The sequence below is a fragment of the Microchirus variegatus genome, assembly GCF_963457635.1.
Source record: "Microchirus variegatus genome assembly, chromosome: 5".
Taxonomy (NCBI): Eukaryota; Metazoa; Chordata; class Actinopteri; order Pleuronectiformes; family Soleidae; genus Microchirus; species Microchirus variegatus.
The window spans coordinates 29,982,462-30,122,483 of record NC_139806.1 but is presented as its reverse complement, the minus strand read 5'-3'; the positions used below and the strand labels follow the sequence as shown (position 1 = coordinate 30,122,483).

General features: G+C 45.3%; 19 protein-coding genes across 21 annotated transcripts; 9 read left to right on the top strand and 10 right to left on the bottom strand.

Annotated features, from left to right (window-relative positions):
- Positions 1-6,753: 6,753 nt before the first annotated feature.
- LOC310927689 (polyunsaturated fatty acid lipoxygenase ALOX15B) lies at positions 6,754-11,113 on the top strand (the record flags this gene model as incomplete). Its single annotated transcript, XM_083890060.1, has 14 exons — positions 6,754-6,909; positions 6,990-7,224; positions 7,662-7,743; positions 7,836-7,925; positions 8,019-8,134; positions 8,207-8,379; positions 8,466-8,609; positions 8,674-8,877; positions 8,954-9,040; positions 9,123-9,292; positions 9,791-9,906; positions 9,998-10,098; positions 10,651-10,821; positions 10,934-11,113. The coding sequence occupies 14 exons, from the start codon at positions 6,754-6,756 to the stop codon at positions 11,111-11,113; spliced, it is 2,025 nt and encodes a 674-aa protein (XP_083746186.1).
- Positions 11,114-12,804: 1,691 nt separating this feature from the next.
- LOC310926642 (trafficking protein particle complex subunit 14-like) lies at positions 12,805-22,148 on the bottom strand (the record flags this gene model as incomplete). Its single annotated transcript, XM_083888821.1, has 13 exons — positions 12,805-12,961; positions 13,978-14,092; positions 14,285-14,363; positions 14,705-14,841; positions 15,768-15,919; positions 16,922-17,004; positions 17,084-17,231; positions 18,146-18,266; positions 18,801-18,887; positions 18,965-19,094; positions 19,832-19,927; positions 20,015-20,358; positions 21,956-22,148. The coding sequence occupies 13 exons, from the start codon at positions 22,146-22,148 to the stop codon at positions 12,805-12,807; spliced, it is 1,842 nt and encodes a 613-aa protein (XP_083744947.1).
- Positions 22,149-24,458: 2,310 nt separating this feature from the next.
- LOC310927412 (odorant receptor 131-2-like) lies at positions 24,459-27,119 on the bottom strand (the record flags this gene model as incomplete). Its single annotated transcript, XM_083889706.1, has 3 exons — positions 24,459-24,800; positions 24,961-25,076; positions 26,189-27,119. The coding sequence occupies 3 exons, from the start codon at positions 27,117-27,119 to the stop codon at positions 24,459-24,461; spliced, it is 1,389 nt and encodes a 462-aa protein (XP_083745832.1).
- Positions 27,120-32,333: 5,214 nt separating this feature from the next.
- Positions 32,334-33,287, bottom strand: LOC310927411 (odorant receptor 131-2-like; the record flags this gene model as incomplete). Its single annotated transcript, XM_083889705.1, has 1 exon — positions 32,334-33,287. One exon carries the CDS (start codon positions 33,285-33,287, stop codon positions 32,334-32,336), a length of 954 nt encoding a protein of 317 aa, XP_083745831.1.
- A 4,726-nt stretch (positions 33,288-38,013) lies between these two features.
- LOC310927410 (odorant receptor 131-2-like) lies at positions 38,014-38,955 on the bottom strand (the record flags this gene model as incomplete). Its single annotated transcript, XM_083889704.1, has 1 exon — positions 38,014-38,955. One exon carries the CDS (start codon positions 38,953-38,955, stop codon positions 38,014-38,016), a length of 942 nt encoding a protein of 313 aa, XP_083745830.1.
- Positions 38,956-42,364: 3,409 nt separating this feature from the next.
- LOC310927409 (odorant receptor 131-2-like) lies at positions 42,365-44,290 on the bottom strand (the record flags this gene model as incomplete). The annotated part of the gene is made up of 2 exons (XM_083889703.1): positions 42,365-42,384; positions 43,360-44,290. The coding sequence occupies 2 exons, from the start codon at positions 44,288-44,290 to the stop codon at positions 42,365-42,367; spliced, it is 951 nt and encodes a 316-aa protein (XP_083745829.1).
- Positions 44,291-49,013: 4,723 nt separating this feature from the next.
- On the bottom strand, positions 49,014-49,955 carry LOC310927407 (odorant receptor 131-2-like; the record flags this gene model as incomplete). The annotated part of the gene is made up of 1 exon (XM_083889701.1): positions 49,014-49,955. One exon carries the CDS (start codon positions 49,953-49,955, stop codon positions 49,014-49,016), a length of 942 nt encoding a protein of 313 aa, XP_083745827.1.
- A 5,208-nt stretch (positions 49,956-55,163) lies between these two features.
- LOC310927406 (odorant receptor 131-2-like) lies at positions 55,164-56,138 on the top strand (the record flags this gene model as incomplete). Its single annotated transcript, XM_083889700.1, has 1 exon — positions 55,164-56,138. One exon carries the CDS (start codon positions 55,164-55,166, stop codon positions 56,136-56,138), a length of 975 nt encoding a protein of 324 aa, XP_083745826.1.
- Positions 56,139-62,124: 5,986 nt separating this feature from the next.
- On the top strand, positions 62,125-63,093 carry LOC310927405 (odorant receptor 131-2-like; the record flags this gene model as incomplete). Its single annotated transcript, XM_083889699.1, has 1 exon — positions 62,125-63,093. One exon carries the CDS (start codon positions 62,125-62,127, stop codon positions 63,091-63,093), a length of 969 nt encoding a protein of 322 aa, XP_083745825.1.
- Positions 63,094-68,026: 4,933 nt separating this feature from the next.
- LOC310927404 (odorant receptor 131-2-like) lies at positions 68,027-69,004 on the top strand (the record flags this gene model as incomplete). Its single annotated transcript, XM_083889698.1, has 1 exon — positions 68,027-69,004. One exon carries the CDS (start codon positions 68,027-68,029, stop codon positions 69,002-69,004), a length of 978 nt encoding a protein of 325 aa, XP_083745824.1.
- Positions 69,005-74,009: 5,005 nt separating this feature from the next.
- Positions 74,010-74,963, top strand: LOC310927403 (odorant receptor 131-2-like; the record flags this gene model as incomplete). Its single annotated transcript, XM_083889697.1, has 1 exon — positions 74,010-74,963. One exon carries the CDS (start codon positions 74,010-74,012, stop codon positions 74,961-74,963), a length of 954 nt encoding a protein of 317 aa, XP_083745823.1.
- Positions 74,964-75,564: 601 nt separating this feature from the next.
- bacc1 (BPTF associated chromatin complex component 1) lies at positions 75,565-79,233 on the bottom strand. Its single transcript, XM_083890044.1, has 6 exons — positions 78,731-79,233; positions 77,782-77,876; positions 77,277-77,378; positions 76,961-77,190; positions 76,772-76,876; positions 75,565-75,955 (listed from the first exon to the last, which is right to left on the bottom strand). The coding sequence occupies exons 1-6, from the start codon at positions 78,749-78,751 to the stop codon at positions 75,891-75,893; spliced, it is 618 nt and encodes a 205-aa protein (XP_083746170.1). The 5' UTR covers positions 78,752-79,233; the 3' UTR covers positions 75,565-75,890.
- Positions 79,234-79,381: 148 nt separating this feature from the next.
- On the top strand, positions 79,382-82,029 carry rnasekb (ribonuclease, RNase K b). The gene is made up of 3 exons (XM_083889120.1): positions 79,382-79,614; positions 80,116-80,198; positions 81,624-82,029. The coding sequence occupies exons 1-3, from the start codon at positions 79,537-79,539 to the stop codon at positions 81,766-81,768; spliced, it is 306 nt and encodes a 101-aa protein (XP_083745246.1). The 5' UTR covers positions 79,382-79,536; the 3' UTR covers positions 81,769-82,029.
- A 1,006-nt stretch (positions 82,030-83,035) lies between these two features.
- Positions 83,036-102,172, bottom strand: nup98 (nucleoporin 98 and 96 precursor). The gene is made up of 35 exons (XM_083890252.1): positions 102,038-102,172; positions 100,037-100,150; positions 99,377-99,475; positions 97,929-98,114; positions 97,694-97,839; positions 96,885-96,992; positions 96,596-96,779; positions 95,560-95,726; positions 95,317-95,457; positions 94,524-94,662; positions 94,348-94,440; positions 94,120-94,260; positions 93,901-94,034; positions 93,621-93,808; positions 93,406-93,522; positions 92,768-92,957; positions 92,577-92,676; positions 92,375-92,488; positions 92,148-92,286; positions 91,880-92,057; positions 91,173-91,313; positions 90,389-90,643; positions 90,146-90,281; positions 89,428-89,690; positions 89,161-89,345; positions 88,821-89,083; positions 87,887-88,162; positions 87,645-87,802; positions 87,416-87,556; positions 86,643-86,773; positions 86,321-86,542; positions 85,557-85,798; positions 85,174-85,328; positions 83,870-83,981; positions 83,036-83,770 (listed from the first exon to the last, which is right to left on the bottom strand). The coding sequence occupies exons 2-35, from the start codon at positions 100,113-100,115 to the stop codon at positions 83,586-83,588; spliced, it is 5,508 nt and encodes a 1,835-aa protein (XP_083746378.1). The 5' UTR covers positions 100,116-100,150; positions 102,038-102,172; the 3' UTR covers positions 83,036-83,585.
- Positions 102,173-102,802: 630 nt separating this feature from the next.
- Positions 102,803-109,465, bottom strand: LOC310927043 (P2R1A-PPP2R2A-interacting phosphatase regulator 1). Of its 2 annotated transcripts, none has more exons than XM_083889283.1 (9): positions 108,511-109,465; positions 107,757-107,841; positions 107,595-107,651; positions 107,320-107,366; positions 107,176-107,233; positions 106,976-107,046; positions 106,836-106,891; positions 105,994-106,078; positions 102,803-105,911 (listed from the first exon to the last, which is right to left on the bottom strand). In XM_083889283.1, exons 1-9 carry the CDS (start codon positions 108,609-108,611, stop codon positions 105,797-105,799), a joined length of 675 nt encoding a protein of 224 aa, XP_083745409.1. In that variant the 5' UTR covers positions 108,612-109,465; the 3' UTR covers positions 102,803-105,796. The 2 variants fall into 2 exon arrangements, with proteins under 2 accessions (XP_083745409.1, XP_083745410.1); XM_083889284.1 differs by having other exon boundaries at positions 106,982-107,046.
- A 1,412-nt stretch (positions 109,466-110,877) lies between these two features.
- Positions 110,878-115,605, top strand: LOC310927902 (uncharacterized protein). 2 transcript variants are annotated; one of them, XM_083890312.1, is made up of 7 exons: positions 110,878-111,046; positions 112,091-112,271; positions 112,517-112,638; positions 112,726-112,807; positions 113,245-113,358; positions 114,046-114,152; positions 114,306-115,605. In XM_083890312.1, exons 2-7 carry the CDS (start codon positions 112,095-112,097, stop codon positions 114,625-114,627), a joined length of 924 nt encoding a protein of 307 aa, XP_083746438.1. In that variant the 5' UTR covers positions 110,878-111,046; positions 112,091-112,094; the 3' UTR covers positions 114,628-115,605. The 2 variants fall into 2 exon arrangements, with proteins under 2 accessions (XP_083746438.1, XP_083746439.1); XM_083890313.1 differs by having other exon boundaries at positions 114,038-114,152; positions 114,306-114,512.
- Positions 115,606-119,240: 3,635 nt separating this feature from the next.
- Positions 119,241-121,967, top strand: LOC310927402 (P2Y purinoceptor 3; the record flags this gene model as incomplete). The annotated part of the gene is made up of 2 exons (XM_083889696.1): positions 119,241-119,701; positions 121,034-121,967. 2 exons carry the CDS (start codon positions 119,241-119,243, stop codon positions 121,965-121,967), a joined length of 1,395 nt encoding a protein of 464 aa, XP_083745822.1.
- Positions 121,968-123,372: 1,405 nt separating this feature from the next.
- LOC310927886 (uncharacterized protein) lies at positions 123,373-127,648 on the bottom strand. The gene is made up of 9 exons (XM_083890294.1): positions 127,609-127,648; positions 126,262-126,477; positions 125,862-126,000; positions 124,800-124,942; positions 124,676-124,728; positions 124,432-124,556; positions 124,241-124,348; positions 123,956-124,165; positions 123,373-123,870 (listed from the first exon to the last, which is right to left on the bottom strand). The coding sequence occupies exons 2-9, from the start codon at positions 126,474-126,476 to the stop codon at positions 123,532-123,534; spliced, it is 1,332 nt and encodes a 443-aa protein (XP_083746420.1). The 5' UTR covers position 126,477; positions 127,609-127,648; the 3' UTR covers positions 123,373-123,531.
- Positions 127,649-129,156: 1,508 nt separating this feature from the next.
- Positions 129,157-136,956, top strand: apbb3 (amyloid beta (A4) precursor protein-binding, family B, member 3; the record flags this gene model as incomplete). The annotated part of the gene is made up of 12 exons (XM_083889093.1): positions 129,157-129,214; positions 130,361-130,530; positions 131,090-131,145; positions 131,230-131,278; positions 131,698-131,847; positions 132,836-132,963; positions 133,290-133,410; positions 134,618-134,702; positions 135,738-135,821; positions 136,177-136,292; positions 136,422-136,601; positions 136,708-136,956. The coding sequence occupies exons 1-12, from the start codon at positions 129,166-129,168 to the stop codon at positions 136,954-136,956; spliced, it is 1,437 nt and encodes a 478-aa protein (XP_083745219.1). The 5' UTR covers positions 129,157-129,165.
- Positions 136,957-140,022: the final 3,066 nt, after the last annotated feature.

The following is a 140,022-nucleotide window of genomic DNA, read 5'->3' as shown; positions in this document are numbered from 1 at the left end:
ACTGGACTGACAACACTGACTCGCTCTACAAGAAGGGTCAGAGTCGCCTTTATCTTTTGCGGAGACTGCACTCTTTTGGGGTGAGCAGGACACTGCTGAGGACTTTCTACGACACTGTGGTTGCGTCAGTGGTCCTGTTTGCTGTGGTGTGCTGGGGAGGGGGCTGTTCTGTGCGGGACAAAAACAGACTAGATCGGATAATTAAAAAAGCCGGCTCGGTCTGTGGCTGTCCCCTGGACTCCATCGAGGTCATCCAAGAGAGGAGGGTACTGGCCAAACTATCGGCCATCATGGACAACACCTCTCACCCACTGCACGAGACTGTTGGGGCCTTGAGAAGCTCCTTCAGTCAGAGACTGATGCACCCTAAGTGCAGGACGGAGCGGCTCCGCAGGTCGTTCATCCCTACTGCTGTCCGTCTGTACAACAGTGTGCAAACCAAATAACTATGTTTGTGTCACTGCTGTATTAGTCTGTTATTGTTTACAGTTTTGTTCCTCGTTTTTAGCTGGTCTGTTATGTTATTGTTTACAGTTTTTTGTTTTTCGTTTTTAACTGGTCTGTTAAGCTATTGTTTACAGTTTTGTTGTTTTTGTTTTGAACTGGTCTGTTAAGTTATTGTTACAGTTTTTGTTTTTTTGTTGTTTAACTGGTCTGTTATGTTTATTGTTTACAGTTCAGTTTCTTGTTTTAACTGGTCTGTTAAGTTACTGTTTACAGTTTTTGTTTTTTTACTGGTCTGTTAAGTTATTGTTTACAGTTTTTGTTCCTTGTCTTTAGCTGGTCTGTTTAGTTATTGTTCACAGTTGTTGTCCTGTTTGTCTTGTTTGCCTAGATTTGTCTTATTTTTACCTGAACCAAATACGCACCTTATTTACATTCACTCTTATCTTATTTCTTTCTTTGTACAGTTTTTATAACATTGTGTAATTGTTAATCTGTATACGGAGCTGCTGAAACCCTGTTCTCTCCCCACTGTGGGATAAATAAAGCTATCTTATCTTATCTTATCTTATCTTATTCCGCATAATAATACATAATATATAAGATACAAACACTTTGAAACTTACTGTAAATACACGTAAATACAGCTGTCGCTCGGTCCTGAACGAAGCAGCGGCTCAAATCTTGGTAGCAATACCGATTGTGATTGGTCATATCGTGGTAGCCCATGACGGGAGTCAAGTGCACCTGACTGCAGTACGCAGATCGGGGAGTGGCTCAACGTGGGTGGAGCTAAACGTTTGACTCCGCCCGCTAAACGTTTGATTCAGCGCGATTGATTCAGCGCGAGTGACATCTGGTGGCGGAGATCAGGCAGCACATACTCAAACGTCAATGCAGTATAATTATATATATATATTATATATGTGTCCAGCCATGGCAAAAGTGTTCACAAGTCTACTTCGGGACATTTTGAGTTATTTACAGATTCCAAAAATTTGATTTCTAAGCTTTCCAACAATGGAATCACATGTGAATCTGATATTTTTTGAAGAAGATGTGGCCATTTGAATGTAGGCACTCCTCAAACTGCTTTATGGAGAATTTCAGCCTCAAAGATTTACACCTTCTGAGAGCCAAGAGACAGAATCATCACATTTACATAGCACAACCCCCTCCTGGTCTAATCTGTCAGTGAAACCACACCCTGCTCTGTATGAGCACAGATACTATTGTTGTGAGCGACACTGCTACACAGAACATGGACATTGTTCTCCAGAATCTGCTGATATTGCAGACGTTCTGTAAATCATATGAACTTTATTTCACTTCTCAAATATCACTGTGTGTCTCCTATATGATATATTTAACAGAAATTTCTTATCCAATCAACCAATGACTTAAAAAGGAAAATCATGAACATTTACAGGGGTGCCCAAACTTTTGCGTACTACTGTATTTCCATCATCTGTTTTTGTTGTTTCATGAAAACAAAATATACTATATATAATATACTTAAGAGAGAAGGATCAAAGACACATATTTCTAATATCAAATCAGACACTAATGAAATACATTGAAGTGGCTCTGTGGTGTAGTGTGAATGGATCAGTCTGTTCCAGAATGAGCTGATAATTAGGGATGGGAATTTTACACATTTTTATAGTCGATTGTCCAGGTCCACATGTCGAATTTTTTGTCGACTTTTTTTTTTTTTTTTCTTTTTTACAGCAGCAGCAACAGCAGCAATGCGGGGGTGGAAATGATTCTACACTGTACTACTTCATTTTAGGCTCAAAAACATGGCTGTAATGTCCATTATTGACCATCAGAACAGCCATAATAAAAATGAGGGGCAAAAAAAAGGGGGAAAAAGCGGACTCTCCGCTGGAACGCATGTGTCGCCACTCGCACTGCACGCACACACACGCTTGGAGGCACACAGCCACAACAGCCGGTGACGCGTGCACCATCATCTCACATGTTTGTGCTGGAGCAAGTGAAACAATAACAAGAAAATACGTCCCTGTATGTGACTGAACACTAACGTTACGTATATGAAAACTCACCCATAAGGCGGTGCTGGCGTCACGTCGTCATCTCAGACAACTACCGTGTGTGTCCTGCTCTCTTTCGGCCGCTGAATAATCCATCTGTTTGTTGTTTTTGTGACGATGAAGTCTGCTAACACGTTAGCATAAAGATCGCTAGCTTAAAATGCTAAGAGTCCACACACCAGCAGTCTCTGTGCTTTCTCTGTGAAGAAGCTCAGCCACAGACTTATTCTCCGGTTTTCTTTGCCCTCCTTTGTCAAACAAAGCTTTAATGATGACTGCTTTGATCATCAAAGCAGTCATCATTAAAGAAAGAAATTAAAGATAATCACGCTTTAATTTCGCACTGCACACACACACACACAGCACATCTCCCCCTCCCTCTCTCTTGCTCTCTCTGAGTGAGAGCGTGCATATTAATTAGCCATGTGTATTCTCCGTGATCGTCAGCTGATTGGCTGAAAAAACAACAAAAGCTCTGGAATGTGAGATCGCCACACCCAAACTAGGATCGATTCACATCGATAACACAACCTTAATTCAAACACAAAGTTTATGGTTTTAAGACCCACAATACTGTGATTTGAAGCATGTAGTGGCTTCTTCAAAACTTCAACTTGTGTAATTTTGAAAAAAACGGAAATCCCTAATTTTGAAAAAAAAAAACGTTTCCTGTTTTTCTCGTTTTGCGCTGGCCGACTTGTTCCCCTTGGTCCGTGGCGGGTCACATATATATAATATTATATAATATTTATATATAGAGAGAGATGATAATGTAATTATATAATTCCATGTTGTTTTGTAAATCCCTTTTTAAACTAGAAGCATTTATGGATGGATTAAAACTTAACAAACATGGATATTTAAAGTAGAATTTCTCTGTGTGTAGTCTTAAATGTGTAGAAGACAGAGATACCATCCATAGCCAGGAATTATTGTGCAAAATATTTTTACAGTAGCTCAAATGTGGCCGATTATGCCACTTGGAAAATATGGACTTTTATTTTGAAATTTCTCCACACAGTAGTAGAGTAAAGATACTTTGATCTTTTTTATTCATCATGGGCGGATGAAACACTGGAATGGAACATGTTTTATTCAAAATCTGTTAGAATTATAGTTCACCGTTTTAATACCTTTATTATGAAGTTATCCGGACCGGAAGTAAATACGCTGTTTCCATACGCCGTTTCCACGCATTTATCGTAATGCTGACCTCGAAAAACAGCAGTAAACGGGCACCGTGTATCACTGCGCGTCCCGCGACCGCATCCAAACACCTTGCGGAAGAATACCGGCCGCAAAACTTGACCTCTGATTGTCTGATTGGCGGAGATATGAAGAGTTCTCGCGATATTTACTTCGTATCGTACTAATTGACACTTCCGATTGTCTGATTGGCGGAGATATGAAGAGTTCTAGCGATATTTACTCCGTATCGTACTAATTGACACTTCCGATTGTCTGATTGGCGGAGATATGAAGAGTTCTTGCGATATTTACTCCGTATCGTACTAATTGACACTTCCGATTGTCTGATTGGCGGAGATATGAAGAGTTCTCGCGATATTTAATCCGTATCGTACTAATTGACACTTCCTGACATGACGCTCATGTCTGTTGCTCATATAAATATCCACACACCGGCCCAACCTCGATATCGTGGGGATGTAGCTCAGTGGTAGAGCGCGTGCTTCGCATGTATGAGGTCCCGGGTTCAATCCCCGGCATCTCCATCTGTTTTGGATCTCGACGCGGTGAAAGCACGCAGCGCTACGTTTTTGAAACGAACGTTAACGTTTCTATGGAGGACGTGGAGGACGAGACCTGACATATAAATAAATAGATAAATACATAAATAAATGTAAAATGACAAATAAATACAGAAATCAATAAATTAATAAATGCATAAATAAATAAAAGCTTTACATTTATTCCGGTATTTATATATTTAAATAAATACTTTTTTTTTCTGTGTCCATATGTTAATGATAAATATATACAGAAATGCATAAATGCTTTACATGTATTCCTTTATTTATTTATTTAAATAAATACAGAAATGTAGAAATAAATATAAAGCATTTATTTATTCCAGTAATTATTTATTGATTGATTGATTTGTCAGGTCTCATATGGAGGACGAAACCGGATATATCAATAAATAAATGAATAAAGACAGGAATAAACAAATAGATACATAAATAAATGCAAAAATAAATACATACATACATACATCAATAAATGCATGAATAAATAAATACAGAAATAAATAAATGCCTAAATGCTTTACTTTTATTCCTGTTATTATTTACCCTTGTATTTATTCCTGTATTTATTTATTTATTTATCTATTGATGTGTCCGGGCCGTTCCACAAAAGTAGGATTCAGATATCCAGGATGAATGATTGAGCCTGGTTCAACGAATCCAAAACAAGCGTGTCCAGGCTCAGTTGGTTACACAAAGACCGAGCCAGGATGATCAGACACGGATTCATCAAGCCAGGTGAAACCAATCCTGGATCAGTGCGTGTACACAGCTTCCTCAAATAGACCTCGCTGTCGATCACAGATTCTCAGATTCACCATGACAACTGCGGCGTTCTTTTCGTCCTCGGTGGCTGAAATCCTCATGGAGGAAGTGACAGACCAAATCAAAAAGAAATGAAACACGATAATAAACCAACGAGAAAAACTGATCGCCTGAATGCATATGTAGTGCGGAAATACACGTCAATTCCTCCGACGAAACCGTCACATTTACGATCCAAAAAGTTATTTAACATCACCGATAACGTAGTTGCACTTTGATAATGAGTTGAAATTGTGAGTGAAAATGCGTAAATGTCACTTCCTTTAGATTGTAAAATACACTTTGTGTGTGTGAGCGCGTGTGTGGTGTGCGTGTGTGTGCGTGTATTATATACAGACCTTTTAATGTGCATTCATTCTTATGTTCTATAATATTCTTATGTTCTATAATATTCTTTGAATTGGTGCATAATTTATGTCTTTGCAGAGACAGAGTTCAGTTTTCAAAGGAGCTGATTTGCTTGCTTTGATGTATCCTTATTCAATAAAGCAGCGTCGTGTTACTCTTTGATGTGTTTTTATATTTCTATCGTGTGTATAAATATAAAATTATTATTAATTATTTTTGAATTATTGTTATCCTTGATTTCAAATGTTTAGATAATGACAGTGGGTATAGTTGAATGTGAAAACATAGTGTAGTGGACAGTGGAATAACTATTAGTTTACATTTGTGGTGACTGCTGCTGAGATGAGGGATGAGATTTAATAAATCCTGGAACTTAACCTGCTCCAGACCAGGCTAACGCCACAGGATAAATCTCCATGGTAACTTATGTCATAATCCTGCTTAATCCCTTATCCTACTTTTGTGGAACGGCCGTCCTCCATACACATCATCCTCACAAAATCTTGAAAAACACGAACAAAAAGCTGTGGTTCCACTGGGGCTCGAACCCAGGACCTTCTGCGTGTAAAGCAGACGTGATAACCACTACACTATGGAACCTCAATGCAGCCACGCGCCCCACCTAGTGGTTATATACTGTATATACAGTCTTTTTTTAGAGAGCTATCTGCAGAGAGGAAGTAAAGCTGTTCCATTCGTCACAGTCACTCACCAGAGGAGGTGTTTCATCTGCAGGTGAGCTCAACGTTTTCTTCATTCTCGGGTTAAAACAAACAAAAACAAACAAAAACAACAACACAAATAAGATGATGAATTTTAAACACAATGTAGTCATGGCAACGTTTGCGACGTACAGGGTTCGAGACGGAAGACACACACATTTCGAATAATCACAAAAGCGATAATGAGTGTATTTATCACGTGCAATAACACAAATATAAAAGCGATTTTAACCATAAACACACCATAAAAGTATGTGTGTGTGTGTGTGTGTGTGTGTGTGTGTGTGTGAGGATGAAAGGGTGAACTGTTTCTTTGTATGAGTTTTTTTTTTTTTACCTAATTTCCAAATCAAATTTATCAGCGAGCACAAAAACAAATGAGCTCCTCAGAACCACAGAGTCCCAGAGTGTGGGCCGCGGCCCCCTCCTGGGCCGTGACGGGACTGCAGGTGGCCCCTCTATGGTCATTAAATGTAAATAAATAAATAAGTGTGTGGACACGAAAAGTGCGGACAGACACCTGGGGACACCTGGAGCCGTGGTTGATGTCACGTTTCGGTCACCAGGTGGCGTTCATATCCAGGTGACACCATGGCCTCCCGTCAGGAGTTTGAAGTGAGCGTTCACACCTCACCTGCTGCCACCAGTGGAACCTTCAGTCACCTGTGGCTCAGCCTGATTGGCTCACAGGGAGAGACTCCGCTCACCAGAGTGAACGAGGGCGGGCACCACCTCCTGCCTGGATCTGTGAGTTTTTCCCTCAAGCAAAACAAACAAAACAAAACAAAACAAAACAAAACCAAACAAAACTTTGTCTCTCCTCTCAGACTTGTCCAGTACTGGTCCAGACCGACGCTTCTCTGGGTCGCCTAGTTCTGGTCCGGCTCCGGCTCCAGGTCCGGCCTGGATTCCCAAACCTGGACTGGCACTGCAGCCACGTGGAGGTCCGACGGCAGCCCGAGAGCCCGGGGTCACGACCTGAGGACGCAGAGACGCAGGTGTTCCACTGTGACAGGTGGCTGCAAACAGGAGATGGCGACGTGGAGCTGCGGAGCGGAAAGTGTAATTTAATTTTTTTTTTTAAAGGTTTCCTTCAGACTGTTTGGCTGCTTGTTCCACTTCATTCCAGCAGGTGGCAGCAAAGGAGAAGCATTGAATGATGTTGACGTTGTCTCCCACACCAAAGCCCATAGAGAAAACCAGTGATTTTAACAGTATAGCACACAGGAAGTTCACAGGAGTTGTTGATCCACTGCTGCCTCCATCAGAAAGTTTAAATGTGTTATTTTAAAAAATTCGGCTTTTAAAAATGTTTGTTCAGATTGACCTCAGTGGCACAAAGTGACCACACGAGGCAGCAGTCGACCAGCAGCTCCTGTGTCCCTGTGAGCTAAAATCACTGATTTTCTCTATGGGCTTTGGTGCGGGAGAGTGAGTGGTTTACAAGTGTTGTGACCCCTGGTGGCAGCTCATAAACTCACAGTTGTCGGTGTCTCCAGTGTGTCTCCTGATGGACGAGACAGAGGACAAGCTGAAGCAGCAGAGACTGGAGCAGCTGGGGCATCGACAGAAGACCATCAGGTAATTTGACAGGTGAAAGTAAGCGATCACCGATCACCGATCACCGATCAATGGGAACGATCAGCCGCTGCGTTTTCGGTTCGTCTTCACAGATGGCGTCTGTTTGTGGACGGAGCTCCACACTGTGTGGACATGAAGACACTGTCAGAGCTGGGACCGAACCTCAGCTTCTCCAGGACAAGGTGATTTTGCGTCTCTGAGTGTCAGCGTCAGGCAGGTGGCGCTGTCGAGTCACCGCCTATTGTTAGAATTTATTCCTCTGTCTTTGTCCTCAGTCAACACCTGAACGTCCACTACCTGAAAGGCTTCGCCGGACGAGTCCAGGCCTGGGCCAGTTTCTCAGAGATCGACGCCATGTTTGTCCACAGTGGACACAACAACGACATCGCCAGTGAGACACAACAAACAAACAAACAAACAAACATAAGTGTGTGTCGGCTGACCTTTTGTTTACTTGTGTCAGAGAAGGTCAGGGGTCACTGGACGGACGACTGGTATTTTGGACACCAGTGCATCAACGGCGCTAACCCCTTGCTGCTGCGTCAGATCCGCCTCCTCCCTCCGCACCTGTCCGTCACTCCTGACATGCTCCGCCCGTTCCTGCCTGAAGGCTCCTCCCTGGAGCGGGAGCTGCAGGTGTGCACGCAGGACCGTAACATGTTGTTGTTGTTGTTGTTGTTGTTGTCTTCTCGTCGTCCTCGCCCTCTGTCCTCTGTCCCCAGAGTGGACACATGTATCTGCTGGACTACGAGGTTTTGGACGGCGTCCCTGCCAACGTCGTCAACGGGAGACAGACGTTCGTGTCGGCGCCGCTCTGCCTGCTGCACCTGAACCAGCGGCAGCAGCTCGTCCCCATCGCCATCCAGGTGAGTCAAAGCTAAAGGGACAGTTCCGTGTTTTGCGAAACATCGTTAGCACTGACCGCTTCAGTTGCAGCAGACTCCGGGTCCCGAGACTCCGGTCTTCCTGCCCTCTGACCCCGGCTGTGATTGGCTGTTGGCTAAGATTTGGGTGCACAGCGCAGACTTCCAGTATCACCAGCTGATTTCGCACTACCTGAGAACTCACATGATGGCAGAACTGTTTTGTGTGGCAACACTGAGGCAGCTGCCCGACGTCCACCCACTGCACCAGGTTCGCCCTCGGTTCACAATCACACGCTCGCACAACACGGAACACTCATCTTGTCTCTCCTCTGATTGATGCTCAGCTGCTGATGCCGCACGTCAGGCCGTCACTTCAGATTAATCTCCAGGCCAGAACGTTGCTACTCGCTGCTGACGGGTTGTTCGATAAGGTATCACGCTAAGGGTTTAGTAGGACAACAAGATTGGCATGTGGGTTGTCGGGTTGTGGACAATCCTGTCTCCTCCCTTCAGATGGTGGGTTGCGGTCTCAAAGCGATACCTGTGGTCTTGTCCCGGGCTTCAAAGATGATCCGTTACCACTCCCTGTGCGTCCCAGAGGACTTGTCGGACCGCGGTGTGGACAAGCTGCCGCAGAGCTACTACGCTCAGGACGCACTGAGAGTCTGGCGCGCACTGCACAGGTAAACAAACAAGTCCCCTTAACATACATTATTATATTTTAAGGCTGAAAAGATGGTAGGCTAACGAAAGAGGAGTGAACCCTTGGCGTCCTGGGTCTGCGATCAGTACCTTTACTTGGTAGGTCTCAACAAGATGATGTCGAAGACACACCGGTCCACAGGGGAGTGGCGTTGTTCTGTCGCCAAACCGTACCATTTCACTTTGGTAAGGGTGCCAAAGAATGGAACGGTTGGGGCTGGTTATTTTGGTACCATTCCGAATGTAAACAAAGAAATGCATATACCGTACCAAACCGAACCGTTCCACTCGATGGGAACACGGCTTTAGACCCCAGATCCAAAGCTCGCCAGGAGATCTGGGTTCAATCTGATGCAGACCAAGTTGGTTTTCTAGAAGCGCCGCAACACTGATGGAGGACGTTTGTCAAAAATGTATCAAAGTCAATGCCGCCCTCTTGTCGTCATGAAAACCAGACCCTGTGTGTGTGTGTGTGGTAGGTTCGTGGTCAGCTGGGTGGACCTGTATTATCGCACAGACGACGACGCGCAGAAAGACTCTGAGCTTCAACACTGGCTCGATGACATCAACGCTCATGGCTTCACACGCGGCGCAGGTGCGTTTGTTTTTCTTAAGAAAAAAAAAAAAAACGATGTTAAAATGGCAGACGAGCCAGGTCGTCAACGTCTCCTGACATTGTCCCTCAGGTTTCCCTCGGGTCTTCGACAGCAAAGCCGAAGTTTCCACGTACGTCACCATGATCATCTACACGTGTTCGGCTCAGCACGCCGCCGTCAACTTCTCTCAGGTGAGTCACAGCAGGAAGTCCACGTGATGAACAGAAAATTAGGCTTTTACTCTAAAAACTGTGGACATTTATTTCGTATTAGCATGGACCAACTGAAACCAAGGCTTTTATTTTGAAAATCGCTGGGTTACACGGACAAACAGAAACTTTGGCTTTTATTTTGAAAGTGGCAGGATTGTGTTGCAGTGTGTAAAAAAACTAAGACTTTTATTTTGAATGCTGCGAAGGTGTGTTTTACCCATGGACAAACAGAAACTGGCACTTTTACTTTGAAAATTGCTGGGTTGTGGGGACAAAGGCGAACATTTTTATTTTAAAAAATCTGGGACTGTGTTTTAGCATGGACAAACAGAAACTGACTTTTATTCTGAAAATTGCTGGGTGGTGTTTTAGTGTTGACTAACAGAAACCAAGGCTTTTATTTTGAAGAATGCGAGGTTGCATTTTAGCATGAAAAAACAAACTGCAGCTTTTATTTTGAAAACTATGAGGTTGTGTTTTAGCGTGAATAAAGTCGATAAACAGAAACTTTTGTTTGTCTCCGTCCTCCAGCTGGACTTTGCTCTCTGGACCCCAAACTGTCCCCCCGCCATGATGCGTCCTCCTCCGCAGGTCAAAGGCTCGGTGACGGAGGACGACCTCGTGTCCTTTCTGCCACACGTGAACTCCAATTCTCGCGTTCTTACGGTGCTGACTCAGCTGTCGCAGCTCGCCGCCGACTTTGTGAGGCTCCGCCCACCACCGCCGTGGTGTCGGGAGAGAAACGACCAATCACGCGAGAAAAGCTTGGGTTTGGGTTTGGGTTTGACTAAAAAAAGTCTTTCTCCCCCTGCAGGTTCCTCTGTGTCACTACAAGGAGGCCGTCTTCAGGGAGGATGCCCACCGCAGGCTGCTGGAGGAAGTGCAGGCTGAACTAGAGACCATTTCTGAGGACATTTCAGAGAGAAACAGTCACCTGGAGCTGCCGTACCCTTATCTGTGTCCACGACGTATTGACAACAGCATCAACATCTGAACAAACCATGAGGAAATCATTAGTCCAGACCAAACCAGACTAAACCAGACCTGGTTAAACCAGATGTGAACACAGTGGACAGCCTAAAATTGGACTAAAGCAGATTAAACCAGAAAAAGTTGATCCTTACTCAAACCAGACTAAACCAAAGATGATTAAACCAGATGCGGTTAAACCAGATAGATCCAGATGTGGTTAAACCAGACTAAACCAGATAAGGTCTAACCAGATTAAACCAGGTGCGGTTAAATGAGATTAAACCAGATCTGGTCAAAGCAGATTAAACCACAGCTGTTAAAGCAGAAATCACGAGTCCAGACTAAACCATATGTGGTTAAACCAGACTAAACCATATGTGGTCAAACTGGACAGGGTTAAATTTGACAAAAACAGATTAAAGGGATCGTCGCAAACAACAACAACACCACCACCACACATGGTTTTAGCGTAACTGAACACTGTTTATTCAGGCTTGTGTAGTAAACGGACGATGATCATGGAGTGAAACAGAAACAGTAAACACAAACTCCAACGACCGCGATCACACGTGATTTAATACTGATTTAAACGACATGACTTTCCTGCAATAAATAAAAGCAATTTAAGAAATCAGTTTTTGTGTGTTTTTGTGCCCCCTGGGGTCTGGCTGCAGCATGGGTCATAAGCCCCGCCCCCTCAACGTTATTCAAGGTTTCATAGGCGTGTGGGTGGGGCTTCAATACTGTTACTACTGTGGCGTGCAGTGCAATCCAGTTGATGCCCAGATGTCGGACCAATCTCACAAACCCCAAAATCGAATTCCAAAATGGCTGCCACTCAAACAAACACTCTGCTACTTTTACTGCTAGCTTGTAATAGCCGAGGATTATTGGTGCGTTTCCATATGTAGTCCGGAATCGCTATTTCTGGGGTCAGGAATGCCCTCTGAACTCTGATTCCAAACCTCACAAACCCCGACATAGGATTCCAAGATGGCTGCCACTCGTACAACCACTCTTCGCCTTTTTACTGTTAGCATGTAATAGCTAAAAAAGGATTAATGGTGCATTTTCATATGTAGTCCGAACTCGGAATCTCTGGGTTCAGGAATGCCCCCTGAACTCCACTTTCCAACTGGGAACCTTGGAGAAACTTCACCAACTCCAACATGGGATTCCAAGATGGCTGCCGCTCGTACAAACACTCTGCGACTTTGAACGGTAAAATCACTTGGATCGTATTTGTTTTTACAGTAAATTATTTGCATAGTACTGTTCAATTGTTGTGTGTATGAAAAAAAAACACACTAGACCGTTGTTATCGGCTGGCATTGCTAACGACGACTAGCACCGGATGAGGTGACGTGACTCAAAGTTCCGACTTCAGATCTAAATGGAACGCGTCATTATTTGTCCGGCGGACACTTTTGTCTTTATCTCTCCGATCGACGATAACGTCGTGGATTAGCCGTTCATTAACGCAGTGCTGTTCCTTTAAATAATACGTAAACCTGATAACACGTGAACTTTTACAGGTTGCCTTCATTTTCCTTTCCGGGACTCCTGCTCCCCCCGGTGGCATTTTGTGGTTGTTGACGGTAATGGTTCAAATGTTTTTTTTAATTAAAACAAAAGTCTTTTCTTCCGTCATAAAAACCTCCCCCTCTCTGCTTCCTTGTCTGTTCCCTTCTATTCCTCCTTGCCTTCTCCTCCCTAGCTGCCAGGATCCACCACCAGGACTTTACACTCTCTCTTGGCGATCTTGTCCAGCGACAGCAGAGACTTGTCCTGCGGCGGCAGATAGAGCGGTCGACCCACAGGGGAACCCACTGGGGGGGTGATGGCCCGACGCTCCATGGCACTGCCCGTCCTGAAACACAGAGTCCAGACCAGACCAGACCAGATCAGGTCTAAACTAGACATGCTCAAATCACATTAAACCACCACATGTGGTTAAACCAGACGAAATTAAACTAAACCAAACCACATGTGGTTAAATCGGACTAAATTAAACCAGATGTGATTAAACCAGACAAAACTAAAGCACGTGGTTAAACCAGACTAAACTAAACTAAGCTACATGTGGTTAAACCAGACTATACTAAACTAAACCACATGTGGTTAAAACAGACTTAACGAAACCACATGTTATTAAACCAGACTAAACTAAACCATGTGTGGTTTAACCAGACTAAACTAAACTAAGCTACATGTGGTTAAACCAGACGAAACTAAACTAAACTAAACCACATGTGGTTAAATCGTACTAAATTAAACCAGATGTGATTAAACCAGACAAAACTAAACCAAACCACATGTGGTTTAACCAGACTAAACTAAACCACATGTGTTTAAACCAGACTAAACTAAACTAAACCCAACCATGTGTGGTTAAACCAGACTATACTAAACTAAACCACATGTGGTTAAACCAGACTAAATAAAACCACATGTGATTAAACGAGACTATACTAAACCACGTGTGGTTAAACCAAACTAAATTAAGCTACATATGGTTAAACCAGACTAAACTAAACCAAACCACGTGGTTAAACCAGACTAAACTAAGCTACATGTGATAAAACCAGACTAAACTAAATCACATTGGGTTAAACCAAACCCAACCAAACCGCATGTGGCTAAACCAGACGTAACTAAACCACATGTGGTTAAACCAGACTTAACTAAACAACATGTGGTTAAACCAAACAAAACTAAACCAAACCAAACCGCATGTGGTTAAACCAGAGTAAATATAACTCGACTAAACCAGATGTGGTTAAACTGGACTAAACCAGATGTGATTAAAACAGCAGCAGTGGTTAAACCAGATTAAACCAGGACTAAACCAGACTAAAGTGTACATTGGTGCTGTGTGTAACTCACCTCATGATGTGGGACCTGGACGGCTGCTGATGGGAGAAGGACTGAGATCGACCCAGACTGGCCTGGTGCCGGTCCAGCAGGTCTCGGAACGCCGGACTGGACGGACTGTTTTTACCTGAGTTAAAGAGACATCACAGCGTAACGTTTCACAGGTAACCACGACAACGTTTCACAGGTAACCACGACGTTTCACAGGTAACCACGACAGCGTTTCACAGGTAACCACGACAACGTTTCACAGGTAACCACGACAACGTTTCACAGGTAACCACGACAACGCTAAGCTGCATAAACAAAGAATCCTTACGCGACAGCGGCCGAGCGTCCGGTGGAGGGTTAGAGACCGAAGCTGTGAACTGGAGCTTTAGCTTCATGTGCTGACTCAGCTGCAGAGACACAGGGGACAGGGGACAGGGGACAGGAGACAGGGGACAGGGGACAGGGGAATAATCATGCAACTTTGTCTGAAGTAGCTTCACATTCACAGTTTTACACTTGTCCACGTTCTAATGAGGACATTTTCAGAGAGGGAGGACATTTTCAGAAAAGTTAGGACATTTCAAAAAGCGTGGACATCTTCAAAAAAAGGACATTTTCAGTGAGTGAGGGCATTCTTCAAAAAGTGTGGACATTTAAAAACGAAAAAAGGACATTTTCAGAAAGAGATGACTTTTTCAAAAAGTGATTCAGATATTTAGGAAATTTTTAAAAAGGTCTCGTACGTTACCTCGTAGAGTCCAGGTTTGAGGACCTGAAAGGAGACGCTGAAGGACAAAGTGCTTCCTTTACGACAGTGACCGAGGTTACTGAGCGGAGTGTGACACACTACAGATGTCAACGCTGCATCCTCCACCTGACCACGACCTGACACACACACACACACACACACACACACACACACACACACACACACACACACACACACACACACACACACACACACACACACACACACACACACACACACACACACACACACACACACACACACACACACACACACAGAGTCAGGGTCAAGACACTGATGTCCCACAGACAGATGTCTCACACTCACAGATGTCTCACACTCACCGATGTCCCACACTCACAGATGTCCCACACTCACAGATGTCCCACAGATGTCTCACATGTCTCACACTCACAGATGTCTCAGATGTCTCACATGTCTCACACTCACAGATGTCTCACACTCACATATGTACCACAGACAGATGTCTCACACTCACAGATGTCTCACACTCACCGATGTCCCACAGACAGATGTCTCACACTCACAGATGTCCCACAGATGTCTCACATGTCTCACACTCACAGATGTCTCAGATGTCTCACATGTCTCACACTCACAGATGTCTCACACTCACATATGTACCACAGACAGATGTCTCACACTCACAGATGTCTCACATGTCTCACACTCACAGATGTCCCACAGACAGATGTCTCACACTCACAGATGTCCAACAGACAGATGTCTCACACTCACAGATGTCTCACACTCACATATGTCCCACAGACAGATGTCTCACATGTCTCACACTCACAGATGTCTCACATGTCTCACACTCACAGATGTCTCACACTCACAGATGTCTCACACTCACAGATGTCCCACAGACAGATGTCTCACACTCACAGATGTACCACAGACAGATGTCTCACACTCAAAGATGTCTCACACTCACAGATGTCTCACACTCACAGATGTCCCACAGACAGATGTCTCACACTCACATATGTCTCACATGTCTCACACTCACAGATGTCTCACATGTCTCACACTCACTGACCCTCTGGAGTCCAGACGAGACGGACGGCCAGGAAGTCCTGCAGGTTGTTCAGCAGGACGTATTTGACCTTGAAGTGCTCCTTGACCTTGACGGTGCTGGGACAGCTCGCCGTCATGACGAAGCGAGGCTGGTCCAGACGGATGCTGGGTAACCTGAGACAGAGGACATTAACCTGAGACAGAGGACATTAACCTGAGACAGAGGACACTAGCCTGAGACAGAGGACATAACCTGAGACAGAGGACATAACCTGAGACAGAGGACATTAACCTGAGACAGAGGACATTAGCCTGAGACAGAGGACATAACCTGAGACAGAGGACATTAACCTGAGACAGAGGACATTAGCCTGAGACAGAGCACATAACCTGAGACAGACATTAGCCTGAGACAGAGGACATTAGCCTGAGACAGAGCACATAACCTGAGACAGACATTAGCCTGAGACAGAGGACATAACCTGAGACAGAGGACATTAGCCTGAGATAGAGGACATTAGCCTGAGACAGAGGACATAACCTGAGACAGAGGACATTAGCCTGAGACAGAGGACAGTAACATTATCCTGAGACAGAGGACATTAGCCTGAGACAGAGGACATTAGCCTGAGACAGAGGACATAACCTGAGAAAGAGGACATAACCTGAGACAGAGGACATTAGCCTGAGACAGAGGACATTAGCCTGAGACAGAGGACATTAACCTGAGACAGAGAACATAACCTGAGACAGAGGACATTAGCCTGAGACAGAGGACAGTAACATTATCCTGAGACGGAGGACATTAACCGGAGACAGTGGACATTAACCTGAGACAGAGGACATTAACCTGAGACAAAGGACATTAACCTGAGACAAAGGACATTAATATTAACCTGAGACAGAGGACAGTAACATTAACCTGAGACGGAGGACATAACCTGAGACAGAGGACATAACCTGAATAAGAGGACATTAGCCTGAGACAGAGGACATAACCTTAGACAAAGGACATTAACATTAACCTGAGACAGAGGACATTAACCTGAGACAGAGGACATTAACCTGAGACATTAACCTGAGACAGAGGACATTAACCTGAGACAGAGGACATTAACCTGAGACATTAACCTGAGACATTAACCTGAGACAGAGGACATTAACCTGAGACTTCACCTGTAGTGCGTGTAGATACAGTTGGTGAACGGCATCTTGGGAGTTGACCACTGCAGCACAGCGACCAGAGGAACCTCCAACCCCTGAAAAAGACGTTAACACACACAGTGACCACAAGAGGGCGCCACCCCCGGAATAGACAGAAAAAGAAGGTGCGCGAACCTCGTTGGAGTCGTCCTGCTTCATGTCGTTCAGGTGCAACTGGAACAGGAAGTCGTGCTCCTCCAAGGCGCCGAGCATGCTGGGAAGGCGGCAGGCCACGCTGTCCACGCGGCAGAAGGACGCCATGCCGACCTCACCAGACTGATGACTGCAGGACGAGAGGACGAGGGGACAAGGTGAAAGAGGATGAGAGGACGAGGGGACAAGGGGAAAGAGGACGAGAGGAAAATAGGACAAGGGAACGAGGGGACAAGAGGATGAGGGGAAACAGGACGAGAGGGAAACAGGACAAGAGGACAATGGGACAAGAGGACAAGAGGACAAGAGGACGAGGGGACGAGAGGAAAATAGGACAAGGGAACGAGTGGAAAAGAGGACGAGGGGACAAGAGGAAAAGAGGACAAGTGGACGAGAGGAAAAGAGGACAAGTGGACGAGAGGAAAAGAGGACGAGGGGACAAGACAACAAGAGGACACAAGGACGAGAAGACAAGAGGAGGAGGACAAGAAGACGAGGGGGCAAGAGGACGAGAGGAAGAGAAGACAAGAGAACGAGAGGACGAGAAGACAAGAGGACGAGAGGAAAAGAGGACGAGAGTACAAGAAGATAAGACGAGAGGAAGAGAAGACAAGGACGAGAGGACAAGAGGAAAAGAAGACGAGGGGACAAGGAGAAGAAGTAGAAGAGACTGTTTACTTTAGAGCGTGTACTTCTACTCCATTTCCTGAATAAATGGTGTACTTCTACTTCATTTCCTGAATAAATGGTGTACTTCTACTCCATTTCCTGTATAAATGGTATACTTCTACTTCAATTCCTGAATAGATTGTGTACTTTTACACCATTTCCTGGATAAATGGTGTACTTTTTCTACATTTCCTCTAACTATATCTTTGTTACCAAATAAAATCAGAAGAAGAAGAAGAGTTGATATTAAGGTCTGTATTTAGTCTCTCTGAGCTGATACTGAAGTGGAGTCAATGTCAAATACTTTAAGTGTACTTTTACTTCAGTCACATTGTGACTCAGGACTGACTTTAAGGCGTCGTACGGTGTACGTACCACACGTTGTCCACCAGGAGGACGGAGCCGTCGGGCATCATGGGAAGGTACGAGGCGTTCAGGTTCGGCAATATGCGAACGTCGCGGACGTTCACGTCCTCCTGAGACGACTCGTTCAACACTGAAGGAAGTAGATTTGATTTTATATGTAAATATATACATATATACAGTTAGGTCCATAAATATTTGGACATCGACACAGTTCTTATTATTTTGGCTATATACACCACTACAATGGATTTGAAATTAAACGCATCACCAGGGATGAAACCCAGTGTCTGGTGATGTCTATGTCTTCAGACTTCAGGCTGGAATTGACTGCAAAGGATTTGTAACAACAACAATGAAAGTTTGATTTATGATTGTTTAGTTTGTCCCATTACTTTTGGTCCCCTAAAAAGTGGGAGGCACATATAGAAAGTGTTGTAATTCCTACACCGTTCACTTGATTTGAATGTAAATACTCTCAAATTAAAGCTGAAAGTGTGCAGTTAAAGCACATCTTGTTCATTTCATTTCAAATCCACTGTAGTGGTGTATAGAGCCAAAATAAATAACTGTGTCCATGTCCCAATATTTATGGACCTAACTGTATATGTATATATATATATATATATATATATATATATATATGTATATAAATACATTTCTTTACCTTTGAGGACGGTGAGCTGCCGCCCAGAGACGGTCATCTGCTTACAGCGGACAGTCGGTGGAGGGAGGACGGTGAGGGTGGTGCTGACTGTGGACGTAGAGGATGAGGGTCAACACCTGGTGTGTGTGTGTGTGTGTGTGTGTGTGTGCGTGCGTGTGTCGTACCCTGAGCCTTGAAGGTGTTCAGGTCGTGTCTGAAGGTGTGCGTGGGCTCTCGTTGCTGCAGGACGCTCAGGTAACCCAGCTCCTGAACCTCGGCCTTCTCCGCCTCCTTCTTCCACACAGTGACCATCACCTGAACACAAACACAGAGCTGTACTCACTCTCCCACACCAAAGCCCACAGAGAAGATCACTGATTTTAGCTAACGCTGGTCCTCTGCTGCCTCGTGTGGTCATTTTGTGTCACTCGATATCATCACAATATTTAAATCACAATATGATATTGTCACGATATTTAAGTCATGATTATTATCACGACATTTAAGTCATGACACAGTATTATAATGATATTTAAGTAACTTTATGATATTATCACGACATTTGAGTCATGATACGATATTATCCTTAAACAGAATAGGATAATATCGTATCCTATTTTAGTCAGGATACAGAATTTTCACGATATTTAAGTCACAATACGATATTATCACGATATTTAAGTCACAATACGATATAATCACGACATTTGAGTCATGATACGATATTATCAAGATATTTAAGTCACGATATAAGTCACGATATTATCACAATATTTGAGTCATGATACGATATTATCCTTAAACAGGATAGGAAAATATCGTATCCTATTTAAGTCAGGATACGGAATTTTCACGATATTTAAGTCACAATACGATATTATCATGATATTTAAGTCACAATACGATATTATCAAGATATTTAAGTCATGATACGATATTATCACGATATTTGAGTCACAATACGATATTATCACAACATTTAAGTCACGACACGTCAGTTTCCTGTTGTTAAAGTCCGTCTAACGGTGAAAATAAAGACGACCTCTCCTGACCTTGACTTTCAGAGTGCTGACAGGAAGTTTGTCCAGGGAGACGGTGAGAGGGAAGATGACTTCATCGGTCAAAACCACCGGCTCGTCCAGAGGAGACTGACGAGGACAAACAATCGATCAATGAAGACACTTTGAGGACACTTTGAGGACACGCGACCAATGGTTGAAGAACTCCCGCCGTACCTGAACCGGCGCCCTGCGGAACTCCCTGGATGCCGTCCCGGACGAGTTGTGGATGAGCAGTGGTTTGCAGTCCCTGAAGCTGCGGCAGCGAGAGTCCACCCTGCTGCCGAGCGCCGCGATGGCGGCCTCCGCCGCCGCAATGTAGTCCTCCTCGCCGTCGTCGTTGGCCTCGTCGCCGCTGCTCTGGTAGTCGTGGTGATACTGGTGGTGGTTTCCTCGGTGACGGCTGCTCTCGCCCGGACTCACGCTGGCCACGGCGCACAGCGAGCCGGCGAGCTCTCGCCACGCACGGCCGCTCGCCGACTCCGTCCCAAAGCCTGCTGCTGGGCCGTCGCTGCCCCCTGCTGGAGGAAAGACATCATGGACACACATGAGGCAAAGATTTACCCCGAGGACATGATGAGCAGTCATGATACGATATCACGATATTTAAGTCATGATACGATATCATCAAGATATTTAAGTCATGATACGATATCATCAAGATATTTAAGTCATGATACGATATCATCACGATATTTAAGTCATGATACGATATTATCACGATATTTAAGTCATGGTATGATATTATCACGATATTTGTCATGATACGATATTATCACGAGATTTAAGTTATGTTACAATATTATCACGATATTTAAGTCATGTTACGACATTATCATGATATTTAAGTCATGTTACAATATCATCACAATATTTGTCATGGTACAACATTATCATGAAATATAAGTCATGATACGATATCACGATAAGATAATATCACAATATTTAAGTCATGGTATGATATCGTCACGATATTTAAGTGACAATATGATATTATCCAGATATTTAAGTCATGATACGATATTATCACGATATTTAAGTCATGATACGATATCTTCACGATATTTAAGTCACAATACGATATTATCACGATATATAAGTCATGTTACAATATCATCACAATATTTGTCATGGTACGATATTATCCCGATATTTAAGTCATGATACAATATTATCACGATACGATAATATCACGTTATTTAAGTCATGGTACGATATCATCATGATATTTAAGTGACAATACGATATTTCCCCGATATTTAAGTCACATTATACGATATTATCACGATATATAAGTCACGTTACGATATCATCACATTTAAGTCACGATACGATATTACCACGATATTAAGTCATGTTACAATATTATCATGATATTTAAGTCATGTGACAATATCATCACAATATTTGTCATGGTACGATATTATCCCGATATTTAAGTCATGATACAATATTATCACGATACGATAATATCACGTTATTTAAGTCATGGTACGATATCATCATGATATTTAAGTGACAATACAATATTATCCCGATATTTAAGTCATGATACGATATTATCATGATATAAGTCACGTTACGATATCATCACATTTAAGTCACGATACGATATTATCATGATATTTAAGTCATATTACGATATTATCATGATATTTAGGTCATGTTACAATATCATCACAATACAATATGATATCATCACAATGTTTGTCATTGTAAGATATTATCACGACATTTAAGTCACTATACCATATCATCACGATATTTAAGTCACGATACGTTATCGCCACGATACGATACCATCGCAATATTAAAGTCACAATACGATATTATCACGATATTTAAGTCATGATACGGTATTATATTCGGGTTCCATTTAGCTTGCTGTGGTTACGGACATTTTTAATGTGATAACTATATATATATATTTTTTTAAACAGAGCTTTTGCTGCTTAAATGAGTCAAAATGGCTGCCACAAAACAAACCCATATTTTATTGTTGTGTTCTGATTCAAACCGTGATATTTTGTTGTTGTTTTTGTTTCGTTTTTTATAAAACCGTGATGTAATATCGGCGACGGTTTCTGGTGTCCCCTCCCCTCCCCTCCCCTCTCTTACCGGGCCCGCACTCGGTCGGTGTCGCTCCAGCGTCTCTGCAACGCAGCACCAGCAGGAACCGAACCGTCTCCCCCAGGTACAGGTGGCTCCGCCGCGGCAGCGTGCGGTACCGGGCCGGGTCCGACAGGTCCGTGATGGGAACCGCCGGGAAATACATGAAGTATTCACACTGAGACTCCATCATCATCATCATCCGCTGCTGCTGCACCATGACGACGGGAGGAGGCTGAGCAGCTGGACCACACACACAACAATGGAACACACACACTTCCGCCTCTGAGCCTTCACAGTAAAAGCACACAAAGGTGGGGAAACGGCCGCGACAGCGCCTCTCAGTGGCCACATATTTAATCTGCAATGATGTCCAAGTCTTTTAAACGACGGACGAACAGACATAACGATGATGTCTAACATCCGGTGCAGCTAAAGTCACGTGTTACCTCATTTAAGATGACACACTGTGCGATGGACTAAAGTGTTTCACTTCGTCGTTTCCTGACGCTACAAACTGCCCGGAAGAGCATTTTCCCGTATTCTCACTTTGTCTTTAATTCAACACAACAGATACGGCACCTGTAGCATGTAAATCCTCCTTGATGTAAACACGTACTCTCTGACTTCCACTTCCGGTCCGTCTCTCTAAGACGTCCGTGCACAACATGAACAATGACAACAATTCTCATTGTTACAGATCGGACCCTGACAAACCGTTGAGGCGTATGCGCACTTTTTTATCTCACAATTATGACTTTTTATCTCATAATTATGACTTTTTATATCATACGTTTGACTTGTTATAACATTACTTTTTTTAATCTCACAAGTGTGACTTTTTATCTGATAATTATGACATTTTATTTCATAATTATTACTTTTTATTTCATAATTTCGACTTTTTATATCATGACTTTTTTTTTTATCTCACAAATAGGACTTTTTATGTCTCCTTTTTTTTTTTTTTTACAATACAAATGTATTATATTATAATATAAACATAATAGTATTGATAATAACATGACATTTAACTAAAATAAAATTAAATGACAGTTTCTTGGATTTGTTTGATTTAATTTTAGCCACAATTTGAACAAAACAACAGTATTTCTACGAAAGCCCATTCCGTTCACCCGCTATTTTTTAATTTAATTAATTATATTTTATGTTAAAAACAAAAAATAATTATAAAATGATCGTATTCATTCAGGACAATGCAGCAGAAATGTATTCTTTAATAAAAACAAATTAAGAAATTACATTATCCTCTTTTCATACTGTTAACTAGCCTACGCTGTCGGGGGCCGACAGCAAGGGGTATATCCGCGAACTTGTCCAATCCTCAACTTTCCAATATACCCAAAGTATACGCACTCGCACCTGCCACTAACTGTTTTAATTAATTATTAATAAATTCAACAAAATAACTGTTAAATATTATGATATAATGCTGACTACACTTTATACATGTTCAAAGTATCCATATAAACTCGATATTGAACACAGAATACCTGAACTCATACATTTCTCTCTAGTTTTTAATAAAAGTAGTTAACGTATTATACCTTGTTAAATATTATGAATATTAAAATGCTAACCACACCCGCCATATCTTCAAAGTGTCCAAATTTCATGAAAAAGCATACACTATGTTTATTCAATTTCATGAAAAAGCATACAATATGTTCAAACTTTGCATTCAATGCATTAATAAAGAAATGGAGGCTTAACTATTTTTTATATGATAATTAATAAATTTATATTATAATGTAATAAATATTATGAATAAGTGCTAAATAAACCCATGATATCCTCAATGTGTCCAAATGAGCTCAATAATAAAGAAAAAATGCCTTAACTATTTTTTCTGTGTTCACTAATAAGTTAACCAGTTAACTTATTATGTAACTATTACCAATCATAGCCAAAGTAATAATGATTGTACTTGTAGATAGTTGTTACATGAATCATTGTACAAAATTTGAAGGCAATATCTCCATCAGCCTGGAAGATAAAGCCGAAAATGTGTTTTTAGCATAATAAATTAATTAATTTGCTAATTAATAATAAAGCTACAAAGATAGGGATAATTCTCAGGTGGTATGTGATGCCCATGCAAAATTTGAAGCCAATACCTGCAAAACTTTGGAAGATACAGGCGAAAATATGTTTTTTATATCATTAATTAATTAATTAATTAACTAATTAATAATAATGGTAGACAGCTCAAAATCAATAGGGATCATCTACAGGGGGTATGTGACCCATAAAAGAAATTAGAAAATGTAATCTCAAACGCCTTTCCAGTTATCGCGTTAACGGCTAAAATCTGCGGACGCGGACGCGCAAGACCGATTACATAATATCCGCATTTCTCGCGGATATAATAATTATTTATAATTTCAATGTTGAAAGGGTGGGTATTCTAAACAGTTGTTTGGTGCATAAGCACCAACAACAGTCAGAACCTGTCCCCGCACATGGAGGCGGAGGGAGGCTACCCTCTCGTCTATGTTATGAAGGCATGGATGACTCTCTCTAGATCCCTCTGAGGCAGGTAGGCTTTGATCTTAGCTTGGGTTCTCAGGTGGTAGAAGCTTTTTCTAACTACTGCGCTGACCTGCTGCTCAGATTTGAAGTTACTGTCAAAAATCACGCCCACATTTCTGACAGAAGGCCTGATGTTAGAGGCGAGAAGGCCCAGGGAATCGGTGGAGAAGGCCGGAGAGGTTTTGCCAAAAACAATGGTCTCAGTTTTGCTCTCATTGAGCTTTAGGAAGTTTGCACCCATCCATGCCTTGATGTCAGCCAGACAGTCAAGCAATGGATGGAGTGCAGCCTGCCCATCAACCTTTAGGGGGAGGTACAGCTGGACGTTGTCGGCATAGCAGTGAAAGGATATGTTGTGTTTGATCAGGATTTACCCTAGGGGTAGAACGTACAACAGAAATAGGATGGGACCTGGTATAGAGCTGGGGCAACAGAAGAGATGGAAATCTCCAAGCTGTTACCGAGAAGCTCCTGTTGGCCAGATAGGACTGAAATAACTTCAGGGCTGTGCCTACGTGGTGCTTGAGCAAAGACGGCAGGATCTTGCGATCCACCGTGTGAAAGGCTGCTGTAAGATCTACAAGCACCAAGATCACAGGGCTAACTGAGTCAGTGGCTAGGAGTGACTGAACTTTCTCATAGATGTTGTTGTCAGTTAAAAAGGATTGCAGCTGGACATAAACATCTTGCTCTAGGACTTTAGACAGGAAGGGAAGCTTGGAAATGGGCCTGAAGTTTGAAAGAATAGAGCGGTCAAGGTTTGGCTTCTTAAGTAGTGGCTACGCAACGGCATGATTGAAGGTAGTCGGGACGCAACCAGAGGAGAGGATGATGTTGATCAACAGGAGAAGGATGTGGGCAACTGTGTCGAAAACTGTAGAATCCTTGAGTAGACGGGATGGTAGGCAGTCAGAGGGGCAGTTTGAGGGCTGCAGATGTCTGACTGCATCAGAGAGGGAGGATAGGGTCATGGGCTCAAACTGCTCGAGGACAGCTGGACAATTTTTGAAAGATTTCACAGAGGGCGGGTGAGGGCACAACAGGGGATTCATGAGAGAATTTAGTGTGTTGAAAAGAACCTAAATGTGAAATTTAGGTTGTGAAATGTGAAGTTTGAAATCACAGAGCTGGGACCAGAGGGGTTTTTCTTATTTTACTTTTTTGTGTGTCCACATCACACATTAACAAAATAAACCCACACACCTCAACATGAGAGGGTTCTCCACACATCACTGAATTATGACAAAAATAAAATGACCTGTGACAATGTGAGCACCGCCCATACACATACTGTTGATGTGGGTTCCATTTGAATGTATTAAATGGTTCCATGAAAACAAACAAACAAAATGAAATGAATCGAAATGGATAAAATGAACGCTGTCTTCAATCACCAACCTGTTACAAGGACTCTTTTTTACGACACAAATGTGGAGAATAAAATGCTCTTAAGAAACTATATTTTCCTCTTGTCATACTGTTAATAATTATTAATCATTTCAATGTTGAGCCAAACATGTTCTAACAGTCATTTTACACACATTTAATCTCCATTACAACAGCAGTGATTTATTTCTAACATTTCAAACCAAACATAAATCAGTTATTTCTCAGTTCTAGCAACAGAATCTCTTTCAGCTCATGTTTATTCAGAAAAAAAAGCTTGCTGACCACTGCTCTATGGTCTACAGCGACAGCGGAGATGTTTCAAGAGGACAGGTCTGATGGTTTGATCTCTGAGGCCGTAGATGAGCGGGCTGAGACATCTGGGCAGAATAATGATACTCAGGTAGAGAAGAGCCTGAATTCGCAGGATCATGACTCGGCCCAGACTGGTGGAGACAGAATAAAGGATGGGGTTATGTATCGTCGACAGGAGGCCGAGGCCCAGCTGAACCAGGTGCAGCAGCAGCGTGTTGCGAGCTTTGCGCGCTGAGGCTTTGTCCGAGGAGGACGCCGACCTGGCCGCAATCGTGACGCCGATGTAGGAGAAGAGGATGGACACGGTCGTCAGAACAAACAGGAACCACATGTAAGCTGTGGCGTAAAGACTGGACTCTGGATTTTGGAAAATGTTCTCTCTGCCACAGAAGTCTTTAATGTACAGAGTGGCCACATCTTCAAAACCATACTTTAGCAGAAGAAGAACTTGAGTCACGATGTTCAGCGAGCTGAAAGCCCAAACTGCGAATATGGCCAGTATCGTGTTCCTGATGGTGATGACGGTGGCGTGTTGCAGAGGGTGGCACACGGCCACGTATCTCTCCAGTGACATCACCACCAGTGTCAGCGGTGAGATACCATTGAAGAGGTTGGTGGCCATGAGCGCGGCGGCGCAGGCGGCGTACGTCATCTTCAGCCTGAGCATCGAGAACAGGTAGAGCAGCTGACTCTGTGCCAGCAGCAGAGTGTCGCCCAACAGGAGGTTATAGAGGAGGACGTAGCGAGACGTGTCGCAGAACACGGCTTTACTGCGCAGCGTGTGCAACATGGTCCCGTTGATGAAGAGGAACGCAAAGCAGGTAGCTGTGGTGGCAAGGTTCAAAATCAGAATCTCCTGAAAACTCTGATACTGAAGTCCAGCAGTGAAGTTAGCATGAGACTGGTTTGTGAAAGTCATGAAGGACGAACGGCACGGAACTCTGACGACAGACGCTGAAGGTCTTTTTCTTTAGCAGACGTGGCAGCAGATCAGGTGTGTGAGTGTGTGCAGAGTTTACCTGTCCACTCACTCTATAAGAACTCTGACCTGCCTCCTGTGAGCTCATCAGCTCTAAAGCTCATTGGTCGGTGGTGACAGTCTGACTGCAAACTAAACATCCTCAGACGACGTTTGGATGATGAAACACACTCAGAAACGACTGTTCACACTGTGATCCTGGCCCAGCCGAAACTGAATCTATCTATCTATCTATCTATCTATCTATCTATCTATCTATCTATCTATCTATCTATCTATCTATCTATCTATCTAAATTCAGAACAAGTATGGCGGACAACTCGAGTGTCTTTAAGAGGTTTTATTCTAAACACAACTCAATACACTGCTTAATAGGTTGTAAACTGGCAAAGCATACAGGTTCTGATGATCAGTTACAGATGACGACAAACAAATAAGGGGTTAGCTATATACAAGAATTGCCTTTGATGTTAAAGCTTTGATTGCGACTGCTTTGATGACAATCTCACTCTGATTCCACACAGAACGCGCTGTCCGGATCGTTGTCGAAGAACGCGGTGCCGAGCGGAGAACGCCATCGTTGAAGAACAGCGCCAGGACCACCAAGAACGCCACCACAACGCTTAGAGCCAACGGGGCCGTCAAAGGGCTAAAGAGGCCACTGCAACGGAACAGCCGAGGACAAGAGCTAACAGGGCCGTTAAGGGGCAGAAGAAGTACCACAGCTACAAGTAAAGTAGAGTTGTGCTGACTACTGGTAAGGAGACCAATAGTCACTGAACAAACCACTAAAGAGTCAACGCTTGGCCACGAAAGGAGACTAGCCAACGTGTGTCATCGCTGCTGAGACTCAACACCGCTGCTGACACTCGACGTCGCAGAGCGGGAGTACCGTTTATCGTTGTTATCGAGGCTCAACTGCCAACCGCCTTTGATCCTTTCGATTAAACTGATCTAAACTGATTAAACTGAGAGAGAAGTAAGATGGCTGGCAACGAGCTAGAATTGGAAGGCCTGGAACAGGTGTGGTCCAGAGCACGAAACATCCTTACAACAAACATGTACCTTCTTAACGCCACGACCGGTTTACCAGGGAGTGAACCTTCAAAAAGTATGGAAACACTGTTCATTGATTATAAGAACTTCCTTAGCACGAGCCTTAAAGATGTCACGGCACTGGAGGAGATGGAAGACTCAATGGATGAGGATGAGTTTAAGAGGCGACAGGGCAACGCCCTAGCAAAGAAAAACACCACCATACGAGAGTACCACACCGCTGTGGTTTACACAAGCAGGACCAAACATAGAAACCCTTATAACGGAGTTTCAGTCAACCTTTGACGAAACTGAAACACTCGGTAAAGAGGAAATACCGTGGGAAGAGCGGTGGGTCGCGAGTAGAAAACTTGTCCGAAAATTTGATAAACTCAAAAACGCTGTGAGTACTTGGCAAAATTATCAACCACGCGGAATAGAGAAATGGAAACTCTTCTCGTCGTTGGAAGAAGATAAGGAGGACCTGATGGATAAGTGGACACGCTCGCAGGAACAAAAGAACGGTGGCAGTAGGCACAATGGGTGGACACACCGTCACACACTTACCTCCACCAGTACACCACAACCACCGAAACCCAGCACTGCCCCTGTCAACTCCAGTATAAGACAAGAAAGTGGTGCACCACATGGTTTCGGCATGTCCTGGACTGGAACCCCAGTACAGCGGGACTGTCCCTTTGGCAAATCACACCACTTACAAAAAGTGACAACAAGCAGGGCGGTGAGGGCGGCGGATATCAATGTCGAAGAGCACTCCACAGGGAAGACGAGAGAAAAGGGCAGTGAGGAAGTCCGAACAACAGCAAAGGCAGCAACAGAAGCCGCAACAACGACATCGGTGGAAGGGCACGAGTCAGAAAAGGATGTAACTGACGCAGATGCTTGTGCAGAATCTGAGCCTGCACCGAGTGAGGATAGCTTTGCTCAGGCCGAGGCTGAGACTGAACCAGCGTGCGAAGCTGTGATGGCTGAAACTGAGCCAGCGTGTGAAACTGCGACTGACCCTAGGGCAGGGCCCGGACCTGAACCAAAGCCAAAACCAGAGGCCAAGGTAGAACCAGAACCGGAGCCCGGGGTCAAGACAGAGCCTGAACTAGAGGTTGAGGCAGAGACTGAAGATGACGCCAAGCCAGAGGTGGATGAGAATTCCGGGCCAGAGATGGGGACCGAATCGTCTGAACCCATCCCTGGACGTCGATGATGATAACACTCCGGAGGACTCCGGAGACCTCGTTGTGTCCTACTGAGCCAGATTTGCCGGGCGGAACAACCCCTGGGATAGAGGCAGGTGGTACAGGGTTAGAATCATCCACCACGTGATGTTTCCAGCTGGACCCCCACCAGCGGAGAAGTGGTTGGCTCGTACACTGAGAGCCCCTATTCCAGCAAAGTGGGAGGCAACACCGACAGTGAAAGAACTCAAAGTTGAATTCCTAGACCTGTGCCTGGCCACTCAACAGGGAGTCACATTCCCTGTAACAACGCTTAACAGGCTCGTTGTCAGCAAGGACGAGGCCTCAGGATTGCAGTGGTGCTACGGCAGAGTCCATGGTTTCAGCCAGGGAGAGCCCAGCGTGCCCCCCGGAGTGCCCTTGGCCCCCAACAACGCCTCAATTAACCATGAGGGCGTTGCTGGAACGCTGCTCCGGGCGAGGTCCAGGGAATGGGCGGTGCAGGGGCCTAGGGTCGTCAGAAAGATCATTGACTCTTGCGCGCATTGCCATAAAACCAAAGCAAGGACATACGGACAGGTAATGAGTGACCTCCCCCTTGAACGAACCGAACCAGCCTCGCCCTTTTGAGTTAATGGCACTTGACCTCTTCGGGCCCTACGCTATCAGAGACACTGTTAGACGGAGAAAGAAGAAGATGAAAGTGTTGGGTGTAGTGTTCAGCTGTACGGCATCAAAAGCAATTCACGCTGACATCATAGAAGACTCGTCAACAGAAGGGTCCTTGAAGACGTACCAGCACTTCACAGCTCTCAGGGGCCACCCAAGGAAGCTTTGGTTTCGGGTTGTGGATCAAGACCCCCCCTCTATCTATCTATCTATCTATCTATCTCATATATATTTTAATGCAATAGTTTGTGAGATAAACTTGAAATACATGCATATATAAATGCACATGGAGCTGAATTAGAGACTATTAGCTAAGCTAGCTAGCCATCATTTTAGCTAGCAAGGTATCATTTTCACTGACAAGAAAACACAACTAGTTTGCATCTATCTATCTATCTATCTATCTATCTATCTATCTATCTATCTATCTATCTATCTATCTATCTATCTATCTATCTTGCTTGATAAAATTGTGTCTAGATAGACAGACAGACAGTTGGCTGGCTCGCTGTGTTTTCTTTTATTGAAAATTGAGATAGATAGATAGATAGATAGATAGATAGATAGATAGATAGATAGATAGATGTGTTTTTTAATTGAAAATGATAGCTAGCAAGCATAATTTTGCTAGGAAGCTATACTTTTCAGTGACAAGAAAACAGCTAGCTAGCATCTATCTAACTATCTAATTTATATTTTAATGCAATAGTTTGGGAGATAAACTGGAAATACATGCATATTTAAATGCACACGGAGCTGAATTAGAGACTATTTCTGAACATAGAGTCTATGTTTATTGAAAAATGTGAAGCAAAACAAGCTTTTTCAGTTTGTTGAAATAAGCGATGAGAATAAAAGTTTATGTCTGTGCTGAATGATGACATTTTCAAGTCCACATGAAAAATAACTAAAGACTGGAATAATTAATGTAAATGATCAAATGGGTTCCGGGAAAATTTTTTATGTAAAGAAATTCATTCAGAAAACCCACAGAACTGTATATTATTAATTCAGACAAAAATAAGGATTTTTCTTTTCTTGTTTGGATCCAATATACCTTTATTTATTTCCATACATCTTTTATATAGATATTCACTGTTGGATTACATGTGATTACTATTCTAAACATTGATCAATTCAACAGTATTTACCACTCTTCTTACAATTATGTTTTTGTGAGGACTCTTACTTTGAAACAGTCGTCCATTGTTGACATTTAGCCTCTTCTGAGGTTATTCTAGTTAACTCAATGAATTTTAATTCATAATAAAAGTATCCATTGTGTTCACTCATATATCTTAACATCTTTTACGACACAAATGTGGAGAATAAAATGTCAAAAAATGCTCTTAAGAAACTATATTTTCCTCTTTTTATACTGTTGATAATTATAAATCATTTCAATGTTGAGCCAAACATATGCTAACAGTCATTTCAACACACATCTCCATTACAACAGCACTGTTGCAATTATTTCTAATATTTCAAACCAAACATATGTCAGTTATTTCTCAGTTCTCGCAACAGAATCTCTTTCAGGTCATGTATTTTCAGAATGAAAGCTTGCTCACCACTGCTCTATGGTCTACAGCAGGCCTATTCAACTAAAATGTCCGGAGGGCCAGCTTTTCGGAAAGCTGTCCAGCCAGTGGGCCGGTCAACTCCTGTACTACTGTTTTGTGTTGCGTGTTGCAAACGGATACGAATAGATACAAATGTTATAAATTATTAAGCACTTATTTATTGAAATGGCTGCTTGTTTTGTGCAAAAAAGGTAAGTAACAAAACCACCAACATTCAGGTACAATACAATTTGCCTATAGTGCAAAAAGGTCACAGTTTCAGTACCACCAACATTTGGGTAGAGCAGCCACAACTGGCTCTTAAAAAATTAAAAGTAACAATATAAACAACATTAAGGTGCAATGGCCACAATAGGCTATTTTTGCAGAAACATAAGTAACAGTATAATATTCATGTATAATTGCCACAGTTGGCTCTTAGTGCAAACAATAAAACTTACAGTTCCAACAGGACAGAGCTAGCGCTACAGTTGGCTCATAGTGCAAAATATTCTGGTACATAGGCTGCCTACAATTACAGCTGTACTAGTATGTGCCAAAAAGGGCCGCAAAGTGCCAGAATTAGGCGAAGCTACGGTTTTATCGACTTTTTAATAATACATTCATTATTTATGGGTTAATGGGCCACGGGCCGGTCCAAATTGCTTGAAGGGCCGGTTCTGGCCTGTGGGCCTTTAGTTGAATAGCCTTGGTCTACAGTGACAGCTGAGATGTTTCACGAGGACAGGTCTAATGGTTTGATCTCTGAGGCCGTAGATGAGCGGGCTGAGACATCTGGGCAGAATAATGATACTCAGGTAGAGAAGAATCTGAATTCGCAGGATCATGACTCGGCCCAGACTGGTGGAGACAGAATAAAGGATGGGGTTATGTATCGTCGACAGGAGGCCGAGGCCCAGCTGAACCAGGTGCAGCAGCAGCGTGTTGCGAGCTTTGCGCGCCGAGGCTTTGTCCGAGGAGGACGCCGACCTGGCCGCAATCGTGACGCCGATGTAGGAGAAGAGGATGGACACGGTCGTCAGAACAAACAGGAACCACATGTAAACACTGGCAAAAAGACTGGACTCTGGATTTTGGAAAATGTTCTCTCTGCCACAGAAGTCTTTAATGTACAGAGTGGCCACGTCTTCAAAACCATACTTTAGCAGAAGAAGAACTCGAGTCAAGATGTTCAGCGAGCTGAAAGCCCAAATTCCGAGGATGGTCAGTATCGTGTTCCTGATGGTGATGACGGTGGCGTAATGCAGAGGGTGGCACACGGCCACGTATCTCTCCAGTGACATCACCACCAGCGTCAGCGGCGAGATACCATTGAAGAGGCTGGTGGCCATGAGCGCGGCGGCGCAGGCGGCGTACGTCATCCTCACCCTGAGCCGAGAGAGCAGGTAGAGCAGTTGACTCTGTGCCAGCAGCAGAGTGTCGCCCAACAGGAGGTTATAGAGGAGGACGTAGCGAGACGTGTCGCAGAACACGGCTTTACTGCGCAGCGTGTGCAACATGGTCCCGTTGATGAAGAGGAACGCAAAGCAGGTAGCTGTGGTGGCAAGGTTCAAAATCAGAATCTCCTGAAAACTCTGATACTGAAGTCCAGCAGTGACGTTAGCATGAGACTGGTTTGTGAAAGTCATGAAGGACGAACGGCACGAATCTCTGACGACAGACGCTGAAGCTGAAGGTCTTCTTCTTTAGCAGATGTGGCAGCAGCTCACAGGTGTGTGAGTGTGTGCAGAGTTTACCTGTCCACTCACTCTATATGAACTCTGACCTGCCTCCTGTGAGCTCATCAGCTCTCACAAGGCTGCAAACAAAGCGTCCTCAGACGATGTTTGGATGATGAAACACACACTCAGTTAGAAACAACTTTTTACACTGTGATCCTGACCCAGCCAAAACAGAATATATATATACTTATATATCTATGTATATTTATATATACACGTGTAATTCACCCCATAAGAAGATAGATGGTTAATAAGAGATTTGAGATGTTGGCCTCCTGCAGAGAGGGGAGAGAGAGAGCAGCACTGAAGAGATAATAATAGTGGTGATTAGAGTTCAATCGTGACAGTACCTCCGGGTGGACGTTGAGAGACCGGGGAGCTTGAGACGGACGGCAGAGTGGTTGATGATGCGGTCGATGTAGGGTCCACTGAAACCCCTTCAGTGGAGAGGTGAATCTGGTCAGGGGCTCCACCACCTTGCTGTAGTAGCAAACAAACCTTCTGTATAAGTTAGCAAAACCCAGGAATCGTTGGAGCTGCTTACGGGTGGAGGGGGTGGGTCAGTCCCTTACGACTCTGATCTTCTCAGGATCAGTGGGGGAGCAGACCTTGTGGGAAGGGGGCGGAGGAGACATGGAAGACGCACTTCTTAGGCTTTACAAAAAGTTTGTTTTCCAGAAGTCGTTGGAGGACCAGGCAGACATGCTGGACATGTGTCTCCTCCGTTTCGGAGAAGATGAGGATGTCCACTCATCCCCTTCACAAATTCGGACCAGATGATAGGCGTTGCGTAGGTCCAGCTTGGAGAAGACTTGCTCCTTGTTGAGGGGGCGGAAGGCGGCGTTGAGCAGAGGTAGAAAGTACTTATTTCTGATGGTGATCTAGTTGAGGCCCCGGTAATCGATGCACGGTCGCAGGGAACCATCCTTCTTGGAAACAAAGAAGAAACCTACTCCCACCGGGGACGATGGCGGTCGAATGAGACCTGTGAAAGATTTTAGAGTCAACTGGAAGGGAGAGTGGCCCCGGGGAGCAAATCGATGGCACAGTGGTACGGCCGATGGCGCAGCAAGGAAAGTGCACGCCGCTTTGAAAACATCTCCGCCAAATCATGATACTCCTTGGGGACTGAATTGAGGTGTGGAGGCACAGGGCGAGGCTTGGGTGCCGTTGACGAGCCGGGCAGAGCGGAGTGAAGGCAGCGAGAGTGGCATTGAGTGCTCCATCCAGTAAGTTTGCCTGTCGACCAGTCGAACTGAGGACTGTGGCGTGCCAACCAAGGTAAGCCCAGCACGGCAGGAGCAGATGAGGACGGGATCAGGAACAGCTGAATGAGTTCATGATGGTTGCCAGAAAGGAAGAGCGTGATGGGCTGGGTACAGTGAGTGATTTGGGCCAGGGGTCTGCCGTCCAGATCCAAGATGGTCTTAGGTTCAGACAGAGGGACATCTTGTGGTCCATAAAGCAGTCATCGGCTCCAGAGTCGACGAGGAAGGTTGCCGGGAAGCGGGACCTGATGAGGTGTGCAGCAGGAAATAGCTCCGCTCACCAGCACTCCTGCATGTGCTGAGAGGGCCAGGCGGCAATGAGATAGCCAGGCTGACCACAGTATATGCAGGCTCCCATCTTCAGCCTCCTTTGTCTCTCGGCGGGGAGAGGCACGCCCGACCCAGGTGCATGGGCTCAGAGTAATCGAGAGTAGGAACCAGGGGAGGTGAGTGACTGATCGCGGGGAGGTGTGACCGAAGCTACTGAGCGCGGGGGCTGTGAGAGGCCGAGAGCCTTCAGCTTGTTACGCCGTCTAACACGGAGCCGATTGTCGATCCGAATCGCCAGTTCTATGAATGAATCTTAATCTTGTGAATCTTCGCGAGTGGCCAGCTTGTCCTTTAACTCCTCGGAGAGATACGTGGAGGGTTGCAATTTGAAAACCAAAGAACATTGAAACAAAAAGCTGGCACATTTACCAATCTCGTCCAGAAAAGAACGAACTCACTGGTTGTAGAGAGGGCAAGGAGTAGTTCCAGGCGCTGAGTGAACCGTAGCAACCGCAGCTTTGGGGGGGCAGAAGACGTGGCAATTACCAGCGTCCACAGTGAAAGTAGGTCAGCCACGTCTCGTACAGAGAGGGGGCACAGGGGTGGAGCTTCTGGTCGGTGGCGCTCCAGGTTCACAAACTTCAATAACGTGTGTCCACCATTAGCCTTATGCAGAGCAGTGCACCGGCGATGCATGGACATCACCAGGTTGTCAATCGTGGCACTGAAGAGCACCAAAAGCAACAATAATAATAATAACAGTGATGAGGGAGAGTTCGATCGTGACAGTACCTCCTCCTCAACGGGTGCCTCCTGGCGCCATGCCAGGTCTATCGGGGTGGTCCCAGTGGAAGTCCAAAAGCAGGTCTTTGTCAAGGATGAAGCGGCGAGGAACCCACAACATATCCTCAGGACCGTATCCCTCCCAGTCCACGAGGCATTGATGACCTCTGCCACTGAAGCGGCTGACGGTGTAGGCGTTCCCCCATCGATGACCTTGGATGGAGGAGGGGGAATGGAGGAAGGGACCAGGTCGTCTGGTGCAAGTTTGAGCAGAGAAACGTGGAAGTTGGGGTGGACGTTGACCGGGGAGCTCGAGACGGACGGCAGTGGGGTTGATGATGCGGTCGATGGAGAAAGGACCGATGAAGTGGAGAGCCAGTTTCCGGGACTCAACCTGGAAGGGAAGGTCCTTCAAGGACAGCCACACCTTCTCACCAGGTTGGTCGGGGGGGGGGAGTGGTCCGATGACGGATGGCCTGTTTTTGAGACTGTAGGGAGGAGCGTTGAAGGGAAGGTCGAACCTGGCCCAGGCGAAAGGTGAGGGAAAAAATTTAACCTGCCCACGAACAAGGCCCACCGTGCCTGCTGTGAATTGAAGCCTTTGGCATTACGGATATAGGTGAGGTTCTTGTGGTCGGACCAGATGATGAATGGTTGCAAGGCCCCCTCCCGCCAGTGCCTCCACTCTTGAAAGGTCAAGATGACAGCTTGTGGTTTCCCACATCATAATTGATTTCCGCCGGGGACAGGCGGCGGCTGAAGAAGGCACAGGGGTGGAGCTTCTGGTCGGTGGCGCTCCAGGTTCACAAACTTCAATAACGTGTGTGTCCACCATTAGCCTCATGCAGAGCAGTACACCGGCGATGCATGGACATCACCAGGTTGTCAATCGTGGCCTGGGGGATGTTATCCCATTCCTCCTGCAGAGCCACTTGAAGTTGGCGGCCGTTCTGGGGAACGAACTGGAACCCGCTGGCGGACACGCCTATCCAGAACATCCCAAAGGTGTTCGATAGGTGACATGTCTGGTGAATACGCCGTCATTCAGTTGTGTTGCCACTGCTGTAACGCTCAACCCAGCACTCCCTCATGATTTGTGACATCTGTGGCATATTGACAAGTGACAAAAGTCCACATTTTGGTGTGCCCTTTTATTGACCAGACCATAAGGAGTGTCTGTGTACTGATCACACATATTGACCACCACTCTGCCATGCTCCATGACTCTGGTGAGTTGAAATACTCAATCTGAGAATGTAGTCAATAGGAGTGGCCAAGTGACACTGGACTACTGGGTTTGAGAAAAACAAATCATTCCATAAACAAATGCGTCAAGAATCTGAGCAAATGTCATGACATTCTATTTTTGTTCACCATTTCAAGTTTGTGCGTTTATATTTTTGTTGAGTATATCTAGCAAGCCATCATTTTAGCTCGTAAGCTATAATTTTCAGTGACAAGGAAACACAGCCATCTTGCCAACGATCGATCTATCTAATATTTTAATGCAATAGTGTGTCAGATAAATATAAATAAATGAATACATTTCTGTTATTTTTATTGCAAAATGTGAGGCAAAACAATCCTTTTCAGTTTGTTGAAATAAGCGATAAGAATAAATGTTTATGTCTGTGCTGAATGATGACATTTTCAGGTTCACATGAAAAATAACTAAAGACTGGAATAATTGTGTGTCTGAGATCGAATGGGTTCAGGAAAACAGCAGAATTTTATTCTTTTAAGAGAGAAATTCATTCAGAAAACCCACAGAACTGTATTTTATTCATTCAGACAAAAATAAGGATTTTTCTTACATGATACATGTGACTACTGTTCTACTGAAATACAGCAGAAGAAATCGGTCAGACGTCACAATACCACTGAATTCAATGGAAAGAAATTGATCAATTCAACAGTATTTACAGCTCTTCTTACAATTTTGTTCTTTTGTGAGGACTCTTACTTTGAAATAGTCGTCCATTGTTGACATTTAGCCTCTTCTGAGGTTATTCCACGGTTAACTCAATGAACTTTAATTCATAATAAAAGTATCTATTGCGTTCACTCATATATCTTAACATCTTTCACGACACTATTTTTCCTCTTTTCATACTGTTAATAATTATGAATCATTTCAGTGTTGAGCCAAACATGTTCTAACAGTCATTTTACACACATTTACTCTCCATTACAACAGCAGTGATTTATTTCTAATATTTCAAACCAAACATAAATCAGTTATTTCTCAGTTCTAGCAACAGAATCTCTTTCAGCTCATGTATTTTCAGAATAAAAGCTTGCTGACCACTGCTCTATGGTCTACAGCGACAGCGGAGATGTTTCACGAGGACAGGTCTGATGGTTTGATCTCTGAGGCCGTAGATGAGCGGGCTGAGACATCTGGGCAGAATAATGATACTCAGGTAGAGAAGAATCTGAATTCGTACGATCATGACTCGGCCAAGACTGGTGGAGACAGAATAAAGGATGGGGTCGTGGATCGTCGACAGGAGGCCGAGGCCCAGCTGAACCAGGTGCAGCAGCAGCGTGTTTCGAGCTTTGCGCGCCGAGGCTTTGTCCGAGGAGGACGCCGACCTGGCCGCAATCGTGACGCCGGTGTAGGAGAAGAGGATGGATACAGTCGTCAGAACAAACAGGAACCACATGTAAGCTGTGGCGAAAAGATTGGACTCTGGTTTTTGGAAAATGTTCTCTCTGCCACAGAAGTCTTTAATGTACACAGTGGCCACGTCTTCAAAACCATACTTTAGCAGAAGAAGAACTCGAGTCACGATGTTCAGCGAGCTGAAAGCCCAAACTGCGAATATGGTCAGTATCGTGTTCCTGATGGTGATGACGGTGGCGTGATGCAGAGGGTGGCACACGGCCACGTATCTCTCCAGTGACATCACCACCAGCGTCAGCGGTGAGATACCATTGAAGAGGTTGGTGGCCATGATTGCGGCGGCGCAGGCGGTGTACGTCATCCTCACCCTGAGTCGAGAGAGCAGGAAGAGCAGTTGACTCTGTGCCAGCAGCAGAGTGTCGCCCAACAGGAGGTTATAGAGGAGGACGTAGCGAGACGTGTCGCAGAACACGGCTTTACTGCGCAGCGTGTGCAACATGGTCCCGTTGATGAAGAGGAACGCAAAGCAGGTAGCTGTGGTGGCAAGGTTCAAAATCAGAATCTCCTGAAAACTCTGATACTGAAGTCCAGCAGTGACGTTAACATGAGACTGGTTTGTGAAAGTCATGAAGGACGAACGGCACGAATCTCTGACGACAGACGCTGAAGGTCTTTTTCTTTAGCAGACGTGGCAGCAGATCAGGTGTGTGAGTGTGTGCAGAGTTTACCTGTCCACTCACTCTATATGAACTCTGACCTGCCTCCTGTGAGCTCATCAGCTCTAAAGCTCATTGGTTCGGTGGTGACGGTCACAAGGCTGCAAACTAAACGTCCTCAGACGATGTTTGGATGATGAAACACACACTCAGAAACGACTGTTCACACTGTGATCCTGACCCAGCCGAAACTGAATCTATCTATCTATCTATCTATCTATCTATCTATCTATCTATCTATCTATCTATCTATCTATCTATCTATCTATCTTGCTTGATAAAATTGTGTCTAGATAGACAGACAGACAGTTGGCTGGCTCGCTGTGTTTTCTTTTATTGAAAATTGAGATAGATAGATAGATAGATAGATAGATAGATAGATAGATAGATAGATAGATAGATAGATAGATAGATAGATAGATAGATAGATAGATAGATAGATGTGTTTTTTAATTGAAAATGATAGCTAGCAAGCATAATTTTGCTAGGAAGCTATACTTTTCAGTGACAAGAAAACACAGCTAGCTAGCATCTATCTAACTATCTAATTTATATTTTAATGCAATAGTTTGGGAGATAAACTGGAAATACATGCATATTTAAATGCACACGGAGCTGAATTAGAGACTATTTCTGAACATAGAGTCTATGTTTATTGAAAAATGTGAAGCAAAACAAGCTTTTTCAGTTTGTTGAAATAAGCGATGAGAATAAAAGTTTATGTCTGTGCTGAATGATGACATTTTCAAGTCCACATGAAAAATAACTAAAGACTGGAATAATTAATGTAAATGATCAAATGGGTTCCGGGAAAAATTTTTATGTAAAGAAATTCATTCAGAAAACCCACAGAACTGTATATTATTAATTCAGACAAAAATAAGGATTTTTCTTTTCTTGTTTGAATCCAATATACCTTTATTTATTTCTATACATCTTTTATATAGATATTCACTGTTGGATTACATGTGATTACTATTCTAAACATTGATCAATTCAACAGTATTTACCACTCTTCTTACAATTATGTTTTTGTGAGGACTCTTACTTTGAAACAGTCGTCCATTGTTGACATTTAGCCTCTTCTGAGGTTATTCTAGTTAACTCAATGAATTTTAATTCATAATAAAAGTATCCATTGTGTTCACTCATATATCTTAACATCTTTTACGACACAAATGTGGAGAATAAAATGTCAAAAAATGCTCTTAAGAAACTATATTTTCCTCTTTTTATACTGTTGATAATTATAAATCATTTCAATGTTGAGCCAAACATATGCTAACAGTCATTTCAACACACATCTCCATTACAACAGCACTGTTGCAATTATTTCTAATATTTCAAACCAAACATATGTCAGTTATTTCTCAGTTCTCGCAACAGAATCTCTTTCAGGTCATGTATTTTCAGAATGAAAGCTTGCTCACCACTGCTCTATGGAGGGTTGCAATTTGAAAACCAAAGAACATTGCTTTTGGACCACATCATAATTGATTTCGGCCGGGGACAGGCGGCGGCTGAAGAAGGCACAGGGGTGGAGCTTCTGGTCGGTGGCGCTCCAGGTTCACAAACTTCAATAACGTGTGTGTCCACCATTAGCCTCATGCAGAGCAGTACACCGGCGATGCATGGACATCACCAGGTTGTCAATCGTGGCCTGGGGGATGCTGCATTCCTCCTGCAGAGCCACTTGAAGTTGGCGGCCGTTCTGGGGAACGAACTGGAACCCGCTGGCGGACACGCCTATCCAGAACATCCCAAAGGTGTTCGATAGGTGACATGTCTGGTGAATACGGCGTCATTCAGTTGTGTTGCCACTGCTGTAACGCTCAACCCAGCACTCCCTCATGATTTGTGACATCTGTGGCATATTGACAAGTGACAAAAGTCCACATTTTGGTGTGCCCTTTTATTGACCAGACCATAAGGAGTGTCTGTGTACTGATCACACATATTGACCACCACTCTGCCATGCTCCATGACTCTGGTGAGTTGAAATACTCAATCTGAGAATGTAGTCAATAGGAGTGGCCAAGTGACACTGGACTACTGGGTTTGAGAAAAACAAATCATTCCATAAACAAATGCGTCAAGAATCTGAGCAAATGTCATGACATTCTATTTTTGTTCACCATTTCAAGTTTGTGCGTTTATATTTTTGTTGAGTATATCTAGCAAGCCATCATTTTAGCTCGTAAGCTATAATTTTCAGTGACAAGGAAACACAGCCATCTTGCCAACGATCGATCTATCTAATATTTTAATGCAATAGTGTGTCAGATAAATATAAATAAATGAATACATTTCTGTTATTTTTATTGCAAAATGTGAGGCAAAACAATCCTTTTCAGTTTGTTGAAATAAGCGATAAGAATAAATGTTTATGTCTGTGCTGAATGATGACATTTTCAGGTTCACATGAAAAATAACTAAAGACTGGAATAATTGTGTGTCTGAGATCGAATGGGTTCAGGAAAACAGCAGAATTTTATTCTTTTAAGAGAGAAATTCATTCAGAAAACCCACAGAACTGTATTTTATTCATTCAGACAAAAATAAGGAATTTTCTTACATGATACATGTGACTACTGTTCTACTGAAATACAGCAGAAGAAATCGGTCAGACGTCACAATACCACTGAATTCAATGGAAAGAAATTGATCAAATCAACAGTATTTTCAGCTCTTCTTACAATTTTGTTCTTTTGTGAGGACTCTTACTTTGAAATAGTCGTCCATTGTTGACATTTAGCCTCTTCTGAGGTTATTCCACGGTTAACTCAATGAACTTTAATTCATAATAAAAGTATCTATTGCGTTCACTCATATATCTTAACATCTTTCACGACACTATTTTTCCTCTTTTCATACTGTTAATAATTATGAATCATTTCAGTGTTGAGCCAAACATGTTCTAACAGTCATTTTATAAAAAAATAACTAAAGACTGGAATAATTAATGTAAATGATCAAATGGGTTCCGGGAAAATTTTTTATGTAAAGAAATTCATTCAGAAAACCCACAGAACTGTATATTATTAATTCAGACAAAAATAAGGATTTTTCTTTTCTTGTTTGGATCCAATATACCTTTATTTATTTCTATACATCTTTTATATAGATATTCACTGTTGGATTACATGTGATTACTATTCTAAACATTGATCAATTCAACAGTATTTACCACTCTTCTTACAATTATGTTTTTGTGAGGACTCTTACTTTGAAACAGTCGTCCATTGTTGACATTTAGCCTCTTCTGAGGTTATTCTAGTTAACTCAATGAATTTTAATTCATAATAAAAGTATCCATTGTGTTCACTCATATATCTTAACATCTTTTACGACACAAATGTGGAGAATAAAATGTCAAAAAATGCTCTTAAGAAACTATATTTTCCTCTTTTTATACTGTTGATAATTATAAATCATTTCAATGTTGAGCCAAACATATGCTAACAGTCATTTCAACACACATCTCCATTACAACAGCACTGTTGCAATTATTTCTAATATTTCAAACCAAACATATGTCAGTTATTTCTCAGTTCTCGCAACAGAATCTCTTTCAGGTCATGTATTTTCAGAATGAAAGCTTGCTCACCACTGCTCTATGGTCTACAGCAGGCCTATTCAACTAAAATGTCCGGAGGGCCAGCTTTTCGGAAAGCTGTCCAGCCAGTGGGCCGGTCAACTCCTGTACTACTGTTTTGTGTTGCGTGTTGCAAACGGATACGAATAGATACAAATGTTATAAATTATTAAGCACTTATTTATTGAAATGGCTGCTTGTTTTGTGCAAAAAAGGTAAGTAACAAAACCACCAACATTCAGGTACAATACAATTTGCCTATAGTGCAAAAAGGTCACAGTTTCAGTACCACCAACATTTGGGTAGAGCAGCCACAACTGGCTCTTAAAAAATTAAAAGTAACAATATAAACAACATTAAGGTGCAATGGCCACAATAGGCTATTTTTGCAGAAACATAAGTAACAGTATAATATTCATGTATAATTGCCACAGTTGGCTCTTAGTGCAAACAATAAAACTTACAGTTCCAACAGGACAGAGCTAGCGCTACAGTTTGCTCATAGTGCAAAATATTCTGGTACATAGGCTGCCTACAATTACAGCTGTACTAGTATGTGCCAAAAAGGGCCGCAAAGTGCCAGAATTAGGCGAAGCTACGGTTTTATCGACTTTTTAATAATACATTCATTATTTATGGGTTAATGGGCCACGGGCCGGTCCAAATTGCTTGAAGGGCCGGTTCTGGCCTGTGGGCCTTAAGTTGAATAGCCTTGGTCTACAGTGACAGCTGAGATGTTTCACGAGGACAGGTCTAATGGTTTGATCTCTGAGGCCGTAGATGAGCGGGCTGAGACATCTGGGCAGAATAATGATACTCAGGTAGAGAAGAATCTGAATTCGCAGGATCATGACTCGGCCCAGACTGGTGGAGACAGAATAAAGGATGGGGTTATGTATCGTCGACAGGAGGCCGAGGCCCAGCTGAACCAGGTGCAGCAGCAGCGTGTTGCGAGCTTTGCGCGCCGAGGCTTTGTCCGAGGAGGACGCCGACCTGGCCGCAATCGTGACGCCGATGTAGGAGAAGAGGATGGACACGGTCGTCAGAACAAACAGGAACCACATGTAAACACTGGCAAAAAGACTGGACTCTGGATTTTGGAAAATGTTCTCTCTGCCACAGAAGTCTTTAATGTACAGAGTGGCCACGTCTTCAAAACCATACTTTAGCAGAAGAAGAACTCGAGTCAAGATGTTCAGCGAGCTGAAAGCCCAAATTCCGAGGATGGTCAGTATCGTGTTCCTGATGGTGATGACGGTGGCGTGATGCAGAGGGTGGCACACGGCCACGTATCTCTCCAGTGACATCACCACCAGCGTCAGCGGCGAGATACCATTGAAGAGGCTGGTGGCCATGAGCGCGGCGGCACAGGCGGCGTACGTCATCCTCACCCTGAGCCGAGAGAGCAGGAAGAGCAGTTGACTCTGTGCCAGCAGCAGAGTGTCGCCCAACAGGAGGTTATAGAGGAGGACGTAGCGAGACGTGTCGCAGAACACGGCTTTACTGCGCAGCGTGTGCAACATGGTCCCGTTGATGAAGAGGAACGCAAAGCAGGTAGCTGTGGTGGCAAGGTTCAAAATCAGAATCTCCTGAAAACTCTGATACTGAAGTCCAGCAGTGACGTTAACATGAGACTGGTTTGTGAAAGTCATGAAGGACGAACGGCACGGAACTCTGATGACAGACGCTGAAGCTGAAGGTCTTCTTCTTTAGCAGACGTGGCAGCAGCTCACAGGTGTGTGAGTGTGTGCAGAGTTTACCTGCCCACTCACTCTATATGAACTCTGACCTGCCTCCTGTGAGCTCATCAGCTCTCACAAGGCTGCAAACAAAGCGTCCTCAGACGATGTTTGGATGATGAAACACACACTCAGTTAGAAACAACTTTTTACACTGTGATCCTGACCCAGCCAAAACAGAATATATATATACTTATATATCTATGTATATTTATATATACACGTGTAATTCTCCCCATAAGAAGATAGATGGTTAATAAGAGATTCGAGATGTTGGCCTCCTGCAGAGAGGGGAGAGAGAGAGCAGCACTGAAGAGATAATAATAGTGGTGATTAGAGTTCAATCGTGACAGTACCTCCGGGTGGACGTTGAGAGACCGGGGAGCTTGAGACGGACGGCAGAGTGGTTGATGATGCGGTCGATGTAGGGTCCACTGAAACCCCTTCAGTGGAGAGGTGAATCTGGTCAGGGGCTCCACCACCTTGCTGTAGTAGCAAACAAACCTTCTGTATAAGTTAGCAAAACCCAGGAATCGTTGGAGCTGCTTACGGGTGGAGGGGGTGGGTCAGTCCCTTACGACTCTGATCTTCTCAGGATCAGTGGGGGAGCAGACCTTGTGGGAAGGGGGCGGAGGAGACATGGAAGACGCACTTCTTAGGCTTTACAAAAAGTTTGTTTTCCAGAAGTCGTTGGGGGACCAGGCAGACATGCTGGACATGTGTCTCCTCCGTTTCGGAGAAGATGAGGATGTCCACTCATCCCCTTCACAAATTCGGACCAGATGATAGGCGTTGCGTAGGTCCAGCTTGGAGAAGACTTGCTCCTTGTTGAGGGGGCGGAAGGCGGCGTTGAGCAGAGGTAGAAAGTACTTATTTCTGATGGTGATCTAGTTGAGGCCCCGGTAATCGATGCACGGTCGCAGGGAACCATCCTTCTTGGAAACAAAGAAGAAACCTACTCCCACCGGGGACGATGGCGGTCGAATGAGACCTGTGAAAGATTTTAGAGTCAACTGGAAGGGAGAGTGGCCCCGGGGAGCAAATCGATGGCACAGTGGTACGGCCGATGGCGCAGCAAGGAAAGTGCACGCCACTTTGAAAACATCTCCGCCAAATCATGATACTCCTTGGGGACTGAATTGAGGTGTGGAGGCACAGGGCGAGGCTTGGGTGCCGTTGACGAGCCGGGCAGAGCGGAGTGAAGGCAGCGAGAGTGGCATTGAGTGCTCCATCCAGTAAGTTTGCCTGTCGACCAGTCGAACTGAGGACTGTGGCGTGCCAACCAAGGTAAGCCCAGCACGGCAGGAGCAGATGAGGACGGGATCAGGAACAGCTGAATGAGTTCATGATGGTTGCCAGAAAGGAAGAGCGTGATGGGCTGGGTACAGTGAGTGATTTGGGCCAGGGGTCTGCCGTCCAGATCCAAGATGGTCTTAGGTTCAGAGAGAGGGACATCTTGTGGTCCATAAAGCAGTCATCGGCTCCGGAGTCGACGAGGAAGGTTGCCGGGAAGCGGGACCTGATGAGGTGTGCAGCAGGAAATAGCTCCGCTCACCAGCACTCCTGCATGTGCTGAGAGGGCCAGGCGGCAATGAGATAGCCAGGCTGACCACAGTATATGCAGGCTCCCATCTTCAGCCTCCTTTGCCTCTCGGCGGGGAGAGGCACGCCCGACCCAGGTGCATGGGCTCAGAGTAATCGAGAGTAGGAACCAGGGGAGGTGAGTGACTGATCGCGGGGAGGTGTGACCGAAGCTACTGAGCGCGGGGGCTGTGAGAGGCCGAGAGCCTTCAGCTTGTTACGCCGTCTCTCACGGAGCCGATTGTCGATCCGAATCGCCAGTTCTATGAGTGAATCTAAATCTTGTGAATCTTCGCGAGTGGCCAGCTTGTCCTTTAACTCCTCGGAGAGATACGTGGAGGGTTGCAATTTGAAAACCAAAGAACATTGAAACAGAAAGCTGGCACATTTACCAATCTCGTCCAGAAAAGAACGAACTCACTGGTTGTAGAGAGGGCAAGGAGTAGTTCCAGGCGCTGAGTGAACCGTAGCAACCGCAGCTTTGGGGAGGCAGAAGACGTGGCATTTACCAGCATCCTCAGTGAAAGTAGGTCAGCCACGTCTCGTACAGAGAGGGGGCACAGGGGTGGAGCTTCTGGTCGGTGGCGCTCCAGGTTCACAAACTTCAATAACGTGTGTGTCCACCATTAGCCTTATGCAGAGCAGTACACCGGCGATGCATGGACATCACCAGGTTGTCAATCGTGGCACTGAAGAGCACCAAAAGCAACAATAATAATAATAACAGTGATGAGGGAGAGTTCGATCGTGACAGTACCTCCTCCTCAACGGGTGCCTCCTGGCGCCATGCCAGGTCTATCGGGGTGGTCCCAGTGGTAGTCCAAAAGCAGGTCTTTGTCAAGGATGAAGCGGCGAGGAACCCACAACCTCTCCTCAGGACCGTATCCCTCCCAGTCCACGAGGCATTGATGACCTCTGCCACTGAAGCGGCTGACGGTGTAGGCGTTCCCCCATCGATGACCTTGGATGAAGGAGGGGGAATGGAGGAAGGGACCAGGTCGTCTGGTGCAAGTTTGAGCAGAGAAACGTGGAAGTTGGGGTGGACGTTGACCGGGGAGCTCGAGACGGACGGCAGTGGGGTTGATGATGCGGTCGATGGAGAAAGGACTGATGAAGTGGAGAGCCAGTTTCCGGGACTCAACCTGGAAGGGAAGGTCCTTCAAGGACAGCCACACCTTCTCACCAGGTTGGTCGGGGGGAGCAGTGGTCCGATGACGGATGGCCTGTTTTTGAGACTGTAGGGAGGAGCGTTGAAGGGAAGGTCGAACCTGGCCCAGGCGAAAGGTGAGGGAAAAATTTTACCTGCCCACGAACAAGGCCCATCGTGCCTGCTGTGAATTGAAGCCTTTGGCATTACGGATATAGGTGAGGTTCTTGTGGTCAGACCAGATGATGAATGGTTGCAAGGCCCCCTCCTGCCAGTGCCTCCACTCTTGAAGGGTCAAGATGACAGCTTGTGGTTTCCCACATCATAATTGATTTCGGCCGGGGACAGGCGGCGGCTGAAGAAGGCACAGGGGTGGAGCTTCTGGTCGGTGGCGCTCCAGGTTCACAAACTTCAATAACGTGTGTGTCCACCATTAGCCTCATGCAGAGCAGTACACCGGCGATGCATGGACATCACCAGGTTGTCAATCGTGGCCTGGGGGATGCTGCATTCCTCCTGCAGAGCCACTTGAAGTTGGCGGCCGTTCTGGGGAACGAACTGGAACCCGCTGGCGGACACGCCTATCCAGAACATCCCAAAGGTGTTCGATAGGTGACATGTCTGGTGAATACGGCGTCATTCAGTTGTGTTGCCACTGCTGTAACGCTCAACCCAGCACTCCCTCATGATTTGTGACATCTGTGGCATATTGACAAGTGACAAAAGTCCACATTTTGGTGTGCCCTTTTATTGACCAGACCATAAGGAGTGTCTGTGTACTGATCACACATATTGACCACCACTCTGCCATGCTCCATGACTCTGGTGAGTTGAAATACTCAATCTGAGAATGTAGTCAATAGGAGTGGCCAAGTGACACTGGACTACTGGGTTTGAGAAAAACAAATCATTCCATAAACAAATGCGTCAAGAATCTGAGCAAATGTCATGACATTCTATTTTTGTTCACCATTTCAAGTTTGTGCGTTTATATTTTTGTTGAGTATATCTAGCAAGCCATCATTTTAGCTCGTAAGCTATAATTTTCAGTGACAAGGAAACACAGCCATCTTGCCAACGATCGATCTATCTAATATTTTAATGCAATAGTGTGTCAGATAAATATAAATAAATGAATACATTTCTGTTATTTTTATTGCAAAATGTGAGGCAAAACAATCCTTTTCAGTTTGTTGAAATAAGCGATAAGAATAAATGTTTATGTCTGTGCTGAATGATGACATTTTCAGGTTCACATGAAAAATAACTAAAGACTGGAATAATTGTGTGTCTGAGATCGAATGGGTTCAGGAAAACAGCAGAATTTTATTCTTTTAAGAGAGAAATTCATTCAGAAAACCCACAGAACTGTATTTTATTCATTCAGACAAAAATAAGGAATTTTCTTACATGATACATGTGACTACTGTTCTACTGAAATACAGCAGAAGAAATCGGTCAGACGTCACAATACCACTGAATTCAATGGAAAGAAATTGATCAAATCAACAGTATTTTCAGCTCTTCTTACAATTTTGTTCTTTTGTGAGGACTCTTACTTTGAAATAGTCGTCCATTGTTGACATTTAGCCTCTTCTGAGGTTATTCCACGGTTAACTCAATGAACTTTAATTCATAATAAAAGTATCTATTGCGTTCACTCATATATCTTAACATCTTTCACGACACTATTTTTCCTCTTTTCATACTGTTAATAATTATGAATCATTTCAGTGTTGAGCCAAACATGTTCTAACAGTCATTTTACACACATTTACTCTCCATTACAACAGCAGTGATTTATTTCTAATATTTCAAACCAAACATAAATCAGTTATTTCTCAGTTCTAGCAACAGAATCTCTTTCAGCTCATGTATTTTCAGAATAAAAGCTTGCTGACCACTGCTCTATGGTCTACAGCGACAGCGGAGATGTTTCACGAGGACAGGTCTGATGGTTTGATCTCTGAGGCCGTAGATGAGCGGGCTGAGACATCTGGGCAGAATAATGATACTCAGGTAGAGAAGAATCTGAATTCGTACGATCATGACTCGGCCAAGACTGGTGGAGACAGAATAAAGGATGGGGTCGTGGATCGTCGACAGGAGGCCGAGGCCCAGCTGAACCAGGTGCAGCAGCAGCGTGTTTCGAGCTTTGCGCGCCGAGGCTTTGTCCGAGGAGGACGCCGACCTGGCTGCAATCGTGACGCCGATGTAGGAGAAGAGGATGGATAAGGTCGTCAGAACAAACAGGAACCACATGTAAGCTGTGGCGAAAAGATTGGACTCTGGTTTTTGGAAAATGTTCTCTCTGCCACAGAAGTCTTTAATGTACACAGTGGCCACGTCTTCAAAACCATACTTTAGCAGAAGAAGAACTCGAGTCACGATGTTCAGCGAGCTGAAAGCCCAAACTGCGAATATGGTCAGTATCGTGTTCCTGATGGTGATGACGGTGGCGTGATGCAGAGGGTGGCACACGGCCACGTATCTCTCCAGTGACATCACCACCAGCGTCTGCGGTGAGATACCATTGAAGAGGCTGGTGGCCATGATTGCGGCGGCGCAGGCGGTGTATGTCATCCTCACCCTGAGTCGAGAGAGCAGGAAGAGCAGTTGACTCTGTGCCAGCAGCAGAGTGTCGCCCAACAGGAGGTTATAGAGGAGGACGTAGCGAGACGTGTCGCAGAACACGGCTTTACTGCGCAGCGTGTGCAACATGGTCCCGTTGATGAAGAGGAACGCAAAGCAGGTAGCTGTGGTGGCAAGGTTCAAAATCAGAATCTCCTGAAAACTCTGATACTGAAGTCCAGCAGTGACGTTAGCATGAGACTGGTTTGTGAAAGTCATGAAGGACGAACGGCACGGAACTCTGACGACAGACGCTGAAGCTGAAGGTCTTCTTCTTTAGCAGACGTGGCAGCAGCTCACAGGTGTGTGAGTGTGTGCAGAGTTTACCTGTCCACTCACTCTATATGAACTCTGATCTGCCTCCTGTGAGCTCATCAGCTCTAAAGCTCATTGGTCGGTGGTGACGGTCACAAGGCTGCAAACTAAACGTCCTCAGACGATGTTTGGATGATAAAACACATACTCAGTTAGAAACTTTTTACAATGTGATGAAGTGGATCCCAAACAGTGACGTGTCTCGGGACACGACAATTTTGATTCGAGGTGCTATGAGGCCAAGCAACTGGTCAAAAAGTTGTGCTGGACATACAGAAATATTGAAAATGCCACTTGGTATCGATCTCTCTCATTGGCAACACCAACGAGTAATATTCCACATTAATGGTATGATTCATGTTGTGGTCCGACATTCTTAAGCTTCAAAATCCACCCGTGTTCAAAGTCTATTTCAGATAAAGCACAATAAAAGAACATCTCCTTGGGCCTTAAAAGCTGCTTCGACCAGAGGCCCTTGTTCTGGCAGGAGGCCCTTACTCTACCCGTAGGCCCTTGTTCGACCAGAGGCCATTTCTCCGACCTGAGGCCATTTCTCCGACGGGAGGCCCTTGCTTCGACCGGAGGTCCTTGTTTCGACAGGAGGCCCTTGTACGACCGGAGGCCCTTGTTCAACCGAAGGCCCAGGAGGTTTCTTCACACAGTCCAAAAACAGGCAATTTGTGGATTAGGCAAATTTGACACTTCAGATTGACCGTGAGTGTGAGAGTGAATTGTTGTTTGTCTCTATATGTGTCCTTGTGATGGATAGGCGATCTGTTATTTATTTAATTTAATTTAACCTTTATTTAACCAGATAAAAACCCATTGAGATCAAGATCTCTTTCGCAAGCGTGACCTGGCCAAGAATTTAACATCAAAAGTTAAATAAGAAGCAGGAATTTCAACATTTACAAAACAAACATTGAAATATTAAAGTGCAACTAGATAAACATAAAGTGCAGGAGTTGTTCAGGGTGTGACCCTGCCTGTCGCCCTATGTCAGCTGGGATCTGGGGCCCGTGACCATCATATGGAGGATAAAGTGGTAGAAGATGGATAGATGGATGGATTGATCAGATATCTGTTCGTATTTCTACCCAGAAAGACTGATTGTAGCTGAAGGACGTTCTCTACTCCTACAGCCGTCTTTATTATTTTGGGTGTTATAAAGAACCTGAGAATATTGTTCCAGGCGAATTCTCTCCAAATAACTCACCAGAACTAGTGTTTATAGACTGTTTACCTTTCAGCATCATCAGTCAGTTTTGTATTGGATTCCTTTTCACATCTAGATTTAATATCCACTGTAGAAAGACTTATAATCTTATTATTACCCTTTTACTCATTGATGATTATTCCACACAGATTTGTGTCATCTCACCTCGTTAAAATGAAATGGTCATTGTCCAGGTTTAAGTTGAGAGGTTAAGTTTTCTGGACTCTTCTTGAAACTTTGTCTCCACAATCATCACAACAGCTAAATCTTCTGCTCTCCGTGAAGACTGGTGATTAACACCCACAGGAACCATTAGCCGCGTCAATATTTACTGATTGGAATATTTAATGTCTTTTTAAATTAGACATCAGGAGATTTGGTCTGATGGGAAGGATTTTTCCTAATGTACAACTTTCAACTGCAGATAAACAACATGGGGATATATCACATGTTTACCCAACAGGTCAGAAGTTGTGTATGTTGTTTGTTTTCTTTGATAACAAAACAACTAATGTCCCTCAGGACAAAAAATTAAAAAAAATGTTCCAACTGAAGCAGGAAAGTTACACAAGACAGCAGAAACAATGACTAAAGAAGAAAAGAACGCAAATAAAATAAAATACAAAGACATCGTGAGGCCACACACAACAACAACGTCCGCCGTTATTTGATGTCAACAAAAAGACACTTAACACAACACAAACAAAAGAAAAGTAACCACAAAAATATGGCGAACAAACTTCAAGACACAAGAAACAATCAGATCAGGATTAGGCTAATGATGCTAAAGATGCTAACGGAAACCTTTCAAACTTTAACTCTTGATTATGTTAAAAACCGTGTGTCTGTCATTCTGAACCCTGCTGGAAAACCGGTTGGTATGTGCTAGTCTATGCTGGGGTACCAGCCTAGACCAGCATTGACCAACATGGACCAGCAAGACCAACATGGACCAGCATAGACCAGCACGGACCAACATGGACCAACATGGACCAGCAAAGACCAACATGGACAAGCATAGACCAGCACAGACCAACATGGACCAACATGGACCAGCAAAGACCAACATGGACCAACATGGACCAGCATAGACCAGCACGGACCAACATGGACAAGCATAGACCAGCACAGACCAACATGGACCAGCAAAGACCAACATGGACCAGCATAGTCCAGCACGGCCAACCTGGACCAGCATATACCAGGAAAGACCAGCATAATGATGCTAGGGGACCAGCCTTGACCAGCATTTACCAAAATGGGCCAGGATAGACGTTCAAAGACCAGTATAATGATGCTGCGGAACCAGCCAAGACCAGCATTGACCAACATGGACCAGCATAGACCAGCACTGGCCAACCTGGACCAGCATATACAAGGAAAGACCAGAATAATGATGCTGGGGCAAAGACCAACATGGACCACTATAACAATGGTGGTGGTAGCTGGTCTATGCTGGTCTATGTTGGTCTAGCTGGTCTATACTGGTCCAGCACCAAAACACAACGAATTGCTGATCTTTCTAGCAGGAAAGCTGGATGGAATTTTATGATTTAGCATTGCAAGTTAAGTTAAGCTACGCTAACATAGCAAACTGGTATGAAGCTAATAACTATGTTGTTGGAGTTGTTAGGCGGCCATTTTGTGCCAACATGTGTATTTACAGTCACCCACAATGGACATTTAAAGGTGGACTTTTTGTGTTTTGGTACTTCTTCTAAAACTATTTTACTTACTTTATTTCTACTTGTTTATTTTTGTTTTCTTCTCTTCTCACTTTGACTTTGTTTGTGTTTAAAGTGTCACACGGGGGAGCCGCAGCGTTAATCACGTCAATATTTACCGCCAACGTTAATGAGCGAGGGTTTGAATTTTTAATGCGTCTTAAATGAGTCATCAGGGGAGGGACCTTCCTCTGCACATCCTTCGAGTATTTCAGGAAAACAAAAGTCAACGTGTGGAAGAAGATTGAGGAAGTTCAACTTTTACTGAACCTTAAAGAGCCAACTTTTGTTTTTTAAGATCAGAGGACTCAAGGTCGCCCCCTCATGTTTAAACCTGGAAATGACCAGAAGACGACGACAACAGAGACACACTCGATCTTCAATTGATCTGCTGCTTGTGTCAACAGTTAGTGGTTAGGTAATTTGATTTATTTTATTTTAAAATAAATTTTTATTTAATATTTAGAACATTTAAATAAAAATGTATTTTATTAGATCGGGGCACCACAGCTGAACATAGGGAAAAGACAATCAATCTATGCCTTTAAAATCAGTCTAAATAATCATTGTGATTGACGATAATATCCCAGTTAAACAGTACTGTGTCACAGTATACATGTACAAAAGACACAGAGTGTTACTTTAAGTGTATAAAATCAACAATTTATTAAATCAATTTAACAATTTGATTCACTGAAGCCAAATGACACAAAGTTAATGAGTGATCTGTGAATGAACATCAATGGAAATGTAGTCGTTTGAACCAAAAAATGGTTCTTTCTACAGCTAAAAATCACACGCGCTATATACAACGTGTGTTTGTGTAAAACAGGAAGTGAAGAAAAGAAAAGGAAGTGATGTGGTTGATAACCAGGCCTCAACAGCCCCCCCTTTGGTCTGAAGGCTGGGATCCTTGTTGCAGGCTTCAGGGTTCACCTAAGGGCCCAGATACCGGTGATACCGGCCAGTAGTCAAGGCTGTCCACAGTCCGGGTTCTGCATGGCACAGTCCATACATTGTGTCTGGGCAACCTTGAGGTGCGTCTGGGCAGATATATTAAGATAAACTCGCTAGTTACACGGGGAAAAGACAGGGAAAATCATCCGTGACTTACTAAAGATGCCTTTAAACGGCAGTTATTGTGTTTGGGTTATGTTCAACCAACTGCTAAAGAGGTGTATCAGAGATCAAAACCACGTCGTACACGCTTAGCGGTCACCAGTCAATAACTTAGCGAGTTAACCATTTTTAGCAGGTTTAACACATGCTAATACATACTACAATATTTAGCATGTTTTGGCACTGAACAACCGGAAACCAATCGAAAATCTAAATAAACTAGGCTAACACGCTAACACATGCTAACACACACTACAGTGTTTAGCATGTTTTGGCAATGAACAACCAGCAACCAATAAAAAATGCAAATAAGCTAGGCTAACACACACTACAATATTTAGCTTGTGTTGGTGCTACACAACCAGAAACCAATCAAAAATCTTAATAAACTAAGCTAACACACACTACAATATTTACCATGTTTTGGCACTGAACAACCAGAAACTAATAAAAAATGCAAATAAGCTAGGCTAACACGCTAACACACACTACAATACAATGAAATTTGAGTGATTTAGATCTTGGGCCAGAAATGCTCAACAGCATGGCTGTTGACGCACGTGTTCGACACAAGATGGCGCCTATGAGGGGGGTCGTCTTTGGGTCCGGTCCAGTTGGGAGGATTCAGGGATCGTGGACAGGCTGTTGTGTCCCAACACTTGTTTACTGGGACAAGGACAGGAGGGAAAATGAATGGTGTCTTTAGTGCGGATGTCATTCTTCATTTTTAAGTCTGAAGTTTTATTCTCACCAAAGGCCACAGAGAAAATCAGCACGGTCACTTTGTGTCACTGAGGTCAATGTGAACAAAAAGTTTCAAAGGTCAAAGTGACAAAATGAGACATTTGAACTTGAACCTGATGGAGTCTGAACTTTTAACGATCACTTCATGAAAACTGAAAACAACAACTGAAACTTTAAGCGTTGTCAGTTGGTCAGTCGTGGTCATGTGGCGCTGGTCACGTCAGAGTGAAGGAGCTCATAAAGAGAGCGAGGGCGGGAACAGAGTGCAGAGCAGCTTCTGCTTCCACAGGTTTGACACGCGTCTCTAAAATGTCCAGCGGCAACCAGTCGGCGACCAACAGCACCACAGGAAGTCAGTACCAGGGTTTACTGGAGCGGGCGCTGTTCTCCACGCTCACCACCGTGCCGTGCTGCGCCTTTCTCTTCATCAACGGCACCATGATGTTCACGCTCAGGAGCAAGTCGCTGTTCCGCGACACGTCCCGATACGTCCTCCTGTTCAACCTGCTGTTCGCCGACACCGTGCAGATGTCGCTCAGCCAGCTGCTGTACCTGCTCGCCGTGTGCCGGACGTTGCTCACGTATCCCGCGTGCGGCGTCGTCAACATGGTCGCCAAGCTCACCAACGAGGTGTCGCCGCTCACGCTGGTGGTCATGTCGCTGGAGCGATACGTGGCCGTGTGCTTCCCGCTGAGACACGCCACCGTCGTCACCGCCAGGAACACGGCGGCGGCCGTCGCGGCGGTGTGGACGGCGAGCTCGCTGAACGTCCTGACGCGCGTCCTCCTGCTGCTGGACTTCCCGTTCCAGGAGCTGGACTCTCTGCAGATGAAGGACTTCTGCTCGGACCCGGCGATGCTGCTCGGACGCAGGTCCAATCAGTACGACAGAGCTTACAACTGCTTCCTGTTTGTGTCGGCGGCCGTGGCCATCATTTCCTCCTACATCGGCGTGGCGGTCGCGGCCCGCTCGGCGTCCGCGGAGGACATCGCCTCGTCTCGTCGGGCTCGGAACACGCTGCTGCTGCACCTGGTCCAGCTGGGCCTCAGCCTCTCGTCCACCGTCTACCTGCCCATCCTCATCGCCGTCTCAAGGACGGCGGCCAGACTGGTGTTCGTGCGCGTCCAGAACGTTCTGTACGTGTGCATCTTCATCTTCCCGCGCTGTCTCAGCTCGCTCATCTACGGCGTCAGAGACCGTGCCATAAGACTGGCGCTGCTGCGACGACTGTGCTGTCGTCACAGCCCGCGTCTGAAGTCCGTCGCGCTGCGTACGTGGCGGTGAATAAACTGGGACTGATTGTCAGCTCGAAATCCTTGAAAGTGCTTTAATATCAATGTTGTGTTTGAAAAGTGCTTGAATTTTGTGTTAAACTATGATGAAATATGAGGTTTACAGGAGTGATAAAATGAGACATTTGGAGTTCGTCCTGTGTCTCTGTGACGGTAAAATCTCTGTGGACTTTGGTGTGGGAGAGTGAGACATTCCTCAGTAAATAAAACCTGTCAGTTTAAGTCTATGATATGTTTAAAAAAAAAAAAACGTCTTTATCTCACTGTTAGACAGACTTTTAGTAAAGTTTGTAGACTGTAAAGTTCGTGGCCTCCACCTCCCTGCAGCCAGTCATGTGATTTTCAACTGGATTTGTGTCAAATCGCCATGTCTTTGAACGTGATTTGAAAAAGACTGAGCCAGCAGGACGCCCTAAAGACGCCCTAAAGACGCCCTATTTTTTCCTCCCGTTTCCCCCGGTAACCACCGAAACGATGCTGTGATGATGCCTGCAAAACTAAAGTGAACTAAAGAGATCGGCTGATCTGATGCATCTGTTATTCCCTCGATTAAAGCGTCTTCTACACAAAGATTGAGATCACGGAGTGAAAACAATGAAAAGTTCAGTGTGTTTAAAAACGTGAATAAAGCACAAAAAGTAAATAAAACCTGTCAGTTTAAGTCTATGATATGTTTAAAAAAAAAAACGTCTTTATCTCACTGTTAGACAGACTTTTAGTAAAGTGTGTAGACTGTAAAGTTCGTGGCCTCCACCTCCCTGCAGCCAGTCATGTGATTTTAAACTGGATTTGTGTCAAATCTGATCGTTTTAGCCAAAGATTATGATCCAATAGATCAACGTTATCATGTTTAATTTGAACATTTTTGGAAGAATTCCCCAAAAAAATTCTTGTTGTAGCACAACGCCATGTCTTTGAACGTGATTTGAAAAAGACTGAGCCAGCAGGACGGTCTAAAGACGCCCTACTTTTTCCTCCCGTTTCCCCCGGTAACCACCGAAACGATGCTGTGATGATGCCTGAAAAAACTAAAGTGAACTAAAGAGATCGGCTGATCTGATGCATCTGTTATTCCCTCGATTAAAGCGTCTTCTACACAAAGATTGAGACCACGGAATGAAAACAATGAAAAGTTCAGTGTGTTTAAAAACGTGAATAAAGCACAAAAACCCTGATAATAGTTTGTATTTCCATGCATTGGGAACACAGCACAATATCTTCTAAATCATAACATGAACATTTTTTTATAAATGTTTTAACGACTTTAGGATTTATCCCTGTGAATCAGCTAAACTAATATTGAGTTGTATAACAACTGATTCACATCTGTGAACAGGTATTCTAACCCACACGTGTCTTGGTTTTTGAAATTTTCTACCTAGATTCAGGTCTGGGGTTCAGGTTTGTAGCCTACAGTGGAACTGGAGCAGTCTGTTTATTAAAGGAAAAGAGCAGCGCTAACAAATAACCAGCGTACCTTTGTACTGTGTGCCTCTGTTTTTAAAGTTTAGCGTTACTTAGACTCAGTTCAACAATCGGGAGTCACGTAAACATGATGTCACACGCATATTTTTCTGCTCAGTCGTCATGGAAACACATTGACGCGCTAACGTTTGAAAGCACTAAACTATGATGTAAACTAAAGGTAAGTAATCTGTAACATATTGCGAAATAACTTTCTGTATTTATTACTTATTCAAGTTACAAATATGATGCATTATAGATGTAACCCAGTCCACGATGGTGTTTCCTTATAAAAGACGAGTGATTTCTTTAGCCACGATAAAGCTAGCTATCACCGCCTCATCGTTTTTTTGGACGTGGCTTTTGTGAACACATTCTGCTTCGACCTCAATATCACTCGTCACGTGATGCCTATGCAATGATACACCGTCATCTAGTGGCGGGATCCCTTCACTTTGCGGGTAACGCAATCGCCGCATATTACGGGAAATGTAGTTTATGGTCAACACACGCCTTAAAGCAGCATAGACCTGTTTTAACACAGATTTTTAAGACCAATTAATCACTCACGGGCCACAGAAAATGAGGTGGCGGGACACATCTGGCCCACTGGCATCGAGTTTGACACAAAGTAGGGGTGGGGGGAAAAAATGGATTCACATAGGAATCGCAATTCTGAATTGATTCAGCACTGAGGGGCGTGATTGGGAGGAATGGCCTCCCCGATCTGAACCCGAGTGGTGTTTTGTTATTGGACTTCTGTGCTAGTCACAGTTTGTCCATAACGAACACCATGTTCAGGCATAAGGGTGTCCATCAGTGCACATGGCACCAGGACACCGTAGGCCGGAGGTCAATGATCGACCTTTGTGGTCGTGTCATCTGGCCTCCGACCGCATGTCTTGGACACTCGGGTAAAGAGAGGGGCCGAGCTGTCAACCAATCACCACCTGGTGGTGAGTTGGATCCAGTGGCAGGGAGGTCTTCAACTCCCACCTCCGGGAGAGCTTTGACCAGATCTGGAGGGAAGCTGGAGATATTGAGTCAGAGTGGACGATGTTTTCCACTTACATTGTGGACGCGGCGGTTTGAAGCTGCGGCCGTAATGTCTCCAGTGCGTGCCGCGGCGGCAATCCCCGAACCCGATGGTGAATGCCGGAAGTAAGGGATGCTGTCAAGCTGAAGAAGGAGTCCTATCTTGTCTGGTTGGTTCGAGGGACTCCTGAGGCAGCTGACAGGTACCGACAGGCCAAGCGGATGGTGGCCCGAGCAGTTGCAGAAGCAAAAACGCGCCTCAGGAGGGGGAAGCAGTACTCCACAAACACTGTTTACAGTGGAGGTGGGGAGCTGTTGACCTTGACTGGGAACATTGTCGGGAGGTGAAAGGAATACTTCGAGGATCTCCTCAATCCCACTGACACACCTTCCCCAGAGGAAGCAGAGGCTGGGGACTCAGAGGTTGACTCATTCATTACCCAAGCCGAAGTCACTGAGGTAGTTAGCTGCCCAGTGGCAAGGCACCGGGAGTGGATGAGATCCGGCCTGACTACCTTTAGTCTCAGGATGCTGTAGGACTGTCCTGGTTGACACGTCTCTGCAGCATTGCGTGGCAGTTGGGGACAGTGCCTCTGGACTGGCAGACTGGGGTGGTGGTCCCTCTTTTTAAAAAGGGGGACCGGAGGGTGTGTTCCAACTATCGGGGGATCACACTCCTCAGCCTCCCGGGGAAAGTCTACTCCAGGGTACTGGAGAGGAGAGTTCGGCCGATAGTCAAACCTCGGATTCAAGAGGAACAATGCAGTTTTTGTCCTGGCCGTGGAACACTGGACCAGCTCTATACCCTTCGCAGGGTGCTCGAGGGTTCATGGGAGTTTGCTCAACCAGTCCACATGTGTTTTGTGGACTTGGAGAAGGCTTTCGACCGTGTCCCTCATGCCATTCTGTGGGGAGTGCTCCGGGAGTATGGGGTCGGGGGCCAGGAGCTTGGTTCGCATTACCCGCAGTAAGTCAGACTTGTGCATGTTGGACTCTGGCAGGGCTGCCCATTGTCACCGGTTCTGTTCATCATTTTTATGGACAGAATTTCTATGCACAGCAAGGGGCCGGAGGGGGTCCGGTTCGGGAGCAACTGGATTTCATCTCTGCTCTTTGCAGATGATGTTCCTACCCTCACCTATGGTTATGAACTTTGGGTTATGACCTCAAGAAGAAGATCCCGGATACAAGCGGCTGAAATTAGTTTTCTCCGCAGGGTGGCGGATCGCTCCCTTAGAGATGGTGAGGAGCTCTGTCACCCGGGAGGAGCTCGGAGTAGAGCCGATGCTCCTCCACATCGAAAGGAGCCAGCTGAGGTGGCTCGGGCATCTGTATCGGATGCCCCCTGGACGCCTCCCTCGGGAGGTGTTCCGGGCATGTCCCACCGGGAGGAGACCCAGAGGAAGACCCAGGACACGCTGGAGTGACTACATCGCTCGGCTAGCCTGGGAACGCCTTGGGGTCCCCCTGGAAGAGCTGGAGGAAGTGTCCTGTGAGAGGGAGGTCTGGGCGTCCCTTCTCAGACTGCTGCCCCCGCGACCCTGCCCCAGATAAGCGGTAGAAGATGGATGGATGGCACTAAACAACAAGAAACCAATCAAAAATCCAAATAAACTAGGCTAACACATGCTAACACACACTACAATATTTAGCATGTTTGGCACTAAACAACCAGAGACCAATAAAAAATGCAAATAAGCTAGGCTAACACGCTAACACACACTACAATATTTTGCATGTTTTGGCACTGAACAACCAGAAACCAATCAAAAATCCAAATAAACCAGGCTAACACGCTAACACACATTACAATATTTAGCATGTTTTGGCACTGAACAACCAGAAACCAATCAAAAATCCAAATAAACTAGGCTAACACGCTAACACATGCTAACACACACTACAATATTTAGCAGGTTTTGGCACTGAACAACCAGAAACCAATTAAAAATCCAGATAAACCAGGCTAACACGCCAACACACACTACAATATTTAGCATGTCTTGGCACTGAACAACCAGAAACCAATAAAAAAAATGCAAATAAACTAGGCTAACACACACTACAGTATTTAGCATGTTTTGGTGCTTAACAAGCAGAAACCAATAAAATATGCAAATAAGCTAGGCTAACATGCTAACACACACTACAATACAATGAAATTTGAGTGATTTAGATCTTGGGCAGAAGCGCTTAACAGCATGGCTGTGACGCACGTGTTCGCCACAAGATGGCGCCTATGAACAACAGGGTGTCAAACTCATTTTGACTAATGGTTACCCTCAAATGGCCAGATGCAACTGTATCTAACCCTAACCTGAGCCCAAACCCACAGAATAAATGTAACTAAATTAGTGCCGTGCAAAAGGTTAGCGAGTGTTAACGCATGCCGTGTTTCCATGACGTCTGAGGGAAAAAAGACTCGTGTGACGGCATGTTAAAGTGCCGCGACACCGGAGTTCAGGCAGCATTTACCAGTTAGCTCTATTAGCTCCTTTCAGCGCCGTTATCGTTAGCCTACAGTGGAACTGGAGCAGTCTGTTTATTAAAGGAAAAGAGCAGCGCTAACAAATAACCAACGTACCTTTGTACTGTGTGCCTCTGTTTTTAAAGTTTAGCGTTACTTAGACTCAGTTCAACAATCGGGAGTCACGTAAACATGATGTCACGCGCATATTTTTCTGCTCAGTCGTCATGGAAACACGTTGACGCGAAACGTTTGAAAGTGCTAAACTATGATGTAAACTAAAGGTAAGTAATCTGTAACATATGGCAAAATAACTTTCTGTATTTATTACTTATTCAAGTTACAAATATGATGCATTATAGATGTAACCCGGTCCACGATGGTGTTTCCTTATAAAAGACGAGTGATTTCTTTAGCCACGATAAAGCTAGCTATCACCGTCTCATCGTTTTTTTGGACGTGGCTTTTGTGAACACATTCTGCTTCGACCTCAATATCACTCGTCACGTGATGCCTATGCAATGATACACCGTCATCTAGTGGCGGGATCCCTTCACTTTGCTGGTAACGCAATCGCTGCATATTACGGGAAATGTAGTTTATGGTCAACACACGCCTTAAAGCAGCATAGACCTGTTTTAACACAGATTTTTTTTAGACCAATTAATCACTCACGGGCCACAGAAAATGAGGTGGCGGGACACATCTGGCCCACTGGCATCGAGTTTGACACGAAGTAGGGGTGGGGGGAAAAAATGGATTCACATAGGAATCGGGATTCTGAATCGATTCATAAACTTCAACAAAAGATTTTTGAAAATAAATAAATAACACAATAAGACACACCGATTCTCTTGTGTCGTCACCACCTGACCAGGATAGCGCTGTCAGTTGGTCAGTCGTGGTCATGTGACGATGTCACGTCAGAGTGAAGGAGCTCATAAAGAGAGCGAGGGCGGGAACAGAGTGCAGAGCAGCTTCTGCTTCCACAGGTTTGACACGCGTCTCTAAAATGTCCAGCGCCAACCAGTCGGCGACCAACAGCACGACAGGAAGTCAGTACCTAGGTTTACTGGAGCGGGCGCTGTTGTCCACGCTCACCACCGTGCCGTGCTGCGCCTTTCTCTTCATCAACGGCACCATGATGTTCACGCTCAGGAGCAAGGCGCTGTTCCGCGACACGTCCCGATACGTCCTCCTGTTCAACCTGCTGTTCGCCGACACCGTGCAGATGTCGCTCAGCCAGCTGCTGTACCTGCTCGCCGTGTGCCGGACGTTGCTTACGTATCCGGCGTGCGGCGTCGTCAACATGATCACGAAGCTCACCAACGAAGTGTCGCCGCTCACGCTGGTGGTCATGTCGCTGGAGCGATACGTGGCCGTGTGCTTCCCGCTGAGACACGCCACCGTCGTCACCGCCAGGAACACGGCGGCGGCCATCGCGGCGGTGTGGACGGCGAGCTCGCTGAACGTCCTGACGCGCGTCCTCCTGCTGCTGGACTTCCCGTTCCAGGAGCTGGACTCTCTGCAGATGAAGGACTTCTGCTCGGACCCGGCGATGCTGCTCGGACGCAGGTCCAATCAGTACGACAGAGCTTACAACTGCTTCCTGTTTGTGTCGGCGGCCGTGGCCATCATTTCCTCCTACATCGGCGTGGCGGTCGTGGCCCGCTCGGCGTCCGCGGCGGACGGCGACTCGTCTCGTCGGGCTCGGAACACGCTGCTGCTGCACCTGGTCCAGCTGGGCCTCAGCCTCTCGTCCACCGTCTACCTGCCCATCCTCATCGCCGTCTCAAGGACGGCGGCCAGGCTGGTGTTCGTGCGCGTCCAGAACGTTCTGTACGTGTGCATCTTCATCTTCCCGCGCTGTCTGAGCTCGCTCATCTACGGCGTCAGAGACCGCGCCATACGACTGGCGCTGCTGCGACGACTGTGCTGTCGTCACAGCCCGCGTCTGAAGTCTGTCGCGCTGCGTACGTGACGGTGAATAATCTGGGACTGATTGTCAGCTCGAAATCCTTGAAAGTGCTTTAATATCAATGTTGTGTTTGAAAAGTGCTTGAATTTTTGTTAAACTATGATGAAATATGAGGTTTACAGGAGTGATAAAATGAAACATTTGGAGTTCGTCCTGTGTCTCTGTGACGTTAAAATCTCTGTGGACTTTGGTGTGGGAGAGTGAGACATTCCTCAGTTAATAAAACCTGTCAGTTTAAGTCTATGATATGTTTAAAAAAAAACGTCTTTATCTCACTGTTAGACAGACTTTTAGTAAAGTTTGTGGACTGTAAAGTTGCAGCCAGTCATGTGATTTTCAACTGGATTTGTGTCAAATCTGATCGTTTTAGCCAAAGATTATGATCCAATAGATTAACGTTATTATGTTTAATTTGAAAATTTTTGGAAGAATTCCCCCAAAAAATCTCTCTTTGAACGTGATTTGAAAAAGACTGATCCAGCAGGATGGTCTAAAGACGCCCTAAAGACGCCCTATTTTTTCCTCCTGTTTCCCCACGGAAACGATGCTGTGATGATGCCTGCAAAGACTAAAGTGAACTAAAGAGATCGGCTTATCTGATGCATCTGTTATTCTCTCGATTAAAGTGTCTTCTACACAAAGATTGAGACCACGAAGTGAAAACAATGAAAAGTTCGCTCTTGAGTCAATCTGTCAACATGTTTTTACTAAGTTTTTATTAAGCAGTGTGTTTAAAAACGTGAATAAAGCACATAAACCCTGATAAAAGTTTGTATTTCCATGCATTGGGAACACTGCAGAATATCTTCTAAATCATAACATGAAAATTTTTTTTATAAATGTTTTAACGACTTTAGAGAAAATTAAGAAATAATAATACTGGGCTGTCTTTAGGATTTATCCCTGTGAATCAACTAAACTAATATTGAACAACTGCTTCACATCTGTGAACAGGTATTCTAACCCACACGTGTCTTGTTTTTTGAAGTTTTCTACCTAGATTCAGGTCTGGGGTTCAGGTTTGTCACTCAATGACTTTAATTTTGTCACTCTGGAACCAAAATGCTGCTCGCTTACTGATGTGTTTGTGGTCGTTGTCTTGTTGAAAAACACATTTCCTCTTGAGCATAAGGCAACATGACCTCAAACTGATCCATGTTCCCTGGTATGTGATAAATGTAAGAGAAACATCACCATGTCATGATGCTTCACTGTCTTCAGAGTGGACTGTGGCTTGAATTCAGTGTTTGAGGTCTTTGTGGGGCTTCTTGCCGATAGATTAGCTTCACACAGGCTAAAACTCGAACACATGCTAACACACACTATAATATTTAGCATATTTTGGCACTGAATAACCAGAAACCTATCAAGAATCCTAATAAACTAGGCTAACACGCTAACACACACCACAGTATTTAGCATGTATTGGTGCTAAACAACCAGACACCAATAAAAATCCAACTAAACTAGGCTAACACACTACAATATTTAGCATGTTTTGGCACTGAATAACTAGAAACCAATAAAAAATGCAAATAAGCTAGGCTAACACACTAACACGCTACAATATTTAGTATGTGTTGGCGCTAAACAACCAGAAACCAATCAAAAATCCTAATAAACTAGGCTAACACATGCTAACACACACTACAATATTTAGCATGTTTTGGCACTAAACAACCAGAGACCAACAAAATAAAAATGCAAATAAGCTAGGCTAACACACTAACACACACTACAATATTTTGCATGTTTTGGCACTTAACAACCAGAAACCAATCAAAAATCCAAATAAACTAGGCAAATATGCTAACACACTACAATACTTAGCATGTTTTGGCGCTGAACAACCACGACATGAGGACGACATTTGACCGGCTGAGGATACCGTAGCGCTCAGGGAAGGGAGGGGGTGAGCAGAGGAGCAGTTCTTTGTTGTAAATTTCAGCCTCTCCTCTAGATGGCACTATAAACTACTTACTTCACCTTTATAAATGCAAATAAGCTAGGCTAACACACTAACATGCTACAATATTTAGTATGTGTTGGCGCTAAACAACCAGAGACCAATCAAAAATCCTAATAAACTAGACTAACACATGCTAACACACACTACAATATTTAGCATGTTTTGGCACTAAACAACCAGAGACCAATAAAAAATGCAAATAAGCTAGGCTAACACACACTACAATATTTTGCATGTTTTGGCACTAACGTGGGCACCCCTTCAAGTGGGCCCAACACCCACATGAAGGACCATAAGGGGCCGGTTCGATGTGATTTGGGTGCCAGTCGTGGGCGGGGGCCTCGACGGCCCAAACGCGGGACAACAACCCTAGCTATGGGGACATAGAATGTCACCTCGCTGGGGGGGAAAGAGCCTGAGCTGGTGCGGGAGGTAGAGCAGTACCGATTAGAAATAGTTGGGCTCACCTCCACGCACAGTCTGGACTCTGGAACCCAACTCCTTGAGAGAGGCTGGACTCTCTACTACTCTGGATTTGCCCAAGGTGAGAGGCGGCGAGCTGGTGTGGGCTTGCTTATAGCTCCCCAGCTCAGCCGCCATGTGTTGGAGTTCTCCCCGTAGAACGAAAGGGTCGCGTCCCTCCGCCTTCGGGTGGGAGGTAGATCTCTCACTGTTGTTTCGGCTTACGGGCCGAACGGCAGTGCAGAGTACCCGGCCTTTTTGGAGTCCCTGGAAGGATTACTGGAAAGAGCTCCAACCGGGGTCTCCATAGTTCTGTTGGGAGACTTCAACGCCCATGTGGGCAATGACAGTGTGACCTGTAGGGGTGTGAACCCGAGTGGTGTTTTGTTATTGGACTTCTGTGCTAGTCACAGTTTGTCCATAACGAACACCATGTTCGAGCATAAGGGTGTCCATCAGTGCACATGGTTCCGGGACACCCTAGGCTGGAGGTCAATGATCGACTTTGTGGTCGTGTCATCTGGCCTCCGTATGTCTTGGACACTGAGCTGTCATCCGATCACCACCTGGTGGTGAGTTGGATCCGCTGGCAGGGGAGGAAGCTGGACAGACTTGGCAGACCCAAGCACGTTGTGAGGGTCTGCTGGGAACGCCTGGCTGAATCACCTGTCAGGGAGGTCTTCAACTCCCACCTCCAGGAGAGCTTTGACCAGATCCCGAGGGAAGCTGGAGATATGGAGTCAGAGTGGACCATGTTCTCCACTTCCATTGTGGACGCGGCGGTTCGAAGCTGCGGCCGTAAGGTCTCTGGTGCCTGCCACGGCAGCAATCCCCAAACCCGGTGGTGGACGCCGGAAGTAAGGGATGCTGTCAAGCTGTAGAAGGAGTCCTATCGAGCCTGGTTGGTTCGAGGGACTCCTGAGGCAGCTGACAGGTACCGATAGGCCTATCGGATGGCGGCCCGAGCAGTCGCAGAAGCAAAAACTCGGGTCTGGGAAAAGTTCGGCGAGGCCATGGAGGAGGACTACCGGTCAGCCTCGAAGAAATTCTGGCAAACCGTCCGGCGCCTCAGGAGGGGGAAGCAGTATTCCACCAACACTGTTTACAGTGGAGGTGGGGAGCTGTTGACCTCGACTGGGGACATTGTCGAGAGGTGGAAGGAATACTTCGAGGATCTCCTCAATCCCACTAACACGCTTTCCCCAGAGGAAGCAGAGGCTGGGGACTCAGAGGTCGACTCATTCATTACCCAAGCCGAAGTCACCGAGGTAGTTAGGAAGCTGCCCAGTGGCAAGGCACCGGGAGTGGATGAGATCCGATCTGAGTACCTTAAGTCCCTGGATGCTGTAGGGCTGTCCTGGTTGACACGTCTCTGCAGCATTGCGTGGCAGTTGGGGACAGTGCCTCTGGACTGGCAGACTGGGGTGGTGGTCCCTCTTTTTAAAAACGGGGACCGGAGGGTGTGTTCCAACTATCGGGAGATCACACTCCTCAGCCTCCCGGGGAAAGTCTATTCCAGGGTACTGGAGAGGAGAGTTCGGTTGATAGTCGAACCTCGGATTCAAGAGGAACAATGCGGCTTCCAACCTGGCCGTGGGACACTGGACCAGGTCTATACCCTTCGCAGGGTGCTCAAGGGTTCATGGGAGTTTGCTCAACCAGTCCACATGTGTTTTGTGGACTTGGAGAAGGCTTTTGACCGTGTCCCTCGTGGCATCCTGTGGGGGGTGCTCCGGGAGTATGGGGTCGGGGGCCGTGCAGTCCCTGTACGACTGGAGCAGGAGCTTGGTTCGCATTGCCGGCAGTAAGTCAGACTTGATCCCAGTGCATGTTGGACTCCGGCAGGGCTGCCCTTTGTCACCGGTTCTGTTCATTATTTTTATGGACAGAATTTCTAGGCGCAGCCAGGGGCCGGAGGGGGTCTGGTTCGGGAGCAACTGGATTTCATCGCAAACGCATGACGCATTTCCATGACATTTGAGTGAAAAAAGACGCGTCTGACGTCATGTTAACGTGCCACGGTCAGAAGCCTTCTCCGTGTCATTCTGAATTGATTCATAAACTTCAAAAATTGATTTTTGGAAATAAATTAAATAAATAAAACCACACAAAACACCAGGTATGTATTATTTGTGTACAGTTTATTTTTGTTTCTTTTGGGAGAAAAAGGCAGCTAGTCTAAGCTTTTATTTACGCAAGTTATTTTTGTTGTACACTAAGTAAGTTTTTTTTTGTTTTGAATGAATAAATGTTAACTTTTGTCTTAAGTTTGCCTTTGTGTGATCACATTATCTTATACAAACTGTGTTTTTTTGTTGCCATCGCTTGACTTAACACACTGATTCTCTTGTGTCGTCACCACCTGACCAGGAGAGCGTTGTCAGTTGGTCAGTCGTGGTCATGTGACGCTGTGACGTCAGAGTGAAGGAGCTCATAAAGAGAGCAAGGGCGGGAACAGAGTGCAGAGCAGCTTCTGCTTCCACAGGTTTGACACGTGTCTCTAAAATGTCCAGAGCCAACCAGTCGGCGACCAACGGCACGACAGGAAGTCAGTACCAGGGTTTACTGGAGCGGGCGCTGTTCTCCACGCTCACCACCGTGCCATGCTGCGCCTTCCTCTTCATCAACGGCACCATGATGTTCACGCTCAGGAGCAAGGCGCTGTTCCGCGACACGTCCCGATACGTCCTCCTGTTCAACCTGCTGTTCGCCGACACCGTGCAGATGTCGCTCAGCCAGCTGCTGTACCTGGTCGCCGTGTGCCGGACCGCGCTCACTTATCCCGCGTGCGGCGTCGTCAACATGGTCGCCAAGCTCACCAACGAGGTGTCGCCGCTCACGCTGGTGGTCATGTCGCTGGAGCGCTACGTGGCCGTGTGCTTCCCGCTGAGACACGCCGCCGTCGTCACCGCCAGGAACACGGCGGTGGCCGTGGCGGCGGTGTGGGCGGTGAGCTCGCTGAACGTCCTGACGCGCGTCCTCCTGCTGCTGGACTTCCCGTTCCAGGAGCTGGACTCTCTGCAGATGACGACGTACTGTTCGGAAGTGGCGATGATGATCGGGCCGAGGTCCAATCAGTACGACAGAGCTTACAACTGCTTCCTGTTTGTGTCGGCGGCCGTGGCCATCGTTTCCTCCTACATCAGCGTGGCGGTCGCGGCCCGCTCGGCGTCCGCAGCGGACGGCGCCTCGTCTCGTCGGGCTCGGAACACGCTGCTGCTGCACCTGGTCCAGCTGGGCCTCAGCCTCTCATCCACCATCTACCTGCCCATCCTCATCGCCGTCTCCAGGACGGCGGCCAGACTGGTGTTCGTGCGCGTGCAGAACGTTCTGTACGTGTGCATTTTCATCTTCCCGCGCTGTCTGAGCTCGCTCATCTACGGCGTCAGAGACCGCGCCATACGACTGGCACTGCTGCGACGACTGTGCTGTCGTCAAAGCCCGTGGCTGCGCGCCGCAAAGTCCGACCAACTACATACGTGACGGTGAATATCCTGACTGTTCATCAGAGACGTGCTTTAATATCAATGTTGTGCTTGAAAAACGATGATGAAATATTAGGTTTACAGCAGTGGATCAACAACTCTTTTCTCTATGGGCATTGGTGCAGGGAGAGTGAGTGGTTTACAAACTGATTTTAGCCAAATCTATGTCAGTTTAAGTCTACGACGTCTTAAGAACGTGTTCACGTTAGACAGACTTCTCCTTGTGTAAACCACTCACTCTCCCACACCAAAGTCCAGAGAGAAAATAAGTGATTTTAACCTCACAGCACACAGGAGTTCACAGGAGTTGTTGATCCACTGCTGCCTCCATCACTAACTTCAAATGTCTTATTTTGTAAAATTCAGCTTTTAAAAAATCCTTCTTCAGATTTACTTCGACCACTGTTAGAAAAGTCTGTCTCACAGAGTTCATTTAGCTGCTAAAATAACTGCAAAACTTTTGTCCAGCAATTTACATTTCCTAAATATCAGGGTGGTGCAACCATAAACATTGGACATTATTTTGAAGTCAAGAGACAATAGCTGTAAACTAAATGTTGCATCAGCCAGAGGAACCACAGAGAACCTTGGGACTAAGCTAAAAGGTTTGTAGATCTCTGTCAAATACTGATAAAAATAACTACTTTCAACTATATGTAGGTTGGTACACTTTCCATGTCAGTGTGGTCCAACCAATGTAAAACTAGAAAAAAATGATTTTATCATAAAACTCTTTGTTTGTTAAAAAAGTGTTCTGTGTGAACTTCATGACAAGGATAGAAAATAATGCTTGCATCCAAACAGAAGCTGTTTAATTTGAGTTTAGTTGCAATTGTCAGGTGGCACAACTGTTAATCAGGTGGCACAACTGCAAGGAATATCACTATATAATGCTATTCAAAGCTCTAAGGTTATCCATGACACTTCTAGAATGTTTATTAGTTTTGAATGGAAAGATATTACACACTTAATAACATAATTTGTACATTTTAGATGCCAATATCACTATCAAAATTAGGATGATACAGGTTAAGTATTAACAATGATCCAGCTGACAACTCTGCTTTGATTACGAACTACACATGCTCCATGGACTTAGTCATAACAACAGCACATACAGTTTCACCTGCTTGAAAGTTTTACAACAGTTATTATTATTATTACAGGGTTTCCCCCAGTGCATTATAAGCCTGGTGGGCTGCCAGGGTTTACTTCCACCAGGCTAAGAGTTGTTGTTGTTTATTTTAAATTTTAAATAAAAAAATGTATACACCACAGATTTTTCTAAACCAGGGATCAAGGCTGCTGCGCCCCCATGTAATCGGCGAGCGCTCCCTTGTCCATGTGCTGATTGAAACTCAAGTCACACAATCAAATATGTCATCATTACGGTTACGTTGTTCTTGTCAATAAAGATGTTATATTTAGGGATGCACTGATAATTCAGCGGCCGAAACACAGCGAGTTCACTGTGGAATAGCACCTATTAAATGCTGGAACGTCTCTTTGCGCTAAAGCGAAACTTGGCTGCATACGGAGCAGATTATGAACTCGCTGCAACATTGACTTCACATCAGAGAACATTCTCTCTCTTTGATCAGTTAACTAAAGAGATCAGCTCATCTGATGCATCTGTTATTCCCTTAATTGCAGCGCTAAAGTGTCTTCTACACAAGGATTGAGAACATGGAGTGAAAACAATGAAAAGTGATCTCTGCTCTCTACGAGTCTGTCACCACGTTTTATTAACATCTACCCAGATCCCCTGCACTTCATCGCGACTGTACTTGATCCTCACCATAAAGATGTAATGTTATGTGAAGTGTTTTTGATGGGTTAGGTTTAACTGATGTCTAAAACACATGTTACTATTTGAAATGAAAATGCATTTTTTCCCAGCATATTTCATGTCATAACTAATGTGATCAGGTGGTGCAACCAATATTTGTCAGGAGGAAGCGAGGGAGGAAGAGCGGCTGCACAGTGTTTTACACAAACTTCCAGCCTCAGAAGATTTTTGTGTCCAGTGGATATATTTTATTTATGAAAAAAATGTTCACAAGCCTCACAAGCCCTTTGTTGTTGATCGTGTATGTAAATTCCTATGCTGGAGGGACACCTTGAACGCACCAGTTACGTGCCTGCGGTTAGCAAGTGGCGTGTGTGGATCGGTGATATGAGGAGCACGCGTTTGAAAGCACTGCAGAACGATGTAGATGTTGTCTTACATTTCTTCTCAACCAAAGGCTTCCTTTCTGTCGTGTTTCCACGTTCTCTCCTCGTGTTGTTGATCCACACACCAGTTGGAGCCGCAGTTACACTGGTGCGTTCAGGGTCTTTTTCTAGCATGGGAATTTACATACACGCGCGCGGCGTATTAATCGTTTTTCGTCGATTTTTTTATGATCGCGAGAAGCCAAAATCGTGGTCACTCTATGCATTACGGTGAAACGCAGTAACAACAGGTAAACGGACATTACTATGGGGTATATGGAGCGGGGGTTGTGACGACGGTGCATGACAATAGGTGATAAGTGGCGACAGTATGGCTGTGGATAGTAAGTTAGATCGACACTCCCCTGGAAGCAGTGGATGTGTGTTTACCTGGGTCTCATTTACATGTAAATGATCAGGCACAAAACCGAGCGTTTAGAAAAAGGCTGATTTGGCAGGTTATTGAACTGCTATTGTGCTTCATCCTTATGATATTTTGACTAAAGCATGACACAGACATGTTCATTAGGGCACCAGGACCTAGTTTAACTTGGGTTAATAAGGTATAATATGGGACCTTTAAAAAATTAGTTAAAGGTGAAGTAAGTAGTTTATAGTGCCATCTAGAGGAAAGGCTGAAATTCACAACAAAGACCTGCTCCTCTGCTCACCCCCTCCCTTCCCTGAGCGCTACGGTATCCTCAGCTGGTCAAATGTCGTCCTCGTCGTCTTTCTCCGTGTCAGCAGATGAGGTTTGTGAGATGAGGGAGAGGGCGAGCTACCGCGGCCGTAGCAGACGAAGCGGAGAGAGAGGAGGCGGGACTTCTGCTACAAGTAAAGAGACGCTTGATTTGTTCTCTCGTGTGTCTATATACAGGCTCCCGTAGAAACATGGCGTCGTGGCAATGCAGTTGCGGCCCACGACCATGTTATTTTACATGACTTTTTGAAACACTACGAAAATGAAACAAAGACTATTATACAGCGACTAGACAATGCAGGAGCACATAATATGTATAAAAAAGTGGATTTTGGGTCATATAAACCCATAAATACTACACAGTGTCCCTTTAAAACAGTTAGAATAGTTATTCAATATATGAGAAATGTTCAAACACATTGTAGTGGACTCAAAAATATGCATTACATCTATTTTGAAAATACTTTTTAAAAATACCTTTTTAGAAGATTTATTTGTCATTGACCCATATATATATATATATATATATATATATGTTTACATAGGAATAATATAATATATAAGGAAAATACAGAAGATATTTTTTATATTTTTATACAGAAAAATAAAATGTGTCTTTATCTCACTCTCCTCACACTGATTTTAGCTCACAGGGACACAGGAGCTGAATTGACAAAATAGGACATTGTAAGTTAGTGATGGAGGCAGCAGTGGATCAACAAATCCTGTGAACTCCTGTGTGCTGTGATGTTAAAATCACTGGTTTTCTCTATGGGCTTTGGTGTGGGAGGAAAAACTTCAGTTTCCTGTTCTTAAAGTCTATCTTAAAGACGTTGTAGACTTAAACTGACGCAAATCTGCTGAACAGAGTTTTGCACAGTGAACCAAACGAGTCGTGGATTCAAGGAGAGAACAGTCGACGGGACAATGAAAGCCTGAGGTTCTGTTTTCTGAAAGAACATCAACATAATTTCAATGACTACATAAAGAGTTTGTGTGATGTTTCACTTCTTAAATGTGAAGATTTTCTGCTTTCTTTGCTCCGTAAAAACAAAGAAATCATCGTCTCCGTCTATGTTTTTAATCATTTGTCATGGGTTTAAATTCAGGTATAAGTTTAAGTTAAATTATGTTAAAAAACAGAAACAGCCCTGTTCAGAACACTCGGTTCTCGTAAAAGTCCAGATTCAGTCCGACTGACGTAAAAGTCCAGATTCAGTCTGACTGACGTAAAAGTCTAGATTCAGTTCAACTAACGTATGTTAAAAGTCCAGATTCATTGCGACTAACGTAAAAGTCCAGATTCAGTCCGACTCAGGTAAAGGTCCAGATTCAGTTCAACTAACGTATGTTTAAAGTCCAGATTCAGTCCGACTAAGGTAAAGGTCCAGATTCAGTCCCACTAACGTATGTTTAAAGTCCAGATTCAGTCCGACTAAGGTAAAGGTCCAGATTCAGTTCAACTAACGTATGTTTAAAGTCCAGATTCATTGCGACTAACGTAAAAGTCCAGATTCAGTCCGACTAAGGTAAAGGTCCAGATTCAGTACGACTAACGTAAAAGTCCAGATTCAGTCCAACTAACGTAAAAGTCCAGATTCAGTCCGACTAATGTATGTTAAAAGTCCAGATTCAGTCCGACTGACGTAAAAGTCCAGATTCAGTCCGACTAATGTATGTTAAAAGTCCAGATTCAGTACGACTAACGTAAAATTCCAGATTTAGTCCGACTAATGTATGTTAAAAGTCCAGATTCAGTCCGACTGACGTTAAAGTCCAGATTCAGTCCGACTAACGTAAAAGTCCAGATTCAGTCCGACTAACGTAAAAGTCCAGATTCAGTCCGACTTGCGTGTTTGTTAAAAGTCAAACTAAGACAGTTATCCAATGTTTCTTTCTCACACTGATGGTGGGCGGGGAAACGGTGGATCAGTGCTGAGCAGGAACAGACCATGTGACCGTGGTCATGCGACGAGGTTTGATGATAACAGAGTGAAGCAGAACGAGGCGCTCACATGAAGACGAGCAGCAGCAGAAACAGCAGCAGAGATCATGTCTTCTCTTTGCGTCGTCGCCTCTTTGCTCTGAAATGTCGGCTGAAACTCAGGCGAGGACAAACGTCTCGACCGGACTGGACCCGACGGAGCGGGCGCTGCTGTCCACGCTGACCACGGCGTCCTGCGGCGTCTTCTTCTTCGTCAACGTGGCCGCACTGCGGACGCTGCAGAGCAGGCGGGTGTTCCGCGAGGCGCCGCGTTACGCGCTGCTCTACAACCTGCTGCTGGCCGACACGCTGCAGATGTCGCTGAGCCAAGTCCTGTACCTGCTGTCGTCGTGCCGCGTTGCACTCACGTACCCCGCGTGCGGACTCGCCGTCATGGTCGCCAACCTCACCAACGAGGTGTCGCCGCTCACGCTGGTGGCCATGTCGCTGGAGAGGTACGTGGCCGTGTGCTTCCCGCTGAGACACGCCGCCGTGGTCACGGGCAGGAACACGGCGGCAGCCGTGGCGGTGGTGTGGACCGTGTGCTCGCTGAACACGGCGACGCGCGTCCTCCTGCTGCTGGAGTTTCCCTTCAAGGACCTGGACTCTCTGCAGATGACGACGTTCTGCGGGACCATGGTCATGTTCCTGGGCCCATCGTCCGCCGCCTACGACCGAGCCTACGCGTGCGTCCTGTTCGCGTCGGCGACCGCGGCCATCACCTTGTCCTATGTCGGCGTGTCGATCGCGGCCAGGTCGGCGTCGGCTGCGGACGGCGCCTCGGCGCGCAGGGCAGGCAACACGCTGCTGCTGCACCTGGTCCAGCTCGGCCTCAGCCTCTCGTCCACGCTGCACAACTCGCTCGTCCTCGCCGTCTCCAGAGCGGTGACGGTGGCGGCTCTGGTGCGGATCCTGAACGCGCTGTACGTGTTCGTCATCCTGCTGCCGCGATGTCTGAGCGCGCTCATCTACGGACTCAGGGACCAGGCCATCAGACCGGTGCTCCTGCAACACCTCTGCTGCTGCTGCTGCTTCAAGAAGGTCCACAGCTCAGCCTGAACGGCTTCATCTCACTGTGAAACTGAAGCTTTCCTCCTTCACCAAAGCCTATAGAGAAAACCAGTGATTGTAACATCACAGCACACAGGAGTTCACAGGAGTTGTTGCTCCACTTCTGCCTCCATCACTCGCCTCAAATGTCTAATTTTAGTGAATTCAGCTTTGAAAATATTTAATTTCGACTAAACTCAGTGACACAAAGTGACCACACGAGGACCAGCTCCTGTGTGTCTGCCAGCTAAAATCAGTGATTTTCTCTATGGGGTTTGGTGTGGGAGAGTGAGTGGTTTATAACCTTCAGGAAAAACAGATTTTGGCCTCTAAACAAAGTACTTGCCAAATAAAATCTATGTCAGTTTAAGTCTACAATATCTTTAGAACGCTTTCACGTCTTTATCTCACTGTTAGACAGACTTTTCCAACAGGAAAACCTCCCACACCAAACCCCATAGAGAAAACCAGTGATTTCAATATTTATTTACAGTTAAAAGTCATTTCTTTTTTTCACTCTGATCTTTCCATCGTAAAAAAACCAGAATATAATTGAGTTTTTCATGTTTTTATTGTTTTTTTACACGTCTGATTCTCGACTGGTGTTTTTTCCACTGTTGTCAATATTCAATATTTGTATTGATCAAACTTTTTAAATAAACATGAATGTGTTTTTTTCTCAATGAGTTTCAGTCAAAACTTGTTTGTAAACAACGTTCCGTTTACGTTTTTTTTTACTTCCCTCAAAGCAGCGAAAATTGATTTTGTTTACGCTCAGATCGCGAGTTTCTCCGGGACGTCAAAAAGCAAAAATGACGTGGAAATGTTTTGCTTTTTTTTACAAAAAAAAAATCCTTTAAAACTTTGACGCCGACGTCAAACTGTTAAAAAAATAAGAGCTGGAGACTCTCACTCATTTCTCTGCGAGGTCAAAGGTCAGCGGGAGAGAAGCGGGAGGTCACTGGAGTTCATGATGAGGCTGGAGTCCAAGTTCAGGCTCTCTGAAAAAACGACAGAAAACAAGATCAGGTTCACGTCTTTATTTTTATCACTCACTCTCCCACACCAAAGCCCATAGAGAAAATCAGTGATTTTAGCTCACAGGGACACAGGAGCTGCTGGTCTACTGCTGCCTCATGTGGTCACGTTGTGTCACTGAGTTAAGTCTAAATTAAATATTTGAAAAGCCCAATTCACTAAAATAAGACGTTTAAATTTACCGATATAGGCAGCAGTGGATCAACAACTCCTGTGAACTCCTGTGTGCTGTGATGTTAAAATCACTGATTTTCTCTATGGGGTTTGGTAAAGGAAAGTGAGCCTCTAAACAAGGTACTAAACAAGGTACTTGTTTAGAGGCGAATAAAATCGACATCTATTCAAGTCTACGACATCTTAAGAACGTGTATACGTCTTTATTTCACTGTTAGACAGACTTTTCCAACAGGAAAACTGAGGTTTTCTTCCACACCAAAGTCCATAGAGAAAACCAGTGATTTTAACATCACAGCACACATGAGTTTACAGGAGTTATTGATCCACTGCTGCCTCCATCACTAACTTACAATGTCTTATTTTGTCAAATTCGGCTTTTAAAATATTTAGTGACACAAAGTGACCACACGAGGCAGCAGTAGACCAGCAGCTCCTGTGTCCCCGTGAGCTGAAATCACTGATTTTCTCTATGGGGTTTGGTGTGGGAGAGTGAGTGTGTTTTGTCTCAAAAGTGAGATTTTATTTCTTAAGTTGGCTGCCATGTTCTCACTGTTGCTGGCTGTCAGCAGGGCGCTCCGTGCCTCTGTTCCTCTCGCACTCACCTTGGTCAAAGTTGAGCTTCTTATTGGACGAGCCGTCGCCGAGTCCTTCGATGTCGACGAGGTCGCTGTTCACGTCAGAGTCGTTCAGTGCGCTCAGCGTCACATCTGAGGGAGGGGCGGAGCAAGAGGCGGAGATGAGTCAGCGACGCCTTTAAACACCCGAGTGACTTCCTGTCGTTTGTTTCTCACCTGCGGTCTTCCCCTTCTTGAGGGGCGGGGCCAGCGAGGGCGCGCTCTGCATACCCGTCGCCACGACAACCTGCGGGGGCGGCGCGGCCATCATGGCAGGCGCCGAGGCGGGGGGCACCGGCGTCGCGGCGACGGACGACTTCTTGACGCTCTTCTTGGGCGATTCGGAGGAAATGGGGACTCGGCTGTCCTCGTACAACTTCCTCTTGACCGTGCTCTTAATCTGAGCTCTGCACAACACAGCGGTCCATCGACCAATCAGAGCGATTCATACACACAGAGATCGTAAAGACCTGGTTCTAAGGCGTGAACTTACACCGTCCTCTCTTTGATCACCGTGCTGATGTTGTTCAGGTCGTCTCCAAAGCGTCGCACGGCCAAACGCAACATCTCGATCTCCGTCTCCGTCCATTTGGCTCTGAAAAAAAAAACACGATAAAACATGCTAACTTTATGAAAACACGATAAAACATGCTAACGTTACGAAAACACGATAAAACATGATAGCGTTACAAAAACACGATAAAACATGCTAACGTTACAAAAACACGATAAAAAATGCTAATGTTACAAAAACACGATAAAACATGCTAACGTTAAAAAAACACGATGAAACATGCTAACTGTACAAAAACACGATAAAACATACTAACGTTACTAAAAACACGTCACTGAGGACGGAAAAAATAAAAATCAGCGTTAACGAGTTAAACCGTAAGAAAGCATAAATCACGAGGTCGCGGCAAATCAGAGTAAATCACTCGTGAAAATTTGTGACATTTATCGTGATGCGTAACACGACTGCACGTAAAGCGTCTCACCCTGCAGGACTGGAGTCGGACACCGGGTGGAGCTGCATTGTCAGCTCTCCCAGTTTCGTGAACGCAGCTCCGGCCGCAGAGAAAATCTCGCCCACCTGCAGAGAACAATGTCAAGTTAGTGCGATTTCTGTTGCCACGGAAACACACCGCCATCGTTACTGCTGCCTCGTGTGGTCACTTTGTGTCACTGAGTTAAGACGAATTCACTAAAATAAGACATTTGGAGTTAGTGATGGAGGCAGCAGTGGATCAACAACTCCTGTGTGCTGTGATGTTAAAATCACCAGTTTTCTCTATGGGGTTTGGTGTGGGAGAGTGAGTGGTTTATAAACTTCAGCAAAAACAGATTTTCTTAACAAAGCCCTTACCAAATAAAATCGACATCAATTTAAGTCTATGACATCTTCAGAACGAGTTCACGTCTTTATCTCACTGTTAGACAGACTTTTCCAACAGGAAAACTGAGGTTTTTCTTCCACACCAAACCCCATTGAGAAAACCAGGGATTTTAACATCACAGAGACACAGGCGTTCACAGGAGTTGTTGATCCACTGCTGCCTCCATCACTAACTTCAAATGTCCTATTTTGTCAAATTCGGCTTTTGAAATATTTCATTTAGACTCATTTCAGTGACACAAAGTGACCACACGAGGCAGCAGTAGACCAGCAGCTCCTGGTCCACACAAAAACACTTATTATTATTGTTTTATTACTGCAAATAAGTTTGAGAGCAAAGACTGACAGCGACCAACACATACAAAATAACTTCAATTATTATTATAATGATTTATTTTGATCCACAAACTCATCAGGCCGAATTCACCTCTACATCATTTAGATGACGTACAAAAGTGAAAACAATCCACTTGAACCGAGTTCGCCTTCAAAACAATGAGTTGAGCGTTACATTGATTTCTTGATGGAGTTTGGTGCAAACTGAAACTCACCTTAGCGGACGCTGACGTCATCTCAGTGACGTAGTGAGGTTTTTTTTTTTTAAACGTTCTTTCTTGAACTCTCCTTCTCAGTCAAAACAACGCGAACGTGCACAGCTAGCCGCTAGCCACAGTTAGCCTCTATAACGTTAGCTGGCTAGCTGCGGTTAGCCGCTTCCATTGAGAATTGAAGACTTCAGAGCGAACAGAGTGCTAGTTTAACAAAAAAAACACACGCGTCGTTTCGTGGACGCTTAATTGCCTTCGCGGTTTTTGGGGGAAATATCGTAAATATCGTACAATGAAGACGAACGAGAGGAAGGAGGCTCTGAGTGAGTTTGGAAGCCGAGCGAGACAGTAGTGGTGTGTCGTTCGCGAACGAACCGGTTCTCAGATTCTTTGAAGTGAACCGAGAAGAGCCGAGTCCCGTGAGGGAGAGCCGAATCTTCTGCCGACAGATAAGATCGTTTTTATGCAAACACCGATTAAAAAACGGCTTCAATGTTCATTATTGCTTAATAAGGCTAAAATCGGAAGCCGAGCCGAAACAAACGAATCTTTGAAAAGCGCTGGACTTCCCATCACAACAAGACTGGCGAGTGTCAGCGGAAAGGGCGGGGCTTGACGTTTCACGCTCTCTGATTGGACGACCTAGCTGCGGCTCCCGACAACCGCCGAGTTCCTCCGAGTGGAACCGGACGACGGATGAGGATCAGCTGACCCCGCGGCTCTGCTTCCTTCCACGCTCGCTGTTCTTCGTCTTCTTTCCCAGCGAATCGAGATAAAAACACCGCGCAGTGACTGTGCCGAACACCGACATGCCGTCGCTGCTGTTCTGCGGGCCTAAGATGGCGGCCTGCGGGATCGTCATCAGCATCTGGGGGGTCATTATGTTGGTAAGAGCCGCGACCGACGACTAACACCTGGAGAGACGGAGCTAATGTCGCGTAAATGTGTGTTTTTTTTAAACAATATTGTTGTTGTTATCGTCGCGTAAAAACCGACGTGGTTTGCGGTTGTTGATTTCGTTTCAAATAAATAACGTTAACGCGAGGAAAGGGCGAGAAATCGCAGTGGTTTCCGGTGAATAGACGGAGCCCGAGGCCGGAAACGACATCAGCGATCGATACCAGCGCTGCGATAAGTCGATCGATCGTTTTTAGCGATAACTATATTTAGTGTAATGAGTGAGTGTTCGATATTTGTTGGTTTCAGTTTACGATGGATTTAAAACGATCAGACGGCGAAGCAGCTGCACGTGAGTCATGTGACCTGTCAGTGTCATGTGATGTCAGAACAGGAAGTGGTTGTTTTTCCACAAACCGCTGTGACTTTAAAGGTGTTTTTTTTCTTCTCGGTTTAATCCCATTTTAATCTGGGCTGTTCTTGTGTTGCAGGGAATGCTGGGAATCTTCTTCAGCGCCAAGTCGGCCGTGCTGATCGAGGACGTGCCGTTCACCGAGGACGACATTCGGAACGAGTGAGTGCTCGCAATCCCGTTTAATCCTGGGATTAATTAAACTGGTCTTCAAGAATGATGTTGAGTCGGCATTCCGTGCATTTATGTCGGAAGTTGGAGTGACAACAATATCAATCAATAAGAAAGCTCTACGTAGCATTTTGTGCGTTAGCAACATGTCTACGGTTTTAAATAGGAGTGAGATATGATATGATATCACGATATAATCACGATATTTAAGTCGCAGTACGATATAATCACGATATTTAACTCACAGTGCGATATAATCATGATATTAAAGTGCGATATAATCACGGTATTTTAGTCACAGTATGATATAATCATGATATTAAAGTGCAATATAATCACTAGTGATGTTCAAATGAAGCAATGAAGGTTCATTTCAGTGACATCTAGTGGTGAAATGGTAGACAACAAACACTGTGTTCAGCTGATTCAGTAGATCTGGGATTGGGGAGGGTTTGCTTTAGGAAACAAGAAGTCGTTTTAAAAAGTTAAAAACCTTGCAGCCCTACTGGTTACCTAAATGTTTCATGAATATTACATAACAAAAAAATTATAAAAAAATTATTTATAATATATAGTGTTGCTGGGCACTATACGGCGTTAACGTATGACGCGTTTCCATGGCAACTGAAAAAGACGCACGTGACGTCATGTTTACGTGACTCCCCGATTGTTAAAATGAGTCTCTAAAGTAACGCTAAACTTTAAAAACAGAGGCACACATACGCAGTACACAGGTACGCTGGTTATTTGGAGCACTGCTCTTTTCCTTCAATAAACAGACCGCTCCAGTTACACTGTAGGTTAATGCTAAACGACACTCCGGTGCCGCGGCACGAAAAACTTATAGTAACAATCTTTTAACCCCGATGTATGATTCACGTGAGGCTAATTTTCAGGCTGAAAAAATCGGATTTCCGTTTATAAAGGGAAAAAAATAATCACGATATTTAACTCACAGTGCGATATAATCACAATATTTAAGTCACAGTGCGATATAATCACAATATTTAAGTCGCAGTGCGATATAATCACGGTATTTAAGTTGCAGTACGATATGTCGCAATGTTATTATCACGATAGTGAAGTTGCAATACTATAGTATCGTGATATTTAAGTCACAATACGATAGTATCACGTTGCAATTCGATACCACAACATTTAAGTCGCAATCATATCTTGCGATATATCCTCACACAGCAGCTGTCATGCGAGTGAGCACTTGGCACCATTTAGTGGACTGAAACATCAACGTATTTTTTTAAATTTTAATCCACAAAAGTTGTTTTGTTCCTTAAAAATGTACGCTAAAGAGAAAGTGATTTATCGCGATATTTCACTGCATGGAGCTAGCTTTTATCGTTGTTGTTGTTGTATTTTTGCATCTCAAACGTGTTTTTATTCTCTTCCTGTTTTCAGTAAAAATCCGCCGTCGAACATCTACGGTCTCTACACTCAGGTCGGCATCAACTGCTTCATCGCTGCCGCCGTCTACGTGGCCGTGGGCGCTGTCTCGCTCTGTCAGGTTCGACTCAACAAACGTCAGGAGTACATGGTCACATAGAGGCCGTGACCTTTGACCTGACGTCGCCGCAGTTAATTTATTTTGTGACGGAAAAACTTCCTTGTGTTTTGTTTTTGTTTGTTGTTGTTGTTGTGTGAACGTGTGACATCATTCCTCCTGGAAACAAATCCGTGAAAGTAAACAAAAACGTTGTAAATTGATGGTTTTGTTTTTGTTGACTGCTCCCCCTGGTGTTTTTAACGTGAACTGATGTTTGTGTCGTAAATGAAAGACGAGAAACGGCTGCAATAAAGTGTACGAATAAAATCGAGCCATGTCGTTTTCTTTCGGACAGTACGATAATCAGATTAAGTCCAGTGTTGACGTTGACATGTGAGTCAGATTATCCTGTTTGCGTCATCGGATTACTTAAATTTAACCGTATTCAGATTACAAATAAATCCTGACCTCGAGTTTATATTAAACCCGATTATTTTATGTAAAATTGTACTAAATTCTAGCAAATTATATAAATACAATCGTTAATAGAAAACATTTTAATTAATCAGTTTACATTAATTTAAATTTATATCAAACACATATTACAAATCGTGATCATATAACATTTTTGTCATTATTTTAGACATTTCTTTACGTTTTTTTCGTATAAAACTACGTACATAATCAGATTATATCAAATGCAACGTGAGCAGGAGTCGTTTTCACGGGATTATAATGGGATTATTGTAGCTCAATCGGCTCTTTGAAAACAGCCGTTCCATAATCCGATTGTATTCAATGAGATCACGTATTAAATCAGATTTAAGAAAAAGCAAGAGTTAATTAAATAGGAGATTATGAGCATAATCTGTTCTGACTGAATTGATATAAAAATGAATCAGATTACAAACAAACCTTTAAAAAAGTTTTGTCATTTAAACGTGATATTTCTTAACATTTTTGACGTGCTCGTGTAATCTCCATTAAATTTGGATGTATAATCAGATTACAGAAAACCTAATTTCGTGATGACAAAAGAAAAGTAAATTAAATCTGATGAGATTATGAGGAGCATGATCTGTTCAGACTGAATGTGGCTAATTGATATAAAATATAATCAGACTACAGAAGAAAATTTAGTTAGTTTGTTGCAAAGTTTTTCGGACAAATTTCAGTGCATTTATTCAATTGTTTATTTCTGCGCAACTTTATTTAAAAAAAAAAAAAAACATCGGCAAAGTCGACAGTGTACGTACACACATACACACACACGTACACACGCACACACACGTACGCACACACACACACAGAGAAAAAAAACATCGGTAAAGTGACGATCGATCCAAATGAATGTTCCGATAAATCAGTGAAGGTTTTATTAAGAATCAAATATGGAGAATAAAAACTAGCCGTTGTTGTCGGCTGCTTGTTTACGAAGAAAATTAAGTGCTGCGAAAAAATAAACCAAAAAAAAACCCTTGTTTGTTGTTGTTTACCTGTGGTGACGTCACTCGTTTACATTCAAACAGAAACATCTACAAAAATAGATCCTCGCACATTTTACACGTCTTCACTTCCCCGAGTCGCCGCTAATATTCACAAAACGTCGTAAACTCTCGTCTCTGAGGTCAGAGGTCAAACATGACGCCGCGCTCTCTTTGGGGTCAGAGGTCAAACCAGAGAGTCGACCCCTCGCGACGTAAATACACACACAAAAAAAAAAGAAAGGTCAACGACGCGAAGAGAAGCCGAAAAATTCTTCCCTGAAAACGTTGCAGCTTCGTAGTCATTTCGCAGAAACGGCTCGGCCTCTCTTTTTTTCCCACTGCGTCTCCGCAGCAAAACGTCTCTGTCTCTCTTGCCGGCGTCCTGCGCTCTCATTGGCCGACGACGAGCTGCCTCAGGTAAGACTGCGTGAGTCCTCGCAGCTCCTCCAGAGTGTAATCCTCGGGCATCGGCAGCCGAGTGACGTGAGGTGCGAGCTGAGTGAGCGGCGCTGGCGCGTCGCCGTGCTGGAGGCTCAGGACCACACGCAGGATGTTAGCTACGCGCTTCGCCATTTCTGCAGAGAGCGAGAGAGAGGGGGAGGAGTCAGTCAGCTCAGTTGTTAGAGAGGAGGGGGAGGAGTCAGTCAGCTCAGGTGTTAGCGAGGAGGAGTCACCTGATTGGGCGAGGCGGTCTCTGGCCGTGCTGCAGGGCAGGAGTTCAATTCTGCTGCACAGAGACGTCACGTCTGTGTAGAGACGCTCCACTTCATAACCTGAGGTCACCATCTGACACACACACACACACACGTTATTACACTGACACACACACACGTTATTACACTGACACACACACACGTCATTACACTGACACACACGTTATTACACACACACACTATTACACTGACACACTACGACACACACACACACAACGACACAGACACACACACGTTATTACACTGACACACTACGACACACGCACACACTACGACACAGACACACTATTAAACATACTAGGGCTGTAATCAACTAAAGAAACTCTTGGTCGACTAAAGCCCTGAAATTTCGACCAAAAATCGACTAATCGACGGGGGGTACTTTGCGGTGCGGCTCTTTTATTTTGAAAAGACCCGCACCCGCAAAGTACCTGAGCAGCTGCGGCTCTTCATTTGAAAAGGCTCTGACAGCGTTTTGCATTACGTTCATCTGCGCAATACCATAGCCCGTGATATCTGTAAATAACTAGTAATATCAGCAGCTTCGCGGCTGAGACACAAATAGACCGCGGGACGCTGCCGCTGTTGCGGGCAGGTGCGCCTGCAGTTATAAAACCAATCAACGATTATTAGACAAAACATAGAAATATGCTAATAACTCTGATATGTTCATACTCAAAACGGACGGAGCAACTTTAGCTTAGTGTTTTTAAATGATATGTCATGTTTGTAGTAGAGCTGTGAAAAGCAAACCGTTACTTGCAAAGTTTGCATTCCACTTTTTTTTACCATCATCTACGACTGACTGTAGCCTAACATGAAAAGCTCAAAATTCACGTCTAATTAATGACAAAGCTAATCTGTCTGTCGCTCATGAGCCACGGAGCGACAACAACCCACTGGGCTGGACTAAACCAAAATAGTGGAAAACAAAGGGGTGTCCTAATGAAATTCACCATACAAAAAAAAATAAAAAAAATTTAGTCAACCAATCACAATTTTGGTCGAGCCAGAGCGTGTCGACCAATTAGTCGACCAGTAGACTTTGAATTTACAGCCCTAACACACACACACACACACACACACACACACACACACACACACACACACACACACACACACACACACACACACACACACACACACACACACACACACACACACACACACACACACACACACACACACACACACACACACACACACACACACACACACACACACACACACACACACACAGTCCGTCTCACAGAATCACAGTGTACCTGCTGTACGTCCTGCAGTGTCTTGATGACTCTGATGTAATCCAGGTAAACTCTCCCTGCAGTGTCCCAGTCCTGGATGGTGGCGCTGTGTTCAGGGACAGACAAACCCTCCACGAACTCCAGCAGGTAGTCGTGGTTGTCGTTGATGATGCAATCTGAGGGACAAGAGACGCACAACGTTAGGTTTAACACGACGACACAAACATCTGAGAGACGCAAGACCAGAAAACACATTTGTGATTTAGAGAGATAACCACGGTGACGCACAGAAAAACAACATTATCGACGCTAACTCGCATCACTCCTCGCCGTATTAGCAGGACAACGTGAACCTTCATGAGTGTGAGTGTGTAAATGACAGCCAGCAGGGGGCGCAGGCGTACCTGAGGCCAGGTGCTGGATGAGCAGACGGTGACACTGGTTCCAGTATCCGGCTCGGTACAGGTGCAGCGCCTCCTGGTGTCTGTCGCCGTCACGGCGGGCTCTGGTGGCCTTGGCCTCGTGGATCCACTGCTCCGGGATCAGGAGCCGCTCCGTCAGGAAGCGTTCTCTGCGCACAGACTCGTCCGTCTCCTGAAGGGGGCAGTGGAGGGTCAACATGTCCCGCACTGCTCGCTCCCGCTGACTGAAGACGAGGAGGAAATAAGAGAAGATGTGTTTTAACTGCGGAATAATCTCAGGTGTCAGAGTCACTCTCCCACACCAAAGCCCGTAGAGAAAACCAGTGATTTTAACATCACAGCACACAGGAGTTCAAAAATCACAGAATTCAAACTTAAAATCTCAAAAGCCTGACTTCAAATCTCTGGAATTCCAACATTGAATCTCAGAAGTCTGAATAAAGTCTCAGAATTCTGACTTTATTCTCAAAATAACTCAGTATTCCAACTTAAATCTCGAAATTCAAACTTAAAATCTCGGGAATTTCAACATTGAATCTCTGAGGTCTGAATTCAGTCTCGGAAATCTGACTTAAATTTCAGGATTTCAGAAGCATCAAGAAATGTCTTATTCGGCTTTTAAAAATCGTTGTTCAGATTGACCTCAGTGACACAAAGTGACCACACGAGGCAGCAGAGGACCAGCAGCTATAATCACTGCTTTTCTCGATGGGCTTCGGTCTGATCATGTATTGCTGTTCTCGTACGTGTGTTCGGGGATGTGTAGCAGGATGAAGACGCTCATGTGCCACAGCCCGGCGCTCTCCAGCTGAGCGGCGTAGCTGGTGTGGAGCAGCCCCTGCCGCGAGGCGCTCAGGTGAGTGTAGTGCAGCGCCTGCAGGACGCCCCACAGGTGCCAGCTCAGACGATAATCCAGACGCTCCCAGGTGACGGTGAGAGGGTCGAGCAGCTGCTGCAGGCTGTAGTGTCTGTGGGGGGGGGGGGGAAGAACAGTCACTGTCACTTTAAAGCTCAGCCTTCTACCACCCCCTGGTGGAGAGGTCAACTCAGGACGATGTTGAAGTTTACCTGTCGCTGTAGAGTTTGAGCAGGTGGAAGCACAGGTCGTACAGCGGTCGCCGAGACTCCACCTCCTCGTCCTCCGCCTCCAGGTACGGAGGCAGAGGGGCACAGGCGTACCTGCCCCCCTCACCGGAGCCCTGCAGGGAGGAACGCCACAAACCGCTGAGTCACTGCGATCTTTCTGCAACTTCATTCTCAGAATTCCAACTTAAAATCTCAGGAGCCTGATTTAAACTCTCGTAATTCTGACTTTATTCTCGATATTAATATATTCAAACTTAAAATCTCAGGAATTTCAACCCTGAATCTCAGAAGTCTGAATCAAGTCTGGGACTTAAATTTCAGGATTTCAGAAACTCATCATCGAAATTTTGACCTAAATCTCTGATTTCCTCAGTGTTCTGACTTTAATCCTCGGAATTCTGTCAGAAATCTGACTTAAAATCATGGAATCAAAGCTTAAAAGCTCAAAAGGCTGACTTCAAATCTCTGGAATTCCAACATTGAATCTCAGAAGTCTAAATACCTCAGTGTTCCGACTTTAATCCGAGAATTCGACCTCAGAATTCTGTCAGAAATCTGACTTAAAATCAAGGAATTCTGACCTCAATCACACAAACTCCAACTTTCTGTGACTTAAATTTGAGGATTCAGGATTTAATCTGGGAAATTCTCCTTTTTCTTTTTGACAAAATGTTCGAGATTAACGCTTAATGTTTTCAGGATTTTTCAGTCCTTTTTGACTCTTCAGTGATATAAAAAAAAAGCAGAAAACAAACCTGGAACGCAGCTTCGTATTCGGCGAGAGAGTCGGCCACCGAGGCGGTTGGCGGCAGCATGTACCAGAGGTGAACGGCGACGCATCGTTTCCAGTCCAGCTGAGAGCAAACGTTCACCTCAGAGTCTGACGACTGCCACACCTGCAGAGACAAACGCACACGTCACACACACACACGTACACACACACACACACACACACACACAGATTCAGTCCAAACACAAACGTACCGGTTTTCCGGCGAGCAGCGTGAAGATGCGCAGTCGCTCCTCGGGCAGGTAGCAGTCCGTCTGCATGCGGTTCCAGTCGGCGAGCTGAAGAGCCAGCAGCTCGCGGCAATAATGCGAGCCCATGGCCTGAGACAGCAGCAGGGACAGACGGTGGTCACCTGAGGACAAACAGCTGCACGTCAGACATGGACTGGAGGAAGAGGTGACCGACACGTGCTAAATCATGGACGCTAACGCCTCACCTTCTTTCTGTGCTAGCCGACACGCCTCGCTGATGCGGTTTCCCGTCAGGTAGCTGAAGATCGCCTCCGTGTGGCGGCCCTTTCCCGCTGCAGACACTTCCTCCTCCACCCTGCAGGTGGCGCCGCGCGACAACCACGCCGAGAAGGTTCGCCGCCTCTCCAGCTGCAGCTCGTAGTCGCTGGGCGACTCGTGGTCGGCCTCCTGATCGTCGGCTCCGACCCGACCCCACAACGCTTCACAGAGGGTCCAGACCTCGGCCCAGTGACCCAGCAGAGCTGCAGGAGAGAGGGGGCGAGTGACTATCTGCGTCATCACGTCTACACTGGTATTCCTGCATCTACACTGGTCTTCCTGCGGACTTTCTGCGTCTACACTGGTCTTCCTGCAGACTTCCTGCGTCTACACTTGTCTTTCTGCGGACTTCCTGCGTCTACACTGGTCTTCCTGCATCACCGCGTCTACACTGGTCTTCCTGCGTCTACACTGGTCTTCCTGCGTCTACACTGGTCTTCCTGCGTCTACACTGGTCTTCCTGCGTCTACACTTGTCTTTCTGCGGACTTCCTGCGTCTACACTGGTCTTCCTGCGTCACCACGTCTACACTGGTCTTCCTGCGTCACGTCACGTCTACACTGGTCTTCCTGCGTCACCACGCCTACACTGGTCTTCCTGCGTCAAGTCTCCACTGGTCTTCCTGCTTCACGTCACGTCTACACTGGTCTTCCTGCGTCAAGTCTCCACTGGTCTTCCTGCGTCACCACGTCTACACTGGTCTTCCTGCGTCAAGTCTCCACTGGTCTTCCTGCTTCACGTCACGTCTACACTGGTCTTCCTGCGTCACGTCTACACTGGTCTTCCTGCGTCACGTCACGTCTACACTGGTCTTCCTGCGTCACCACGTCACGTCTACACTGGTCTTCCTGCGTCACTCACCGTCAGCCTCCCCCTGTTGCTCGTTCAGCTCTGTGATCCACTTGGCGTATTCGTGCAGTGCCTCCACGCCGGATTGCGGTCGCACCAGTGGACAGGTGGACTCGTCTGTGACGCTGATGGTGCTGTGCTCCAGACAGATCTCCAGGGGGCGCTGCAGCACTGCCTGACGCTCCTCCTCGTCGACGTCGTCCTCCTCGCTCACCATCGGAGGCTCCAGACCCTCCAGCTGCTCCAGAACCACCTTGTACGGACTCTGCACGAGTCTGCAGGAGAGGAGCAAACATGCGTGACATGAGCACTCCGCCACACCAGGTGGCGACATACACGTTCTCATGCTTACGGTTTGCTTCTGGCAGGTTTTGGCAGGAAGCTGAAGTCCGTCCTGGCGGTCAGCTCTTGGCGGTCCAGCTGTTTGGAGGTCGGCGCGCTCAGCCGACCTCCGCAGTGCGCCAGCGTCCAGCCGGGTCCCCACCCGACCCGGAAGGACCGACCCACGAAGAGCCCGGCATCCATCAGCAAACCTCCCTGTGAAACAGATGCGCAAGTTAGCGATGGTTTCTGCTCGTTCGCGGTGGAGCGTTAACGGAAACCCGGTGGCGTTACCGACCTTCCCTACGGTGATGGAGTCTCTGAGGGGGACAGGGCCGCCGAGGCGCCGCACGCCGACCGTCCTGACGGAAGGCTCCGGAGTGCGGGGCGGCAGCAGGAAGGAGGGGGCCGGCCCCGCCCAGTGCAGGGAACGGGGGGCGTCGCCGAACGCTGCTGAAGACGCTCGGGAGACGGAGGGAGGCTGAGGATGAGGAGGGCGGGGAGAGTCTGGGAGCTGAGAGAGGAGGCCTGAGGTGAAACGAGTCTGAAGAAGACCACCCACTGAAAAGAGAGAGAGGATGTTCATGTCTTTATCTCACCGTTAGACTTTAACAACAGGAAACTGACGTTTATAAACCACTCACTCTCCCACACCAAAGCCCATAGAAAAAAATCAGTGATTTTAACATCACATCACACAGGAGTTCACAGGAGTTGTTGATCCACTGCTGCCTCCATCACTAACTTACAATGTCTTATTTTGTCAATTCGGCTTTTGAAAATCTTTGTTTTGATTTAAGACAGTGACACAAAGTGACCACACGAGGCAGCAGTAGACCAGCAGCTCCTGTATCCCGGCCAGCTAAAATCACTGATTTTCTCTATGGGGTTTGGTGTGGTGTTAAAAAAAAAAAAACAGATCGTCACTCAAGTCGGGGATATCCTAAGAACTGTTGGACAGACTTTTCCAACAGGAAGCTGAAGTTTCAACGACAACAGGGATTAACTTTCGGTACCAGACGGTCGGCTCTGAGCTCCCGGGATCACGATCCGAGGAGACGAGACGTCCGTGGCGGCGACCTTCGCTGCTCCTCGGTCCTGAAACATGTCGCTCTCCTCCTCGTCCTCGACGAACAGCGACGCCTTCATGATCTGCACACACACAAACACACAGAGAAACAACGAGGCGTTTGAAAAGCGAGTCGCGGCGGGTGTCGCCCCTCCCCCACTCGCCCACAGACCCTCGCCCTCCTCTGTACCTGCAGGGTGTGCGGGTTGATGCCCAGCGTCGTCGCCATGTGGCTGGACGCCGAGATGCTGTCGTGCTCAGCGGCGATCAGAACGCCGAGCTTCTCGCTCATCATCGCGTCCAACATCTCGCCCGCCACCAGCACATCGCCACCGCCGTCCTCCTTCCCTCCCAGCAGCCTCTCTGGCAGGAAGCTCTGCGTGATGTCGGCCATGTCGCTGTCCAACTCCACCACGCCCCCCGGAGGATCCACGGTCATGGTGGACTGAAAACACACACGACAGCGGACATGAGCCACGGGGAGGTGGGCAGTGCATCAGGATGGAGTTTAGGTTAGCTTAACTAAGAAAATAAACTAGGAAATTAGCGCTTGTTGCAGCTTTGAAACCAACAAAAATGTGGCTCCGTTTTTACCGGCGAATTAAATAAATTTTTCCAAACACACACACTCATCCTCATTGTCTTTATTTCTTTTGATTAATGACACTTTTACAAACACAAAAAGCAAATGTTGCCCGATAAATAATTCCTTTGCCGCTTCTTTTCCACCCTACGCTCTTTAAAAACATGAAAGCAGTAGCGTTAGCATCGCAGTGTTTGTTTTCAAATGTACGACTTCAGTTTGAAAACGAGTCAAAAACCAACAAAAAAGATAAAAGTGTGATTCCAGGGTCTTTTGCTCTGCGATAACTGATCAATAAAAAATCCTTAATGATCCTTTCATGGCCTCAGAAGTGCCAGTGAGGATGAAGAGGAGGATCAAGAGTGTGGATGGGCGCTCTCGGCTGCTCTACCTGAGCCTGTGGCGCCACATGCTGCTGGGCGGGGGGAGGAAGCGAGGACATCACGGTCTTCAGCTTCTTGGGGTCTGTTTTGAGCGGAACGTCCTCGTCCTCGTCGGAGTCCTGAAGGCCATATTTGGAAAAGTGGGCCACCTGAGAGAGAGAGAGGAGGGGGAGGAGTCAGATACACCTGGGAGAGGAGGAGGAGGATTCAGTCGGATTCAGTCGGACCAAAGAAAGTAGGGGGAGTGAGGGGGAGGAGTCAGATACGCCTGCGAGAGGAGGGGCCACTTACATCCGAAAGGAGGAGTCAGTTACACAGAAGCAAGGAGAGGGAGGAGTTAGTTAGACCCTAGACGGGGGGGGGGGGGGGGGTCTATTCCTTCTGAGAGGAGGCGGAGGAGTCAGTCGGACCAAAGAATTTTGGGGAGGAGTCAGTCAGGCCTGACAGAGGAGGGGTCTCTTACATCGAAGCAAGGAGAGGGAGGAGTTAGTTAGACCTGAGACAAAGATGGGAGGAGTCAATTACGTATGAAAGGGGAGGAGTCAGTTAGACCTGAGAGACAGTGGGGAGGAGTCAGTAAGACCCGAGATGGAGTGAGGAGTTTGTTGCTTTCTGAGAGAGCAGGAGGTGTGGGGGGGAGGGGGGGGGGGGGGAGTCAGTTACACCAGAGCCCCTCCCCTCTCAGAGGTGGGAGGAGTCAAGTGAGGCGACTGACCTCAAACACCCAGGATCCCGTCTCAGGTCTGTACTCCAGGAAGCGAGCGCCCTGTTTCCGCGAGGCTTTCTCCAGGCGGCCTTCGTAGTTCATGTCGGACAGACGGTCCGGGCTCCGGATCTGCGTGCACGACGTCTTGTCGTTCGGCCAGACGCCGTCTAAGGTCACCTCTGCGCGCCTGCGAATACAAAAAGACGACAGGAAGTGAGGAACATCGGTATCAACCTGTGGATAATTCTCTCGGTGTCAGTTTCAGTTTTGGCCTCACCGGTTAAGCCCCTCCCCTTCAGGAGGCTTGTTCTTGTCGTCCGGGTACACGATGACCTCCTTGCGTCTGAAGAAGACGATCTCGTCCAGGTTGAGCGCCGTGACGTTCACCTCGCCGGGGAAGAAGATGGAGCCGTAACCTGCGGGAGCCAATCAGAGCGGAGCGTGAGGTTCGTTCGCCTTCGATCGAACAGGGGGAAAAAAAATGTGGGGAGGGCTGAGCTTTACCTTTCCTGCCGACGGTGAAGTTCTCCACCACGCACTCGCCGTTCTCGTCCACCATCTCAGCCAAATCCTTCATGGAGGGCATGGTGTAATAACCGAGGCGGTTGAGGACGATGCCTGAAAGACAGAGACGATGTTAGCATTCCAAAACATTCTCTACTGCCCCCTATTGTCCAGTCCTCAGATTCAGGGTTCGGTCTCTCACCTGCAGGGTGAGGAGACTGCTGCGCCTCCTGCTGCTCCTCCTCTCTGTCCTCCTGCAGAGACTCCTCCCCCAGAGACGCCGACACGTCGTCGCTGCTCAGCTGACGAGTTCACAAAAACAAACAAACAAACGATCAAAGTCGGCGCTGAAAAGCCGCAGGTTTGCGTCGTGAACGTCGCCGTTCCTCTCACCTCCAGACCGTTCCTGGCCGCTTTGTGCATGTTGAGGTCACTGATGGTGTCCTGCAGGCTGGTCTGTGTGCGGCCCTGTGGGATGGGCTTGGCGATGGGGTTGACGTAGAACTGTGTGACCTCGTGGCCGTCGCCGCGGCCGCCTCTGGAGCCCACCAGCTCCCTAAGCTCGTCCTCCTCTTGCATGAGGCTGCCGAGAGGAGAGAAATACGGCCACCAGCGAGAAAAACATAAAATAAAGTTTCGTTAGCAACAGGTTCAAATCTTTGTCTCACTGTTAATACAGGAAACTGAAGTTTTTCCTCCCACACCAAACCCCATAGAGAAAAACAATAATTTTAACATCACAGCACACAGGAGTTCACAGGAGTTGTTGATCCACTGCTGCCTCCTTCACTAACTTCAAAAGTCTTATTTTAGTGAATTCGGCTTTAGAAAAAATGTTGTTCACATTTATCTCAGTGACACAAAGTGACCACACGAGGCAGCAGTAGACCAGCAGCTCCTGTGTCCGTGTGAACTAAAATCCCTGATTTTCTCTATGGGGTTTGGTGTGGGAGAAACTTCAGCTTTTTTGTTTAGTGGCGAAAAATGTGTTGCTGGAGGACTGACACAACTGATGCTGAGTGTGTGTGTACCTGTGTCCATTCTGTGGATACTCTGATGGTGAAGCCAGGTCGTCTGTCTCCGTCTCTGTTTGACTGTTGTACTGACTGCTGTTCAGGTTCTTCAGCACCAGCTTCTTGATGCTTTTCCTGGAGATGACATACACACACAGTTATCACCACTTGTGTAACACACACACACACACACACGCGTCTAACCTCGCCCATCAGTGGACGGCGGTCGTCACCTCGGTACAAAGGCTCCGTTGGTGAGCGACGGCTCGTCGTCGTCCAAACCGTCGAACAGCTGCGACTTGGACGAGCTGGACGATGACAGCGATTTGGGGCGGACCCTGGTGGCAGGTCGCGGCGTCAGCCTGTAGTGCGTGGGCGTGGTCAGAGCCTTCTGGGCCGAGGGGTTGGTGGGTTTCAGACGCTGCGAGGAGAAAGACGAGAAAGGCGCTAAAGACGCCGTGGACAGATCGACAAACACGACGGGAAGTAGTCAAACTCGCTGCGACCTCTCACCTCCTCTTTCTTCTTGGGGTCCGACAGCGGGTTCCTGAAGAGTGGCGAGTCTCCGTAAGGCGAGTAGGCCAGAACGCTGAGCTGCTGCTGGAGCGCCGCCTGCTGGGCGGCCGCTGCGTTTGGATCCGTGAGAGCTGCGGAAACAAACAACAAAATAAAAGACGACGTCTGACGACGAAGCAGCAGAACATGCCAATGCTCGGACGAGTAAACACTGACCGACGGGCTGCTGCGGAGCGCCGAAGCCCAGGCTGCTGGTCCCGGCGTTGAATCCAGCCGCTCCGAACGCTCCCATGCCTCCGAGCGTCGTTCCCAGTTTGTTCTGATTGTTTCCAAACAGCGACGTTTGCCCGGCGCCCACTGCTGAACACACACGGCGTGGAGTTAGCTCATTTGTCACAAAAACACCACGCATTTCTACGTAGACCCCGCAGATCCCGCGTTAACCTGTTCCAAAGCTGGTTCCCAGTCCGGTTCCAAGTCCTCCGGTGGCCGGCTTATTCCCGAACAGACTCCCTCCAGCAGCGGCCGCACCGAAACCTGAAGCAAGAGGACAACAGATTAAACACGAGCGCGAGACGGCGCTGCTGCCATCGTTGTTGTCGACGCGTTTCAAGACTCACCAAAGGCGGCCGTGTTGGTGCCGGTTCCCAGCGCCAGTGCCGGTTTGTTTGTTCCAAAGAGGCCCGCGCCGGTGCCGAAGGACGGAGCGCTGGTGGTCGTGGTGCCGAACCCGGCCGCCTTATTCCCAAATAAACTTGGCTGTAAATTAAAAAAAAAAAAAAATATATAACATAAAATTAAAAAAATTGGTTAATCTGGGGCGTGGGTGTGACCATGAGATCACAGTTAGCTACGTTACCTTTTTTAACATCACTTAAATGTAATTATAGAAAAAAGTTGATAATTCAAAAAACTCCAAGATGGGCGATAAAATACAGTAATATTTCACTGTACTGATGTAAAACATCTCAGACGACTAAAATAATTTGAAAAACGTTGATCAGCGCTCGTCTTTGTTTTGTCCACAAACCAAAATGATTCAGTTTTAAATGATTTCTTTGTTGTGTAGAGCAAAGAAATGACGAAAATATTCACATTTCAGAAGCTAAGAAGCATTTTAATCAGGAAAAAAACTTCAACGCGATCAATCGATTCAGCTCTGACTCAAACTAAAGCAGTATTTTAGTCAGAAGAGCATAAACTGACAGAATTAACAAAATAAGACTGATTCTGAGGGAAAAACTGAGAGGATAAAAGCAGAAAAAGCACAGAATAGTGAAAATACCAACACATCACTACAGTTTTATTGTGCACACCTTTATTTACGACCCAAACAATGAATAAGTACTTTGTCACTTGGAGCAAAGAAACCAGAACATATTCACGTTTAAAAGGAGCAGTTTTACGTCGTACCTGTGCGCCGGCCGCTCCAAACCCGGGGTTGGTTTGTCCGAACAGTCCGGTGCCGGTCCCAAAGCCGGTGGCGGTGCTGGCCGTCTGCGTGGCGCCGAACAAGCTGCCAGCCTGAGATGCTGCCGTGTTTCCAAACAGACCCTGAGGAGAAGATGCGACGATGACGACGACGACAACAACGGCGTCAGATGCGAGAAACAAACGGGGTCATTCGCCTCGCGTCCGATACACTGGCGGACTCACCATGCTGCTGGTGTTGGCCTGGCCCATTGTGTTGGTGTTGCCGAAGGAGAAGCCGGTGTTGGGGGCGGTGGTGGTCTGACCAAACGGCTTGAAGAAGCTGCCGGCTTGTTGCTGAGTCTGCGGTCCGAACATGCTGCCTGTGGCCGCCCCAAAACCAGTGGCCGGCGCTGGAGAGACAAACGCGGCGTTTGTGTTGGTGTCGTGAATAAACACTGGTACTGAGACACAATGAGCGCCCCCTGCAGTCGAAACCAGTCTGAAACCACTAAAGACTAACCTAGTAAAATCTATTTAGCCATTATGAAGACTTGTAGGACAGGAAGTTGAAGTTTTTGTAAAGCTGTGTAAACTCACTCACTCTCCCACACCAAACCCCACAGAGAAAATCATTGATTTTATCATCACAGCTCACAGGAGTTGTTGATCCACTGCTGCCTCCATCACCAAGTTCAGAGGTCGTATTTTGTCACTTCGGCTTTTAAAAATCTAAAATTTAAAAGAGGCCGCAGTAGACCAGATGTTAAAATCACTGGTTTTCTCTATGGGCTTTGGTGCGGTGTGTTGAAAATCAGATTTTCCCCAGTTAAAAATAGACTCAGCCAACAAAATCTACATCAGTTTAAGTCTACGATATCTTAAGAACGTGTTCACGTCTTTATCTCACTGTTAGACAGACTTTTCCAACAGGAAAACTGAGGTTTTTCCTCCCACTCCAAACCCCATTGAGAAAATCAGCTATTTTAACGTCACAGCACACAGGAGTTCACAGGAGTTGTTGATCCACTGCTGCCTCCATCACTTAGTTCAAATGTCTTATTTTAGTGAATTCCGCTTTTAAAAACCTTTTTTCAGATTGACGTCAGTGACACAAAGTGACCACACGAGGCAGCAGTAGACCAGCAGCTCCTGTGTCCCCGTGAGCTAAAAATCACTGATTTTCTCTATGGGCTTTGGTGTGGGAGAGTGAAAATTCAACAGGTTACCAGCATCAAGGGGGCGCTCATAACCATAGATCAGAAATCTTGAACCATCATACCGGCTCCAAATGTGGTCTTCTGGTTCTGTCCGAAAGAGAAGCTGGTGTTTGGGGCCGTGGCGCCAAACAGGCCTGGGGTGGCGGTGGACGTGGCTGTGGCCGTGCCAAACAAGCCGCCGGTGCTTGGCGCCATCTGATTGGTCGGGCCCTTCCTTCCTGCCTGATAGTCCTCCAGTCTCAACTCCTGCAGAAGAAGAACGACGACAACAACCACCAGAGCTCACGTCAGACACTTTTACGACGGCCGCAGACCAGAGCTGGTCAGCAGCATCGCTGCCGTCAAACTCACCTCCAGCGATTTGTTCTCGTACTCCTTCATGGCGGTGATGCACTGGTGCTTGGTGTTGATGCTCGTGGTCACGCCGGCTTTCACCATGGTGTCACTTCCTGTTGGAGGCTGAAATAAAACGTGTAAAAAGTGTAAAAAATACTTCATACTAGGGTAGGGAATTTCAAACATTTTTAGAGTCGATTGTCGAGGTCCACGTGTCGAATTTTTTGTCAACAGCGCGGGGTGGAAATTATTCTACACTGTACTACTTCATTTTAGGTTCAAAAACATGGCTGTAATGTCCATTATTGACCATCAGAACAGTGGTAATAAATATGAGGGGCAAAAAAAGAAAGAAAAAAAAGCGGACTCTCCGCTGGAACGCGCGTGTCGCCACTCGCCAGACGGCTCAGGTTTTTGAACCTGCGCTCGTTGGGTGTCCACCAGAGTGAAGTACAGTGATCCTGACTGGGTGAGATGCCGTCTTCATTTGTGTAGCGCTTGTGTCATGTCCCCCACCCCTGTCCTAAACTTAAGCGCAACCTAGTTCGCACACGCTTGGACGCGCACAGCCACTTGAGAGAACGAGCCGGTGACGCGCGCAACATCATGCGCAGAGACAGCAGGCTCCCTGCAGGATCACCTTTTCGTGCACAGCTTCCTCAACCTCCGTGGTTGTGAACTTTATGTGTTTGTGACACTTCGACTTTTTTTACTCATAATTTTTTTGTCGAGGTGCGCACGTGTCGATTGTCGATCAATTTGTCGACATAAAAGTCCCATCCCTACTTCATACAGACAGAGTATGAAAAACAATAGCTACTCACGTTGAATTTAACGGTTGTTCCCGGCTGCTGTGTGGCCTGTGAGAACCCAGAGCCCCCAAACAGGGAGTTTGTCCCGCCAAACGGGTTTGAGGCAGTGTTGGTCGCCCCGAACAAGCCCCCGCTGGTGCTGGTGCTCGTCCCGAAGCCTGGAAGACGGATAAAACACATCAAAAACGGCCACAGGACGACTGCAGAGGAGCTGTAAATGTAAACGTCGCGGGAGGGGGGCTCTTACTTCCAAAAGACGTGGGTTTGTTGGCGCCGAAGGCATTGTTGGTCTGGGAGAAGAGTCCGCCGGTGGTGCCGGTGCCAGTGTTTCCAAACAGGCTGGTGGACGTGCCGCTCGCCGCGCCAAAACCAAAGCCGGTGCTGGTGGAGGAAGTCGCCGGCTGGCTGAAGGTGTTGGACCCAAACAGACCACCTGGAAAAAAAATAATTTCACTGTTTTATTCCCCTCTCTATGGAAGAGCTTTTGCAGAATCAGTCAATATGCAGATGACACTCCATTCTTTGTCACTGTGTTAGCTAGAAAGGGCGCCAAGATCTCGATTGTAAATCGAATGTCGGTTGAAACGACATCTGTCGGATCGCAATTTCCAGTTCGCCGGGTGCTCAAAAGTATGATCGACGAGTACGTGAAAGGAAAAGATGACGACGGAAAGCGAAATGCAAAAATGGCCTGAAGGAAATCCATTTTTTGGCGCAAAACCCTGAAAAACGAGGCAACAAACAAAGGGTGAACAGTACAGCTGTAACAATATGCATATCGAAACCGAAATCACGACACTCAGAGCCACGAACCTGTCTCGCTGCGTGGGAAAACACTTTTTATTAGAGGTGTCAAATTATCGCGTTAATTGTGATTAATTAATTACAGTCATCATTCACGGGGTATGTTTTTTAATCGCGTTAATCTCTTCTTTACTGTCCTCAGTACCGGGGGCAGCGTCAGACGCAGCAACAAAAGCGTCATAAAACCATGTCTAACTTTAACAAACACAGACATGCTGCATACCCACAGAAAGGTCAGAAACTCAGCTAAAAGCCGATGGATCAAACCCGCAGGGGGTGAAAAAAAACGTTACAGCGCACATGTTTAAAAGTGTTACCGGAGCGTCAGTGTGATTATGTAAACAGCGGAGAATTCACAGATTCTAAAGGTACCATTTGTATCACTCTACGAACAAGATTCACGGATCCAGCCCCAAAATAAGAGCAAAACAACAACTGACTTTCAAGAAATACAAGCAGAAATGTTGTCTCACGTTTACCACCGTTATTTCCACTGGAACAAAAAAGGTTCTCGCGAATAACTACACGTCCCAGCATGCTTTGGGGACAAATCCCAGTCTGATGGATCATTTACTTTGTATTTTTCAACAGTATTATTTTGTTACAGAAAAGAGAGAAATCTTTGGTTATTCATTTTTAATTTTTTCTAACTTAAATATTATTCTTTCTGTTCAAATCTGTTGACAGTGTTCCAAAATATGTGTTATTAAATGTTACATTAGGTCATTATATACGTAAATATTGTTTAAATAAAATGTTTTGAAATGTTTAGAAAATCATGGGATGTATCGAACCGTGGGTTAAAAAATCGTGCTACAAATCGAAAAAAGTTGTTGTATTGTTACAGTCCTCGTGAACAGCAGATGAAGAGACAGTTTAAAGCTGACGGACCTGGTTTATTCTGTGTGGTACCGAACAGTCCTCCAGTGGCGCTGGTCGTCCCGAAGCCTCCGGCCGCTCCAAAGCCTCCCGTCGTCCCAAAGCCAGCGTCTGCAGAAAAACACACTTCACGTGAGGACAGTCCGACAACGCTAGCATCTCGCAAACGTTGATTAGTGTTTTTCAAAGCTGGAAATTATGATGTTCTCAAATGTCTTGTTTTGTTCACAAACCAAAATGATTCAGTTTTAATGATTTCTTTGTTATGTGGAGCGAAGAAACGAAGAAGATTTAAGGAGCTAAAACAATCAGAAATCTTGTTTTAAAGTTACTACATTCGAATTCAAAATACAGAGGTCTTTTAGCTTTCGTTTTCTGACGTAACTGGCAACCCGTGGTTGCTCGGCAGCTGAGACTCAACTGACTGCAATGATTGGTAGACGGCGGTAGATGGCGCCACATGCCAAAACATGATTTTCAGTCTGCAAAAGATTTTTTTTATGTAAATATTTTGTCTGTACTGTTGTTGTTGGTGAGTTCAGTTTGTTATATAAACATTATTCCTGAGTCTCATATTAGGAGGTTTATAGGCAGTTGCTTAATTTTTAATCACATAATGGTTTCAGCTCTACACCGTTTAATATCGCGACGCAATGCAAAACAAAGACTCACTTTGCTGTCCGAAGGTGGACGTGGTGCCAAAGCCGCCCGTCCCTCCACTGAACGGCGTCCCAAATGACTTGTTGAACATGTTGCCCTGCAAGCAGGACGTCACACGACTTCTGCCTGGAAACAAACAAACAAAGACGCACAACGTGAAACACAAGTCCTGACGTCACTATGCTCAGACTTAACTAGTTGTGTCCAGACTGTTTTCAAGTCTCCAACTCTCTACTTTTTCCCTTTCATCTCCGGCGTCATCAGTCATCGGAGATCAAAGCCTGACGCTAAAATAGTTCCGAAGAAAACCCTGCGACAATGGGCCACCCACACCAGGGATTAAAATGGGACGTAGTCATCGGGACGATCAATTTTCTCTCTCCGGACGACCACGGGACGAAAGAGAATTTTGACTGACTAAATGTTTCTGTTTAAGTTTTGAACACTTTCTATGAACCAGACAGGTTTGCGGTCAGTGGGAAATATTTATGTGAAAAGGTAAATGGCTGCGCGCTCATGTTTGTGTTGTTCAGTGAGACGCAGAAACTGCTGCTCTCTCACTGTGCGCCGCTTGAGCCGCGGCGCTGCTGTCTGCTTTGCGCGTCCGCACTGTATGTAAACATTTCATTAATGTTGACATGTTTGTTTCAATCACTGAATGAAGCCCTGCCAGGCTTAGCGTTGCTTGTTTATTTATTTAAAATAGATTTTTTTATACACCTCGGCTTTTTCTATACCAGGGAACAAGAGTGCATGCTCCCCCATGTAATCAGCGCAGCGCACGCTTGTCCAGGTGTCAATTAAAACCCAAGTCACAATATCAAGTGCGTCATTATTACGGTTACATCGTTCTTGTCAATAAAGATGTTATATTTAGGGATACACCGATAATTCGGCGGTCTAAACAGAGCAAGTACACTGTGGAACAACACCTGTTAAACGATGGAAAGTCTCTGCGCAAAAGCGAAACTTGGCTGCGTTTATTTTTTATTTTTTTACAAAAATGCCATGGGCCGCCGGTGGACCGGAGAGGTACCACCGGGCTTAGCAGGTTTTCTGGTGGAAACCCTGTAAACCAGTATGCGCAGAGAGAGCGAGCTCGATCTGCGCTCTTGGTCATTAGTTCATTTACTTATTTTTGTGTAGGTAATATGTTGTGAAATATGTTTAAACTTAAATAAACTACATATACAAGTACTTTTGTCTGGTTGTATTAGTTCGCCCCGTTATTGACGTGGAGAGTCAAATTTTTCAGTTTGGTTCATTGTTGTTGCAGAATTTCCACAATATCGTTTGAGCGCGACTCAACTCTTCTGTGTCGTCGTTTTCGACAGCCGCGATGTCGCTTACTAGCCAACAGTCTGTTGACGTCAGCTAGCATGGAACCTCGTCAGAGCAGGTATATAAATACACACCTGATACCAGGTACGGTCACGAAATGGAAAAGCTGAAAAAGAGTAGATTGGAGTCGAGAAGCCCTTGAACAGCACAATGGAAAAGCGGCATCTAGGGTCTCTGTGTAGCGTTAGAGCGCCACGTTCAGGCCTGGCGTATGTACTACACTTTCTTTGAGGAGTTCCGTGTGTATGGAGACATTTCCTTAACGGTAAAACTCTTTCAAAACGGCCAAATAAGGGGGGTTCGTGCAGGGAACCCAAACCAAACAGGACACCGGAACGGACCGGACCAGACCGGATATGAAGCTACAACACGCAGCGGCGGCGGTGTCCGCTTCTGCTAACTGCGAGTTAGCTGTGCGGCTAACGCACCTGTAACAGACTCATCAGTGAGACGCGGCTAATTCACACACATACGCAACTACTGACGCAAATGTCACGCATTTTGTCCCAGAAAATGTATCAGAAAATACCGGCCGGCGCTGTTCAATGCCCCCCCTTATCTGTCACGCTAACGTTAGCCGCCTAGCCTCGGCCGCTAACTACGTAGCAGCGCTACATTAGCATAACAACGTCCACACAGGCGGAAAATGGCGGCCGTTTCACACACACTCACCTTCAACTATAACACTCGCTCCGTTCGTCGCCTCTCCGTGGAATTTGAGGAGACACCGGGTCGAAATGCGTTCAAACTGTGAGCGTTTTTCCACGTAAACATCCACGAACTCTGAGCCTCGAGTCAGCGAGGAGGGAAAACTCTCGACGACGTCGCTACGCACGTTCTTACGTCCTACGTCACACGTTCTCTTCTTCTCTTCCACGGGGTTTCCCTCGCGACACACGTCACCCTGTTGGCGCCCTCAACAGGATTTGAAGTGGACGACAGACAAAAAGATGGAGATTTAATGAAAACCATCGTTTAAAACTCACTTTCTGACACGTTTTCATTCGGAATATCATCGTTTGGTGTGTGTTTATTATTTTTATATGTGTTTTACTCACAAATGACTGGTCCTGACAGGGTCAATGTTTATGACGGAAAACTTCCAGGACACACACATTTACTATTTACCATTAAGATTTAACTCTTTGATATATGTTATATCAAACACATATTGGTCTCCATCTCGAAAAAAGTTAACATTATAAAATTCACAACACTTTTTTGGACATAGTTTGAAGCTAAATGTGACAAAATATTAATGTTATTATATGTATATGTATGCATATATGTACGTAAAATCAAAAATAAACATTGTGATGACAATGACTGACACAGCTCAGTTTTTGTTTTTATTTCATTGATATTTTTCATAAACAATATGTTTTATACATGAAACATTTCCACTAAAAACTAAAGTATTTTTTTTTTACAGCCATGAGATCGTCAGGAGGGAATGAACACTTGTCGAGTTTTACTCTTCTGTTGCATAAAAATACATCATCATCGTCATCTCGTTCGTCTTATGTAGACAATTTGTCCAAAAGGAAAAAAGAAATGAAAGAAAACAAAAAAACAACTATTTACACTTTGAAAATACTCGTGTGAACTGATCTTAGTTCCCTTTAGCGTCTCGGTGAAAACTTCAGCAGCCCTTTTTTGTTTTCAGTTGTAGTTCACTCTGGAATATGACGGAAGCCAAATTCAAAATGGCCGACTTCCTGTTGAGTTGAGGCCATGGTCCCAATGGACTTTTTTGTTTGTCTTGGGCTATGACAAATTCCCACCAAGTTTCATACAATTTGGTGCAACTTAGTTTTGGCTTGCTCCATCCATGTTTCACCTTCGGGCGCTAAAGAACCCTGGTACTACAGACAGGTCCGAGCACGTTTTTTGGTCTAATTGGTCAATTCAGTTAAGTTGACCGCAAATTGGATTTCCGACTCGGAAAGTCAGCGCGTCCTCATTAAAACACTGACATAGGATTCCAAAATGTCTGCCACTGCCACGAATCACAAAAAACTCTCTGCTCCGTTTACCGCAGTAAATCAGTCGCACACGGTTCACCGATATCAACTCTTGCTATTGCGAACTACGACGCGTTATTTAGCAAAATTTAGACGCGAATCGCGCTCGGTGTTAGGATTTTTTTTGGCTTAGAAACAATCTTTGACGTGAAGACGCAAACCGTCGATGACGAGAAACGCTAAGTGTGCAAAGTAAAAAATAAGGCAAAGAAAACGGTCTTAAAGCTACAGTTTGTGTCGGTGAAAATATTAAATAAAACTCGGACCACTGGTGATCAGGCCCTTTCCGCACGCAAATCTTCATATGCGAAGACTGTGACAAATTTAACGTAGTTCCGTTCACGTCAAAGTTGACGTCCATTTTAACGTCAATTCGTCATTTGTCGGAGCACTGAGGCCATGCCTTTTGATTTTGAGGTACGACTTTCAATCATTAACTTGTCCGAAACACATGGATCAAGTTTGACACGGCTAGCTCAAAACGTGCTAGGACAAGTTTGTTCAAATGCGTCAACGAGCCATTTCTGTTTTTCCAAAACGTCCGACTTCTGGATGGGCGGAGCTAATGGAAGTACATTAGACATTTGTTTGGAATCATGAGAGCAACAAGTTAACCGAGTTTGGTTAAAATCCGATATGTTCGAAAAATTAAAAAAAAAAAATACCGCAATTTTGGCCACTTTCTCTCTCGGCCCTAATAATAATAAAAATAATGACATCATCATCGTGCGACAGAAAGTCAGTTCTGTGCAAAGTTGTGACGATGGAAACATTTCGGAAACTTTTTCTCACACGTGAAAACAAAGAAGAAGACGCGAATACGATAAAAACAGCCTTTTATATACTCTATATACAAACATTATGTCACAGGTGACGGGGGTCAGGTGACAGGTGACGGGTCAGGTGACCGTTAAAGGACCGGGACACTCTAATAACCGAACGCGGACATGAAGTCACCTGCCCGAAGCTCCTCCCCCAGAACATGACGACATGTTTTAGGCACGACGATGAGCGATAATACAAAACTGTACAATACTGTGTGTGTGTGTAAGTGCAAACCCTGGAAGCAGAGCTGCAGCTCCGACAAGAAAGAAAAAAAGTTTTTTGAAGTTTTAACGTGATTTTTTTTTAAATCGGGAGTAATGTGCAAACAACTTCTTCATTCACCAGGAGCCAGTGTGTCACCGACAGTGCGATCGCATGAGGGAGCGACTGTGCACCAAATCTACGTCAACGATATATTTACCTCACTGTGAGACAGACTTTAACAACAGGAAACTGACGGTTGTAAACCACTCACTCTCCCACACCAAAGCCCATAGAGAAAACCAGTGATTTTAACGTCACAGCACACAGGAGCTCACAGGGGTTGTTGATCCACTGCTGCCCCCATCACTGAGTTTAAATGTCTTATTTTGTAGAATTCGGCTTTGAAAAATCATTGATTTAACTCAGTGACACAAAGTGACCACACGAGGCAGCAGTAGACCAGCAGCTCCTGTGTCCCCGCGAGCTAAAATCGCTGATTTTCTCTATGGGCTTTGGTGTGGGAGAGTGAGCGGAGTGGAAAAGTCTGTCTAACAGTGATCAGTACCTCATACGACCACACAAAAGAAAAACACCTGCACGATCTTTTCTAAAAAAAAAAACTTAAAACTCGGAACATTACAGGTTATTTTGTTTATTTCAGGTTTGTTTTGCTAACCGGCCGTTTGTTTTTTTGCTAACAGGCCGTTTGTTTTGCTAACTGGCGGAGCTTCACCGTAAATAACATTGTCGCCCACGAACTCTCATTTGACATCGCGATTCCCGAGAAGGACGTTACCTTCAGACAACTCCACCCTGACGCAAACACAGCGCTAAAAAACTAGCATAACCTCATGCGCCGTGGGTTTGTGTGTATCTCATTTCTTCATTGCATAAAAAAAAAAATAAAAAAAAGTCATGTGACATCATTCCCGATGGAAAAACTGGTACGGAGAATTGGCTGAAAGCGTTTCCACGTCCTGCTTCGGAGTCTTGATCAGAACTCAAGATGTCGCTGTCGCATCTTTAGGAAACACGAAAAACTTCACAACTCCGTCAAAGTCCGTCGTTCCGATACGGAGCGTCCTTTCGTGCGCAGAGGTTTCGTCCACCAACGTTGTAACGTCTCCCGGAGGCTTCATCGTGTTGTCATGGCGACGCAGGAACCTCCGTCGAGCGCGATCTGCCTTGGCGCCGCGAGGTGAGCGACACTGGGCGCAAAACAGCTGATTGAAGTCCCGTTTCCATGACGACGAAGGAAAGACGTGAACGTAAACTCTGTCCCTCTGTCCGTCACATGGTCACAGGGAAGAGGCGGGGCTTACAGCGAAACGAATAAGGTGCAATGAGCGTCGACGGCCTGTGGAGATGCTGGCGAGGTCTAAAGTCCCGGGTGCTGGTGGGAGCTAAAGGAGGGGGGCGGGGACAGGGACAGAGGGCTGGACTGAGGACTGACGCCCCCTGCTGGTGGAGAGTCTGCCGTCGACGGTGAGACGCTGAGGGAGGAGGAGACGGAGGATGAAGATGTTTATATTCACGACGTTGTGAAAACACTAAAGAGTCACAGGTGACGCTCACCTGAGGGTGTAGCTGCTGCGGTGGGCGGGGTCTGTGATCCCGGCAACAAAGAGCTTCTTCGGGGGTCCGTCGGACTCAACGCCACCTAAACAACAAAGTTGTTGTTTTTTAAAAATAATATAAATAAAAGTTTATAAACGACACATTCACCCACACCAAACCCCATAGAGAAAATCAGCAATTTTGGCTCACAGGGACACAGGAGCTGCTGGTCTACTGCTGCCTGGTGTGGTCACTTTGTGTCACTGAGGTCAATCTGAATGAAGTGTTTTTAAAGCCGAATTGACAAAATCATTCTTTTGAAGTAAGTGATGGAGGCAGCAGTGGATCAACAACTCATGTGAACTCCTATGTGCTGTGACGTTAAAATAGCTGATTTTCTCAATGGGGTTTGGTGTGGGAGGAAAAACCTCCGTTTTCCTGTTGGAAAAGTCTGTCTAACAGTGAGATAAAGACGTGAACACGTTCTTAAGATATCATAGACTTAAACTGATGTAGATTTTGTTGGCTGAGTCTATTTTTAACTGGGGAAAATCTGATTTTCAACACACCACACCAAAGCCCATAGAGAAAACCAGTGATTTTAACATCACAGCACACAGGAGTTCACAGGAGTTGTTGATCCACTGCTGCCTCCATCACGAACTTCAAATGTCTTATTTTAATTAATTCGGCTTTTGTGACATTTCATATAGACTTAACTCAGTGACACAAAGTGACCACACGAGGCAACAGTAGACCAGCAGCTCCTGTGTCCCTGTGAGCTCAAATCACTGATTTTCTCTATGGGCTTTGATGTGGGAGAGTGAGTGTTTTACAAACGTCAGTTTCCTTTTCCTCACCTTTCCTCTTGAGCGGCGTGAGCGCAGGCCATCTGACGGTGGCGCTGACCGCAGGTCTGTGAACGGTAAACACGCGTGAGAACAAGCGCAAAACAAGCAGCTGCACTCAAACACACAGAAAACAGAACCAGAACCAGAACCTGAACCTGAACCGACGCGTGGGACTCGGGGATGAGTTGGGCGTGACTCCGCCGTCCTGCGATGGAAACCACTGAAGAAGAAAAGAACGAGATTTCAACAGTCAGTTTCAGTCTAAACAGATTCAATCTAAACCCTCTGATCTGGATCAAGCAACCAAGCACCTTCAAAATAAAAGCCACAGTGTAACAGAGCTGCTCACCACTGACGTGTGGTCATGCCACTGACTGACTGGAGGAACTGGAACCAGACTGGAAGCACTGTGAGAGACAGAGAGAGGGATTAGATTAGGATTATTAAGACTCAGATTTGGTCTAAAGTTCAAACAGTAATAAAAGTTCTGTACCTGAGTCTCTGCAGACTCCCTCTGAGCGTCATCTCCATGTTCTCCTCCTGTCAACATGTTGGTACACAAAGTAGTAAATAGGCGAGAGAGTCGGTGGCTCTTATTTTGAAAGCCAGGTTGAAAGGAAGTGGTGCTATGTAAGAAGTTGTTTTTGGGGATTTGTTAAAAGAGTGTAAATGTGTTAAAAAACAGTTGAGTCGAAGCCTCGCTCTCCGTCGCCCCCTTGAGGAGCTCTGAGGAATTACCAAAACAGTGCCAGCGTGCTCTGTCCTCACCTGTCTCTTCTGGTCCAGTCTGTTTCCGGTCAGAGAGAAGGGCGAGAGAGGCACGAGCTGAAGGACGACGAGGGAAAAAGAGGACAAGGAAATGTGAAAAATACGGGCGGACAGCAGAGAGGTAAGAAAGAAACAGAAACAACAACAACGCCGGACCCTGACCTGAGACGGACAGCTGGGGTTGATGGACACGCTGCTGCGTCTGTATCGAACTGAAGACACGGGGCTGAACACGGTCATCCCATCACTGACACACACACACACACACACACACACACACACGTTAATGCAATTTAGAGATTATTTTACGTAATCGATTAATCTGTCAATTATTTTCTCGATTAATTGATGAATCGTTTGGTTCATAAAAGGTCAGAAAATGTTAAAAAACGTTGATCAGTTTGTCAAATCTGGAAATGACGATATTCACATTTAAGAATCTAAAACAATCAGAAATCTTGTTTTAATCATGAAAAAAGCTTCAAACCGATTATCGATTATCAAAATAGTTGACGATTCATTTAGTAATCGATTAATAATGGATTAATCATTTCAGCTCCTATGTGTTTTGAAAAAAGTTAATTATTACCTAAAATAAATGTTAAATGTAGTTCAAGAATAAGCCTGTATTTAGTTTCCTTCATTCATTTAATAATGGTTACTAAAAAAAAATGTGTTGAATGTTCATTAAAATGATTATTATATATTTTTCATACTGTATCTGATTAAAAAAAGCACACATTTACTGTTTAATCATGCCGATGTAAAGATCTGTATTTATTTAGATACGTGTTGATTATTAAAATGTCGACTGTAATGTGTGTGTTTATTTAGAAACAACGCAGACATAAATTGACTGTTTTGTGAATGGGATTTGGTGCTGCACACGTGAGTGTATTGGTGTAGTACCACTGACCTGACACTGGTGATCATGGGGGCGCTGTTGGACCTGCGGAGTGCCCCGCCTCCTGCCCCGCCCCCTACGCCTGCGCACTGGTCCACCTCCATCCGCTCCATGCCGTGGCTCGAGCAGGCCCGGCAGTGGCAGCGCCAGCAGCCGGCCTTCGCCTCCTGCGACGGCGGCGTCGGGGTTCTACTCGAGACCGGTAGAAGCCTGACCCGCAGGCCTCACGGGCAGCAAACCCAGATTCGCCGAGTCAGCGCGGGCTGAACACCGAAAGCTAGCCGCTCTCTACCGCATTTCCCCCCCCTCCCCGAGAACGACACCTTATCTGCGGGTGACTGCGGGTCTGAGTGACATTTTATGACCCGTGGCTGCGCTTCAGTCGCCGCGTTCTCTAACGCAGATTTAGCGGCGTTAAAATACGAACCCCGCGCAAAACACTGCGCACAAAGTTACGTCAGAAGACCCGGTTAAAACTCACCCGACATGTCCCGAGTCTGCGGAGAAACTTTTAACTCGACTTCGCTCGGCTGACGCGACTTTTGGGGTTAGCTGTTGAGCTAACTTGGTTTGCAGTAAGAAGAAGAAAAAAAGAAAAGAAAAAGCCCCAGTCAGAGACCAGAAAACCGCTGAGCAGCTGCCCGACACGGTCGCTCCAAGGCCGGACACGGTCCTCAGGAAGAGTCGGTGTCACGTTCCCCGGACACACCGACGCTGAGCCCCGGGAGAAGCCCAGGTGTCACCGAAAATTAACTGTTTCAAAGATTTTTACAACATAGTCCTTCACCCATACACAGAGGCAGCGCCACAGCGGGGAAACAGCGCCTTCTCCCGGTCACACAGGGAACTGCAGCGCGGGGGGTGATTCAGCTTTTATCAACTGAATCACTTCTTATTATTATTGAATGAATTAATTTAACAACAGTCAACTGTAGATGTGACTTTTCTAACTATATTTTTAGACGTAGTGTAGTTAAATAAATGAATTCATTAATTATAATTTATTTTAATCTCTTAAGTCATTAAAATACACATTTGGTGTAAAAAGCTGGTGTTTTTAATTGTTTCATCATTAATAAATGCTTAAACTGCAAAGAAAATAGCAAATGTCTATATATTTTACATATACTCATATATATATATATATATACATAAAGTTATATACATATATAAATAAATATAACTATATTTCGTTATATTTATAAGTAGTTACATATAAATATATATAGTTATATACATATATAGTTATATATACAACCATATACTGTACAAATGTATAAAAACGTTATATATATTTATACATAAATATATACTTTTATATATATATGTACATATGTAATTTATAGTTATATATATATAACCATATACTGTATATACAAACGTATGTATATATATAAAAACTGTATATGTATGTATATATACGCATACATATACATACATATATATATGTATACATATGACAGGACAGTGATGGGAAACAGGTCCACGCAGTGAAACCGAGGTCGTGGTGTCACAGGAATATTGTGGGAATGTCGCTGGAATCCTGCGGTCTTTCCTTTGTTGTTGTGAATCCTCCAGATCCTCCATCTGCTTCAGTCGTCATCGCTCAGAAATGGTGTAAACGGACACCGGAGAGGCTCGGCCTCTTAACCCCGTCACTGCCTGCAGTCACGGAACAGGACTGTAGAGTCCAGAGTCCAGGGTCCAGAGCCCAGAGATTCCAGAGCCCAGAGTCCAGAGAGTCCAGAGAGCCCAGAGTCCAGAGTCCAGAGAGTCCAGAGTCCAGAGAGTCCAGAGCCCAGAGTCCAGAGTCCAGAGAGCCCAGAGTCCAGAGAGCACAGAGTCCAGAGCCCAGAGATACCGGGGTCCAGAGCCCAGAGAGACCAGAGTCCAGAGAGCCTAGAGACCAGAACCCAGAGTCCAGAGAGCCTAGAGACCAGAACCCAGAGTCCAGAGAGCCCAGAGTCCAGAGAGTCCAGAACCCAGAGTCCAACAAACAAGTAAAATACGACAATTTTGAACGATTAAATCCGTATTTTGTTGTTTGTTTTATCAGTGACTGGGCGACAGAAAATCCAATCAAACCCCCGCCCACCAAGCCAATCAGCAGGCAGCTTCCTCAGTCAAAAACCCATGGATCTCAAAGAAAACAAAAATCACCAAAGAGAAATACATTTTGAGTTTTTAAATCAAAATGTTGTCTGTTTTAATTGACATACTGAAGCTTTAATGAGAGAAACAGTGTGTTTTTAAAGAATCACGGGCTCGTTACCGCGGCGTTTAAACCGTTTAAAGCGCTCAATCCTCCGCTGAAGCCAAGAGGTTAAAGACGGAGCAGCGGGAGGAGGAAGGGGAGGAGGAAGGCGAGGGTCCAGCCTCCTCTTCCTCCGCTCAAATACTTTTTAATGTATTCATGTTTAACTTCTTCTTCTTCTTCTTCTTCTTTTTCTGGATGTTCCCGTGATTCTGGCTCCGCCGTCAGAGCCGCGCTGCGCGGAGACCGAGCCGGCGACATGTCGGAGAGCAGCGGGGCCTGGACGTGACTGAGGTGGGTACGAGCTCCGGGGCTCCGGAGCTCCCCCCGCTGCTGGTAAACAACTGCAGCCGGAGGAGGGAGAGCTGTCTGCAGCACAGCGGAGGGGAGTTTGAGCAGATTAACGGAGATTAACGGAGATTTAAGAAGACGTTTGTCAAAGTTTGAGACTGAGAAACAGACTAAAGTTCTTCAATTCAGTGACTTTTAACACATTAATTCATAATCTATTCAAATCTGATTAATAATATACGGAAGAGAATTAGGGCCACTTCTGAACACTTGTTTTGAATTCTGAGATTAAATTCAGAATTCTATTTTTTTAAAGGTCAGATTTCTGAGATGTGAGTAACATTTCTGAGATTAAAAATCATATTTATGAGATTAAAATCATATTTATAAGATTAAAGTCAGATTTATGAGATTAAAACAATCAGATTTATGAGATTTAAATCATATTTATAAGATTTAAATCAGATTTATAAGATTAAAAGTCAGATTTATGAGATTAAAGTCAGATTTATGAGATTAAAAGTCAGATTTATGAGACTAAAAGTCAGATTTATCAGATTTAAAGTCAGACAAGGTCAGATCTTTGCAATTAAAATCAGAATTCTAATATAAAAAGGCCGTCAGATTTCTGAGATTAAAGTCAGATTTATGAGATTAAAAATCATATTTATGAGATTAAAATCAGATTTATGAGATTGAAATCAGATTTAAGATTAAAGTCAGATTTATGAGATTAAAAATCATATTTATGAGATTCAAATCAGAATTCTGAGATTAAAGTCAAATTTATGAGATTAAAGTCATATTTATCAGATTAAAAGTCAGATTTATGAGATTTAAATCAGATTTATGTGATTAAAAGTCAGATTTATCAGATTAAAATTCTAATATAAAAAGGTCATCGGATTTCTGAGATTAAAGTCGACTTTTTTGCTCAGACGACAGAGAAAAGGTTTTTATTTTATTTATTTATTTTTTAATCATGTGGTCATAAAAGTCGTTCTTAATATTTGAGTCTAAAGATAAAAAAATCACTGTTATTTCCAGAGAGATGGACGGAGAGAAAGAGACGGCAGAGGACAAGGAGGAGGAAGAGGAGGAGGGACTTCACCTCGCAGCTGCGTCCTCAGTGGAAGACCAGGACCTTCCCATCATGCACTGGGAGGACCTGAGCCAGCGGATAGCTGAGCTGGAGAAACAGGAGCAGGAGAGGAGGGAAAGGTCAAAGGTCAGCCAATCAGAAGAGTGAGACAAGGACGCTCAAAGAGACACGACACGACCTATACAACATCAAAGAGAGACAACATGACCACAAAGAGAGACAGCACAACATCAAAGAGAAACAACACAACACCAAAGAGAGACAACACAACATCAAAGAGAAACAACACAACACCAAAGAGTTTGACACAAAGACACCAGTGTCTGGAAGGATGAATGATAAAATCATGATGTGTGTCCTGTCTCCTGCAGAAGAGGACGAGGGTGAGGACGGACGACAGCGCTGTAGGACTGTGGAGAGACGTGTGGGAGGAGGAGGAGGAAGAGGAGGAAGACAACTTCAGGAGGTGCTGCGTCTCTGTCGTCGCGTCACGGTAAAAACATTGTGTTTTTATCAGCACTGAGCTGTGTCCTCCAGTGTCCTCCAGTGTCCTCCAGCTCTGCTCGTCTTGTCTCCACAGGTTTCACCAGCACAGGAACCTGCAGCTGTGCTTCATCAACGACGGAGACAGTGAAGACGAGGAGGACGGAGACAACAAGAAGGTCCGTGAGAAGCTGAGTTTAGACACTGAGACGTCCAGTCTGTAAGAAGTGGTGTCACCTGGTGGTCAAACTGTTGATGGTAACAAATGGGAACCACTCACTCTGCCACAACAAACCTCATAGAGAAAACCAGTGATTTTAGTTCACGGGGACACAGGAGCTGCTGGTTGTGTCACTGATTTAAGTCTAAATGAAATATTTTAAAAGCCGAATTCACTAAAATAAGATGTTAGAAGTTAGTGATGGATGCAGCAGTGGATCAACAACTCCTGTGAACTCCTGTGTGCTGTGATGTTAAAATCACTGGTTTTCTCTATGGGCTTTGGTGTGGGAGAGTGAGTGGTTTACAAACTTCAGTTTCTTGGACCTTTAGTCACAGAACAGCGCCCTCCAGTGCTCACCTGTTTAAAATGTTCCTGATGTCACGCCTCCGTCAGGTTTCCACGGTAACAGGACGCAACAGCTGCCACGCCTCCGGACTGAAACAGGAAGTGGTGACTGCTCTGAGGAACAGGAGGGACGAACTGCTGTCTGAACAGAAGGAGGAGGAGGTGAGGAGGAGGAGGAGGAGGAGGAGAGGAGGGGAGGAGGAAAGAGGAGAGAGGAGAGGAGGAAGAGGAGAAGAGGGGAGGAGAGAGGAGGAGAGAAAGAGGAGGAGAGACGAATAGGAGAGGAGAGAGGAGGAGGTAAAGAGGAGGAGAGGAGAGGAAGAGGTAAAGAGGAGGAGAGGAGGTAAAGAGGAGGAGGAGAGAGGAAGAGGTAAAGAGGAGGAGGAGAGAGGAAGAGGTAAAGAGGAGGAGGAGAGAGGAAGAGGAGGAGAGAAAGAGAGGAGGAGGTAAAGATGAGAGGAGAAAGGAGGTAAAGAGGAGAGAGGAGAGAAAGAGGTAAAGAGGACGAGAGGAGGTAAAGAGGAGAGAGGAGAGAAAGAGGTAAAGAGGACGAGAGGAGGTAAAGAGGAGGAGGAGAGAAGAAGAGGAGGAGAGAAAGAGAGGAGGAGGTAAAGAGGAGAGGAGAGAGGAGGTAAAGAGGAGAGAGGAGAGAAAGAGGTAAAGAGGACGAGAGGAGAGGAAGAGGTAAAGAGGAGGAGAGGAGGTAAAGAGGAGGAGGAGAGAGGAGGTAAAGAGGAGGAGGAGAGGAGAGACCAAAACATATAGTGTTGTGATGTGATATCATATGGATATTTGAGTATGTGTGTGTGTGTGTGTGTGTGTTTGTGTGTGTGTGTGTCAGTGTCTCAGCAGCAGTTGTGTTGCCAAGAGGAAACATCTGGAGCGCTGGGAGCTGCAGGAGAGAAGAGAACAGCAGCTGAACAACATGAGAGCTACACTACAACAGGAAGTTCATGGTACACACACACACAGACACCCCCCCCCCCCCACACACACACACACAAAGACACACACTCACACACTGGTCAGTGAACACTAACTGTTAAAGTCAGCTCAGTGTCGCCCTCTCTTGACTTGTCCTCTGTCCTCTCGTCCTCTCGTCTTCTCAGCTCTGAGCTCAGAGCTCGTCTCTCAGCTTCTTGTGCGAGACCAGCTGAGGACGAAGCAGGACGCCATGCTGCTGGACGTCCAGGACATGACCTAACAGGACAGTCAGAGGTCAGAGGTCATGTGACCAGAGGTCAGAGGTCACGTGACCGGCTAACCAAACCTCTAACTCTGGGAGACAGAGACGAGACGGAGACAAGAGTGGACGTCAGGAGGAAGGAAGTTACAAAAAAGTGGTTTGACGACGTCAAGGTGGAACTTTCCCTGACAGGATGTCAAACGGAGTCAAACAGGAAGAGAAGTTTGCCACAGTTTTCAAAATAAAACTGCAAGTTTCTGTTTGTCCACGCGAAAACACAACCCTGCAGTTTTCAAAATAAAAAGTCTCAGTTTCACTTCGTCCACACTAAAACATAACCCAGCAATTTTCAAAATAAAACTGAAAGTTTCTGGTTGTCCATGCTAAAACCCAGTTTTCATAATAAAAGTCTCAGTTTCTCTTCAGCCACGCTAAAACACAACCCAACAGTTTTCAAAATAAAAGTCTCAGTTTCACTTCGTCCACAATAAAACACAACCCGGCAATTTTCAAAATAAAACTGAAAATTTCTGTTTGTCCATGCTAAAATTCAGTTTTCAAAATAAAAGTCTCAGTTTCTGTTCGTCCACACAAACTCAACTCCACAGTTTTCAAAATAAAAGTGTCAGTTTCTGTTCGTCCACACTAAAACTCAACCCCACAGTTTTATAGAAGTAGAAATAATTTTTGAGTTTTCAAAATAAAAGCTCAACATTGAGCAGCTCCACTGTGTGTGGCTTCATTTGACGTGAATTCTTATCTGAAGGATGTTTTTCTACTTATTTTTCACTTAAACACAATTGTTTATGATTTCATTTTGAATTTACAAGACAAGTTTTAGATTTAAGGGAAACGACAAAAACAGGAAACTTGTTCTGAGCTTGTGTGTTTTTTAATTTTATTTTTTATTTAGAAATGATTATTAACGTGTTACCATTGTGTTTGATATTATTTAAGATTTATTCTCACGTATTTAACTTGCAGCAGTTGTCGACAATCGTTTATTTCATGTTTTCTTTTTATCTAAACACATTAAATATATTGAGCTCAGAAACAGGCAGGAATTATTATGATTATGATGTTGTTTAGTCGTAAAGGGAATAATCCACTTATTATAATAATCCCCGTGTATTTGTTTCTGACAAAGAAATTCTATTTTAAAATGTAAATAAAATTATTTTTTATTTGGAATATAACGGCAAATAAAACATGTTGTTAGCATCCGTGCATGTTTGTTTCAGCGTGTTTTATTTTAGCTACAGCAAACAAGAATTCATGAGAATGCTAGAAACACAAACGACCGGTATTGTCGCTGACCTTTGTCGCTAACATAAGTTTGCTGCTAACGTAGCATCGCTCGTGTAGCTAGTGACGACATTGTCTGAAGTAAAAAAAAAAAACCACAACAACACACATTTAATAAAGAATCTTTGAGACACAACAAGAACAATTAGCAAATTATCAAAAGGACTGACGTAGATTCATGTTAGCTAAACCGTTATCGCTCACTGATCCGGACCTGATGACTCTGACACTGATCATAGTTTTCTGTGGTAAAATGACGAGTCGGACACTTTTCAATGCTAATATACGCATTCATTATGCTAGCTAAACTGTTAGCGCCACTGAAATGCATTAATTGTCTTATATTTCCAGCTAAAACGCTTGTATCTGCAAACTTAGTTGTCTCTCATTGACTCTGATACTAATTATAGTTTATATATATACATACATAAATACATATATACACATATACACACACGTATACATATATACATATATATATATACATATAGTATATACTAGTTCTGTGCAATAGGTTAACGCACATTAACGTGTGTTAACATACCGCAACACCAGAGTCCAGGCACCGTTTACCAGTTAGCTCATTTAGCGCCGTTAGCACCGTTAGCGCACCTACAGTTGAACTGGAGCGGTATGTTTATTAAAGGAAAAGAGCAGCGCTAAAAAATACTAGCGTACCTGTGTACTGCATATGTGTGCCTCTGTTTTTAAAGTTTAGCGTTACTTTAGAGACTAATTTTAACAATCGGGAGTCACGTAAACATGACGTCACACGAGTCGTCATGGAAATGCGTTGTGCGTTAGCGTTGATGCCGTTAAACGCCACTGACACGTTAACGTTTGACAGCACTAATATATACACATATCCATGTACACATATGTACACAATTTATATGTACATATATCATGAGTTTGTTTAGTCACGAAGTGTGCAGATCGCTAATATGGACGCCAAACTCAAAATGGCCGACTTCCTGTTGAGTTGAGGCCGTGGTCCCGCCGGACGAATTTATCGTCGTCTTGTGACGAAGTTACCGCCAAGTTTCCGTGAAATTCGGCGCAACGTACGCTTGGCTTTTGTCCATCCACGTTTGGCCTCAGGGGGGCGCCACAGAGCACAGTTTTTTTATGCTCGTTAATCCACGCAGAAACGACCGTTAAAGCCACAGACGTAAGATTTTAAAGATGCGAGTGAACGCTTGTGTTTGTTCAAACCTCTGCTGTTTGTTCACGCCGTACACGCCTGTGTGTGTGTGTTCTTGTACTTGCGGCACACTGAGGACCAGTGAGGGGTTTTTAACCAACAAAGTGAGGTCATTTTTCATTGAAATCACTTCCTTAGGTTGTAAACATGGTATACTTTGTTTTTAACAGAGCTCCTCAATTTGGTACAAAAATACATTTGGTTTTTCACACACTCTTTGCTCTGGGGCTCCACCTAAAGACATTTTATGGTACTGCGCCCAGTAGTTCTTTATAGACGTCATTCATGAAGTAGATGTTTGTAATTGTGTTGATTTATAAAGTGGAAATGCTGGTCCTCACTTTGTCAGCACTTTTACCCGGTCCTCAGTATGAAGCAAGTACAAGAATCTGTGTGTGTGTGTGTGTGTGTTGGAAAAAGACAAAGTGGACATGAATCAGAGTGGATGTCGTTGAACGACGGCGATGATGGAGGAGGAGGAGGAGGAGCAGCTGTGTTCATGTGTTCACTCAGATAACGAGCAGCAGAGCGAGGACAGACACACACGTGAGTTCTTTCTTTATCCTCAATTATAGACGCATTTATTCTGAAATGCTGCCATTTCATTTCACTTCCTGTCTTTTCCAGACTTTGGGAACATTCACCTTTATTTGCTTACTTTTTCTTGTTTTTTTTTTAATTTATTTTTTCTCCTTCACTTCAGCGTGAGAATCCATTATTATTGGATGTTTTCTTATTGTTTTAGACCTCATCGTTGGTTATTGGTTTTACTTTGTAAAGGATCAACCCTGGTTTGTATTTAAATGTAAAGTAAACTGCTGCTGCTGCTTATGCTGTTGCTGGTTATTGTCTCTGCAGTCCTGTATTGGGTTTCATTCCTGCAGTTCTGACTGAATGAACGCTGATCAATTATTTACAGAGCAGCTGAAGGTCAGTGGAGAAGAAGGAGAAGCCCCCGAGAGACCGAGCAGACCCCCAAAATAGTCACTTCTCAGACGACGAGGACGAGGACGGGAAGACGAGTGCAGGTAAAGCCCGAAAGATCTGAGCGTGGGAGGTCCAGACGTCATGAAAAATACAGACTCAATTTTAACGGTGAAAAATATTGTGTAAACAAATCTGAGTTGACATAAAATCTGCTTACTTTTGTTTACAGTTTAGTTGTAAATGTAGTACATTTTGAAAAAATTATAAAGTGTTTTTCTTTAAAGTATTTTTTTAACAGTTTGGTAAAATATAGTTTCTAAAATAAATTTAGTTTGTAAAGAAAAATATGTATTGTGAGATAAGTTTGTATCAGTAGTTTTCATTCATTTGTGTTTTTTTAAATAAAGTTTTTGTAAAATTAGCTGCTAGTAGTCGTTAAACATTTGGTTTGTATAAAAGTTATAAAAAGGTTTGGTTTGTATTTTTACTTATTTAATTTTTTTTAAATATCCATGCATTTAAAACATTTGCTTTCATTAATTTTTTTGTTGTGTAAATGCTTTTTTGTAAGTTTGTGTGAAATGAGTTATATTGAATATAGTTTCAAGAAATTATTTTTGGTTTGTATAAAAGTTGAGTTGAAAACTTATTTTTATTATATATATGTTTTAATATCCACAAATTAAAAATTTGTTTTCATTAATTTTTGGTTTTGTAAAAAAAAAAAATTGTCATGGTTCACAGAAAATTTGGTTTATATATTATTATTATATATCACATTCATTTATGTAGAAGTTGGTTTGTATAAAACTTTCGGAATTTTCATTAATTTGTATTTTAAATAAAGTTTTTGGAAAATTAGTTTGCTAACAAATTCAATTTGCGTTGCATATAGTTGACAGAAAACGTGGTTTGTATAAAACCTTATATTTATTATATAAAGTGTAGAATACATTATATTCATTTATGCAGAAGTTAGTTTGTATAAACACTTGCTCGGTCAGAAGAACAAAAGGCAAACGAAGTCGGTCTCGCGTTGGTCGTCTCGTCTCAACTCGTTAAACAAAAACTGACGCATGATTATTTGACACTTTTTGCTTCCAAAGACACGGACAAAGCTACAACAAGCGGCGTCAGGTTTCCGGAAAGCTTGGCTAATGATCCACGAGCTAATTGAGCGGAAACAAAGTCGACATCAGCGAAACACTGACGGCACATTCTCAAGCAGCTTTTCCAGGCTAATGACAAACGTGTTTTCTGTCTCTGTGACAGGAACTGTGGACGGACGCAGGGACAGACTGGAGGACGGACGCAGGGACAGACCGGACGACGCACAAATGACGGAATCCCCAGTGAGACGTCTTGAAGGCGAAGAAGCTGAGATGATCCTGCTCTGCTGTAAATAGCCTTCAAAGGTCCATCATGGGATTAAATCAAGTCTCCGGTGTCACTCCGGACGCCTCGTTAGCGGTGGACGCTAACCGCGCCAACACCTCTGGCGCCCTGCCCGCCTCGTCTCTGCAACGCTCGTCCTGCAGCATCGACGAATCCTACAAGTACGTCTTCCTGCCCGTCTGCTACTCGCTGACGTTCCTCTTCAGCCTCACGCTCAACTCGGTGGTGCTGCTGCGCTCCTGCCGCCGCCACCGCGGCTGCTGCGGTGGCGGTGCCGGCGGCCGGCGCTGGAACACGTCGCTGATCTACATGGTGAACCTGGCCACCACGGACCTGATGTACGGACTGTCGCTGCCGTTCCTGGTGGCGAGCTACGTGATGAGGGACAGCTGGGTGTTCGGCGACTTCATGTGCCGCTTAGTGCGCTTCCTCTTCTACTTCAACCTCTACTGCTCCATCTTCTTCCTCACCTGCATCTCTGTGCACAGGTAGGACGCTCACATCTCCCGGCAGTTTGGGTGATCGAGGCAACCGAAAACAGAATCGAACTCGTGGTGCGGTCACACCAAACCTGAAGGGACCGTGGTCACCGTGGGACTTAAATTTGAGGAATATATTTGCGTTGTAAGGAGCTACGCGGTTGGTAACTGAAGAGTCACAGAGTTGTAATTACGCACCGCACAGGGAGCATCGATTTACAGCCAGTTATCATACTTTTTTTTTAGATTTTTTTAACATCCATCCATCCATTTTCTACCTCTTTATCCTCCACCAGAGGGTCGCGGGGGGTGCTGTGCCTATCTCAGCTGCCATTGGGCGATAGGTGGGGTACACCCTGGACAGTTCGCCGGTCCATCACAGAGCCACATATAGAGACAAACAACCATTCACTCACACTCTCACACCTACGGTCAATTTAGAGTGACCAATTCACCTAATCCCCATATCGCATGTTTTTGGACTGTGGGAGGAAGCCGGAGAACCTGGAGAAAACCCACGCACACACGGGGAGAACATGCAAACTCCTTGCAGAAAGGCCCTTGTTCCGAAGTTGTCCCAAACGGGCCTCGAACCCAGGAACCTGGGTCTTCTTGCTGCAAAGGCAAGAGTGCTAACCACTACACCAACCGTGGGCCCTCTTTTTAACATATATATAATAAATAAAATTAAATGGGTTATTGATAATTTGGTACATAAGAAATCTCAAATGGCACAGATGGTGCCAAGCTTTACTAAAACCTCTGTAATTTCACTCTGCTTCATTTCAGCAGCATCAGACTTTGAACAGCTCATGTCCACATGTTGTTACATGACCTCCATTTGTTTTTAAGCTCCTACTGCATTTTTTAAAGGTGATATTTGCTTTAAATGCAATATTTTTTTAGGCGAGAGAAAAAAAATCCTTATTCATCCAGTTATGCTGTGTTCCATGTACATTTACTCTGACACAGTGGCATCTACAGTGAAACGTACACCTCTCCAGATGGAATCTCCAGAGTACAAGAGATGTACTCTATTTAGTTTGGGCATGTCATTTTCGAGCAGGGACTCCAAATTGTGTGTGAATGGTTGTCTGTCTCTATACATGTCCCTGTGATGGACTGGCATCTCTCCAGAGTATGACCTCCGCCTTTCAGCCCATGTGGAAGGATAAAGTGGTAGAGGATGGACGGATTTGCGTCGTATTGTGTGAACGGAACTGAGAGCCACTTGTTTGGCAAACGGGCATACCGCCTAAAATCCATGTGGTCTGATCAAATCCTTCCATTTCATGTGTTTTAAGAGACGAATTCTAACTTACCACTGGTTGTCCTCCACAGATACTTGGGGATTTGTCACCCGATGAGGACGATCACTCTGGAGAGCAGGCGGGTGGTGAAGGCGACCTGCGCGTTGGTGTGGGTGGTAGTTTTCATTCTCACCTGCCCCATCTTCAGGTTCGCGCAGACGGGCTACGTCAGGCGTGGCGGCGGCAAAAGACTCCCTGGATCTGAAGGAGACGGCGGGAATGGGACAGCGGAACAGGACGGGGAAGGATACATGAACTGCTGGGACGACGCCATCGATCAGGAGTTTGCAGACTACGTACCGTACGGCATCGTCCTCCACCTGCTGGGCTTCTTCGTGCCCTTCGTCATCATCGCGTGGTGCTACTCTCAGGTGGTCAGGACCATATTTCAGACCCTGCGCTCTCCTCCCAGCTCGATAGCGGGCGGCGACGACTGTTACGCGGGCGACGGAGCAACAGTGGGCGTAAGTGATCGGGAAAGAACCTCTGTCTCCATCTCCGGCTCGCAGTACTCGCACTACATCCGGCGGCGGCGGAAATCCATCAAGACCATCGTGACCATCACGCTGCTGTTCGCGCTCTGCTTTTTGCCCTTCCACGTGACGCGGACACTGTTCCTGCTGCTGCGGCGCGGGCAGCTCGGAGGCTGCACCGTCATGAAGACGGTCTCCATCTGCTACAAGGTCACGCGGCCGCTAGCCTCCTGCAACGCCTGGCTCAACGCCCTCCTCTACTTCCTGACGGGAGATAAGGGCGCCCCCTGCTGCTGGCCTGCAGGAGGCGTCCCCTGCTGCTGGCCTGCACAAAAAACTGTCCGTCGAGACCACCGGAGTGGCTCCCTCTGGTGGCCATTGAAGCTCCTGAAGAAGGAGACTATGGGGGAGGACGACCAGGAGGCGGCAGAGAAGGTTGAAAGGGAAGTGCACATGGAGAACGAGTCCAAGTCTTCCAGAGTCATCCTCTAAGACGTTTTTATAAGTCGTTTCACGGACTTACGCGAACAAAACTGACGACATCTGCTCTGTAATTCTGTGTTTCCATCATGATATGGTCCGGTACGGTAAAGTTCTGGGTCAGGCTTGCGTTTAACTTGGCAGGCGGAGTGTGGGCTGTGCCCGAAGGCCGCGTAGCACGACGTCGCACCAGCGCGACAACAATGAACGATGTGGAACGGCACACAACGGACAACAATGGGGGACGCCCAGCAGCTTTTTGTCATAGTTTTTATGAGAATAGAGCGAGCGTTCTTCTGTTAGCCACCCACGATAGTACTCTGGCACCCCAGGGGAAGGGTGCCAAAGAATGGAACGGTTGAGCCTGGTTATTAGTTATTATATCATCACGCGATTATGTGAATTTACTGTCCTCAGAAAATGTATTTGTTTGTTTTTAGGTCAGTTTTTACACATTTCCTGACATTCACAGCTCCACCAGTAGGGGGACTGGCTCTTAGGGCTCGACCAAGTCGTCGTGAACAGAAACAATGTGACGTTATTTGTTGACGGCCTCCGTCGCACAAAACTATCGGACCCGACTGAGGGAGCGGTTGTGCGTATACAGCAGCAGAGCAGGGTCGGGCGGAGACGAGAAGCATGTATTCTGTCAAACTGCTGAACGAGAAACTTTTCTCATCCATGCCGCGACGATGAAAAGTCGCATACTACAGCTTTAAAGAGTCAGGTGGCAGTCGTTGGATTATCAATATTTTTGGTTAAGTTGCAAATTGAACCGAGACCACTTTTGCACCGTTTTTTCCAACATTCTGGTCCACATTGATGTGTACGAGTTTTAAATAACGGGAAATAAAATGAAGCTGTAATTCATTCACCAAACATGTCTCGGAGATTATTTGTTTTATATCCTCGGGGATTACGCACAAATTACACCTTTGGGCTTGAAATGTGTTAAGTCTGTGATTTCTTTAAGAACATGTTTGCGTCTCTATCTCACTGTTTGACAGACTTTTCTAACAGGAAACCACTCACTCTCCCACACCAAACCCCATAGAGAAAATCAGTGGTTTTAGCTCACAGGGACACAGGAGCTGCTGGTCTAGTGCTGCCTCCTGTGGTCACTTTGTGTCACTGAGGAAAGTGTGAGTGAAGAATTTTAAAAGCCGAATTTTACAAAATCAGACATTATAACTTAGTGATGGAGGCAGCAGTGGATCAACAACTCCTGTTAACTTCTGTGTGCTGTGACGTTAAAATTGCTGATTTTCTCTATGGGGTTTGGTGTGGGAGAGCGAGCGGTTTACAAACTTCAGTTTAACAGTGAAATAAAGACGCAAACACATTCTTAAGACATAGTAGACGAGACCAAGAGTGTGCTCGATCTTAGTAACTCATCAGTTCCACAAAAGTGCTTAATTTAGTTTATTGTCTTGTAATGAAGACACTTTCTGTTCATGCATCATATAAATCATTTCTGGTCATAAATCATTTCCATGTATTAATCATCCAAAAGTAGTTAAATGTTAAATAAAAAAAATAAAAAAAAAGTCTCATTAGCTCAGAGGATTTGGTCAATTTAAACTTGTAGAACATCGGACGTTTCTCCGTGGCTCAGACTCCACTCCGAGTCGCTCAGCAGTCTGTAGTTGAGTCTGCGATAGTTCTGAGGGTGAATCTGTCGCTGGCGCCACACTTCCTTGTAGAGACTGCAGACGACCGGGGGCAGCGGCGCAAAGCCGGCGGCGCGAGCTAGCATCTGGCAGTAATCCCACTGAGTGTCCTGCATCACCAGCAGGTGGCGCCGCTGGACTCCGCGCTCAAGCTTCTCCCGTAGCTCCCGCAGAACCTCGTCCTCCATCTGTGGCCGAGGCGGTAAAGCAACGGAGCCGTCCAACACCGCCAGAGCGAACTGGACCTGCGGGGGGGACAGGTGACGGACTAGCTGAACGCTGAACGCTGGACGTGGAGGACGACCCAGACGTTAAAGCGCAAAGACTCACCTGGCAGTGGAAGTTGGGGAAAGGACAGATGAGTTTACAGAGGCCGATGAAGACGAGCGACGGGAAGGCGGGAGGAAACAGGAAGTGGTAGAGCGGCGACACCGAGTGGTCCTGGATGTCCAGACCCAGCCGATCCGCGTCCAGGAAGGGGAAGCTGAAGTTGTAGCCGGTGCAGAACATGAGGACGTCCGCCACGCCCACCGAGCCGTCCTTTAACGGGAACGTTGGGAAATCAAGACGAAGTTCGGACAAAAAAAAGGAGCGGAGCCGTCAAAGTCTCGTCACCTGGAAGCGAATCCTGCCGTCGTCCTCGATGGCCACCACCGTACTGGACTGGCGAATGCGCGCGGGGAGCGGGATGGCGAGACGAGGACCGCGATGACTCAGCGTCACCTGGACACAGAGAGACGCCGTCAAGAGAATTAAAGCGGAAGACGACGCGACGCCATGTTTGAGGACAGAGACGCAGGTCGCACCTCGGCGCCGACTTCAGCCAGTTCAAAGGAAATGTCCAATCCCGACGCTTTGGCTCCCAGGACGACGACCGACTGTCCCAAGAACGGCTCGGCAAACCGGTACGAGTGACTGTGCAGCACTTTGCCTACAAAACACAGCAAGTGCAGATGTCAGCTTTAGCCTAGCTTAGCATATAGATGCTCTACAAATGACTCGGCCGATCAAACGGCTAACAGGATAAGTAGAAGAACACACGCACTGTACCTTTAAAGTTGTGTATCCCTGGTATTTTGGGCACGTGTGGGTCAGAGTAGTGTCTAAACAAACACAAAGAACAGCGGACGTAAACGACAAAAAAAAGGAATCGTTATCGACGTCACAATCTTACCCCGAGCAGACGAAGACCGAGTCAAACGTCTCGGTCTTCCGACAACCCGCCGCTCCCGATGAGGTCACCTCCCACACGGTCTTCTCGCCACCGTCCTCCGCCGCCACAGCAACAGATTTGACGTTTTCCACCACGGTGTTGAACTGCGGGAGAGTCACAGAGAAGACGTTAACCGGAAATCAGAAATGTGAATTATCTTATTCATTTAACCTTATCAAGAATACTGCAGTGCTCTACAGAGTACTGTATACAGAGAATATTCCACTGTCCAGCTGTACAGAGTACTGTATACATAGTATAACTCTACTGTCGAGTGCTACAGAGTACTATAGACAGAGTATAGTCGACTGTAGAGCTCCTAGAGAGCACGGTAGAGCTCTACAGAGTAGTTAAGACAGTATAGTACACTGTAGAGCTCACAATAGTAGAGACATAGTATAGTACACTGTAGAGCTCTAAAGACTAGTAAAGTCATAGTATAGTACACTGTAAAGCTCTAAAGATAAGTAAAGACATAGTATAGTACACTGCAGAGCTCTACAAAGTAGTAAAGACATAGTATAGTACATTGTAGAGCTCTAAAGAGTAGTAAAGACATAGTATAGTACACTGCATAGCTCTACAGAGTACTTTCAACAGAGTATAGTACACTGACAGACGGATACATTTACTATTATACTATTGACAGAGTAAAATACAGTGTGGAGCTTTAGGAGAGTACTATAGACAGAGTATAGTACACTGTAGAGCTCTACAGAGTACTTTCAACAGAGTATAGTCCACCGTAGAGCTCTACGAGAGTACTATAGACAGAGTACAGTACACAGTAGAGCTCTAGGAGAGTATTATAGACAGAGTACAGTACAGTAGAGCTCTAGGAGAGTACTATAGACAGAGTATAGTACACATTAGAGCTCCACAGCGGAATATTATGTCTATAGTACTCTGTAGAGCTCTACAGACAGAGTATAGTACACATTAGAGCTCTCCATAGTACTATAGAACATCCTACATTTGTGTACAGCTTATGTTAAACTCAGACAGCTCGGTCAGGTGACTCACCCTGATGTGCTGCTGGATGCCGTGGCTCTGACAGTATCTCAGCAGGTACTTCTGCACCTCTCGGTGAGACAGGAAGCTGCCGAGCTGAGGGTCAAAGGGGAAATCGGGAAACATCATGACCTCTTTGGGCAGGTTGGTTCTGTCAAAGTTAGACAGAAGAATATATTTATGCTCAACCGTAAATTTGTTAAGCTAAATGGGTGGAGCCTTCAGGTCTACCCATGTTACTAATTCACTACATCCTTGACGTCAATGCTAGCGCCCTCTATAGCCGTACTTTTAAAAAAAATGTTGCGTTTGACCAATTCAGTAAACTGTAATCGTCTGTATTGACATAAGTTCATTAATTCAGGTAATACAACGGTAAACTTGTGAATGCACAGCGTAAAAACGCTCACACCTGAGGTTTCTGTACATGCTGCTATGGACCAGCCGCCTGTCGTCGTCGTCGTGAGTGCTCACTCGCTCGTCGTAACACCAGGTGCCGCCGACGCCGTCGCTGAGCTCAAACACGACTGGATGAGTGAAGCTGTTTGGACGAGACAGGACGTGTCTGGCTGCACAGAGTCCTGCAGCTCCAGCCCCGACCACGGCCACCCGCAGCATCCTCGCCATCCTGAGAGAGACAAGACGTTAACTTAGCTTTTTCTGTTCTTAAAAGACCTGTGTGTTTGAAATGAGAGAGTAAAGTCCACTGGAGAGCTCTACAGAGTACTGTAGACAGAATACATAAACTGTAGAGCTCTACAGAGTACCGGAGAGTATATTAATCTGTAGAGCTCTACAAAGTACTGCAGACAGAGTAGAGTAAACTGTAAAGCTCTACAGAGTACTGTAGATGGAGTATAGTCCACTGTAGAGCTCTTCAGAGTACTGTAGACAGAATACATAAACTGTAGAGCTCTACAGAGTACCGCAGAGTATATTAATCTGTAGAGCTCTACAGAGTACTGCAGACAGAGTAGAGTAAACTGTAAAGCTCTACAGAGTACTGCAAACAGCATACAGTACACTGTAGAGTACTGTAGACTGTAAAGCTCTACAGAGTACTTTAGACAGAGTATAGTCCACTGTAGAGCTCTACAGAGTACTGCAGACAGAGTATAGTACACTGTAGAGCTCTACAGAGTACTGCCGACATAATACAGTAAACTGTAGAGCTCTACACAGTACTGTAGACAGAATACAGTACTCTGTAGAGCCTTACAGTGGACTATACTCTATCTACAGTACTCTGTAGAGCTCTAAAGTACTATACTGTCTGCAGTACTCTGTAGAGCTCTACAGTGGACTATCCTCTGTCTAAAGTACTCTGTAGAGCTCTAAAGTACTATACAGTCTGCAGTACAGTCCACTGTAGAGCTCTTCACTGTCTCAAAAATCCTGATTTAAATCTCCTAATTCATGCAGTTTGGGAGCTTTTTCTATGACTGTTGTGTGTGTGTTTTTTTTTAAATACGTTTTGTCAGATTAATCATTAATTCAATATAATTTAATCCACCCCAACCTTGACTTTTAACTCAAACTAAAACTGCTCGTGGACGTTTAAACAAAGCCGCGCAAACCAACTCCACAAAAACTTTAAAAACTTTGATATTTTTAATGAAGTCAACATCGACCGACAATACTGCTTCACTGCGCATGCTCACACCGACACACAACGAACTTTAGCTTGTTAGCTCAGTAGCTTGTTCCGTGTCTGAAGTGAGAGTTTATCGTCGTTAATGACCGACAACAGCGTCGTTACCGTCTGTTTCTCCTCCGCCGCTGTTAAGGCAGGAAACGCCGCAGAGACTCCGGAGGAAGAGCCGCCATTTTGAGACTCGATCTGTGACCGGAAACTTGATTCGCTCTGCGCGTGTGCAAAGTGCGACGACTTCCGGTTATCAGGCCGAGCACCATCATCACATCATCGCCACCTAGTGGTTCACTCTGTGCTCCTGTATTTTGACATGAATGAGTGATCCTCAGAGACAGACACACCATTTGTCCTCTATTAGTTTTTGTTTTTATTGATTTAGGAAGAAAAGAACAACACGAGTTCTTTCAAAGAAACACATGTGATTCTAGATCAGTGTCTCAGCAGAAAGAACTCCAGACTATCTGAGTTTACAGAACTCCACTGTGTCTCTAGGTGAAGAAATAAAGCGAACTCCAGTAGAGCTCTACAGAGTACTGCAGACAGAGTATAGTAAACTGTAAAGCTCTACATAGTACTGCAGACAGAGTATAGTAAACTGTAAAGCTCTACAGAGTACTCCAGACAGAGTAGAGTAAACTGTAGAGCACTACACAGTACTGCAGACATAGTCCACTGTAAAGCTCTACAGAGTACTGCAGACAGAGTATATCCAATGTAGAGTACTGCAGACAGAGTAAAGTAAACTGTAAAGCTCTACAGAGTACTGCAGACAGAGTAGAGTAAACTGTAGAGCTCTACAGAGTACTGTAGACATAGTCCACTGTTAAGCTCTACAGAGTACTGCAGACAGAGTATAGTCCACTGTAGAGTACTGCAGACAGAGTATAGTAAACTGTAGAGCTCTACAGAGTACTGCAGACAGAGTATATCCAATGTAGAGTACTGCAGACAGAGTATAGTAAACTGTACAGCTCTACAGAGTACTGCAGACAGAGTATATTAAACTGTAGAGCTCTACAGAGTACTGCATACTGCAGTATCCAGCACCCGTACCAGGGCTACAGTGCTACTATTAGCATGTCTTTCTTTGTTGCGTAGTCTCCGTGACTTTGTCTTGTTCTAGTTAAACATGATTAGCCTCTGACTCGCGACTCCTCAAAAAAAACTCTCCGCTCATCGTTGGTCAGCCGCCTGATTCTAGCGTGGCTAACTTTGGGCTGGCATGCTCACAGTCCACAGGTGATTGTGGCAACACATTTATTTAAGGACCCAAACGATTAGGTGGCATATAATAAAATTTAATATATATATTTTAACATTGTTTATTATTATTATTATTATTATTAGTCATGTGACAGATGATGATGTCATCAATGCTAAACGACAACAAACCTCCTCTGATTTTACTGCCATGTTTTTACAGTGCAGAGAGAGCGAGGCAGAGAGTGAGAGAGGGAGGGGGAGTGATGACATCATCACGAGGAGGAGGAGGAAAATAGCATCCTGCATCAGACAGAGAGAGAAGAAGTGATGGACGAGAGACACTGAGAGACACAGACGGACAGAGAGAGAGAGGACATTTAACATTTGTCACACTGTGTGTGTGTGTGTGTGTGTGTGTGAGATCAGCCGATTATAACACACAGATTGGAGGGCGGAGCCATGATGGGCAAAGATTACATGTTGGCCATCATCCTCGTCAACTATGAAGGTGAGAAACAAAACCACACACACACACACACACACACACACACACACACACACACACACACACACACACACACACACACACACACACACACACACACACACACACACACACACACACACACACACACAAACACACACACAATGCTAACAACCCCTTTGAAGTTATGGTTAGCTTAAAGTCACTGCATAATTTTGTTATGTCCCCATAATGACAATAAAAATTCTTGATTCTTGATCCTCGAACGCCTTAGCTACTGAACGACAACAACAACAACAACAACCACAGATTGGTTGTAGGTCAGTCCAATTCCACACAGAGGCTATGTCAATTGGTCACGCCTAAAAATTAGCCCTGAATAGCGATTCCCACTCCGTTGATTTGGTTTGAAAACGGACGTGAAGACAGATGTGAAGACAGATGTGAAGACAGATTTTCAACTAGTGCTCATACAGGCTCATACTCATGTGTTTACAGTTGTTAGCTTATGTTTACAGCAGTTGTTAGTAGGTGTTTGCAGATGTTAGCAGGTGTTTACAGTTGTTAGAAGATGTTAGCAGGTGTTAGCTGATGTAAACAGATGTAAACGCAAACTGTTTAAACCTAAATTTAACTGAATCCTGAATTTGAAGGATTCAAAGGCTTCAGTCTGGTCTTTCCTGAGGAACTGGAGAGACAATGACCTTCATCAGTGTCATTGGTGGACGAGGACGCTGAGGACATTATTGAGGACATTAGTGAGGACAGTGATGAGGTTGACTGTTTCTGATTCAGTTCTCTGAAATGAGAGACTGATCAGCCTGAGAGAAGTGGACTTCCGTTGCTGTCTTTGTCTCTGATCGTCAGCGTATCGATCCGTCCAAGTCCTTCCCGTCATATCGCTCTCTCCAGATCAGCTGATTCAGCCGTTTGTGTCTCTGTGGCTTTATTAATAATTCAGAAACTCTCCCGTTTCTTCTTCTAAAACCACTCGGCTTCTTCAGCAGTTTCTTTCCCCGATTTTTCACTTTGTCCTTTTTTGTCCAAGGGGGACATTATCAGAGACATTATCTCAACAGACGGACTGAGGAGGCGGAGCTTGTGTGCTGTCAGGCGGGGATGCTAACAGCATTGTGGGGGACATATGTTTGACCATTTCTGTCTCCGCAGACAACATCTGGACTGACCAGAACCTGTTGCTGGACTCGGACCTCCCCTCTGGCTGGAGAACCATCAAAGACTCCACAGGAACATACTACTGGCATGTTCCCACCGGCACCACCCAGTGGCAACACCCCAGTGTCACAGGGACGCCACAGGCCCCCGATGCACAGGTTAGAGTCATTTAGAACAGCTTAGAACGCACGTTAGAACATGTCCACGAACCACTCTGGTTTAGAACATGTTAGCAACAAGTTACTAGAACAAGGTAGAATGTGTTTTAGACTGGGCTAGAACAGGTTAGCACAAGTGAAGACTTAGAACGGGTTACATTCAGTGTGAACGGTGGAACACGTCCATGATCCACAGTGGTTTAGAACACATTGGCGAAAGGTTAGAACATGACGTTATTGCTTGGAATGCTTTGGACTGGGCTAAAGCGGGTTAGAACACATTAGAATGACAGGTTAGAGCGAGAATGTAACAGGCCTAGAACGGGTTAGAATATTGGAACAGGTTATGAGAACATCTCGGGTTAGGACAGGACAGAGTTGGAATATGTTGAACCAGGTTAGAACCAGGACAAAACAAAGAGAACCCGAGAGTGGGTTAGAAATGGTTGGAACTATTTAGACCATGATAGAATTGTTCAGAACATGTAAACAATACTTGGTCTAGTATCCCACTTAGCCTGAGTTTGCTAACTTCGCTCAGATTAGCATATTTCTGTCTCGACAGGAGGAAGCTGGACAGGAGGACTCCAGCAAACAGACGGACGGTCCAACTGACGACAGGTATCACAAACCTTTACGTTCACCTTTAATTCAGGGACACCTTGGACCAAAGCGTTCACACGATTGTGTTTTTGTTTTTCTCAGGTCTTCATGGCACGAAGATTATCTGACCAACCACGACCCTGACTCCAAGGTGACGACGTTAACGTCACCAAAAACAAGACTCTGTCCCTGAAATGTCCTGCTTCAGTCAGACCATATCAAGCTTTAGTTTTATGGACTAAGATGATGTTAAATGGTCGACTCGTTCAGGAATGACTGAAAGATAAATGGAATTATCGCAATCTGGTTCTGAGCAGTCCAATCACTTTAAGACCAATTTAAACGGTCAGAATCTGGTTTCGATATTTCAGGAATTTCAAGTGTTTCAAAACAACCTGCGATGAGCATCATAAACAGGAAGTGTCTGCGTCCTAGCATCGGCTGCTCAACCAGTTTGATATGAATGGAGCATTAATCTGACTTAATCTCACTCTCTCTTTTTTCTAAGTGACCTTAATCTCACCCGGTGTCCTGCTTTCACCTGTCTCACTGTCTCCCTCTGTCTGTCAGTGTTTTGCGGTGCGATCCCTGGGCTGGCTGCAGGTGGAGGAGGAAGACCTGTCTCCAGGACGCAGCAGTCTTGCTGTCAGTAACGTAATCCAGCAGCTGTCTCACTGCAGCGGCCCCGAGCAGAGAGACCGGCAGGGAGCGTGGGGGGAGGTGAGACACCTGATCCACATCAGTCCACCACAAACTGAGTCTTCTACACCAGCAGGAGGATCTGGTTTATATTATTTTAAACTTTCAGGATGTTGTTTAGACTAATCCACACTGTCCCAATCGTTAAAGACCAGTCCCTAGCACAATCTGGTTTAGACGAGTTTAATCTGTCAGGATCTGGTTTGTACCAGCCTTGGATGACCTGGTTTAGATCATAAGAATCTTGTGAGACCTCTGGGGTCTGGTGAAGATCTGATTCTGGGTTGAAACCTGTTTAGACTGCATGTTGGTTAAAGAGTTGGTTTCAAACCTTTCCAGACTGTCCTGGTCTGGTTTTACCTCCTTCAGGATTTGGTTCATGACCAGTCAAGACTGCATCGAGTCACGATCTGGTTTAGATCTGATTTAGGGCCTTTCAGGATCTGGTTGAGATCTGATCTAGAGCCTTTCAGCACCTGGTTGAGATCTGATTAAGAGCCTTTCAGGATCTGATTTAGAGCCTTTCAGGATGTGGTTGAGATCTGATTTAGAGCCTTTTAGGATTTGGCTTAGATCTAATTAGCCTTCCAGGATCTGGTTTAGATCGGATTAGCCTTTTAGGATCTGGTCGGGATCTGATTAGCCTTTCAGGATCTGGTTGAGATCTGATTTAGAGCCTTCCAGGATCTGGTTTAGATCTGATTTAGAGCCTTTCAGGATCTGATTTAGAGCCTTTCAGGAAGTGGTTGAGATCTGATTTAGAGCCTTTCAGGGTCTGGCTTGGATCTAATTAGCCTTCCAGGATCTGGTTTAGATCTGATTAGCCTTTCAGGATCTGGTTGGGATCTGATTGGCCTTTCAGGATCTGGTTTAGATCTGATTTAGGGCCTTTCAGGATCTGGTTGAGATCTGATTTAGAGCCTTCCAGGATCTGGTTTAGATCTGATTTAATGTCTTTCAGGATCTGGTTGAGATCTGATTTTCAGGATCTGGTTATGTCTGTGTGCAGGGTCAGGAGATGATGCTCGTCCTGAAGAAAGACACTCTGACCCTGTTGGACCCTTTAGACCACACCCCCCTCCACAGTCAGCCAATCATAAACATCCGTGTGTGGGGAGTGGGCTGCAACAACGGCAGGTAAACCAATCACACGCCTCCCCCCCCCCCCTCTCTCTCATAGTTTCTGTTGTTGTTTTGTCTTTGTTTACACGTGTGTGTGTGTTTGTGTGTGTTTGCACTAACACTTTCACTTTGTTCTGTTTCCTCTAACACGCCCCTCCCCCTTCACCTGGGCAGGGACAGGTAACACACACACACACACGCACGCACGCATGCACGCACACACACACACACACACGTATGTCAGGGTAATTACAGTGTACTGAGGACAATCGTCACATTTTGTCTCCAGGACATGAATGGACTCATGGTCAACCTGTGTGTGTGTGTGTGTGTGTCCTCAGAGACTTTGCCTTCGTGGCTGGAGACAAAGACAGCTGTATGCTAAAGTGTCACGTGTTTCGCTGCAACACTCCGGCTAAAGCCATCGCCACCGCTCTGCACCACATGTGCTCCAAGGTCAGTGTGTGTGTGTGTGTCATGGATGTATAATATGAACTGGATAGAGCTCCGCCCCTTCGCTTCCGTTCATTCCTATGAAGCTGCTCACCCAGCGCATATGCCAAAAAAGTTTTTGACTTCCGCGTTTATTTTTCCGGGTTATGGGGCCCATAGAGCATGCGCAGTAGTGTCACTACCATCATTCCTCTCGGCTATGTGAACGAGCCGTCCGCGTTATCGACTTGCTCGGCGCGTACATGAACAGCGAAAGGCATGATGGGAGTACGCTAATGACGTGAGCTAGCGGTTTTCATGAATACCGATATCACGTTAACTTCGGCTTTAAACCATGGATTTGTAAATAAATGCAAAACTAACGATAGCGAAGTGAATATAGTGAAGCTGAAAAGTACAATGACGGAGTTAAAGATTAAAACGATCAATAAAAATGGTTTATTTGGGTAAGGACCGTGACTATTACTTTATATGTGTTACAGGAATCATGTTGTTTTTGTCGATCACAGCTCCACAGTCCACACCTTCATCAGTGTCTCGATGTCCGGGACTGAACATTGTGGTGGATTCATTGAGTCTCCTCTCCTCAATGAATCCACACAGCAGCTCGTTAATACATCGATAATACGTTTGAAAATAAATGTTAATGAGCGCCGAATAAACAACTAAAACCTGCTTTGTCATAATATTTTAAAAATGTAAACGGAAAACCCCTCATTGTCTTCATTTATTCACATTTCTCATAAAGTTTTCATATCGTACGGTTCACTGACAGCGGCGCCGTCCCCGAGACGCCACATGACCGCGCTTGGCCGTGCTCGTACACAGCTGTGACGTCACTCTGAGAAATAAGATTTGTCTGGGCTTTTTATGGCCTTTAGGAATGTTTTTCAAACATGAAACTCCATGAATTGAAAATATATAATATAAAGATTTATAAAAACCCGTGTCCATGTCTTGAGGTGTCCTGTGGACACTTTTAGGCGCGTCTCTTTTACTATTGCGGTCAATGGGAAAATTGCTTTTTGGGCTCCATGGGATTTTTTGTTGCAGTACCCACAGTGGCCACCATGCAAAAATTGTCTTCAAGGCAGAGGGGGCGGAGCTCTATCCAGTTCATATTATACATCCATGGTGTGGTCTCAGGTGTGTTAGCATGCTACATGCTACATAGTCCTGTCAGTCACTGATCTGACCTTGTGACCTTGGTCTGCAGATGATGATGTCAGAGAAGTCTCTGATGAGGTCGACTCGCTCACTGACCATGGAAAGCATCTCACCTGAAGACCTGCCCAGACAAGGTTTACTCACCTCTGCTGATCGCTGACATCATCATCACTGCTGTTCTCTGACATCATCACCTCTGCTGATCTCTGACATCATCACCTCTGCTGATCTCTGACATCATCACCTCTGCTGATCTCTGACATCATCACCTCTGCTGTTCTCTGACATCATCACTGCTGATCTCTGACATCATCACTGCTGTTCTCTGACATCATCATCACTGCTGTTCTCTGACATCATCACTGCTGATCTCTGACATCATCACCTCTGCTGTTCTCTGACATCATCATCACTGCTGATCTCTGACATCACCACTGCTGTTCTCTGACATCATCATCACTGCTGTTCTCTGACATCATCTCTGCTGATCTCTGACATCATCATCTCTGCTGATCTCTGACATCATCATCTCTGCTGATCTCTGACATCATCATCTCTGCTGTTCTCTGACATCATCACTGCTGTTCTCTGACATCATCTCTGCTGATCTCTGACATCATCATCTCTGCTGATCTCTGACATCATCATCTCTGCTGTTCTCTGACATCATCACTGCTGTTCTCTGACATCATCATCTCTGCTGATCTCTGACATCATCATCACTGCTGATCTCTGACATCATCATCACTGCTGATCTCTGACATCATCATCACTGCTGATCTCTGACATCATCATCACCTCTGCTGATCTCTGACATCATCACCTCTGCTGATCTCTGACATCATCACTGCTGTTCTCTGACATCATCACCTCTGCTGTTCTCTGACATCATCACTGCTGTTCTCTGACATCATCACCTCTGCTGTTCTCTGACATCATCACCTCTGCTGTTCTCTGACATCATCATTACTGCTGATCTCTGACATCATCTCTGCTGTTCTCTGACATCATCACCTCTGCTGATCTCTGACATCATCATCACTGCTGTTCTCTGACATCATCACCTCTGCTGTTCTCTGACATCACCACTGCTCTTCTCTGACATCATCTCTGCTGTTCTCTGACATCATCTCTGCTGTTCTCTGATTGGCTCTTTATTGTTGCTGCAGTTGAGTTTCTGGAGGCAGTGCAGAAGCAGGTCCAGAAGTTTGAGGTTCAGTATATTGGTAACCTGCCGGTGTCCAGAGCCATGGGTAAGACAGAACCTCACATAATCTCACCTGATAATCTCACTCCATGATCTCACTTGAACTCACCTGATAATCTCACCTGAACTCACTTGATAATATCACTTGAACTCACCTGATAATCTCACTTGATAATCACAATCTGATAATCACATCTGATAATATCACCTAATGTCACTTGAACTCAGTTGATAATCTCACGTGAACATACTTGATAATCTCACTTGATAATCTCACATATTCAGGCGTCATCAACACTAAACTATAGAAACATGTCTATTAGAGTTCTGATGAGTCAATGTCAAGTGTCGTGTGTGTGTGTCTGTGTGTGTGTGTGTGTGTGTGTGTGTGTGTGTCACAGGTATGGAGGTGTTAAACAGAGCCATTGAGAGCATCATGAACTCCACAGACAGAGACGACTGGGAGCCCACAGTGATCCACGTCACTGATAACGTTCTGTCACTGTGGAGAGGACAGGTAACACACACACACACACACACACACACACACACACACACACACACACACACACACACACACACACACACACACACACACACACACACACACACACACACACTCATCTGTGTCACCTGACCCTGACAGGAAGGGGAGGAGCCGTTCTGGGAGTGTCAGGTGCGCTTCCTGACTTTTCTGGGCGTCGGCCACGACAGCCACACCTTCGCCGTGATCGTGGACGGCGGCACGCAGCAGTTCGAGTGTCACGTGTTCTGGTGCGAGCCGGACGCCGGCATCATCTCTGAGGCCGTGCAGGCCGCCTGCATGGTGAGACGCCGTGAGACGCCTGTGAGACGCCCGTCTGTCCCCCGACTGTGTCCTCACTCCGCTTGTGTCCACGTTGGACGTCTCATGGTTAAACTTTCTCCCTCAGGTCCAGTATCAGAAGTGTCTCGTGGCCCAGACTCCACCTCCGAGGTCCAAGTCGCGGCGTGCGAACCCGTCAAAGGTCAAGCGAGCTAACTCCATGGACAGCGCCGCCTTTCCGTCACGTTACCGCGACGTTAGCAGCAGCAGCTCCACAGCGATAATGCCACGGATCACGAAGGCTAACGGCAGCGCGAGGAAGGGCATGATGGCGTTTTTCGAGACGCTTCGCAACAAACAGACAGCCACCTCCTAATGGTGGAGGCGGGGCCATCGGCAGAGGTGGGGACTCCGACACTGAACCTGTGGCGCTGATTGCATCGCCTCCTGCTGGTGGGAGCCGGAATCCCACCTGTCTGAACTCAGGTGAACCTGGTCCTGGAGATGCAGGTTCATCGCAAAACCAGAACCTGGACATAGTCCTGGATCAGATCCAGTGATCCAGTGACCGTGATTTCACCGGGACAGATGAGACAAAAGGACACGTGTCCTCAAAATATCTGAAATATGACTTTAGTCAAAGGAAAAGCCTTAAGTTCAACTGAGACTACATTAAAAACACCTTTAGACTCCACTGTGTCTGTGTCCACACTGGACATGTCCACTGGACATGTGTGGACAGACATGTCCACAGTGGACGTGATGTCCGTGTCCACACTGGACACAGACATGTCCACACTCGACATGATGTCCGTGTCCAATACTGGACATGTCTGTGTCCACACTGGACATATCTGTCCACACTGGACACAGACATGTCCACACTTGACGTGATGTCTGTCCATGTCCAGAGTGGACATGTCTGTGTCACATGACAGGTTTCCATGGTGACAGCTGTTTGCGTAAAATGTAACGTAAGTAACGTAATGTTACTATACGACTTAAGTCATAATAATAATAATAATAATAATAAAAATAATAATAAAGTTTCATGACAAAACAAATATATTTTCTCCGACCTTATTTCACCCGATTTGACCCTAACCCTCTTCCGTACATTTGAAAAGAGGAGTAAACGGGAAAAGACACAAACAGGAAGCAGGCGTTTACACAAACAGGAAGAAACAGGAAGCAGGTGTTCACACAAACAGGAAGCAGGCGTTTATACAAACAGGAAGCAGGCATTTATACAAACAGGAAGAAACAGGAAGCAGGCGTTCACACAAACAGGAAGCAGGCGTTCATACAAACAGGAAGCAGGCGTTTATACAAACAGGAAGAAAAAGGAAGCAGGCGTTCACACAAACAGGAAGCAGGCATTTACACAAACAGGAAATAGGCGTTTACACAAACAGGAAGCAGGCGTTTACACTGCAAACGTCACTGTAACGATCTCAACAGTTTCCCCTGAACTCCTCGCAGGCCGCTGGTCAGTGAACGCAGCACAAACGCCAGAAACAGATAAAACGGCGTGTTTTAAAGTCGTCGTATTTCGTATCGGTGGATGACGCAGAGTAAGGGTTTGTTTTGTGAGCGTCACGAGGCTTTCAGGAACTCCCACGTTTACATTTGTGATAAACGCGTGTGAATCGACAGAGAAACGACACTTTTAAAATCACCCTCGTTTTCATTTTTTACGAGTTTTAACATGGAAGTCAATGGGAGGTTTGAGCAGAACTCTCTGTGCTTTTAGGTGATTTTAAGAAAAACTACAAGTCTTATGAGAATGAAAACAACACACAGGGTTAGCAACGACCAGAGCAACGTTTTGGTGTCAAAATGATCAGTGTAGGTTGGAAATTGTGGGCGGGAGAAGAGTTTGTGTAGAGGTTTTTCTCATTATTTATTATGTGCCACTCACACACTCACTATAAGATCTGAACAAAAAGTACAAAACTTAAACAGTGATTGTGTAAAAACTGTAATAGAAATAAAAACTCTAATTTAGGTGATAAAAGTCCAAAGTATTGTGATCAGTTTAAAGTTTCAACCACGTCTCTGCATTAAAGTTTGACGACACTGTGACGCTCCAAAGTGGACGGGGTCCTGATGGTTTTTTCGGTCATTTCCCCATTCATGTGTATGTGGAAATTCTTTGCAGTTTTTTGCGATTTTTGTCGCTGTGGTTACTCGAGACGCTTAGAAAAGTCACAGCACGCCGTTCCCGACCAAACCGCACGTTTTCATATAGGACTTGTATTGTTTTTCTCAAAACTGTTTCACCAGGTGGAATTCAAGCCTGCCTACTGCAGCTTTAATATGTCTCCTACAAAATAAAACTCATAAATTTCACAGTAAAAGTCTAATAGTGATGACTTGGAGAGGGAGGGGGCAGAGAGAGGGGGTGAGAGAGAGAGAGCAGCGTCTCAACAGAATGAAACTCGTCTTGCAGCAGCAGGTAAGTCCAGACTCCGCTCGCTCTCCGAACTCCGTTTAAATTACTGTCAATTTGAAAGAAATCGTACATTAATTGACGCCGGCAGCTCGTGAAGACGCGTTTCTGCGCGTTATTTCCGTTCGTACAAAGGTGTGCGTGAATTCGGCTTTCACTGAGTTCATCAATCCGCACTCGGTGCCGAGTTATTTCACTCTGCTCCACCGCTTTGCGCGCTGCTCTTTAATGCGCGATGTTATCGCACGATTACGCTTCCAAAATCAACGCTCGGTGACGCGACGACTAAAATGTTGTGAGCCGAATTATAGAGCGCAAACTGCCGTTGAGTTCGGCGTCAATGTCGCTGTTGGTTTTGTGGTAAATTTACATTTTCAGGAGCGTGAAATCACTAAAGTGTCAATATTATGAATGAGGTCTGGTTTGGCGAGTTAAAACAAACTTTGGTGAAACTTCTTCACTTGACTTGATGTGAGACGGCCGCTAACGTAAAGTGCAAGAGTAAACAAAAGTGATGATGAGTCAACAACAACAACACGCAGAGACACCGCTGTCCTTCTCTGCGGTCGCCATGGAAACCAGCTGATTGGATTAGACCGGTATGGGATGCTCGTGTCTCGTGACCTGTGGCACAAGTGGGTCCTTCAGTGGCGCGTGACTGTGTCTGTCCACATGTCCGTGTCCTCATTACCGCGAGGACATGATTGGAATTCCGGAAATTTGCACGCAAATCAACATTTAGAACTCAATGCGTGCTCAGGAGCGCCCCCCAAAGGTGAATGTGGGGACCGTCAACCAATTACTGTGTAAATGTCAATATTAAAAAAAACCTGAGTCTTTAGGTCACATGACCTGGAAGCTATTGAGCTAAAATGCTAATATTTTTAATTAATTTAAAATTTAGCTTATTATTAATAATAATAATAATAATAATAATAATAATAATAATAATAATAGCTTCAATACGTCATTTCAAATTGCTAATACACT

Bases quoted from the DNA above. Each gene is read 5' to 3' on its own strand.
- bacc1 (XM_083890044.1), bottom strand. From the start codon at position 78,751: ATGACGTCAGCGTCCGCTAAG. The intron at 77,379-77,781 runs GTGAGACGCTTT...TTTTTTTTTCAG, and splicing joins TCCGACTCCAGTCCTGCAGG to AGCCAAATGGACGGAGACGG. The intron at 75,956-76,771 runs GTGAGTGCGAGA...TCGTTTTTTCAG, and splicing joins GAAGCTCAACTTTGACCAAG to AGAGCCTGAACTTGGACTCC.
- rnasekb (XM_083889120.1), top strand. From the start codon at position 79,537: ATGCCGTCGCTGCTGTTCTGCGGGCCTAAGATGGCGGCCTGCGGGATC. The intron at 79,615-80,115 runs GTAAGAGCCGCG...CTTGTGTTGCAG, and splicing joins TCTGGGGGGTCATTATGTTG to GGAATGCTGGGAATCTTCTT. The intron at 80,199-81,623 runs GTGAGTGCTCGC...TCCTGTTTTCAG, and splicing joins GAGGACGACATTCGGAACGA to TAAAAATCCGCCGTCGAACA.
- nup98 (XM_083890252.1), bottom strand. From the start codon at position 100,115: ATGTTCAACAAGTCATTTGGGACGCCGTTCAGTGGAGGGACGGGCGGC. The intron at 88,163-88,820 runs GTGAGTGACGCA...TCTCTCCTGCAG, and splicing joins GCAACAGGGGGAGGCTGACG to CTCTGCTGGGTCACTGGGCC. The intron at 83,771-83,869 runs GTGACTCCTCCT...CGCTCTCTGCAG, and splicing joins AGACCGCCTCGCCCAATCAG to AAATGGCGAAGCGCGTAGCT.
- LOC310927043 (XM_083889283.1), bottom strand. From the start codon at position 108,611: ATGGAGCGGATGGAGGTGGACCAGTGCGCAGGCGTAGGGGGCGGGGCA. The intron at 107,652-107,756 runs GTCAGGGTCCGG...GTCGTCCTTCAG, and splicing joins ACCCCAGCTGTCCGTCTCAG to CTCGTGCCTCTCTCGCCCTT. The intron at 106,892-106,975 runs GTTCTGGTTCTG...TACCGTTCACAG, and splicing joins ACGCGTCGGTTCAGGTTCAG to ACCTGCGGTCAGCGCCACCG.
- LOC310927902 (XM_083890312.1), top strand. From the start codon at position 112,095: ATGGACGGAGAGAAAGAGACGGCAGAGGACAAGGAGGAGGAAGAGGAG. The intron at 112,808-113,244 runs GTCCGTGAGAAG...CGCCTCCGTCAG, and splicing joins AGGACGGAGACAACAAGAAG to GTTTCCACGGTAACAGGACG. The intron at 113,359-114,045 runs GTGAGGAGGAGG...TCAGTGTCTCAG, and splicing joins CTGAACAGAAGGAGGAGGAG to CAGCAGTTGTGTTGCCAAGA.
- LOC310927886 (XM_083890294.1), bottom strand. From the start codon at position 126,476: ATGGCGAGGATGCTGCGGGTGGCCGTGGTCGGGGCTGGAGCTGCAGGA. The intron at 124,349-124,431 runs GTGCGACCTGCG...CTCTGTGTCCAG, and splicing joins TGGCTGAAGTCGGCGCCGAG to GTGACGCTGAGTCATCGCGG. The intron at 123,871-123,955 runs GTGAGTCTTTGC...TCCCCCCCGCAG, and splicing joins TCCCCAACTTCCACTGCCAG to GTCCAGTTCGCTCTGGCGGT.